Source organism: Siphateles boraxobius, unplaced genomic scaffold (assembly GCF_051911475.1).
Source record: "Siphateles boraxobius isolate OS27281-9 unplaced genomic scaffold, OSU_SipBor_1 15, whole genome shotgun sequence".
Lineage (NCBI taxonomy): Eukaryota > Metazoa > Chordata > Actinopteri > Cypriniformes > Leuciscidae > Siphateles > Siphateles boraxobius.
In genome coordinates this window covers 3,167,491-3,311,669 of record NW_027508755.1, presented here as the reverse complement: position 1 = coordinate 3,311,669, position 144,179 = coordinate 3,167,491, and the positions used below count along the sequence as shown (strand labels likewise).

The 144,179-nt window shown below is 41.4% G+C and overlaps 2 protein-coding genes, 2 long non-coding RNA genes and 1 pseudogene across 6 annotated transcripts; 4 read left to right on the top strand and 1 right to left on the bottom strand.

Annotated features, from left to right (window-relative positions):
* Positions 1-10,751: 10,751 nt before the first annotated feature.
* On the top strand, positions 10,752-49,130 carry LOC143738632 (uncharacterized; annotated as a pseudogene). Its single transcript, XR_013203927.1, has 8 exons — positions 10,752-11,448; positions 18,157-18,282; positions 21,586-23,523; positions 26,234-26,407; positions 27,689-27,862; positions 30,290-30,451; positions 47,926-47,981; positions 48,055-49,130. The product of XR_013203927.1 is annotated as an uncharacterized LOC143738632 (transcript).
* Positions 49,131-57,335: 8,205 nt separating this feature from the next.
* LOC143738636 (uncharacterized) lies at positions 57,336-60,799 on the bottom strand. The gene is made up of 3 exons (XM_077230667.1): positions 60,766-60,799; positions 60,136-60,326; positions 57,336-58,883 (listed from the first exon to the last, which is right to left on the bottom strand). Exons 2-3 carry the CDS (start codon positions 60,322-60,324, stop codon positions 57,594-57,596), a joined length of 1,479 nt encoding a protein of 492 aa, XP_077086782.1. The 5' UTR covers positions 60,325-60,326; positions 60,766-60,799; the 3' UTR covers positions 57,336-57,593.
* A 1,047-nt stretch (positions 60,800-61,846) lies between these two features.
* LOC143738633 (protein NLRC3-like) lies at positions 61,847-120,021 on the top strand. 2 transcript variants are annotated; one of them, XM_077230660.1, is made up of 9 exons: positions 61,847-61,971; positions 63,955-64,134; positions 70,572-70,694; positions 90,422-92,350; positions 92,856-93,026; positions 99,759-99,932; positions 108,490-108,651; positions 118,251-118,297; positions 118,381-120,021. In XM_077230660.1, the coding sequence occupies exons 2-9, from the start codon at positions 64,007-64,009 to the stop codon at positions 118,923-118,925; spliced, it is 3,279 nt and encodes a 1,092-aa protein (XP_077086775.1). In that variant the 5' UTR covers positions 61,847-61,971; positions 63,955-64,006; the 3' UTR covers positions 118,926-120,021. The 2 variants fall into 2 exon arrangements, with proteins under 2 accessions (XP_077086775.1, XP_077086776.1); XM_077230661.1 differs by lacking the exon at positions 70,572-70,694 and having other exon boundaries at positions 61,894-61,971.
* Positions 120,022-125,524: 5,503 nt separating this feature from the next.
* On the top strand, positions 125,525-126,610 carry LOC143738570 (uncharacterized). Its single transcript, XR_013203911.1, has 2 exons — positions 125,525-126,212; positions 126,363-126,610. It is a non-coding gene; the product is annotated as an uncharacterized LOC143738570 (long non-coding RNA).
* A 5,632-nt stretch (positions 126,611-132,242) lies between these two features.
* Positions 132,243-133,418, top strand: LOC143738569 (uncharacterized). Its single transcript, XR_013203910.1, has 2 exons — positions 132,243-133,020; positions 133,171-133,418. It is a non-coding gene; the product is annotated as an uncharacterized LOC143738569 (long non-coding RNA).
* The last annotated feature ends 10,761 nt before the right edge of the window (positions 133,419-144,179 follow it).

Genomic DNA, 144,179 nt, shown 5'->3' with positions numbered 1-144,179 from the left:
ATGACAAACTAAAACAATACCCTTTTCAAACCAACATTTTAGAAAAATACTTTTGTGTTTATACAAAATACAACAGTTATTCCAGATAAAACAACGCTGCGGAGAGAAGTTGTGCTTGTAGATCAGCTTCCAGGCCAATAAAGCTTGAGCATGAAAGGCAGAGAGTTTCACCGGCAATTTGTCAATTTTATAATCACACATCAGTAAAAAAGAAAGGCCCCCAAGTTGGTCAAAAATAAAATTAGGAATACAATTCCACAGAGAAGGTTTATTCAAACAAAATTTTAACCAATTAATTTTGAAGGTATTATTTAAAGTATCGAAATCTAAAAAATCCAGGCCGCCACTTTTAAGTGAATTTAAAATAACAGAGTTACGGATGTAGTGCACACGATTCTTCCAAAGAAAATTAAATAAAATCTGATCAATAGTTTTGATAGTCTTATTGTCTAAATGTATAGATGAAGCAATATAGGTTAATCTGGAAATCCCTTCCGCTTTTGACAGAAGGACTCTACCTCTGAGGGACAAGTCCCTTAATAACCAGAGATTAAATTTGCTTTTAATCTTTTCAAGAGCAGTATTAAAATTAAGAGAAACTCTATCTTGCTCACTCTTCGAGACAACAACACCCAAATAATTAACAGCTTCTTTAACAGGGATACCATCCATAGGTACAAGAGGGGAGCTTTTCAAGGCTAAAATTTCACATTTTTTAATATTAAGGTGCAGACCTGAGGCATTAGAAAATAACTGAATACTTTTAATCGCCTGATGAACCTGACTGGAGTTTTTTAAAAATAAGGCTGTGTCATCAGCTGGTTTGCTAATTAAGATAGTTCTACCAGCAATACGAATTCCTTCAAGCTTACTATCCTTAATAAGATGACAGAAAGCCTGCGCTACTATAAGAAAAAGATATACAGACACTGGACAGCCCTGCCGAATTCCTCTTTCCAGAAGAAATCTCTGGGTTGTGCCATGGCCCAATTTCACAGAGCTGTTTCCTCCCGCATACAACGTTTTCATGGCATTTCACAAATAGGGCCCGAAACCAAAACGCTCTAAACAAAAAAAAAATGAAAGGATGCTCAATAGTGTCAAAGGCCTTGAAAAAATCCAAAAAAAGAATTAAACTGTCATCCTCAATCAGATCAGAGTAATCAATAAGGTCAAAAGCCTAATATTATTGAAAATATGACGGCCTTCCATAAAACCTGACTGATTTTATCAATGATGGAGTTTAAAATCGACTTGAAACGACTTGAGAAAATAAGGGCAAACAATTTGTAATCATTATTAAGGAGACTGATGGGTCTCCAGTTATCTAGTAAAAGTGTGTCCTTAGGTTTAGGTATTAAGCAAATGACACCTTGCTTCATACTTGTTGTAAGCTCAGAACAATTTAAGCTCTCTATATACACTTCAAGGAGAAAAGGGGATATAACCTCAGAGAAAGACTTATAAAATTCAGCCGCTATCCCATCGTTACCAGGCGACTTGTTACATTTTAGATGCGAAATTGCGACCTTAACCTCATCAACAGTAATTGGTAAATCACAGAGAAACCTATTATCCTGATTAATAGAATTAACATGATCAATGTGCTTACAGAAAGTATCTAATTCAGCTACATTAAATTTAGAACTATACAAAGTAGAATAAAATTTATAACAAAATGGGGAAATTCCTTTTGGATTTTCTGAGACGGACCCCTCAATATTTAACTGATAGATAGAATTGTTTTTAGCCCTATTTTTCTCAAGTTTGAAAAAATAAGATGACATCTTTTCCCCAAATTCCAGCCACCTTTGCCTTGACCTAATGAAAGCACCTTCTGCTCTTAATTTATACAAGTCATCTAACTTAAATTGCAATTCATTTAAATATGCTCTTTGACTATCTGACAAATTTTCAGGTACAATCCTGGTAATAGATGAGATTTCACTGACCACTTTCAATTCTTCAAGCCGTTTTGAATTAGCCAAATTAGAACTATATTTTCTTAAAAATTTCCCAATTTCAAATTTTAACATTTCCCAATTGGTGCCAAATGAATTTTCATGTTTAGCCTTATTCCAGTAAAAATCAATCAGTCGTCCCAGCTCTAATTTAACCTCATTATGGTTAAGTAAAGAGCTGTTCATCTTCCAATATAAAGAGCCCCTATTACCACTAGCTTCAGGAGAAAGCAAAACTTTAATGTAAACAGCTTTATGATCAGTTAATGGAGTTGCCGAGATATCAACACTAATAGAATCTTCATCAAGATTTCTGGAGACTAACCAAAAATCAATTCGTGAAACTCTAGATTAATTTTTCTTGCTCCTTGTATACACTCTATCATTTATGTTTTTGGCCCTCCATATATCTATACGGTATATCTTAAACAAGAAACCCCTGCTGAATGCTCCGAACCATGCGAGAACCAAATCTCGCTACCCCACTGAGATTTCCAAAAATTTCTATCATTATCTTGAGAGTGAGACTCTTGAAAAAAAACAAAGTCAGAGCCAAACTGTCTGGTAAACAAAAATAAGGCCTTGCGCTTCACAGCATCTCTTAACCCCCTTGCATTTAAAGACAAAACAGAAAAAGACATTGATAACACAAACACTATTAACCTGCTTGAAGATAGAACTAGAAAATTAAACAGTTATAGAAAATAGGTCACAAAATCGAAAAGTGCTGAAAAGGGTCAGTTAACATTCATTCATCATTTTTCATTTTGGCTCCTGAAATGGGTTTGGGGGCGTCCAAACCCTGTGCGTTGAGCCGACCAGATGAACCAATTGTTTCCAGCGCTGACGGTCTTGTGCCAGCTGCTCAGCATCCTCCACAGCAACTCCATGTTGTTGGAGGTCACCCGCAAGGACATCAAGCCATCGGGTGCGGGGTCTGCCTCGTGGTCGTCTCCAGCCTGCGGCTCTTGGATCAAACTGGAGAATGGCTCTCGTCGGGTGGTCAGGAGGGAGACGAAGGACATGGCCAAGCCAGCGGGTGCGACGTTGCGCAGCCAGGCAAGATGCTCTGGGCTGGCACGTGCGGGCTCTAAGCACTTGATTGGAGACCCGCTGGGGCCACCTGATCTTCTCAATGGTCCTGAGGGCCCTGCTATCAAAGCCATCTAATCTTGTAGTCAGTGTCTTATTTAGGGGCCAAGTCTCCGAGCCATAAAGCAGGATGGAAAGTACTGCTGAGTTGTAAATCCGGAGCTTTGTCTTGCGTGAGATGGTCTGGTGCCGCCAGAGTGGTTTCCAGAGAGACTGCAGAACTGACGCAGCCAGGGCTCTTCTGCGGGTAATCTCTGGTTTTAGGTCCCCGTTGTCTGTCACTAGGGATCCCAGATACACAAAGTTGTTGACAGGCTCTACAATATCATTGCCAAACCGCAGAGAAGTTGGGTGCAGTCCATCGCCGACATACATGAACTTGGTTTTTGTCCAGCTCACCTGAAGGCCAAGCTTCTCAGCCTCTTCACTGTATATGCCCAGAGCGTCTCTCAGCTGGCTGTAGGACGTGCTGAGCAGGATGGTGTCGTCAGCATACTCCAGGTCAGTCAGGTGGTAACTGCCGAAGGACACTCCGGGGACCCGCTCACAAACCCTAGACATCAGATGGTCAATGATGTAGTTGAAGAGGTCAGGAGCAGCCAAGCAGCCCTGTCGAACGCCACTGGAGATGGGGAACCAGTCTGAGTCTCTGCCGTTGATACGGACACAGCTCTGAGCGTTGCTATAAAGCAGCTTAAACAGTGCAACAATCTTGGGTGGTGCTCCAAGGGTGTGTAGGATACTCCACAGTGAAGTGTGGCAAACGGTGTCAAAGGCAGCCTTCAGATCTATGAACCCGATGTAAAGATGGCGATCTTTACGGAATTCATAGGTCTTCTCTATCAGCAAGCGAACGGCGGAGATTTGGTCTATTGTGGAGCGGTTAGGCATGAAGCCAGCCTGCTGGGGACGGCGGCTGCTTCTGATGGCTGGGAGAGCACGAGTGAGCAAGATCCTGGTAAAGAGTTTGCCGGGGATGGAGAGCAAGGTAATGCCTCTGTGGTTGCCGCAGACTAGCCTGTCACCTTTACGTTTCCAGAAGGGCAAGATGACTCCTCTGGTCCAGTCGCTGGGAAGCCTCTCTGTCTCCCACACCACATTGAATATGTGGGTAAGCCACTCGACGATGGTTTCACCCCCAGATTTTAACATCTCAGCAGTTATCGCACAGATGCAGGGGGCTTTCCTTTTGTTAAGTTTTTCCAGAGCGGCTCTGACTTCCTCAGGTGTGACAGGATCTGTATTGCAGACAGCACCAAGAGCTGCATTAGCGGTCGATAAGATGGCGGTATCAGCAGGGGAGGTACCGTGCTGCCGAAGGAGGCTGAAGTGCTCTTTCCAGCGTTCGAGGCTGTTTGCTTCAGTTGCTATAAGATTGCCATCAGAATCTTTCACCAGGGCTGTCTTGATGCGTGGGCCATTACGGGCTTGGCGCAGCAGACTGAAGACACAGCTCATATTGTTGTTATTGGCCGCGGACTCTAGGTGTTTAGCTTCTGCTTGCCAGAACTTCTCCCTATCCTCGGCTATAGCCACATTGCGCTGGCGGTTCAGTCGCTGATACTCCGTCATGTCACCTCGGAGCCGGGCCTCACGCCGCCGGTCAATGATGTTGAATGTTCTCTCCGATATCCAGGGCTTTTTCGGGGAAGGTCGGAAGCATCCGAAGACATTGTGAGCTGACTGGATGATACTTTCCTTGAAGGTCTGCCAGTCGTTCACCTTATCGGTAGCCAGGTTATCAAAGGTGTGGCGGATGGCGCAACTGAAATCTGTGGCGATGTTTGGATCACTGAGTAGGGAGGAGTCCAGGCGAGGCTGAGTCTTGGTGTGCTGGTTGGCTCGCAGCTTTAGCTTAAGCTGGTCTGTGTTGCCAAGCTCTGCTCCTCGGTACACACGGCAGTTGGTGACAAACGGCTTCCAGCGTCGAGAAATGAGGATATGGTCCAGCGCTTTCCTGGTTCTGCCATCTGGGCTCTACCATGTCCAGTGATGGATAAGCTTCCGGGGAAACCAGGTATCAGCAACGCAGAGGTTGTTGTGATGGCAGAGAAGGAGAAGGCGGCCACCATTGTCGTTTGTGAACTTGTCAGCGAAGGTTGTGCCGACAGGTGTGCCTGTGAGCCGATCACTGCTAGACAGAGTGGCGTTGGCATCGGTGAGGATGATGGTGATGTCGTGTGGTGAGGCTTGGCCAACAGCCTGATGGAGTTGGTCAAAAAAGGCATCCTTTGCTTCCTCATCAGCAACATCAGTGGGGGCATAAGCAAAGATTACTGTCATCTTGCCGTGTTGATGGAGAAAGCGTGCCGACAGTAATCTGTCGCTCAAGGGTGTCCAGTTGATGAGGGACTTGCGGAGGGCTTTTGGGATGGCAAGTGCCACGCCATAAAGGCCTGTCCGTCTCTCAGGGCCACTCCAGAAATAGCAATGGTCGCCTGCTGTTGTTTCGCTATTGCCGTGCCATCGAACTTCACAGAGCCCTGCCAAGGAGATGTTATAGCGGCAGAGCTCTCGGGACAGCAGGGTAGCAGCTCCGGGGCGAAGGAGTGTCTGGACATTCCATGTGGCGACTCGGGTCCTACGACGAAGGTTGATCAGTACTCGTTGGTCGGGGGCAGGCAGGGGTTCGTTATCGTGTTGGGCTGTCCGGCTACTTTCTCTGATCGGTTTCGTAACAAAAGAGTTTCTCCTGGGTGGGTTGTTAGCCCTCCGCAGGATAGTCGGTTGGTGGGGCTGCCACCTCACAGCATACCGACGTGCTGGGGTCTTTGTTTGTCTGGTACCTACCCTGGAGACCGGCCCATCTAGGGTGACCCTACCAGGAGCAAGCTCCCGACGGTATCGCTCTCCGGGGTCACTGGAACACGCAAGCCCTCTCGCCACGTCAAGGCCAGACCCGAGAGAGAGTGCTGAAAAGGGTCAGTTAACAACAGCACCATTTTATACCTCACAAATTTTAAAAAGAATTATAACAAACGAACCAGAGACAGCCTCTAAAAAACGAGTCAAAAACCGTTAGACTGTCTTAAAAGTACACCATGTCAAAATTGGGTATTAAGATGAAAAACATCTCATGTAGAAAGAACGATTTCACCCTGTCCTTGAATAAAAGCTCTGTCTCCGACGAAGTATGCGGTCTTCCCTTCTGCACGTGCCTTCTGGACCTCTGGCCACAGCTTTCTCCTCCTCTCACGGTCTCCAGCTGAAAAGTCCTCCATGAAACTCAGACCATTCTCTTTCAGATATGAAGAATTTTTCGCGGCCTTCCAGACAGCGTCTCTGTAAGAACGGACAGAAAACTGCATAATGGTCGCCCTGGAACTACCCACGCCACCTTGTTGAATCTTCCCGAGACGATGAACTACGTCAATAGCTTCTGGAAGCTTGTCCTTTGCACTGGGAAGCACTTTTTGGCAAATCTTGACCACTTCAAGGCGGATGTCCTCGTGCGCTGATTCAGGAATCCCGCCAATTCTCAGATTACGCCTTCTCAAATACGTTTCCATGTCATCCATCCTTTGTTGCATCTGCACTACGGGCCGTTCAACATCATCCACACGTCGCTCAAGACTTGCAACCTTGTCAACAACAGCCTTCAATTCGGCGGACATGTCTAAAATCTTTTTTTCTATCCCATCAGAGCGGCTGTTGATCAGCTGCGTTATGCCCAACAGTTGCGACGAGACATCAGCTCGAGCGTCACTTGCCCTTTTCTTTATGATTGGCGATTCACTCGGGGTGATGGGCAATGCTGGAAACTCCTCTTCAACTAAACTAAACATATCATCCTGAGACGCGACCACGTAATCATGGCCACCGCTGGCTAAGGAGCACGCATTATCATCAGGCGATTTAGCAGCGACCGACGGGGGACCACGTTTACGCCCCATATTAATACAGAATTGAGGAAAACTTAAAGTCAGAGTCGTACTAAATTATGAACAAAGTGTACAGATAACTAAAAGTTATTTTTGCATTGTCTAACCACAGTTGGTGCAAGAGCTCGGACGAACACGTCTGATCAGGTCGCCATCTTGGACACACCAACTCCTGTAACTCCCCTGCTATGGTTTCCTTTAAGGTACGTCACGCAGTGTTGCATTATGGGACGTGGGCGCCATCTTTACAGGCACGATCTCTGTCTGTTTACCTTTTTTAAAACAGTGTGTGTGTTTGGCTAAAATGAGGTAAAATTGAAAAAGAACGGAAAAAAAGAGAAGGGACCCTACCGAGAGGAGCTAAATGCCACTAACAAAAAACGTTATTTGGACAAACAACGCTGATACATATGATTTAGTTTTGGTGTTCGTTTTAGTAGCCTATGCTAAATTGATTACCATTGTACAAAGTTCAAGCTATTTGACCTCTGAGAAGCAGCTCTCATAATGTTAGCTTGCTATTTTCAGCATATGTGAAGTTTTCATAGGTTGTGCAAGAATTTTTTTTTGTAAATTTACTTTATAATGCCACAAGATGGGGTAACTTTTTAAATACAACTGTGCCTTATTGTCATCAGTTAATGTTGACACATGTAAAAACTAGGGTATTTGGTAGTTTATTTTGAAATAGTTTGATGTATCTTTGCCCATCCCAGTTTATGTGTACTTTAAGGGCCTTTGTGGTTGCAATCAGTACAGAAACAGATAAGTCACTTAATGTATTTACTAAGCAGTTATATAACTTGATTCACAAACATTTTAAAAAGATGTACAGAATATCAAAGCAAATTGTTAATTGAAAACAAAATAAATATAATTTGATTCATGCAATGTGGCCTGCCTTTATCATCTGCTAACATGAACCACAAATTCAACATCATTCATCAACTATCCTCCAAGTCATTAAGGAATATACAATACACAACCTCTTGCTTTGTACAACTTTTAACAAACATAGTGTGTAGTGAAGGACAGTAACTAAGTTAAAGTTTTTCTTCCTGATTGCGGCAACCCACACCATCCGACATCTTCTCGTCAGTTCCTCGACCTGCTTCCCTTGTTGTTTTGCGGACCCATAATGCAACAAGGCGTGACGTCACCTTCACATTCCCTATAGCCTATATCACGCACAAACAAGTCTCACATTTTCATTCATAATCATCTAGAAGGAGCACAATTGAACAAAACAAAATGCGTGGCTTTTGCTTTATTAAGCTAAACCCTGAACTGTTTTATAAATTGAGAAAACTGGGAAAAGCGACCCAATCGCAGTGTGAAATGAAGGCTACTATTTGTTTGCCTTAGGGCAGCGGCGGATCTAGGATTTTTTTAAAAGCAGGGGCCACAAAGGGGCCAGTGTTGCCAGATTGAGTCGACAGTTTCCAGCTCAACAAAACCTCATATCGCAAAGGTTTTTAACAACAAAAAAAAACATCGCAAAAGTTTTGGCAAATCTATAATGGAAACTCGGCATGTGCTGACCCTGCTCTGTGATTTTACATGGCCTACCACTTCGTGGCCGGAGTTACTGTTGTTCCCAATTTCTTCCACTTTGTCTAATACCACTAACAGTTGACTGTGGAATGTTTAGTAGTGAGGAAATTTCACGAATGGATTACTTATTACACAGGAGACAACCTATCACAGTACCACGCTTGAATTCACTGAGATCCTGAGAGCGACCCATTCTTTCACAAATGTTTGTAGAAGCGTCTGCATGCCTAGGTGCTTAATCTAATACAACTGTGGCCATGGAAGTGATTGGAACACCTGAATGCAATGATTTGGTGGGGTGTCCCAATAATAATGATAGTTCATTACATTACATCATTACATTTATATAGTGCTTTTCTCGGGACTCAAAGTGCTTTACATAGAAGGTTGAATCTCCTCAACCACCACCAGTGTGCAGCTCCACCTGGATGATGTGACGGCAGCCATATTGCGCCAGAACGCCCACCACACACCAGCTTACTGGTGGAGACAGAGCGATGAAGCCAATTAGTGTGTGTGTGTTTGTATATATATATATATACATATATATATATATATATATATATATATATGTGTGTGTGGGGTGATTAGGAGGCCATGCTAGACCGAGTCCACTGGGCAAATTTGGCCAGGATGCCGGGGTTACACCCCTAAGCTTTCGAAAGACATCCTGGGATTTTTTGTGCCACAGAGAGTCAGGACCTCGGTTTAACGTCTCATCCGAAGGACGGTGCTCTTTGACCGTATAGTGTCAACTATACCGAGGCGTTAGACCCACACAGACCACAGGGTGAGCGCCCCCTGCTGGCCTCACTAACACCTCTTCCAGCAGACACCCGGGGCCTCATGTACAAAGACTTGCGTTGAATTCATACTAAAATATTGTGTACGGACAAAGCTGTAAATGTGCGTACGCACAAAAAAAAAACAGATGTATGAATCTCTGCGTACGAAGGAATCCCACGCATATTCTCTTTGTACATCCCAATTAACGTAAAAATGAGCGCACATGCACGAGCACAACGCCCCACCTAGTCTCCTCCCTTAATTAAATACATTTAAATATCGTAATGAGTCCACTTTGGCAAAAGAAAAGAGTAAGAAAATGGCTAAAGCAAGCGGCAAGAAGCGAAACTTTACAGAAAGTGAATCGGAGGTACTATCAGAGGTAGAAACGAGAAAAAAAAATATTTGGAACTTTGTACTCCGGAATTAATAACTAAAGGAAAAAATATGAGTGGGAGAGGTTGGCTGATGCCGTCAATGCGGTGGGATCTGAAAGTGGCACTGTAAATGACCTTAAAAAGAAATGGTCTGATATAAAGGTGGACGTTAAATGGAGAACTGCTGCGCACCGACAAAGTCTGGGCAAAACAGGCAGTAGTAAAGGGGTCGATGAACAATTGCCTGTAAGAGTCGCCAACGGACAAAAACTATGAGAAATGTACGTACGCCAGACATGAAATTGGCGTGGAGGAACGCACATTCTCACGTTAATTTCACTGTTAGTTCATCCGACCGTGAGCGTGAAAGCTGGCGTACGCAAAGTTTTTGTGCGTGCGCAAGATTGATACATGAGGCCACTGGTTTTCAGGAGTCTCCCATCCAGGTACTGACCAGCCCAGACTCAGCCCTGCTTAGCTTCAGTGGGCAATCAGTCTTGAGTTACAGGGTGATATGTCTGCTGGCTTTTGGCAATATAGTGTATGTGCAAATAAGGGCACTGATACAGCTGTTTAGATCATGAACGTGATGACACAAGGAATTATTCTGATACACAGAAGACAATGATTCAAAGAACAATGGACAAAAAAAAGTAACTGTCTTAATTCTTTCTGTGTTAAACTGATATGTGTCATTTGTTCAGAGACTGTAGTGCTCGCAAATGTAATGAAAATATTTTTATCAGACTTTTTAAATGTTCTTCCGCGTTTCTCCCTCATTCTTGTGAGTTTGTTATATATATAGGGTTATATTTTTTAAAGGCAACAAGGTGACCTCAACTCTGTGTTTTGTGTGTTTTTCCTCCGTGATCATATTTTAATATTCATGTGTCTATATTATAAGTGTGTTGCAGGTCTGTGTTTTATTGGTTGTTTTCTCCCGTCTTCCCCCGTCTTCATTCCCACTTTTCCAGAGCTTTACACGCCTTTTTCAACTCTGAGGGTTTCATATAAAACCCAATTTCATTTTTAAATCACTTCAGTGTTTCAAAATTCAGTTGTGTATTGTGTATGTCCTCTGTGTCCATATACAGGTCTAAAATCAAGTTTCTGCCTGTGAAATGAGTGTGTGTGAGGAGAGAGAGGAGGAGGCGTCTGTTCACACTCAGAGAGCAGCATCTCCAGTATCCAGCTGTGTGTCTATGAAGAGTAACAACTCCATGGGTAATCCCCCTAATCTCAGTGATGGACCATCTCCAGGATTCAGCTGTGTGTCTATGAAGAGTAACAACTCCATGGGTATTTCCCCTAATCTCAGTGATGGACCATCTTCAGGATTCAGCTGTGTGTCTATGAAGAGTAACAACTCCATGGGTATTCCCCCTAATCTCAGTGATGGACCATCTTCAGGATTCAGCTGTGTGTCTATGAAGAGTAACAACTCCATGGGTATTTCCCCTAATCTCAGTGATGGACCATCTTCAGGATTCAGCTGTGTGTCTATGAAGAGTAACAACTCCATGGGTATTCCCCCTAATCTCAGTGATGGACCATCTTCGGATTCAGCTGTGTGTCCATGAAGAGTAACAACTCCATGGGTATTCCCCCTAATCTCAGTGATGGACCATCTTCAGGATTCAGCTGTGTGTCTATGAAGAGTAACAACTCCATGGGTATTCCCCCTAATCTCAGTGATGGACCATCTTCCGGATTCAGCTGTGTGTCCATGAAGAGTAACATCTCCATGATGAAGCCCTCTGATCTCAGTGATGGACCATCTGTGAACTCTGACCCTGCGTGAGTATCATGAAGCTGCTGAACAATCTGCTGTAGTGAAAATATTAAATGTGAAATTACAGTGTTGAATGATTCTGATTGGATTTCGCATGGTTTATGTGACTTTCTCTCGCCACGTAAGATCTAAACGTCAGACGTTGTTATTGAAATTGTAAATACTGTGGTACATCCGGAATGAAATGAAACTCACCATCAAGGCCCATTTGCTCTGCAAAACCACTCCATAACAGTTCTCTTTTATATATTCAATATTTTTGTAGTCGCTGTCGGAACATCAGTTCCTTATGTTCCGACACTAACGAGACCAGCAGCTCTACATTTACCTTGGCTTGCATCTTCCTCGTCTTCTTCCCGGCACTGTGTAGACGCTACTTGGCGTATATCTTCCTCGCCATTACGTATGTGTGCTTGTCAAGACCGTTTTGTGTTTGAGCGCCCCCAAGTTGTGTTTTACTGTAACTTCAGAAGCTCCAGACACGTGAGCAAAAGCGCCAATCTCATTGGTCGGATAGTTTTTGACGCGGCGCGTCAAACTAAAAAAACGAACCCGAGGCGTTTTTTTAAAAATGACGCTTTTACGCGTGGCGTTTTTCGCGTCGGTGTGCACACTCACATTGGCGCCCTTTGTTTAATCATGAGGCGTTAAACGTCGGCGAATATCGCGCGCGAAATTCGTCCCGGTGTGAACAGGCCTTTACAGGGATAAATAGGAAAATAATGATTCAGTGATGTAAACAGTTAAATTTTACTGATAATTAGGGATGGGCAATATGGCCTAAAATCCATATTGCGATATACATTGCACCCTCCTGCGATAACGATATATATCACGATATATAAATTATAATAGAACCATTTCAGAACAGGTTAGATGGACCATAAGGAAAGCCAAACAATTTTTTTTTAAGAAACGTAGTTTTGAGAACATTTATTATGTAAAACTGTAATTATACAACATTATGTTGCAGATAAATAAAATTCACCATAGCTGCAGAGACTTTAACAAAGAAAAAGCTTAAAGTATTGGGTTTCTTTTCTTTAGTGCACGCCTGTTTCACACATACTCCGTGTTTAGTGCATATGCAGTGTGTGTTGCGGTGGTGTGCGTCGCAGGAGCAGCACGCGCTATTGTGCTTTCACATATCCTGCGTTTGCAGTGTGCAACTGATCTATGGCTGTACAACAAACGCAACATTTATCCTCTATTTTTTATTTCAAATCACTATTTTTATTATTTGTGTTTTTTATAAAATAATTTAAAAGTTTCAGCATTGCGATTCTATTTGTACACAGACAGTAGGCTAGTAATACGTCTACACTCTTTCACAAGACTATTCACGTTTAAACTTAATACACTTAAACTCATTATTACTTTTATATAGATTTATATATTGCTCAAGCAAGTGGCAAAATATTTATACGTTTATTTTAAGATTTAACACTATTGACAAAAACAGCTCTCTCATACCTTTTCTTTTGCATTTAAATCTTTTTTTACAAGAAATATTGCGGTCTCAAAAAACTTGTTTTTCCACCTCCACGAAGAGAAGTGCATCCATTATGTCGCGTTGTTGAGGTAACGTTACTGTTCAGTTTTCCTTGCTTTAATTATCCCAAGCTTAAACTTAAAAAGAAAATGACTTTGAAAAATAGTAGTATAATATAGTATAGTATGCATTTTAATTAAATGCATTTAAGGAGATATTACTATATTTTCATATCAATCCACGTTCATTTTGACCATGAACCATGCACTGTCACTTTAATTCAGCACGTGCAGCACAGCAGAGATAGACTGCTCGTCGGACGGCTTAAATCCGAACCAAGTCCAAATAATGGATGTTGCACCGGTCTTTTTCACCAGCTCCCCCGTTTCGCATTCAGCCATGTTTACTCAAGATGACGAATACGCAGAGGTGGACAAAGTACACAACTTCCTTACTTGAGTGAAAGTACAGATACTACTGGTGGAATATTACTCCGTTACAAGTAAAAGTTGCAAAGACCGATTATTACTTAAGTAAAAGTACAGAAGTACTCATTTTTAAAAGTACTCAAGTATCAAAAGTAAACAATAAATGTCAATGCATTGTTTTATTATTATTGCATTGTTGTATGTAATACAGCTTACAGTACCGTATGCGTCTGAATCTATGCCTGCCCTCATATCAATATCACATTTATTTCTAGTACACAGTTCCAGTAGTGGGATTAAATGTGAGATTGGATAAGTGCACTCAATAACGTCCACAATGGTTTCGGATGCACAAATGGCTGTTCCCTCAAATGATACCCTATTTAAAGTTTTTTGGTTTTTAGTATGAATATGTTTGCATTACTGTTATCTATAAGCTAATGTGCTCCAAAACAATGACAAAATTCTCATTTAGAAGACCAAACCCAATGTTGAAAATGAAAATCGGGTTAATGTCAGAAGTCAACATCAGATTGACGATAATCTCCAACGTTGGACAGACGTTGTATTGTGGTTGAAAATGAAAATCGAGTTGATGTCAGAAACCAACATCAGTCGGGATCTGACGTCAAACTGACTTTCTGAAAACAAGCCGACTTTCATTTCTAACCAAACACACACACACCCCCTGCAACCAAATTCCTCCTCTGACTGACGGTACTACTTTCTACTCAAGGACCTTGACAGAAATGTACTGGAGTAAAAAATACGATATTTGTCTTTCAAATGTACTGAAGTTAAAGTAAAAAGTTTCCAGTAAAAATAATACTCAAGTAAAGTACAGATACTCAAAAAGTGTACTTAAGTACAGTACTCAAGTAAATGTACTTTGTTACTGTCCACCTCTGCGAATACGATGATGCGTTGCAGCCGGTTGCAGCTTGTGGCTCTAAATTTTGCTGGTAGATTGCGTCAACATGCATTATCGTGATAGTGCAATAGAATTAAATCTCTATCGTAGGCCAATTTTGTATCATTTATATCGTATATCGTTTCTATCTCCCATTACTACTGATAATAGTTAAATTTAAGATAATAGTGTCATTATTCAGCTGAATGCAGTGCTGATTCACTGCTCACGGCACTAAGTGCGACCATGATAAGACTGCATTTATATTTATATTCAACAAAAATGAAAAACAAGTCAAGTCAAGTCAAGTCATCCTCATTTATATAGCGCTTTTAACAATGTAGATTGTTTCAAAGCAGCTTTACAGAGATAAAGATATAATTTAAGGTAACAGAGATTGGTTTGGTTTTATAGTGGCTCTTGAAAAATGTTTTTTCCAGCTAAAGTTAGTTTTGATTGATTCACTTCCATCTAAATGATAGTTTGTTATTAAATTAGGGGCCGCTAAGACGACACCGTTCTCTCTAAACAGACTTTAAACGTGAACCTGTGATAGACGCTGATGGCGTTCACATGCGCATTAAGAATTGATTCTATAGTTATGTGCATTTGAATATATGTGCGCAGGTTTATAATTCCTTACAAACCATGCCTAAACAAACTACTTGTCTATAAATTTTGATGCAGAATTTTTATTTTATCTTATCACTTTGGGTAGGTACGCGAACCGAAAAATTCCACAACTCTTTATCTGTAGAGTGGTATAGGGATCCTCCATAGGGAGAGGCTAGTTGGCACTTCAGCACTGCATTGTCATCGGGTCCAGGCGAAAGTCCTTCGTCAGATCTGGAAACGGCCTGGATCCGGCAGGCTGCGGGAAAACCTCGGGATAAACAAAGACACTAAAATTAGCGTAGATGCCATTCTTCTTATGATGTAACGAGTACATCAGGATTTGAGGGAAGTGTTCCCAGTTCCGGCTGACCTAATCTAAGCAGCCTAATATTAAATTATAGAAGTCTATAGAGTGTTATGTGAATGCTAGGTCAAAGAGATGTGTTTTTAGTCTAGCTTTGAACTGACAGACTGTGTCTGCTTCCCGGACAATGTTAGGAAGATTGTTCCAAAGTTTTGGTGCTAAATAGGAAAAGGATCTACCGCCAGCAGTCGATTTAGATATTCTAGGTATTATCAACTGGCCGGAGTTTTGAGATCGCAATAGACGTGAAGGACTATAATGCGTTAAGAGCTCGCTCAAGTACTTGCGGAGCTAAACCATTTAGTGCTTTGTAAGTAATCAGCAATATTTTAAAATTTATACGATGTTTAATAGGGAGCCAATGCAGTGTTGACAGAACCGGGCTAATATGGTCGTACTTCCTGGTTCTGGTAAGAACTCTAGCGGCTGCGTTTTGGACTAGCTGTAGTTTGTTTATTAAGCGTGCAGGGCAACCACCCAGTAGAGCATTACAATAATCTAGCCTTGATGTCATGAACGCATGAACTAGTTGTTCCGCATTTGTCAATGAGAGCATATGACGTAATTTAGATATATTTTTAAGATGGAAAAATGCGGTTTTACAGACACTAGACACATGACTTTCAAATGAAAGATTGGTATCAAAGAGCACACCCAGGTTCCTAACTGACGGCGAAGACTTAACAGAGCAGCCATCAAGTGTTAGACGGTATTCTAGGTTATTACGTGTGGAAGTTTTTTTTCCAATAATTAGAATCTCTGTTTTTTCAGAATTTAGTAGTAGGAAATTACTAGTCATCCAATTTTTAATATCAACTATGCATTCCGATAATTTTATGAATTGCTGAGTTTCGTTAGGTTTGGAAGAAATATAGAGCTGAGTATCATCAGCAAAACAGTGAAAGCTAATTCCATGTTTCCTAATGATATCTCCTAAAGGTAGCATGTAGAGAGTGAACAGCAACGGGCCTAGTACTGAGCCTTGTGGTACGCCATACTGAACTTGTGATCGATAAGACATCTCTTCATTTACTGCTACAAACTGGTAGCGGTCAGATAAATATGATTTAAACCATGCTAATGCAATTCCACTAATGCCAACATAGTTTTCTAGTCTATTTAAGAGAATGTTGTGCTCAATGGTGTCAAATGCAGCACTAAGATCAAGTAACACTAATAGAGAGATACAACCACGATCGGATGATAAGAGCAAATCATTTGTGACTTTAATGAGAGCTGTCTCAGTGCTATGGTGCGGTCTAAATCCTGACTGGAAATCCTCGCAGATACCATTTCTTTTAAGAAACGAACACAGTTGTGAAGATACTGCCTTTTCTAGTATCTTTGACAGAAAAGGTAGATTTGAGATCGGCCTGTAATTGACTAATTCTGTAGGATCGAGTTGCGTTTTTTTAACAAGCGGTTTAATCATAGCCAGCTTAAAGGTTTTTGGTACGTATCCTAGAGACAAAGATGAATTAATGATGTTAAGAAGAGGATCTATGACTTCTGGAAGCATCTCTTTCAGTAGTTTAGTCGGTATAGGGTCTAACATACATGTTGTCGATTTAGATGAATTAACGAGTTTGCAAAATTCTTACTCTCCTATGGCAACAAATGAATCAAATTTTACCTCGGGGAGACTATAATGCACTCCCTGATGTGATGCTGTAGTAGACGGTTGCATAGTTATAATTTTGTCCCTAATATTATCAATCTTATTAGTGAAGAAGTTCATAAAGTCATTACTGCTGTGTTTCTTGGAAACTTCTGGGCTTGAAGCTTTCTTTTTCGTTAGTGTTGCCACTCTTTCAAATAAATACCTTGGATTATGTTTATTTTCTTCTAATAGGGTTCAAAAATAAGCAGACTTAGCAGCTTTTAAAGCCTCTCTGTAAGCAATCGAGCTCTCCTTCCATGAAATCCGAAATACCTCTAGTTTTGTTTTCTTCCAGTTGCGCTCCATTTTTTCCACAAAAACATGGAACACTCATATTTGAGTGGGCTCTATCCTTAACTAGTTAAACTCAGATGCCTGAGATTCTCTTTACAGTAAAAGTATCCACAACAAGGACAACATGCACATTATGGCATGTGTGTTCTTTATAGGAAAATAAGGGACACTCAAAATATTTGTACTGTACCACACATTGTACGTCATTTCATTGTCTGCAGTTAATACGTGTATAAAAGTTTCTATTTTAAATTTTTTTTTAATTATATTAAGTTAACCTATTTTGTACAATTTAATTCTAAAAAGAATAAAAATAAATGTCATGTTACACACAAACCATCATTAGAAATAACAGCTTTTGGAGCATTATACACCACTGTTCAAAAGTTTGGAGTCAGTAAGAGTTTCTTTTTAAAGAAATTAAAGAAATTAATACTTTTATTCAGCAAGGATGCATTAAATTTGTCATAAGTGACAGTGAAGACATTTACTCTATATTGTTTCAAAAACTATCTATTTAAGATAAATACTTTGCTTTTGAACTTTCTATTAATCAAAGTATCTGATAAAAATATATAGGCTACAACTGTTTTCAACATTGATAATAATCAAAAACATAAAAAAATCTTACCGATCTAAAACTTTTAGTGTATAGCTGCACCAACGCATATTAAATATCATCAACTATTCAAAACGAGGTCATAAAATTTGAAACTAAATGAATGAAAATGCATATATGGTAGATAGATTGATAGATTTGGTAGATAGAGTGATAGATTCTCAGTTTGTTATTCGTATGGTCTAGACTCTGGCGTATGCCTGCGTACACAGGACAAACTGCGTTCCCTATGGCTTTCATACGTAACGCTTCTTTGATGCCTTAAATATGGGATGATTCCATATTATACAGAATGTTTGGCAATCCCTAATTTCCAACCGTCTTTTTCCAGAATCATCAGCAGGAAGAGGAAGAGAGCAGCATCTCCAGCGTCCGACTGTGTGTCCATGAAGAGTAACAGATCCATGATTGATCCCCCTAATCTCAGTGATGGACCTGCTGTGACCTTTGACCCTGTGTGAGTATGATCATGTAGATAATGCCGACTTATGTGTTTAAGTCTAAGGAAGTCTAAGGAAGCGAATGACAAGGATAAGATGGCATCTATGTCATATTTTATGTCTTAGATGAGTGTGCGGCGAGAAGGTGCTGTTTCACTGTTATCTGGGACATGTTCAGGATGGATTTTAATTTCCAGTAGTATTGTGATGTGGTCACATGTGTTTTAAATGATCTGATGGCAAAATGTTTTATATTACTGCAGTGCTGGACGTTCACTCTTTTGCACATAGAAGTTGAAAGCTTTATAGCACAGGTCACACAATTGTAGCACAAGAATAAAACTTCTGTTACCATCTCTGTACATAACCACAATAAAATACCTAAAATACAAACCAGAGTATTTAAGAATAAATATATTAATAACAATTATTATAATATTATCATCATTATATTTTACAGAAAGTCTTTATTTTACAGAAAACTACAAGGTGACCTGTTGACATGCAAAGGGCCTAAAACTTCTTAAAGGTCTACAGTTTTATTATAAAATATCAAATTATTATGAAATATGTCACATTAATTTTTGTCAGGAAATCTTGCACTCGAGAAAAACTTATGGATTCGCATATGATTACTTCAAATGTCTTTCTTTCCTATTTTTTTTTTACCCAAAATAGGGTGTTGTGAGCATTAGTAAGTACCTTCGTGTAACGTAATGTCTGTTTCATTTATACTCGTAGCCGGGGACTTAGAGCCCTGTGCGGGACTGTTTTCTTAGTCCCGCTCCCGCTGATTTTCTGACTATTACAGCCCTCTCCAGAAAACACTCTGTTACAGATTACAGACTGTTACGTCATAAAAGCATTTTGAGATGCAAGTACATTTAACCACTTACACGGCAGCTGGATGTGTGAGCACTCTTCACAAAGCACGCATGATCATTTAAATTTGAAAGTGGTCTTCTGTCAGTGAGTTTCATATTTTTAATTTATGATCCCACGGCAGTCCAAATGACATAAAAGATGCCTTCGGAGAGCATTTGAAAGGAAAATACTGCCGGGCAAGACCACACACTGTAAGCAAAGCACACGTTTCTCACAGCGCATATCCTGTGCAAAGAAGCCCACGAATGTCCTTGGAATTTGCTTTAACCTTTTTGAACTTTAGGAAAGATTATTTTATGGATGGTTCGATTTGGTGTGTGTTTGTGTAATTGGAAGCAAGCAGAATATACAGTGAGGAAAATAAGTATTTGAACACCCTGCTATTTTGCAAGTTCTCCCACTTAGAAATCATGGAGGGGTCTGAAATTGTCATCGTAGGTGCATGTCCACTGTGAGAGACATAATCTAAAAAAATATATCCAGAAATCCTAATATATGATTTTTTAACTATTTATTTGTATGATACAGCTGCAAATAAGTATTTGAACACCTGTCTATCAGCTAGAATTCTGACCCTCAAAGACCTGTTAGTCTGCCTTTAAAATGTCCACCTCCACTTTTATTATCTTAAATTAGATGCCACTGTTTGAGGTCGTTAGCTGCATAAAGACACCTGTCCACCCCATACAATCAGTAAGAATCCAACTACTAACATGGCCAAGACCAAAGAGCTGTCCAAAGACACTAGAGACAAAATTGTACACCTCCACAAGGCTGGAAAGGGCTACGGGGAAATTGCCAAGCAGCTTGGTGAAAAAAGGTCCACTGTTGGAGCAATCATTAGAAAATGGAAGAAGCTAAACATGACTGTCAATCTCCCTCGGACTGGGGCTCCATGCAAGATCTCACCTCGTGGGGTCTCAATGATCCTAAGAAAGGTGAGAAATCAGCCCAGAACTACACGGGAGGAGCTGGTCAATGACCTGAAAAGAGCTGGGACCACCGTTTCCAAAGTTACTGTTGGTAATACACTAAGACGTCCTGGTTTGAAATCATGCATGGCACGGAAGGTTCCCCTGCTTAAACCAGCACATGTCAAGTCCCGTCTTAAGTTTGCCAATGACCATTTGGATGATCCAGAGGAGTCATGGGAGAAAGTCATGTGGTCAGATGAGACCAAAATAGAACTTTTTGGTCATAATTCCACTTGCCGTGTTTGGAGGAAGAAGAATGATGAGTACCATCCCAAGAACACCATCCCTACTGTGAAGCATGGGGGTGGTAGCATCATGCTTTGGGGGTGTTTTTCTGCACATGGGACAGGGCGACTGCACTGTATTAAGGAGAGGATGACCGGGGCCATGTATTGCGAGATTTTGGGGAACAACCTCCTTCCCTCAGTTAGAGCATTGAAGATGGGTCGAGGCTGAGTCTTCCAACATGACAATGACCCGAAGCACACAGCCAGGATAACCAAGGAGTGGCTCTTTAAGAAGCATATCAAGGTTCTAGCGTGGCCTAGCCAGTCTCCAGACCTAAACCCAATAGAGAATCTTTGGAGGGAGCTCAAACTCCGTGTTTCTCAGAGACAGCCCAGAAACCTGACTGATCTAGAGAAGATCTGTGTGGAGGAGTGGGCCAAAATCCCTCCTGCAGTGTGTGCAAACATGGTGAAAAACTACAGGAAACGTTTGACCTCTGTAATTGCAAACAAAGGCTACTGTACCAAATATTAACATTGATTTTCTCAGGTGTTCAAATACTTATTTGCAGCTGTATCATACAAATAAATAGTAAAAAAATCACACATTGTGATTAATGGATTTTTTTTTTTAGATTATGTCTCTCACAGTGGACATGCACTTACGATGACAATTTCAGACCTCTCCATGAAATCTAAGTGGGAGAACTGCCAAAATAGCAGGGTGCTCAAATACTTATTTTCCTCACTGTAGGTGTTTATAAAGCACAAGCAGCGCCATCGCACATCTGCGGTTAAAAATAAGCTCAGAATCTATTCGGAAATTCTCATAATCTATCGTTTAGTTTAGTTTTTTTCTCCCACCCCTAAAAAAGCTCTCACTCCACCCAAACAAGTGGTTCTGTCTCACACACATGCAAATGGCGGCAGTATTAATCTTCACTATGTAGGAAACAATATCAGTCCTGAAAATAATCTTCGGGAAACTATATGGGATGTCAAGAAAAAATTGGGCTATAATAAATAGAAATCATGTTATATATAAAAGGAGTGTCTTTAATAACCACTTCTTTCTAGATGTGGTATGATTTCAAATCAGAAATATTATATATATATATATATATATATATATATATATATATATATATATATATATATCCTATTAAATATATAATACATTTCTCTATACTTTTCTCTTTGTTTTTGTGTCTCTGTCTTCTTAATGTGTTTTCAGTGGTGGGAGAGCTGACCAGATCAGATATGTGTCCTGTCAGATCAGCACATCCTCCTCCTGTCAGAAACACATCAGTCATCATGACACAGAAGCAGCCCTGCAGCTCGATTCTCACCAGCCAGTGCATGATGATCTGCAGAGAGTCAAAGACCAGCACAAAACCAGCATGAAGAACAAGTATGAGAGCTTATTTGAGGGAATCAAACTACAAAAGTATCAAACTCTCCTGAACAGGATTTACACACAGCTGTACATCATAGAGGGAGAGAGTGAAGGAGTGAATGAAGAACATGAGGTGCTACAGATGGAGAAAAGTTACAATACCCTCCAAGACACCCCAATCAACTGCAATGACATCTTTGATCCTTCACCTGAACTAGGATATGAGGAGAAGAGAAGAGAGAAGAAAGACAAAATCAAGACTGTTCTTACTAAAGGCATCGCTGGAATTGGAAAAACTGTCTCTGTGCAGAAGTTCATTCTGGACTGGGCCGAGGGAAAAGCCAATCAGGATGTAGATTTCATGTTTGTGCTTCCATTTAGAGAGCTGAACTTGATTAAAGATCATCAGTACAGTCTTCACAGACTTCTGCTAGACTTTCATCCTGAACTTCAAGATCTGGACTCAAAGATTTATGATGAATGTACAGTTGTGTTCATCTTTGATGGTCTGGATGAGAGCAGAATTACACTGATGTTTTCAGACAGTGAGAAAGTTTCTGATGTAAATGAGTCTTCATCAGTGGGTGTGTTGATGTCAAATCTCATGAAAGGAGATCTGCTTCCCTCTGCTCTCATCTGGATCACCACTAGACCAGCAGCAGCCAATCAGATCCCCTCAAAATACATCAACCGTGTGACAGAAATTCAGGGATTCAATGGCCCTCAGAAGGAGGAATATTTCAGGAAGAGAATCAGTGATGAGCATCAAGCCAGCAGAATCATCTCACACATTAGAAGAGCAAGAAGCCTCCACATCATGTGTCACATACCCGTCTTCTGCTGGATCTCATCCATTGTGCTTCAAAACATCCTGAAACAAGATCTCAGTGCAGAGATCCCTCAAACTCTGACTGAAATGTACATACACTTCCTCCTCATTCAAACTAGCATGAGGAAACAGAAGAATGAAGAGAGAGATCCAGAGAAACTCCTGCAGTCCAACAGAGAATTGATTGTGAAACTTGCTGAACTGGCTTTCTATCAGCTGATGAAGGGCAATGTGATGTTCTATGAGGAGGACCTGATTAAGAGCGGTATAGATGTCACTGACGCCTCAGTGTATTCTGGGATTTGCACTGAGATCTTTAGGGAGGAATCTGTGATTTATCACAGGAAGGTTTACAGCTTTGTACATCTGAGCTTTCAGGAGTTTTTTGCAGCACTGTATATGTTTTTCTGTTATTTACACAAGAACAGTGAAGTTCTGAAAATATTCTTGACAGGAAAGTCCAGAACGCAGTCTGGGAATGTTTCTCTGGATGTGTTTTTGAAGAGAGCAATGAACAAAGCCTTGAACAGTAAAAATGGACACCTGGATATTTTCCTTCGATTCCTTCATGGCATCTCGCTGGAGTCCAATCAGAGACTCTTACAGGATGTGCTGATTCACACAGAGAACAACCCAGAGAGCATCAAGAAAATAATCCACAACCTCAAACGTGGTCAAAAAACCAATGTCAGTCCTGAAAGATGGATGAATCTGTCACACTGCTTGATTGAGATGAAGAATAATTCTGTTGTTGAAGAAATGCAGGCGTTTTTAAAATCTGAAACAAAACGCAAAATTCTTTCTCTTGCACAATGCTCAACTTTGGCAAACATGATCCTGATGTCGGAGGAGGTAATGGATGAGTTAGACCTTAAAAAGTACAACTTTAAATCAAAGGAGGGTCGAAGGAGACTGGTACCTGCTGTGAGGAACTGCAGAAAAGCTTGGTGAGTGTGAAGATCTAATAATAACACAATTACATTTAAAGGTGTGGTTGATTATGATTTAATGTTTCTAACTTTAGTTAGTGTGTAATGTTGCTGTTTGAGCATAACAAACATCTGCAAAGTTACAATGCTCAAAGTTCAAAGCAATGGGAGATATTTGCTTTTAAAGAAATCGCTTTTTAAGGACTACTACAAACGGCTGATAGGGATTACAAGACTTTCCTCTTGTTAGTGACATCACCAACCCTAACATTTACATAAACCTGCCCCTGGAACACGATTTTTAGATTATCAAGGCAGAATATGCTAATCAATGACTAGAAGATAACTACACATCAGCTACATAAATTCATAATTAATCATTCAGAAACGTACTGTTGCAGTCTACATGTTGTCACTTCTTTTTGAGCCTCTCCATCATTGTCTGAATCCGGTTTGAACAAAAAAGGCTAAAAGTTTTTGAAATTTTCAGTGCAGGTCTGTGTGAGTGCAAGCTGTTGAAGCTCCTCCCTCTGTGCTGGGAGCAGCAACTCATTTGTATTAACCCCCTGGGGTCGGCAATCACGCCGGCGTGATTTGCTCGCTTTTTTTCTTATCAGTTCAAAAGAGACTCAAAATACTCTGTCTATTTTGATCTTACATACAAGTGTAATACATCATTCAATCCTGTTAAGTGTGTTTTATTTTTGTTGTATACTCACAATAATAACAAATTGTTTTGCTTTTTGCCAAATAAAGAAAAATAAACATGATGCGAGTTCTGCCTTCTCTCTGTTAGTGAAGTCCAATCTGAAACACGTCCGAAAATGAACCGTAGCTCAGCGAATACTCAGTCAAACAGGCATACAGACACACAGGCATGAAGCTTGAATTCTCTTCTTGTAAATGAAGTAATTTATATAAAAAACAAATATTCTCAGTTAGTGTAATCTGTATGAAAAGAGAGAGATGTCAGCCGTTCTCATCTCAGCTGATTAATTTTAATGTGATCCCGCCCACGGAGAGCGCGCACTGTTCAAACGCAAATGATCTGAGGCAATACATGCAAACCTGTGAACGCCCACATCAGCTGGGTAAAACACACCATGAGTCATGCACTTTATGTCGTCTTGCTTCGCTGTGAGGAATAATCCTTAGGAATAATTTAGTTTCACACCGAGGAACAACGGATCCAGCTATTCAGAGGACTGTAGTAAGTTTTTTATTCTTAAGTGCTTTGTTCTAATCGCGATATGCAATAGTGTCTTTTTACATAAACGTTATTTGATAAAAATCGACTGAAATTTGTTGAAATAAAATGTATTTGTATAAGCAACGTATTAAACTGCAAATTAACATTTATATGCAAATATTTCTGCTCATATGTTAAATATATAGTATGTGATGTTTTGTTAAAAATAAAGTAGGTATATTGAATTATCAACTAAGATGTTATTATAGTGTTTGTTCCAATATTCAAACTAATGAATCCTTAACTTTGAAATACGTATCATAAAATCGATGTATACTTTTTAAAAAGAAAGATTACACTTGAAATATTGCTAAAATTGTAATTTTTGTTGATTTATATGTGAAAACTGTTTATTAAAATAGCAAAACATATATTTACAAGGTAGATGTAAGCAACATCCTAATAGGTCAATATAAACCTTCTCATAAAATTATTTATTATAGTTTTATTATAGTTTTTTATTAGTGTCACTTTTGGGGAGAGGATATATTCCAAAACATTCTGAAAATAAAGTATGAGAATTAACTGCATAGTTACTAGAAATGTTTACCTTGGATATTATGCAATTTGCATGCATACAAAATAAGTCCTCACATTCTTTACTTGTGGTACGCTCAGTGACACACCTGAATGAAAGGCTCATTATGCGCTAATTATGCAGGTCTTTTGTCTTCTCAGGTGTGAATCATGCCCACTCGCATATTGCCTTTCCAAACAAAACGTGTCTTACAAAGTTTAAATCAATGTATTGTTTTATGTGAATGATTATTCAGGATGATTTTCAGATAATTTTGAAGAAAAAATCTCTGTGACAACACCCATTATTCAAAGGTCTTGTGGACACATATTTAGTATGTGTTTTGTGGCCCTATTTCAGAAACTTTCATTTTTTTTTTCAATAACCATGCATAAACAGTATTCTCTCAAAAATACAAACATGTACATACATGTTGCTAACATATTACACATACACTAAATAGAGTGTAATTACACATTTGCAATTAATATGTTTTTTAAGCAACTGAAAAAAGCACAAATGTCAGGGCATGTCAGAACATCTCAAGGACCCCAAAAACACCTCAGACCCGAGAGGGTTAAAGGAACAGATACAAAACTGTGCGTTTTTGCTCACCTTCAAAAATTGACAGTTTTAACATGCTATATACAAATATATGTGGGGTATTTTGAGCTAAAAACTCAACATACACACTATGGGGACATCATAGACTTATTTTACATCTTGTGAAAAGTGCATTATACCACCCGTTTAACATTTTGAGGGAGGTTCGATGTTCACAACCATAAAACACAAACTACGGCATTTGTATGTTGTTTTCATTCTCAACCAACTTGACAGTATTCTGCTTAAGTCTGTTTACCACAAAGTTTTGTATAAACAAGAAGAAATAAGATTAGTGATGCACCATACACATTATGTTCATAAGATGTGATTTTAAGTCACATATTTATTTTTTCCAGTTTGGCAGACTGTAATCTCACAGATCTGAACTGTGAAATTGTGGCTTCGGCTCTGCAAACATCAAACTCCCCCCTGAGAGAGCTGGACCTGAGTAGCAATCAGCTAGGGGAGTCAGAAGTGAAGCTTCTCTCTGATGCATTAAAGAGTCCTAACTGTCAACTCAGTGTATTAAGGTTTGTGTCACATTTATTCAATACATTGTGTTTCATATTTATTCATTTCATTACTCCGAGTCCTATGTACCAAATCAAGGCTGCAAGATTGCAACTACTGTTCCTACTTTACACTCAGTTTTCAAGTTAGTAAGCTCAGGGCTGCAGACTGCGACCAAAATTTGAGTGTGCGACTGAATTTTACATCCAGTAACACATGTGCGACCAGTAAATTTGCCCCCCTTTTTTTGTTTTACACGTTAAATGTGGAAGGGGCGTGTCAATGAATCTGGAATGTGTGGCAGGCCAATGTTGAGTGTGAGAAAAAAAAAATATATATATATACAATATATATATATATATATATATATTGTATATATATATTTTTTTTTCTGTGTCACATTTATTCAATACATTGTGTTTCATATTTATTCATTTCATTACTGTGAGAAAAAAATATATATATACAATATATATATATATATATTGTATATATATTTTTTTTTTTCTCACACTCAACATTGGCCTGCCACACATTCCAGATTCATTGACACGCCCCTTCCTCATTTAAAGTGTAAAACAAAAAAAGGGGGGCAAATTTACTGGTCGCACATGTAACCTGAATCCATAGCGGATTCCCCCTTGAATTTCCCCGGTGATTCCCCTACGCTCGGTACGGCGGGCTTCGCACCAATTGGTTTGTGCAGTTACTAGGGGTGGAACGCTACACTGAAGTCACGGTTTGGTTCATACCTCGGTTCAGACATCGCGGTTTGGTACGAGTTCAGTACAATGGAGGGAAAAGCAAAACATTTCTAGAAAACGTTTGTAGAACAACATTCTTAGAACATCTTACAAACATTTAGGGCCCTATCATAAACAATGCAATGCAGCATTGGGCGCAAGTGTTTTTTGCAAGTTTTCAGCCTGACGGAGTTATTTTAACATCCTGCGGCACGTTGTTTAATTTGATCTTTTATTTATTTTGATTTATTTGATTGGTTGTTGTTTTGTTTTTTATTGGTATTCATCAAGTTAACTTTTGACTGTGTTATTTGAGGGGTGTTGGTTAAACCCTTTTATGTTGAAAGACAGAAAAAGTCAGACTCTTTTTATTATTGATTTAAATTGTTTTTTGGGGGACCAATTACACTTGAAGTATATCAGTACATTTACATTCATGTTCTTTCCAGACCCTTTGTCTCAAAACTTGAGACAATGCATACAGTGCCCTAAATAATCCAGTCTGTATTAATAATATTGTTTTTGTAATGATTTGTTTCTCATTTCTCCCCTGTTTAGGTTGGCACACTGTGAGCTCACCGATCAGTGCTGTGAAATTGTGGCTTCAGTTCTACAGTCATCAAACTCCTCCCTGAGAGAGCTGGACCTGAGTAACAATGACCTGCAGGATTCAGGAGTGAATCTACTCTGTGCTGGACTGAAGAGTCTAAACTGTCAACTCAACATACTGAGGTACTTGAGGGTCTGTGAAAAATAAACACGATGACATATCGTGGCAAACTTATTCTGAAATTTTTCTTATTCAAGGATTATTTCTCACTGCATCCAAAAATTAAAGTAAATGAATCTGATCATTCTAGCAAAATTTGAGCTATTTTAAACTTTGACCACAGCATGCACGCAAGCTCGCCAATGCTGTGCTCCGCTTTGGTCGACGCAGCAACAAAATTTCCTTGCGCAGCGCAAGACATTGAAATAAATGGGTGTCATAGCACAGGGCATTCCACGTCCTTTCTGAAAGGGCCATTAGTGACTGAGAGTACTTGGTGCGATAATGTAATGTTAGTATTGCATGTCTGTAATGGCACGTTCATTTGTGGAAAATGCTGTGAACATAGCCAAAGTAACCGAACAGTAACTGTAACGTTAACTACCCACAAATTAAAACCTGCAAACATCAGCCTAGTGCTTAACAACAATCGTTGATTGCTGAACAGAAATCATGTCAGATGGAGTGTCATACAAGTAGCCTACTGTAAGGTTGAGGATAGCCTTATGCAATATTTACACTGCATAATGTATAAATGTATGTCTTTGCAATTCATTTTTTTTAATAGGCTATTTATCAGGCAGGTGCCTGTCAAGTCAAGTCAAGTCACCTTTATTTATATAGCGCTTTTTACAATACAGATTGTATCAAAGCAGCTTCACAGTGATAACATGAAAATAATATAACAGAGTTTGTTTCTAAAAGAAAATTGAGTCAACGTCCACCTTAAGTAAGGCAGATCAATAATATTATTGAATATTAAATGTCCCCAACTAAGCAAGCCAAAAGCCAAGGCAACAGTGGCAAGGAACCAAAACTCCATCAGGTGACAGAATGGAGAAAAAAACCTTGGGAGAAACCAGACTCAGTCGGAGGGCCAGTTCTCCTCTGGCCAACGAAGGAACAGTGCATGATTTATGATTCGGGCAGCATTACAAGTCAGATTGAATATAAGGTATAAAAGGTAAGCATTATGTAAATGCTTGGCTAAAGAGATGCGTCTTTAATCTAGTTTTAAACTGGGACAGCGAGTCAGAGCTTCGAACAATATCAGGAAGGCTATTCCAGAGTTTTGGAGCTAAATGTGAGAACGCCCTTCCTCCTTTAGTGGACTTAGATATCCTAGGAATGACCAGAAGCCTCGAATTTAGTGATCTTAAAGAACGTGATGGATTGTAGGGCGATAGAAGGTCCATTAAATACACAGGAGCTAAACCATTTAGGGCTTTATAGGTCAGTAATAGTACTTTGTAATTGATACGGAACTTGATAGGTAACCAGTGTAGAGATGATAAAATTGGTGTTATATGATCATATTTTCTTGACCTAGTAAGAACTCTAGCGGCTGCATTTTGCACTAACTGTAGCTTGTTTATTGAGGATGCAGGACAGCCAGCTAATATAGCATTACAATAATCTAGTCTCGAGGTCATGAATGCATGAACTAACTTTTCTGCATCAGAAACAGATAGCATGTTACGTAGCTTTGTAATCTTTCTAAGGTGGAAAAAGGCTGTTCTTGTAACATATGAAATATGATTTTCGAAAGACAAGTTGCGGTCTAGCCTGTGCACTGTCAGAGTACTCTGGGTTAAAATGGAATTACAGTTTGTTGTTGCACTCTCTCAGATTTTGTTCAAACCTTGTCTATATCAAGAATGTGTCCCAAAACCAAGGCCTGTAAAATATTTCTGTTCAAATCTTGTCTTCATATTTTCATCCCTTGAAATTACTTCAGTTTTACAGCCTGAAAATCACATTATCTGGAAAAGCCACATTTGGACATTAATATAATGAAGTATTATCCATAGGCATTATCTACTTAGACAGTGATACATTTTGAAAAATAAAACTTGTGATTTGCTTAAATATCTGATCTTTCTGCTATTAAAAAACAAAAGTTTGGCTGTTTATAGCATCATCTCTTTTAATGTGATAAAAACACTAAATAATAATTTTGACTATGTATTGGTATTTAATTTATGGTGGTGTAAGGTGCAGGACAAAGCTTTAAATTGGACCTTGGAAAAGGTGTACAAACCCTGTTGATTTGTTTTGATTGCAAGTGGACACAAATGAAAGTAAACTTTTTAAAGTTTCAAATTATGTGTTGCTGTATAACCATTTGGTCATAAATGACATAAATTAGTGTTGCTATATAAAAAAAATCCACCTAAATGCATTGGCGCGTCTGTCCTAGAGGGTTAATTCTTTTAGATTTTATGGGTAAAAATAGATTTTTTTATTTTGAAATTATAACTTACTATTAGATCCTTAAGATAATTCGTAGCTGAGTTTCGCAAATTTTACAACACTGTGATTTCATTAAAATCAATCAGAGGCCACCAGTAGATGAAGCACACTAACGTTGACACTTATTTTTGTTGTAGATTATCTCAGTGTTTGGTGACAGAGGAAGGTTGTGCTGCTCTGGCATCAGCTCTGAGTTCAAACCCTTCACACCTGAGAGAGCTGGATCTGAGCTACAATCACCCAAGGGAATCAGGACTGAAGCTGCTCTCTGATACTCTCAACCATCTGGACAAACTCAAGTATGTTAAGTAATACAACAACAATGTTGTCTAGTTTGATTGGTTTTGTTTTTTAAAGGGTTATTTTACCAAAAAAAATTAAATTCTGTCATTATCTACTCACCCTCATATCGTTCCAAACCTGTAAGACTTTCATTCATCTTCAGAACAGAAATGAAGATATTTCTGTCCCTCCATTGACAGTGCTACCACTTCAACGCTTCAAAAAGTTCATAAAGAGATTGTGAAACTGATCTATTTGAATTTAGTTTAATCCAAATTTTCTGGAGAGAAATTATCAATCTTATATGATTAACAGATTTAATTGACTCTTTTATTCACATATAAAATTTAATCAACGCACACATCAGTTATGCTAAGCAGAAGCTCAGACATGGTTGCTTAATGTGTGAGAACCAATGAGGGTTATTCTGTTACGGGGCATGTTTGAGCCTCCGTAAGAACCTTTGAGGTTCATTCTCGCGTTAACCCTTTCTGGAAAAAAAGGCCAAATTCTTACAATTTCATACCATTTTCCATTAAAACAGTAATATACTGTAGAAAACAAAAATAGCCTACAGGAATATACTGTGAATTAACAGTGCTCAAAATCGACACTCAGAGGCTGTTTTCCCATTCACACCCTATACCCTCAATCACTATTCCCTACATAAGTTCACTAATATAGTCCACTTGACAGAGTGGATAAAAAGAAATGAGTGAATTCAGACACTGATGAACACCTGATAAGCAGAATCACTGAAGGATAGATAAACAAGAACAGAAAAAAGAGAAACACAAGAACTACAACTGATTTCCAGCCACAGAGTGTGAAAACAGTTTGGAAACCAGTTACGATTATTTATTTCATACATGTACAAAAGTTCTTGTTGAAAATTAACAGATATTTAGTTGTTGATATTTTATTAAATATAAAAAAGTTTGTAGTCACCATGATGTAGATGAGTATTTGCTGGACCTTTGATTCAGTGTTCTCTTCCTGTGTATAAGCTCTGAATTTATGGGTGTTTAAAATTTATTAATCAAAATGTTTCTGTAAACATTTATTATGAAGGATATTGAAATAATAGAGTGCATTAAAACAGTTCAATCTCCTCTTTGACTTAGACACAGACATCAACAATCAGCATATGAATCTCAACGATGGTGACAATCAACAGTTTCATGTTGCAATGCATGCTGGGTTCCAGGATAGTATAAAACTCCCATTATGCACTGCTGCATGAAAAAATAAATAAATAAATTATTGTCACCATTGTTGAGAGAATTGTGCTGATTTTTGATATCTCTCTGTTTCTACATGACAGTGTAGCTCTGTTTCTTTGGTTGTGCATGATGTGTTAAAATTAGGGCTGTCAATCGATTAAAAATTTTAATCTAATTAATTACATACTCTGTAATTAATTAATCTAAATTAATCGCATACACAATCTTACAATGTTTACATGGTACAATTTCTGGTAAGCTACATTTTTATTATTATTGCTTGACACAAATTTCACGATTTCAATTTAATTTAATTATTGTGATTTGATGCAATATTGACTCATTTGGATAAACAGAGAGCCATATCAGCTGGTAGTAGCCTATTTAATGTTAAAAATAGCTCAAATTAAATAAAATGCGTGTTTATTACAAATAACAACTTTGATATAAGTAAAAATATAATAGTTTATTTACTATTAGCAAGAGATGATCGGTTCACGTGCTGCTATAGGGATCTGTCATGTCACATTTACAAGCGCCAAAACGGTATTGTTTGATTTTCGTAATAAAATTAACAGAATCTGAGAGCTGAGATTTTTTTAATATCATAAGTAACGTGCTCTGTCTTGTCTGTTTCCGTGTCCTCTCTTTGGTGCGCGATTTTTCTGTGCGTGAGAAAATGGTTGTGTGACGTGAGAGCGCGAGAAAAGTTACAACACACACACACACACACACACAAGCGCGCTTTCTCTCAGACACACTCACCAACTCACGCACACACTCCTGGATGCTTTGCATTGATGTGGTACTTTAGAGTTTGACGAACTCCGTTTGTTATAAGTAAATGTTCCAAACAATGATCCAAGCAGCGCGTTCTTGTCTCCCTCCTTCTTTTTACACGAATGCTAGAACGGCTCCGCAAAGGTGAAAACGGAATGGATTAATCTGCGCTATTTTTTTAACGCGTTATTTCTTCTCAGATTAATTAATCGAAATTAACGCGTTATTTTGACAGCCCTAGTTAAAATATAATTATCATTGTAACTCATTGCTGTAGTTTCACAGTGGTGGTAATGTTTGATACACTTTTGATACAGGATTAAACTCTGAATGGGATTAGTGAATGAACAGGCTATATAATTATTTTGTCATCATAATCAACATAACAAACTGCATTCACAAACCATATGTGACTTGCAAAAACAAAGTTCAAGTAGCAAGTGAAAAACTGATGTTAAAAAGTCAAGGGTCAGCATCCCAACTAAAGCAAACACTGATATCTATATTGGTAACTTCAAGCCAAACATTTTCAATTAAACATCTCAATAACCTCTGTAGATGTATGACAAAAATAAAGTCATACTGGGTAATATTAAGTGTAATAATGTGTAATAGCTTGAAGTCAGTTGTAGGTTTTGTGTTTCTCTATTTTCTGATCATGTGTTCCTCTTTCCCTGAGTGATTCTGCTTGTTAACAGCAGGTGTTCATCACTAATGCTCAACAATCACTTACATATTCACTTAATTATCTCGCTGCAACACTGCGTCAATGTTACTTTTTACTCTTTGTAGTGTGGATTTTCCTGTTGGGTTGAAAGGGTTAACAGTGTAAGATAAAAAGACACACACAAAATGTAATTTAACAGTAATAAACTAAGTTATAAAACATGTATATACTGGCAACACTGTTGCCAGTAGTTTACTGTAAGATTTAGTTTTTTTTGGGTCACCATTGTGGCGAAGAGTAGAGTCTGTGCTTCAGTCCAGGGGAAGATCTCGAAACATTGATGATACGCTGCGTGTTACTTAATTTGTAACCGCATGTTGTGGTGACCGTGTAGTTGTTGGTCCAGTGGAAATCTTTTTATGTACAATATTTTTTAGTGTTCTCAAATGAAATAAATTCACAGTAATACTTTGCTCATATTATTTGTGCATTATACATTTTTGTTAATACCTTTAAATGACATTTGGTCAATTTAAGGCAGTCAGTTTCTGTTTTAATTTAGTTTTTTACAGTAGGTTACAGTAAAGAACTGTACAGTTAATACTAAATTATGTTGCCAGTATTTTACTGTAAAATAAGCCTGGTAAGAAGAGGTATATAGTCCAGGGGTCAGAAAGTAGAATTCCTGCCATATGTTTATTCCACCCATGAAACTCAGCGAGCAGATTTCACTAATTAGTTCTGTCTCCTGGCTGAATTAGCAAATCCAGGTGATTGGAACAAAATATTGAGGAGGACTTTTACTTTCTGAACCTGGATTTTACACCTCTGGCCAAGTCAGCCAAGAGCAAAAGAAATAAACCAGAACTGGACCTTATCTGAGTCACAAAACCTGTGTATATTAAATATGGAGTCATCTCATCATTAATTAGCTGGTTAACAAGCAGAATCACTGAAGGAAAGAAGAGAAAAGAAATAGAGCCGAGCAAACACATTTGACACATTTGACAAATTACACATTTGAGTTGTAATCTTTTGGGCAAGACTAAATACAATGACTGACAATACAATTGCAAAACAGGCTTTAAAAGTTGTATTTAGAAAGGAACAAATGGAACAACACATAGTTTTGTGAGCAAAATAAACATAGTTTTGTGAGCAAAAAAAACAAAGTACGAGACATCGTGATTCACACAAGGAAAACCACAAATATAACACCAGAGGTTGTTTGATCACACAACAGAGACTTAAAACAGACCTTCCTCTTCTTAAAGACCTCTGAGCAACCCCAGGGCTGAAATCTCTTAAAATCCACAGAGATTCAGACTTGACTGAAGGCCTGGTACTAGAGCACTACAGTTTTTTCTGATGGCTTAAGCACATTTTTTGTAACTATTGGCTATTTTTGCTAAACTCTACACACAAATAAGAAAACCTTTCACCAAATCAGCAACACATTGTAGTTTTCTTGCAAAAGCTAATAAACCTTGCTTAACTCTTCAAACCTTCGTAAAAATTGTATTTTCGTATCAAACGGTTAACACAAGCCATCACATTAATAAGCATTAATTTGCTTTCTCTGTGCACAAGGTAGGCTATGTCAGTTTGAGGTCATAATTTTGGCATAGTTCTGTAAACATTTAGGGATCAAAACTTCAAGTTTTGGTATTTATTTACACAGATCAAAACAAACACAAGTGTTTTTTTTTCCAAGTCAAAACACAAAATAGTAATTTCACTGAGAAAAAAAAAATCAGACTACATCGTGACTACATGATGGTGAACAACACCATTGTGAAGCAGTGGCACGATCACCATTTTGACTTATAGCTGCACACATAGTTATGTTACCACCACGTTGTCCTGGGACATTGATTATGGCACGGTGTCCAATAATGTTCCTGCCACATCTCCTTGTTTTAGTGAGGTTAAAACCCGACTCATCCACAAAATGCAGCTCATGACCCATGGCATATAGCTCTAGCTCAATCACTCTTTGGACAAGACAAAACAAATGCAGCACAGCAGGCCCATGCACAGCACTACAGTATGCACTTCCAGATTCAGTACCATTGATACTATAGCTTACCTGCACAGTCATATCGCAGTTGTTTTACACGTTCACTGTTTCTTTCAAAAGGGACTCTGTAGATTTGTTTCATTCGGATTCTGTTGCGGGCAAGTACACGACATAATACAGAAATGCTCACATTGTGTATGTTTTTGAAGGTGATCATCCTCAATTATGCGCTGCTGTATTTCTCATAGCCTTATGGAATTATTTGCAATCACCATATTGACTAGGCTATAGTCAAGTCAAGTCAAGTCATCTTCATTTATATAGCGCTTTTAACAATGTAGATTGTTTTGTTCAAAGCAGCTTTACAGAGATGAACGTATAATTTAAGGTAACAGAGATCATTTTGGGTTCATAGCAGTTCTTTAATAGGGTTATTTTCCAGCTTAATTTAGTTTTTGATTGATTAGCTTCCGTCGCAACAATCATTTGTTATTAAAATTAGGGGCCGCTAAGACGACGCAATTCTCTCTACACAGACTTTAAATGCGAACCGGTGAGAAACTATGATGGCGTTCACATGCGCATTAAGAATTGGTTCTATAGTTATGTGCGTTTGAATATATGTGCGCAGGTTTGTTATTCCCTACAAACCAAGCCTAAACAACTGGTGTTTCCTTATAATTTTGATTTAATTTATCAATTCGGGGTAGGTACACGAATTTAGTTTCCCGACGACACTATATCTGTAGAGTGGTAAAGGGATCCTCCATAGGGAGAGACTTGTTGGCACTTCAGCACTGCGTTGTCATCGGGTCCAGGCGAAGGTCCTAAATCAGATCTGAATACAGCCTGGATACGGCAGGCTGCGGGAAAACCTCGGGATAAACAAAGACACTAAAATTAGCGTAGATGTCATTCTTCTTATGGTGTAACAAGTACATCAGGATTTATCTGAAGTGTACCCGGTTCCAGCTGACCTAATCTATGCAGCCTAACTTTGAATTATAGAAGTCTATAATGTATTATGTGAATGCTTCACATCTTGCTTTGAACTGACAGAGTGTGTCTGCTTTCCGGACAATGTTAGGAAGATTGTTCCAGAGTTTTGGTGCTAAATAGGAGAAGGATCTACCGCCAGCAGTCGATTTTGATATTCTAGGTATTATCAACTGGCCGGAATTTTGGGATCGCAATAGACGTGAAGGATTATAATGCGTTAAGAGCTCGCTCAAGTACTGCGGAGCTAAACCATTTAGTGCTTAGTAAGTAATAAGCAATATTTTAGAATTTATGCGATGTTTAATAGGGAGCCAATGCACTATTGACAGAACCGGGCTAATATGGTCATACTTCCTGGTTCTGGTAAGAACTCAAGCTGCTGCGTTTTGGACCAGCTGTAGTTTGTTTATTAAGCGTGCAGGGCAACCACCCAGTAGAGCATTATAATAATCTAGCCTTGAGATTAAGTATGAACGCATGGACTAATTGTTCCGCATTTGTCATTGAGAGCATATTATGTAATTTAGATATATTTTTAAGATGGAAAAATGCGGTTTTACAGATACTAGACACGTGACTTTCAAATGAAAGATTGGTATCAAAGAGCACACCCAGGTTCCTAACCGACTACGAAGACTTAACAGAGCAGCCATCAAGTGTTAGACAGTATTCTAGGTTATTACGTGAGGAAGTGTTTTGTCCAATAATTAGAATCTCTGTTTTTTTAGAGTTAAGTAGTAGGAAATTACGAGTCATCCAATTTTTTATATCAGCTATGCATTCTGTTAATTTTGTGAATGGGTAAGTTTTTTTAGGTTTTGAAGAAATATACAGCTGAGTCTCGTCAGCATAACAGTGAAAACTAATTCCATCTCCTAATGGTAGCATGTACAGAGTGAACAGCAACGGTCCTAGTACTGAGCCTTGTGGTACGCCATACTGAACTTGTGATCGATGAGAAATCTCTTCATTTACTGCTACAAACTGATAACGGTCAGATAAGTATGATTTAAACCATGCTAGTGCAATTCCCCTAATGCCAACATAATTTTCGAGTCTATTTAAAAGAATGTTGTGGTCGATAGTGTCACATGCAGCACTAAGATCGAGTAACACTAATAGAGAGATACAACCACGATGATAAGAGCAAATCATTTGTGACTCTAATGAGAGCTGTCTCGGTACTATGGTATGGTCTAACTCCTGACTGAAAATCCTCGAAGATATCATTTCTTTCAAGAAAGTTGTGAAGATACTGCTTTTTCTAATATCTTTGACAGAAATGGTAGATTCGAGATCGGCCTGTAATTGACTAATTCTCTAGGATCAAGATGCGTTTTTTTAACAAATGGTTTAATCATAGCCAGCTTAAAGGTTTTTTGTACGTATCCTAGAGACAAAGATGAATTAATGATAGTAAGAAGAGAATCTGTGACCTCTGGAAGCATCTCTTTCAGTAGCTTAGTCGGTATAGGGTCTAACATACATGTTGTTGATTTAGATGATTTAACGAGTTTAGTAACTTCTTCCTCTCCTATAGCAACGAATGAATCAAATTTTTCCTCAGGGAGACTACAATGCACGGCCTGATGCGATACTGTAGTAGACGGTTGCATAGTTATAATTTTCTCCCTGATATTATCAATCTTATAAGTGAAGAAGTTCATAAAGTCATTACTGCTGTGCTGCTTGGAAACTTCTGGGCTCGAAGCTTTCTTTTTCGTTAGTTTAGCCACTGTTTCAAATAGATAGGATTATGTTTATTTTCTTCTAATAGGGTTGAAAAATAAGCAGATCTAGCAGCTTTTAAAGCCTCTCTGTGAGTAATCGAGCTCTCCTTCCATGAAATGCGAAATACCTCTAGTTTTGTTTTCCTCCATTTTTCTGGCTGCTCTCTTAAGGGCCCGAGTGTGCTCACTGTACCACGGCGTTGGACTATTTTCTTTAATCTTCTTTAAGCGCAATGGAGCAACTGTGTCTAAAGTGCTGGAAAAGAGAGAGTTGAAAGTTTCTGTTGCAATATCTAGTTGTTCTAAGCTATCCGGGACGCTGAGATGATGAAACTGATTAGGAAGATTATTAATAAAGCAATCTTTAGTGGCAGAAGTGATAGGTCTTACGTATTTGTAACACGGAGTCGGCTTTGCAGCCCTGACTAAATGTAATGTAGATAATGATCTGAGATGTCATCGCTCTGCTGCAGAATTTCAAATGCATCAACATCTATTCCGTGTGATAATATTAGATCTAGAGTATGATTACGACAATGAGTAGGTCCTGACACCTGTTGTCTAACTCCAATTGAGTTTACAATCTCTTTAAATGCCAATCCCAATGCATCTTTTTCATTATCGATGTGTATATTAAAATCACCAACAATTAGTACTAGGGATGAGCGAGTACAGCATTATCTGTATCTGTAACTGTGTTAACCATATGAATTATCTGTATCTGTATCTGTACTCGGACTGGGCGGGGCCTAACCCGGAAGTGGGCGGGGTTTAGCCGGTATGTTATTTTAAGCATGCAATTGATATGGGTTGTTCAGAAATTTTTATTTATTGCTGATTACAAAACTATTTACATGACAGCATCTTCAGATCAGTGGTTTTGATCACGATAACAAACGAATTTTGCAACAATGAATACCACACATCTGGTTGCAATTATGAAGTAAAATGTAATGAACTTGAGTTTTCATACTCAACATAACTCTTTTTTTAACTTAATTTTTTTATGATCAGTGTGATTTATTTATTTTTTTGGTTCTTTTTTATTTTTTTTATTTCCACACCAGGTGTGTGTGTGTGTGTGTGTGTGTGTGTGTGTGTGTGTGTGTGTGTGTGTGTGTGTGTGGCCTGGTAAACCCTACATTATGGGGACAAAATGTCCCCATAAGGATGGCAATATCTGAAATCCTTGTTCGTGTGGGGACATTTTTTGGTCCCCATGAGGAAAACAGCTTATAAATCATACTAAGTGATGTTTTTTAAAATGTAAAAATGCAGAAAGTTTTCTGTGATGGGTAGGTTTAGGGGTAGGGTTAGTATAAGGGAATAGAATATACAGTTTGTACTGTATAAAAATCATTATGTCTATGGAAAGTCCCCATAAAACATGGAAACACTACGTGTGTGTGTGTGTGTGTGTGTGTGTGTGTGTGTGTGTGTGTGTGTGTGTGTGTGTGTGTGGATGAGTAAGAGAGAGACAGAGAGAGAGAGAGAAAGAAAAAGAGAGAGGGGGTCAGGGGGGACTGTGTTCTACGGTTCAAATAGTCTGACGCTGTTTTTCAGATCTGCATTGACTTTAATGAAGACCAGTTGTTCCACATGGCTAGGGTCTAAGTTTGCACGCTGTGGACTGACCACATTTCCAGCTGTGCTGAAAACACGCTCAGACTGGACACTTGTAGGTGGACAACTGAGATGCTGCATTGCAAAGCGTGTAAGATTGGGCTAGCACTGAAGCTTGCCTGACCAGTATTTCACTGGGTCATCGGTAAGGCTGATGTCCCCATCTGCCAGGTAGGCCTCCACATCACCTGATGGTAAATGTGTCCTCATTGGAATAGCCGATTTCTTTTTCTGCAGGAAAGACAAGACTGAAGTGCTGCTGGTGGCAGGTGTCTCTTCTGTGTTTCTTGCCGGTGTAGCCACAGGGTCACAGAGCTCCATCCTGAGGAGTAATGTCCTCTTCAGTGCCTCCACATCAACATTGTTTGGAAAACAGCTGGCCTTATATCTGGGGTCAAGGAGAGTGGCAAGCAGAAATGTGGAGTTTGCAAAAATTGGTTCGAAACCCCATTCTAGTTCTTTGCTCAGATTGGTTGCCAGTTTCCTTGCTGCTGTGCCTAACCTTTCCCTGGACTCAGCCGCAACATCTTGGCCCAGCCCCACTGTGGCATCCTGATCATCATCACCAGCCATGAACTGATCAGATTCATCCTCAGATTCCTCACCAGCATGCAGTGACCTGATGATGGAGCACAGGCCATGCAGGAGGGGGATGACCTCAGAGATGGAGGCGCTGTGTTTTGAGAGCGCCCGTGTGACCTCCTCAAAAGGACTAAGAACATTGAGCATGTCTGATGCTAACCCCCACTCATTTGGATAGATGATTGTTGGAGCTTTACCCGTGTTAGACTCCTGTGTCATAATCTGCACAGCCCTGCGCTGCTCCACCAGCCGCTGGAGCATGTAGAACGTATAGTTCCACCTTGTTTTTACATCTGTTATGAGCGTGTGCTGGGGGAGGTACAACTGTGTTTGCAGCTCATGTAGTCTGTTGCTGGCTTTGCTTGAGCGATGAACATGACCAGATATGCTCCTGGCTTTGGAGAGAAGGGATGTCACAACCCTGTACTTCTCCAGTGCTTTGATCACCACCAAGTGAAGGGTATGGGACATGCAACGGATGTGCCCATATTCAGTCAAAGCTTTCACCATATTCGCTGCATTATCTGAAACAACAAACCGTATTGTGACAGACTGACCAACAGACTCTTCCCACTCTCTCATCTTTTCCTTAAAGGAGAACTCCGGTTAATTTTTAAGTTAATTTTGATCGTTAGACCTTTGTGAGAAATGACTATAGAAAAAAAAAAACGAACCGGATTGGTGCTTGCTACGCGGAGCTGCGACCGCGAATGCCCAGAGCTCCCACCCAGCTAAAACGGCAGCTATGGGGGCATGGACATAAAGAGCGTTTTTGAACCTCTTAACAGACACAAAATGCAATTAAAGTGTCTGTCCAACATGAACAGGGACCCTACATGTGAACAAGATGCGTTTAGCAACTTAGCCATTGTTTCAACTCACCTAAATAGTCATTTAGACGGCAAGCTGTAGTCTTGCGCTGCAGTCCCGTGCTGTAGCCGGAAAAGGTAAACAATGTCCAGGTGGGAGGAGCGTTGATCATGTGCGACGAGTTATGATCAGAGTTGCTTACAAGTGAAGAAGAAATGGTTCGTGTTTGTGCCTTTCCGAATTGTGGCAACAGAATGCGAAAATATAAGAGCTTAAATATTCATTGTCTTCCTTTTCATGACCTCGAGATTCTGCAGTTGTGGCTAGTTGTACTTCAACTTGATGTGCAAACTCCCGTAGAAGTACTACGCGCTAAAGATTACCGCATTTACAGTGAACACTTTGACAACACTCAACACAGCGGGGCCGTTTGAAGAAAAATACAATTCCATGTACGAAGACTCGTCGCACATGATCAACGCTCCTCCCACCTGGACATTGTTTACCTTTTCCGGCTACAGCATGGGACTGCAGCGCGAGACTACAGCTTGCCGTCTAAAAGACTATTTAGGTGAGTTGAAACAATGGCTAAGTTGCTAAACGCATCTTGTTCACATGTAGGGTCCCTGTTCATGTTGGACAGGCATTTTGTGTCTGTTAAGAGGCTCAAAAACGCTCTTTATTTCCATGCCCCCATAGCTGCCGTTTTAGCTGAGGGGGAGCTCTGGGCATTCGCGGTCGCAGGTCCGCGTAGCAAGCACCAATCCGGTTCGTTTTTTTTTCTATACTCAGTACTCACAAAGGTCTAACGATCAAGATTAACTTAAAAATTGCCCGGAGTTCTCCTTTAAGGCAGCACAGAATGTTGTTTGATGTGTGCTCAATGTCCAGCACATCAACATTTAGCAGCCCTGCTTTCCTCTGTACTGAAGCTTCCCCTACACGTTCACACCAGTGCCCAGTAAGACAGAGATATGCATGTGCGTTGTGATTGCTGGTCCAGAGATCTGTAGTCAGGTTGATAACACATCCTTCAGCTGCCTTAAGTGACTGGACCAACTCCCCTCTCATTGCCTCATACAGCTCAGGCACTACAGTTCGACTGAAATAGTGCCTCGATGGGATCTTATACTTGGGTTCTAAAAAGCCAACAAGTGTCTTGAAGTCTCTCCTCTCCACCACAGACAAAGGTTCAAGATCAGTGCAAATCATTTTACCAATCATCTCTGTGATTTGTTTTGACCGGGGATGGTTTGCTGAGAATGGCTGCCTTGCTGCAAATGCAGTGAGTATTGGTGAAGAGGAAGATGAATGTGAGCCCTTAGCAGCACCCAGCTGAACACCAGTGACCCGAGAAGGAAGAGGAGAGGAGGAGGAGGTGGCTGATACAGTGGGCTTTCTCATGTGATGAACATATAGCAGATGGTTATGTAGAGATGTTGTGTTGTAATGTTTTACATCTCTACCTCTGCTTAGTTTGGACTTGCAAAGCTTGCAAATGGCTTTGGGGGGATCATTTTCAGAAACAGTTAAAGAGTTCCATACTGCAGAAGTCCTCTTGGTCTTTGGTGGAGGAGGACCTCCATCCAGATGCAATATTGGCTAATTAATTTGTAATATAGTTTTATACCACTACTTCCTTTATTTTTTAATGAAATACAGCAAAAAGTGTCAGACACTCAGTGCGTGAAGTAAAAAAAAACTGCTGATGGTTTAAAAAAGAAAAAAAAATCTCCGACAGGCAGAGACGCAACGCGAGTCGCATTCATTCTACCAAGCACCACGTCTGAACAAACCCCACGTTTACTAGAACTCTACTGGTTAATAAGTGTACTACAACAAACCGAAGTAAAAAACAAACCTGAAGCTGAAGAAACCCTAAACTTTAACGGAAAAAGGACCCGCGAACGTGAGTGACTGAGGGAGAGACAGAGAGAGAGAGAGAGCTGTTCTCTTCTCAGTGTTCTGTGTGTGAGTGAGCAGAGTGGGACACAGCAACCCAATAAATCTGTATGCGTGTAGGGGAGGGGCGCTGTGACTAGCCTATCACAGAACGCAGACACAGTCAGCTACCCAATAAGGATTTTTATTAAATCCGAGCACAGATATTGACTCGTATTACTCGTATTATACTCGTACTCGGCAAAAGTGCTCTATCCGTACCAGATACTTTATCTGCAGTCAATATTAATTCTGATAGAAAGTCAGCAAATTCTTTGATAAAATCTTCATGGTGCCCTGGTGGCCTGTATACAGTAGCCAGCACAAAACTCAAATGTGATTTATCGTTTACAATATATATTTTTACATTAAGCACTAACACTTCAAAATAATTATATTTAAAACTTGATTTCTTAGTGGTTTTGAAAATATTACTATAAATTACAGCAACTTAAGTTTACTGTAAAAAAAAAAAAACCTAGACATTGTCTCTTCGCCTAGCTGGATCTGGCTAGAGATTTTCATCAACATCACAGGCAATGTTGTCATTAGCAAGACACCTTGGAAAGAAACGTTTTGAATGACGAATCCATCCTTGCATTGCTGCTACCTCCATCTGGTCACAGGCCTCCTCCATGGCGGGCGGGGACGGAGATCATATACCTTCCACCGTAATGCCGAGAAAAACTCTTCTATAGGGTTGAAGAATGGAGAGTATGGTGGAAGATATAGGACGGTGAAATGTGGGGTGAAATGTGGATGTTGCTGAAACCAGTTCTGAACCAGAGCAGAGCGGTGGAAAGACACATTGTCCCAGACAACAATGTATTGCATATGATCGATTTAATTTGCTGCTGTTATGTTGTGCAATTGGTCCAAGAATGTAAGTATGAGTGCTGTGTGGTAAGGGCCCATATGGGCATGCCGGTGGAGGACCCCATTCTGTGTAATGGCTGCACAGATTGTTATATTACCCCCATGTTGCCCTGGGACATTGACTATAGCCCTGTGGCCAATGATGTTTCTTCCCGTCCTTCGTGTTCTCGTCAGGTTAAACCCATCCTCATCTACGTAAATTAACTCATACTGGATCTCCTCTCCATACATTCGAAAAACTCTCTGAAGAACAGTGTCAGGCAAAATTGTGTAGTTCAGTGTAGATCTAGTATACATATTACAGTACAGTAAAAGATTATAAGACAGTATGCAAGATCTCACTGCTAAAGTGAATACATACCTCTGCATAATCATGCCGCAGTCGTTTCACCAGTGCCAGTGTTGATGTTGAGACCTGATGGATATCGTTGAAACTGGCGTGGTTATTGACAATGTTAGCTTGGAGCTGATTGAGTGTTATAGCATTGTTGGCCAAAACCATGTTTACTATCTCCCTCTCTTGCTGTTCTGTGAACATAGGAGGCCTTCTCCCTTGTCGTTCCTGGCCCTCAATCCTATTTAGAAAAAAAACAGTATACAATAGTACAGTAATTTCACAGGAAAAGGTAACAGAAATGCTGATAGTGCATAGAATACAGTACTGTAAGCAGTTACTGAAACCGTGCAGATGTTTTTGATATGATGATATTTTTACAATACCTATTTTCTAGTCGAAATGTTCTTATCACACTTGCCACTGTGTATCGGCTTAGATTTGGATGTACTCGCAGTCCAGCCTCCCTCAGCGTTAGGCCGTGGTTGACAACGTAGTCAACCAGTGTTACGATGATCTCATTTGTCAGATTCGGTCCTCTTTGAGCACCTTCTTGTCTTCCTCTTCCTCTTACTCTACCTCTTCCTCTACCTCCAGCATAGCCTCCATCTCTTCCTCTGTTGATTCCTCTGTTGATTACTCTTCCTCCCCTTCCTCCTCCTCCTTGTCCTCCTCCTCGTTCTCCTCCTCGTCTTACACTGACTTTTTCCATTGTGCTTGAAGACCGATGAACTCACCTGCTGCTTTTTATAGTGCTTATACATCTGATTGGTGTGTCTACAATTAAGCAAACAAGTGTTTGCACACCTGATGACTGTGTTGAATCAATTGGTTGGACGGTGCGGTAATTTGAGAGTCAGTGCTTTGGTATTGCAAGGAAGTGACTTCATGATAGATATTTGTATGTAATGTATGTTAAGTGTGTTTAGTGTTTTGCAAATCACTGTGTGTAGAGTTTTGCAACAAGTGTGAGGTTGACAATGTGCTTATAGTTGTGCAAATATGGGCTGATGTTTTGCTTCTTGAGTGTAAGGTTTTGCTAATAGTGTACTACTTTTAATTTTAGTGTGTAAGCAATCCAAAAAAACTGTAAGAAATATTATTGTTTTAGTCTCGATTAAAATAAGTTCATAGTACTCATAACTATTGTTTTTATAAACTTAATTGAATTGAGGCAATCGGTTTCCTCAAATGATATGAGTTAGTTTAACTTGTTGGGTTTTACAGGGAAATGATGGCTCTTGGTCTTCCTCCTCCTCTGTCTCCTCCTCCTCCTCTGTCTCTTCTTCCTCCTCTGTCTCCTCCTCCTCCTCTGTCTCTTCTTCCTCCTCCTTCTCCTCCTCCTCCTCTGTCTCTTCTTCCTCCTCTCCTTTTATGCCAGAAAGTTTGAGAAACACTGCTCTAAACTGTCCGGATGCGTGCGTGTGTGTGTGTGTGTGTGTGTGTGTGTGTGTCTGTGTGTGTGATAGAGAGAGAGAGGTTGAATTTTTGTATGATTGTGAGATTGTATTCTTGAGATAGAAGTTCATTTACTGAAATTGTCATTCATCTGAAAAACAGTACGCCATGGGGTGTCAACTCTTTCATGTAGTCCATTTTTGTTAAAAGATTTTACACAAGCTTTATACAACTTTTTCCCATTACTTTCATGCAAATCCATATCTGTCAACTTTTCAGATTCTTAGATTTGGTGAAAGAAGCAGATTTGGGAATGTGTCCCTCTCATTAGGGATAACTTTCCCTTCACAGTAACCTTGAAGCATTTTTGTTTTTTTCCGTTGTAAAAGCATATTGCAGTTTCTGTAATACTTGTGCCATAATTCGAAGGGATTAATCTCCTAAACAGCTACATCTTCAACTTTTTCAAAACTTGGGCCAGCCACATTGATTAAACACCCAAGTGTTATGATCTTAGAATTAACGGAATTTAAAGGATGCAGACATTGTCCCACATGCAGCGAAATTGTCCAGACATGACCCATAAATCAGAGGTTCTTTCAACAGCCAAAGCAATGAGGACTTTTTTAACTTCCGTTTTCAACTTTTTTAACTTGAAAGAGGTCCCATACTTTGAAATAGGGGTATAAAAATATATGGTTTCAACGATGCATCGCGATGCAGACAAGGACGATTCGGTATCGGTTCAGTAATAGACCATAACCGATTATAATGTATTGACGCTTTTCTGACGTCATTTGTCGCATACGTGCTTTGTTGCGGTAGCATTCAATGGCAGAGGGAGGTGAGACCATACTGTCTATGGGTGAGACACAAGTGCGAGAAAATAAAAAATGCTCCAACTACTTTAAAAGCCGACATCTTGGCACATTTCGGCTTTTATGAACAACCTGGTAAGCACGACCTGCAGAAGACACGCGCTGTGTGCGCTCATGTCCCGCATAAATAGAATTTGCAGAGGTAATACCACTAACTTGATAAACCACGTTAGCCGTTTTCACCCTGAGCTGTTAACGCCTGGCAGAGTCTGACTGCTTTAGAGATGCGCGGATGAGCTCCAACGCCGAATCCTCAGCCTTTACTCCCTTGAAACTTAAACTGGAATGTCACTGTTTCTGTCACTGCGACTTCCCGAACAGGCGAGCACACGCACAGACACGCGCGCACACATCACTTTTGAAGTAAAATATAAAATTGAGGATGCGGTGCATCGCGATGCATCGTGATATCGAATTGAACTGAATCGATGACATGATAATCGTAGCCGAACCGTGAAACTAAAGAGAAAGTGAGAGTGTGAGTGTGAGTGTGTGTGTGGCCACCAGGGGGCCCCGCAATCGAGTTAAAAAAAAATTTTTTTTAGATGACTTAAACAAGTGACATAAATGAATGGATGAATATGAATGAATGAATGAATAATTCAAGACAAGAAAATTCTGATTTCATGATCAATATACCTGCCAACAACTGCTGCTGTGTCTGCCAGCGTTTAAGTCATGCGCATAATCTAGACACCTCGCGAGTGCATAGACAATTCGTGCGCAACTGCGCATAGTCACGGTGTCGGTTTAAGTTGGAGAAAATAGCCGTAGGGGAACTTAACCTTCTAGGTGTAAGGGTAGCAGTTTGAATAAATAATAAACTTAGCAGTTTGAACTCGTCTCCACTTTATTATACCACACATCAGATCACTAACTCCAAAAACCCGCGACACTACAGTACCAAGTGCGCACGACCCATTCCTACCTACGGCAAGCCCCGAGGGGAAAAATAGATTGCATACACACATACAACGAGCGCCAGTACATCATTACCGGTATTATAGTAACAGAATTTGTTGGATTCTGTCATGTACAATCCAACAAAGTCTGTTACAATAATAATAATAAAAAAGATTTTGAGGACAGTTACACTGTATTGAGACAGTTGAGAAATAATAATATTTTCCAGTTTTCAACAATAATTGTCATTGTTGAACCCTTGCTCTTATTATTTTTCTGATTTCTCAGTTTTGTAATTATTTTACCAAATAATTTATTTTATATGTTTTGAGACAGTTTGTTTTAAGAAGTTTCAAAGAGTTAGTAAAAGAGTAAAGTAAAAGTTAAAACTTTTTTTATTTAAGTAGGCATCTATTTTTTATTAAGTATTTATTTTGTATTAATACATAACCTCACTGTATTCATTTTTAATGTATCATTATTGCGTGACATTTGTGTCAATAATTGTCAAGCACAGGTAACTTTGCGTAGTGGGAGGGGGCCCCCAAATCAAATTCTGCTTAGGGCCCCCAAAAGGCTCGGACCGGCTCTGGTTGTTGTCAAGTAAGATTTGTGTGTGTGTGTGTGTGTGTGTGTGTGTGTGTGTGTGTGTGTGTGTGTGTGTGTGTGTGTGTGTGTGTGTGTGTGTGTGTGTGTGTGTGTGTGTGTGTGTGTGTGTGTTTTCTAGTGTGGATCACGGTTCAGAAGTTAAAGAGTTCAGGATGACATCAAGACTACACAGATGTAAGTCCTCAAACACAGTTTTAGTGTGTGTTGTTGTAAATGTTGCTGTTGTAATGTGTGTTCTTGTGTTCAGATGCCGTTGATCTCACACTGGATCCAAACACAGCACACACTCGTCTCGTTCTGTCTGAGGAGAACAGAAAGGTGACGTGTGTGTATGAGAGTCAGTCGTATCCTGATCATCCAGAGAGATTTGAGGATTATGATCAGGTTCTGTGTGGAGAGAGTCTGAATGGACGCTGTTACTGGGAGGCTGAATGGAGAGGATATTATAAAATACATGATTATGATGATGATGAACCTGGTGCTGAAATATCAGTGTCATATAAAGGAATCCAGAGGAAAGGATATAGTGATGACTGTGCGTTTGGATGTAACGAGAAGTCCTGGAGTCTGAGCTGCTCTTATCACTCACTCACTGTCCGTCACAATAATAACCGCACTGCTGTTTCTGCTGATCCAGGATCCTGTAAGAGAGTAGGAGTGTTTGTGGACGTGTCGGCCGGCACTCTGTCCTTCTACAGCGTCTCTGACACACACACACACACACTCACACACTTATACACATTCACACACACATTCACTGAACCCCTCTTTGCTGGATTTAGATTTATTAGTCCTAACTCTGTATTGTCTCTGTGTCACATTAAACAACAAACACACACTGACTGACACACACATACACACACACACACACACACACACACACTGACACACACATACACACACACACACACACACACACACACACACACACACACACACACACACACACACACACACACACACACACACACACACATACACACACACACACTCACTAAATTGACATTTCTCCAGTTGTGTAACTGATTGTGTGTGTTACTGCATTATCACCGTTATTGATATTCACACACTTTATTTGTGCACAATGTGTTATTAAAATCCTTCAGATGATCTGATTAAAACTGCTGGATCTCAAAGGATTATTATAATCTATAATGTGAGATGAATAACATATCATCTATATAATCATAAAGATAACTGTAAATTGAATATGAATCTACTGTCAGCTCCAGTATTTCTCTGTTAATTAACATGTTTTATTACAGTTTAATCATGTTATTGTAGTTTATGGTCAATAAACGCTTGTTCCTGTTTCAGTGTGAACATGTTTCTTCAGTTGTTGATGTTTGACTGTTATTTTCATTCATGATAAACGTTTGTCACCCTGAGTTTCATTGTTTTTACACGTTTGCTTTTTAATGTCCAGTTTTGACTGAATCACTTTATGAATCTTCATCAAAAGAGAGTTTGATTGAATTTAATACAGAAGAACTGTTGAACAGGAAAGTAAACGAGTCTGGGACAAATAATAAATAAATAAATAACACTTTATTTTAATGTTACATATTTAAGTACTGAGTAACATTAAGTACATGTATCTATTGTAGGGTTATGGTTAATCATGAGTTTCCCATTGACTTACTATGGTGAAGGACGGCCCATGAAACGCGCGTTTCTCCTACTATGGTAAATTGCATTGGGATTTTGTATTGAATATAACTCTGGATCACAGTGTCATAGAGACAAGGGGGCAGGCTCATTTTACTCATACGACCAATCAGTCTCTCAGGATCATTGTGAAGCTATCAAGCCACACCCTAGCAACCCTTTATAGCACCTTAGCAACAAGTTCTATTGAAATAAATCAAAGGGATATCCGGATAGAAGTGTCATAGAAACATGAGGGTGGTCTCGTTTGACTCGGGGCAGCAAACAGCCAATCATGAATCACCTCAACACTTCCTAGCCCCGCCCTAGCAACCATTGTCGAGCACCCTAGCAACCAAAATCCAAAGAGGGATATCTTCCATTCTGAATGTCACAGAGGCGTGGGAGTTGGTTTATATCATTCACTCTGACAAGCAGCCTTTGGAGTTTCTTAATTGGCAGTTGTCAAGCCACTCCCTAGCAACCAAATAGAGCACCCTAGCAACCGTTTTGCAAGACCTATATTTTCTGCATCAGAACATTGTATAGAGATGGTGGCAAACAGGACAACATGCTACACATGCTAGCTGTGAATAGCTACATGCTAACTGCAATTAGCTTAGGGTAAACATGATAAAAACAACTCAAAATGTTCTAGCATAATGCTAGCAACATGCTAATTATGCAAGCATCTTGCTAAAAACATATTTTGCTAAAAACATGCTAGCATCTTGTTAAAAAGATATTACAAAAATGTTAAGCATGCTAGCATAATGCTAATTGTATTCGCAGTATGTTAATCATGCTAGCATGATTCTAGCAACATGCTAATCATAGTAAATCATGCTAGAATGTGGTAAATCGTGGTAAATCATGCTAGAAACATGGTAAATCACAGTAATCATGCTATAATGTGATAATTTGTGGTAAATCATGTTAGAAAGATGGTAAATCACAACATTGTTAATTGTGTTAGCATGTGCCCCGTTTTGTCACTGCAAGCATCACTCACATTTTCTTCAGGAAATATACATTCAAGTTTATAGTTATTATTACAGTAAATACATGTTACGTGTAACAATGACACTGTACAACAAAGTGTTACCAAAAAACCTGTAAAAATATACATTTATCAAGTTTTTAGAAATGTACACAGTATTTGTGTTTGTTTCATATGGTTTAAAAAAATAATATATATTGCAATTACTATTATCAATTTAAATTAGAATAAACAATAAATAAATGCTCATTATATTTATTTTTTCCAGGTCAGTTTATTTTAAATTCAATCTAGACGGTGGACTGTGGGTCCGTATCTGCTTTACTTTTCGAAATGGGGGATCCCCATGGAGGGAGAACCTGAATTTGTAAAGTTGAGACAGTTGTTTTATTCTCAACGATATGAAAAGTGTTGCCACTACCATTTATTGCACATTTTCTCCCGAAGTCATTTTGCATGACCCGTAAATACGCAGGCAAACGCGGTTGCCTACTATATCAGTCGAGCCAATAGTGCGGCAAGATACTGACATAGGATTATTATTAACCAATCAGATGTAGCTTATTTAGAACAGCTGTTACACGTTGGATTCAGCTATCGGACATGAGCAGCATCTGCAGCTGCAGCACATTGACTATCGCCAGAGAATGTCTAATATGAAGAGAACTGGCACTCTCTGGTTACTTCCGGTTTCTGTACTGGCTGCAGTAACATGTCTCTGTCCATGCGGGGGCGCTCATAGGATGAGTGCAGAATGAATGGAGGTCTATGGCGCTATACCCCTCAAAATACACTTTTCTCAGGATATAATTTTTTGTCTAGTAATTTGAATGTTGTATTCGAAACGAGATGCAAAGAAATTACACATTTCTGGGTGTTAGATTTTTTAGAGTCACTTATTTGCTTTAAAAAGTCTTTTAACGTGTCGTCTGGTCGCATCGTATGACCAGAGATACTGCTTCACGGCAATCCTTCAGTCGCTTTGGTGCTTTCGCGCTCTGCACTTTCTTTTTTTCTCGAGGCATCGACAACACAGCTGACACAGGTAAATACAGTACAGATGCTAGAAAGTATTTTTGTTTTGTTTGTTTCTGGTCCCGCTTCGGATGCCACGATGCCATCAAGTAGTATCTCTGGTCGTAATCAGTCCTTCACTGACCAATCAGCGTTCATTAGCAGAATGCTAGTGTGTTATGGGCAACAGCAACTCAACCTGTAAGAAATCGAAAGGACATAAGTACTCGTTCATTCAATTTTCGACCTATAACCCATATTGAACTTGCAAAAACCTAAAATAAAATCTGAGATTTCTCAACGGCAATCGGGTGAAAGAGACAAATTTAGCCGTCTAGCCCCATAGACTCCCATTGAGTCTGCACTCACCCGCGATCACCTCCAGTGGAATTCTAATGGAACTGCAACTAAAATCGATACAATGGGGCTAATAGGAAGTGCCAAAGGTCTCCGTAGACGGGCTCTGCCATCGCCAAGGACATTCTTTCTGTGATTGTTAGTATTAATTTAATTAGAATAAGATATCTATATAAAATGTTTACACTGTGTTGTTCAAAACGTATGTAAGAGTCTCGTTAGTGTCGTTTTATCCCTTGTATGGCAGGTCTGTAGGACCAGTTTTCATTTTTTATGAAGAGAAAAATTATACGATTGGCCTTTCTGTGAAGATTATATATCCGAACTCATTTTTGCCGTGTGTGTGTGTGTTATTGCATAATGGTTTATGACACAAATGTGTATAATGAGATGGGTATTACAACGTAAACATGGTTTATGAGGACATCTGTGTCCTTATAAGCCAAACTGCTTATAAAAAAACATTCTAAATGGTGTTTTTTGACATTCAAAAAATGGCAAAAGTTTTCTGTGATTGGTAGGTTTAGGGCAGGGGTGTCAAACTCATTTTTCCCCCGGGCCACATCAGCATTATGGTTGGCCTCAAAGGGCCAGTTGTAACTATAAAACGGTGTAAATGTAGCTACTTCTTAAAATATTGTTAAATAACTCTCTCTGCATTTGTCATCCAAGTGAATGCAGCACATTACTAGTGGTTGAGGTGATTCCCCCTTCAATGTATAGCGCTTTGAGTACATAGAAAAGCGCTATATAAATGTAACAAATTATTATTATAAAATTATTTGATTTGATAATTATTTATTCAAGTGTACAAATACAGCAAATGCATTATCAGGTTAAGAAAAGATCAAACTTTTCAAGTGAATAACAAAGACAAATATCATTAAACACAAGTTATTAAATCAACTTTGTTTAAAACTTTGTCACAGTTGAGAGGGGCAAAACTATGGTCCAACACATACAGTAAGTGTGAGAGGCTAAGAACATGTGTGACAGATGTGGCATTTTACAAAAACAAAAGGCTACAGACAGCCGTGCAGAGAGCATATCCAATCCAACTAATGAGATATGGTTTGATTACAGTAAACATTTTGCTGCATGGACGCATACACCTGTAAACACACTGAATACATTGCTTCATAGTACATAAAGTAGTATGTGTAATTAACTCAAAATGGCAATAAGGGTTGTCTCAGTTCACAACTGCATTGGTCAAGTTCTGAGTGAAGTTGATGAGGTGATGCTGCTTGACCTCAACACACCAAAGATCCTTTCTCAGCTTACCTACACCATATTCCACACCATCCTCATCCATTTCATGTTGTGAAAATAACAAACACAAAACAAAATGCAAGTTCAACCATTACATTTCACACATATTACACTGTACTTATTCGGTTGAAATATTTTTTTTATATTTGCAATTCAGGTTTATAAAAATGGTAACCTATTTGTTTTCTGGCTGGATGTCTGACACCGTTTTCCTCTGGTCAGTCCGTCAATGTCTGGCTTTAGATCTTGTGCTGTAGCAATCTGTAAAACAGCGTAAATCTGTGCTTGGTCTTGTTTAGATTCATTATTGAAAACATCTGTTCGCACAGGTAGGTGCTCCCAAACATGGACAGAACGCGGGCAGCATGAAGCCGGAGCTGCGGCATCAAAGCAGGGGGCAGTAGGTTGTAAAAGTCCTCGATTGCAGCATCCTGAACTTTGCTCTCAGGCCACTATTGCTTTGAAGTTCTATTAACTCCATCTGAAGGAGATGGGGCGCACTGTCGACGTCAGCTGCGAAAGGATTGGCAAAGATGGCAAAGCCTGGGTGCTGTGTTTTAAAGTCAGAGAAGCGCCGATCAAATTCAATTATTAACCGGTTCACTTTGGTAGCCAACCGAGCGCATGAAAAAGCACCAGAGACTGAGGCGGAGATGCTCTGACAGACAGGAAAGTGGGCAAGATTATCATGTTCCAGTTGGGACTTCCACATGTGCAGTTTACGCTGGAAAGCTGTGATCATGTCGGACATCTGCGTGATGACTTGTTTGCGTCCCTGCAGCCTCTGATTCAGTTGAGCGAGATGCTCCGCTAGGTCACACAACATAGCAAAGTCACACAGCCAGTTTGGATCAGACAGTTCATGCAAGGGTTTTCCTTTACTTTGCATGAAAAGCGCAATTTCTTCCCTCAGCTCAAAAAATCGTTTGAGGACCGCGCTCCTACTCAGCCACCTTAGTTCTGTATGGTACGGCACATCTCCATGCTCCGAGCCCAACTCCTTTAAAAACAGCTGGAACTGGCGGTGATTCAGCCCACGCGCTCGAATGAAGTTCACTGTTTTCACGACTGTGCTCATTATATCATCCAGTTTCAGAACCTTTCCACACAGAGCTTCTTGGTGGATAATGCAATGATAATTTATCAGAGGTGTGTGGCAGTTACTTTTCTGCATTTTCTCCTTCACTAGTCCAACCAAGCCTGCTTTTTCGCCACACATCGCAGGTGCGCCGTCGGTAGTTAGCCCCACCAATTTTTCCCAAGGTAATTTAGTTTTACTTACGGACCTCTCCACCGCATCAAAAATGTCCTTCCCCTTTGTCGTCCCATGCATTGTAACTATATCCAAGAGCTCCTCACTGATAGTGAAGTCTGCTTTCACGGCTCTTATAAAAATGGATAGTTGCGCTGTATCCGTATTGTCTGTACTTTCATCAACAGCTAATGAAAAAGTCTGGTAACTGCGTGTATCTTTGGCCAGCTGTGTTGTCAGATTGCCTGCCAGTTCCTTAACTCGGTCTGCGATGGTGTTTCTTGACAAACTGACATTTTTAAAATTCTGTATTCTGTATCTGGTCGGGGCACACCTGCTCACATACCTTTAGCATACTCCTCTACAAAAATGCTCCCTCTGAAAAACACTTGAAAGCGCGGGCGATTTCTTCAGCCACAATAAAGCTAGATTTCACGGCTGCATCATTTTTTGTGGTGGCTTTTGTGAACATATTTTGCTTCCATTGCAGTCTGCTTTTCAATTCTTGAACAATTTGATTTTTTTTCTTGGAGACTAGAGTTAGCATACTTCGCTCCATGTTTGGTGTCAAAATGCCGACGTAAATTGTATTCCTTCATCACCGACACTGCCTCGCCACACAGAAGACATACCGTTTTTTCTCCTTGAAGTACAAACAATTATTCACTTTCCCATCGTTCTTTAAATTGCCTCCCCTCTGCATCAATTTTTCTCTTTTTGGACATTTTAGTATATAAATTTTAAATTTGGGTTATCTATAGCTCTTTCTCAACTCCACAGTTAAGCGCCGATATGGAAACACTGCTATCTAGCGGCACAATGCCGCCCTTTCGCGGGTTACAAAATCAACATGCATTGTGGGAGATGTAGTTTTTGGTCAATGTACGCTGTAAACATACTTTATTTTAAGACAATCATATGCCTTTTGAGCTTGCGCGGGCCACATAAAATGACAGGGCGGGCCGGATACGGCCCGCGGGCCTTGAGTTTGACACATGTGGTTTAGGGGTAGGGTTAGTGTAGGGGGATAGATTATACAGTTTGTACATTAGAAAAACCATTACGCCTATGGAGAGTCTCCGTAAACCACATATTTGTTTGTTGACAAACGCATCACCAACACCGAACTTTCCACGCACGCTATTGGATGAAGGCAACAAATACGTCATGCAAGTTGATTATCTGGCCCAAATCAGGCTTGTGACCATGCCATGGGCCATATAAATACACTTACCCACATACACAGGAAACACACACTGTACTGATCATGTACGAGCCACAAACATGCAAACAAAACCCAGCAAGTGTTTTTATTATCAAACTTAATATTAAAATTCCTGGAGTGTCAGATGACAAAAGACATGTAAAAAATGATAGGCCGAAAATTACACCGACTATTTTTGTCTGTCTATCGATCTGTCTGATTTCCTGCAAGATTGCTCTTCTTTTTTCTCCTTCTTCTTCTTGTGGTGTGAAAATGAATTTTCGCCCTCTGCTGGCTGAAGTGTGCATCACCAAGATTGCTTAGATATTCATATTATTATTATTAATAATAATAAATGTATGATAAAAAAAAACGAAGCCTAAATCCTATTCATCAGCCCTGTTGCTTTTAAATACTTTTAGCGTATTTCCCCACTGGCATAGCAACATGAATTATGAATTATGAAGTAAACTGGTTGAATCTTCATCAGTGTCCTGATACACCGAGCTCACGATAATTTACACATCAGAGATTCAGACCTTCTGTGATACAGATGATATAGCCTACAGATCATTTATTCTCTGAACATGTTTCTAGAAAACATTCGGCTGGAACGTTTGAATAATCTATAAACTAATTGTCACGGTATACAAATGCATTGCTTCCTTCACGTCTCATGTTTATGTTGTTGTATGGAAGCACGTGTTCAGTGGGCGTGTCTGAGTGTCTTTCCTTGATCCGCTCCAGCTGATCATCATCTCATCACCAGCTGCAGCCGATCTTCTCACGCTATATATACTCACCGTGTTCTCATCCCCTTTGTCAGATCGTTGTTTGGTGTCTCTTGTGTTGGCGTTCCTGTCCTCGTGTTCCTGCATTCCAGTCTTCGTTGTTCCTGCATTCCAGTCTTCGTTGTTCCTGTGTAGTCGTCGTCTTGGTCTTGGATCGTTGGTGTTCTCTCCCCTTCACTTCATGGATACCCACCCTGACCATCGAAGTCCCATCTGTCCACACCCGTGTCAACTCTCAGTGTTCTGACTTTCTAAATAAAGACCTGAGTTTTACCTGCTTCCTGCTATTGCTTCCTGTCCTCCATTGGCAATCATGACACTAATATCATCAAGGAACAAATATAGCCTAAATCAATCACTGCTCTTAGTTGAATAATCGGGTCATTCTATGAAAATGGTGGCTTTTTGAACAGACAACTTTTAAAAAATGTAATTCTTTTTTTTATACCAAAACTTATGGTAAGATAATAGTTAACCTCTTAACATTATAAATCAACTTAAATGACAGCTTAATGTATTTTTATATTTTTACTATATTACATTAAAAAATGGTTGTGCTGCCCTTTTGTCACTGGTGTTACCTATATTTTAGATGACAATTCAGGCTTTCCAGAATGTAATTTGACTATTTAATTTGCATACATAATCAAAGACAGAAAAAGTTAATGTAATATTAAGAAATTGTCTTGATTAGTAATAATTTACTTTAAACGGGTATGTGTAAAGTTCTATTGTGTGACAATTTTTTATTTCTACCATTGTGTTTTTTGTTGTAACATTAGAAATAATTGAGGTTAAGTGATCAAAATTGAATGATCATATCCTTAAAATGCTTACTAATGAATGCAGCAACAGTTAGGTAGATACAAAAACCATAATCTAGAAACTGGACAACTCTGATGCCAGAACACCAATATGCCATGCAGTAACACCAGTGACGCAATGTAACACCAGTGACGCAATGTGAAACCAATGACATAACTTAAGATTGTTTCAAACTAATTTTTATCAATTTATTAGTGATATTTTACATTACAAATAATTATTGGTCGGATTAAGACCGAACGATGAAGCCCATTGACTAAAATGTACATAACACAACATTGTCATACAAACATAAATCATATCCACTAGAACATTACCAACACTAACATTAAACTCAAACTAAATCTGTTTTTCCAACAGTGCTGATACGAACATTTTGTATGGAATATATGTTTGTCTTTGCCATGTTATTGTAGCGTCCATTTTACACATTCAGGTGCTCCTCCAAGTACTTCCAGATACTGTGGTCAATCTGAACTGATCTTTTGTTCACTGGCAGCGGCTCTGGCATCAGACAAACAATCTGGTCATCTCCATAATAGTTGATATCATCTCTTGGGCTTGGCCAGTAAAACTTGTTGACTCCATTCCTGTGCATGCACTTAACTTTAACATTGTGTTCTTCGACCTCCAGTATAACGCCAGGGTATGGTTGTTCGTCGTAGTTCACGATGCACCACTGTCCACTGTGGTGAGACTCGATGACATCTGGACGAAGTGGAGCTGAGGTATCCGGGTTGATGACACCTGGTTGATGTGGAGGTGAGAGATCACGGCCATTGGCCAACATTGTCGGGAGGGTGACTTCTTGGAGTCCATAACATGGACAATCCAACACGCCTTCCGATGCTTGGCAGAGACAACTTATGTCTCTATATTTTAGGATGCCAGGTGTGATACTTATAACCTGGTGCATTCGCATGGTTCCTTTTATGGTTACCAGAGGTAACCCAGACATCATCTGTGCCTTTCTTTCCACCTCTTCCTCGCTGACATAATACAACTGTATTTGACTGCCAGAGTTTCTCAACTCCTGATAGAAAGACATTGCATCCATTATATCTTTCCCGTGGCGGACCAAGAGGTCAGCTGACCTCTTTAATGAACCCCCCACTCCATCCGGAGCACCCTTCCCGTGACTGGCCTCGAAAAAGTTCCACGTAGTCCCCTGGAAGCCCTTCTTGTAAGGTTCTGTACAAACCATGTAAAAGTTGCCCTTTTGTTTATATTGTGTGGCTGGACCATCACTGAAGAAGTGAAGATGTTGCACGGCAGGGTACTGGTGTTTTATCATGTCCAGGATGGGGTCCAGGTGAGCCCATATGGCTGCTGGATCATGCCTTCTGCTGGGTGAGATGGTGCAGAAGGAGATGGGGGGCTCCTCCCCCACATATATGACACCAGTGTGGAGCGTCACTTGCTTGTGTGACCCCCCGAAGTGAACTGACTGGATCTCTGAAGCATACTTGCAAGTGAAGTTCTCACTAAAGTCTATATGGATCAGGCAATCATTGGTCAGGTTTTCCCTCAGAGTCCGGTAGATGCTGTACTGCCATCTGATGTTGAACAGATGTCTCCTGAATGTAAAGAGCCTATTTTGGAATTGGGTCACCAGCTCTTCCTCTGTTATGGCTATATCCTTCTTCACAGTGATTAAGCTACTTTTCTGTTGTTCTTCATTTGCTCTGCTGTGCTCTATCTTCTCCAGACACCACTGGGTGAGCGACACCTCTTTGTTGGATTGCTGTCTGGCCGGTGATACAGTGGAGTGTTCACATTCTTGGCATTCACCATAGGCGCATGTCTTTGAATTGTTACAGACTGTGCTATCTGCCATCTCCTCCAGATTGCTGGACTGTGAAAGGCCAAGTTTGTGCATTTTATCCACCATAAACTGTAAGTTCTCATGTGTCTTGCACTGGCAAGTTTCTCGGTCTCTCTCCTTCGGTGTCACCACCCAAAAGGGTCTCAACCTGCAGAAGAAGGCATATGAAATGTTTTGCCCATGCTCAGCAACAAATTTCCTGTGGAGGTTTTTCTGGGTATCACAAAGGAGCCTCCTCTGTTTCTTAATTTTTCTTAGTGTGATAGTGTTTTTCTTGCCAGGCGTTTGCCTGCTGACATCATCTCTTAGGTAGAACTGTCCTACAGCTCTCTTGTTTATTTCGGCCAAGCTTGTTTGCCGAGCTCTGTTTTGTGGCTTCCAGGCTTTGTATGAGAAACCAATCATCTTCTGGCACAACTTTTTGAATTTGTATTTCTTTATCAGCTTTCCTGTCAGTATATTTACAACCACCTGTTTGGCTTTGGCTGCTTTGGCTGCTTTGTACTTTGCTCTTAGATCCCCCAAGAGAGCATAATGGAAGTTTAGAGTTCTTTTTATAGATGAAGAGGCAGGACAGTCTTGTAGAGTGCTTCTCGTCTTTGTTCTTGGACTTTCAAGGTCTTGATTTTTACCCTGCAAACGGTGACAACGTTTCTTGTATTTGTGGTATAGTCTTTTGTGCTTTTCTAACTTCTCTTGCAACTCCTGACATTTTCTTCGGTTTATCTGTACTTCTCTCCTGCGCACTCTCCGCCCTTGGATTTGTTGTCTGTAAAGCATAAAGATGTAATTTGTATTCGATTTACAATGTGAGATGCATGCAACATAATGCAACCATGAAATCTTACTCTATTTCTGCCTATACACAAAACTATGCAGCTTGTTAAAACAGTATCAATTACTGTGCAATGTGACAAATATTGTGTAGGCCTACTTCAAGGGATAGTTCACCCAAATTACAAAATTACATATTGGTTTCCTTACTGTGTAAGCAGTCTAGTGGATAAGTACTTTTGTCTTCCTACAGACACATTGTCTTAAATTCTGACCTTGCAGTACTGGGTTGACTGTCTGGAGTGGATGGGGGGGTCAACACTGTCTTTCCTGCTTTCATTCTCTCTCTGTGTTTTGCCTGTCTGACCCGCCATTTCCTTTGCTCCTGTCTTTTTCCCCTTTCTGTGAGATCCTTCACTCTCTTTCTTTTTTTACTCTCTAGATCCTTTAAATATGTCTGGTGTTTCTGATTAAGGTAGGCTGCTCTGCGGTCTGGGTCAGCGTCCCTGCGCTGCCTGTAGAGTTTTTGCTTTTCAGCAGCACTTAATTTCGCCATATCTGTCAAAAGGAAAGCCATATTATGTATGTACAATATTGAAACAGTAATAAAATGTAACAAGTCTTTATTAATATAATTGTTTAGGCTTTTATGAAATCTTATGTTGAGAAAAATGTTAGTGGTGTTATTGATTGTCACTGGTGTTATCATCATGTCACTGGTGTTACCAGCAGCAACAGTAACACCAGTGACGGTAACACCAGTGACAAATCTGCAGACAAGATGGGATATCTAAGATGGCGGCCACAATAACTCAAACCACACTTCTTAAATTGTAAATAAATCACTTAATCATGCAATTTGAACAATTATTTTAATCAAATTTCTTTTCCCCTTACTATAAACTGTAGAACACCAGTGACGCATCTTAAGTCCTTGCATGAAATTATCAAATTATTTATCAAATTGCTTAAAGATGAAGAGAGAGTGAACACTCACCATGTGCTTTTCAAAACAGCCCCTCCTCCAACGAGCCTTTGACCCAGGAAGAAGTTGGCAAGGATGTTGAATTTTTTCAAAGTGGTGTTTTTTATAAATTGTAACACCAGTGACATGAATTTGAGGGACAGCTATTCCCTGTAAATTATTTATAATATTTAGTTGATATTTTAGTTTTTTAAGTAGTCCACTAAATAACTATACTACTTACATTTGTATTATGACATTTAAAGGGGGAGAAAAATATATTTATTAACTCAAAATATGTCACTAAACAACGACTCCTGACCTGAGGGACAAGCCAATTCCATGGTACTGACCGTATTCTACAATATATAAAAAAATTGCTTTTCAATATAACTGTCTTACATATGTTTTATTAACAATAAAACACTTAAATTAAAACAAAAAACTGACATTTTGTGTTGTAACCTGACACTTTTAAGTGTTTTTCCTGGTGGTTAAGGCCGGGACAGGAAAGCCACCATTTTCGTAGAATGACCCAATCATTAACCTGATAAGAAATCAGAATCTGAACATTTTAACAATGTGGCAGAAAAAGTAACAACATGAAAACTCCAGCTGATGATGATGATGATGAAGGTGATGATGATGGTGATGATGAAAGATATCTAAAGTTGATTATGACTCGTCAAACACAGAGATATCTCTAATTTAATTATCTAGTAAAAATTGTAATTTGATACTAAATTTTGATCTAATTAGAATTATGCTTAGTACAAAATTAAACTTTGAATACAATTTCTACAATTGAAAACTCATTTGAAGACATCAGAAAATAATTTCCAATGGAAGTCAATTGAAAAATATGAGTAGTCAAAATAACATTACAGTATCTCGAATGTAATGACTAGTCATAATCACATTGTAGAAATATTAATTACTACAAAAGTAATTAATTACGTAATTACTACTTAATTAGGAGTCAAAATTGTAAAATAGATAGCTGGAATTGGAATTTTGAGTAGTAAAAACAAAATGTTGACTAGTACAGCCGGGTGTTTAATGCAAACACGTCTTGCCATAGTAGCCTTCAGTTCTGCGTCATCACGTTCAGCTCAGTTTGGGGCGGAGCTTTTTAGACGAACGCATATAATGAAACCGAAAGCACAGCAGTCGTGACAGATGATGACTGTAGATGTCATTTCAGAAGATTAAGAAACAGACATGTGTTTAGAGGTTACGGTAAGTTCTTTAAAACGTTTCAAAGCTGTCAATAAGGAACACATTTGACTTTAAGCACGTCTTCAAACTCAAACACGTGATTAATTTTCAGTTGTCACGGGATGTTTTATTATAAGTTGAACTGTTTTATTAATTGACTAAACTGGGAAAAGTAGAATCACACTTTGAAATGTACAATTTGTGTTTTTTGTATTATTAAACAAAAATATTTTGTATTTTATATTGCCTTGATTTATTCTAGTGAAGTTTATTCTAGTCTTGAGATAAAGGACCAAACATGTCACACTTTAAAAATGCTAAACAAAAATGCTAAATGCATTAAAAATGCTTTAAAAATGCTTTAAAAATGCTTTAAAAATGCTTTAAAAATGTTAAAAAATACAACAAGCAACAAATTAAAAAATATACATTTAAAGCAGAGATCTGTCATATCAAACAATACAAAAAGTACATATTGAATTATATTTTCTAAGTTGTGTCTTCAATGTGAATCAATTCATCGATTTTTTTTTTCTTCTCCATATATTAATTTCTCTCTCCATATAATTCTGCATAAATCAGGCAATGTCATCATGGTCATCTTACTCTGAAGACCCCTTTCCTATTACATTGTGGATCTCACAGTAGGACACAGTCCTGAAAGTTTTATATATTTTTATATCTTATACAAACAATGTTGAAGTCTCTGCAGTCACAGCTTTAAAATGACAACTCTGTCATCCTGGTGTAATAGTTTCTGTAAATAGTTGTGGGATAAATCTTGCCATTTTTGTTGCATATGGGGAATTGTTGGAAATGTGTGTGTGTGTGTGTGTATATATATATATATATTCATTACATCATTACATCCACTGTCACTTCAAAATCTAAATTGATAATTCTAATTTTAAGGAATATTGCAGTTCTTTTGTGCACATAATTTTTTACAACCTGTGACTCACATGATATCACAGCAATAGCAAACCCTGATGTAATGGACTTCACAGAGAGCGAACATGTCCGACGGCAGTTTCCCACTGCTTAAGTCATGCAGGTCAGGCACAAATAACTGATCCGGTTTAAAGTCAGGCCACAGATCCTTTGGATTCACTTTGGGAACATTTCTGTTGCTGCTACAGGGCGCACATAATAATGCTCACCATTACATTCAACCTAACATAAGCTTGTATTCTGTGAGCTACTGGAGACCCAGAATGAAACGTACTATACCGCTAAAAGGAGAAAAACAAACCACTTGTTTTAGTGTAAAAAGTAATTATTTGTCTTAATTTTGTTATCTTTTCAATCAGTTGTAGCCTCAGTTGGACCTTTGTCAACTCGGTCAGTATTTAACACTATCAGATAAATATTGTATTATTTTTTCAATTTATTGTGTTAAAACATCAACTGAACTACATTATATTGTGTATGATTCACCTAAGGGTTAGATTATATATGTTTAATATTAAAAAAGGAGGAGTATTAAGGAATTAGGAACTGGGTTGTTCATTAAAACCCTTATCCAGCAATTATTTTATAAATTTTATAAAACTTTTTTAGAGAATAGTTTATCACTTAGCTCCTTTACTGAAAACCATTATTAGATAATTTAAGACTTTAGACTGTTGTTGGGTGAATCAAATGGAAGTAACATGCTTTTTATTGCATCTGATGGAGCAAATTAAGTTATGAAGTGAATAAATGTACATTTTAAAAAAAACGTGTTCCCTTACATGGTTCATTAGCTGAGACCTTTGTCTAAAAATATATAAATTATTAATAATATATTATTAAATAATAAAAACTAACTTGTCACACATTACTCACATCAGCGCACACAAATGTTTTTTCTCGCATTCATTTTTGAATTCTCAAATCTCATTGGAAGGAAATTGCACATACAGACAATCTGCTTTACTCTAAACGTTGTATTTACAGATCGAGTAAACCCCATTTTAATTTACTTCAGTTGTGAATTATGTATGCCCTCTGTGCCACACACAGGTCTGAAATTCGCACATCATGGAGGAAGAGAAAGAAGCAAACTTCCTGTAAAATGAGTGTGTGTGAGGAGAGAGAGGAGGAGAACTGTACCGGTAAAATGAGTGTGTGTGAGGAGAGAGAGGAGGAGGTGGATCTCCTCCCTGATCTCAGTGATGGACCTTCTGTGACCTCTGACCCTGTGTGAGTATCGTGAAACTGCTGAACTATCTACTATAGTGAAACTTGGATGTGAAATTAAATTACTTAATGTGGTGAATCACTTATAGAAGTAACTTTCTCTGAAATGTGGACAACAGTAAATGAAAAAAGAAAATAAAAATTAAGAAAATATTAAGCTCTGTAAATATTTAAAACACCCCCCAAACATGCATTTTTTATAGTATAGTTAGTAGATGAAATGTAGCCAGTTTTAAGCAATATTCTGTATTTGAAAAGATACTGTATGCAACAACAAAAAATATTAAATCAAAGTATTTAAGAATCCTCTAGAGTAACAATGACATTGAATGATCTCTCTGTAATTATAACACGTGTTTCGTTTTATTCTGCAACTTCCAGCTGCAACTGAATTCAGCTCTTGCATTAAATGTTAGAATATTTACTTCCATATGGTACATACTGTGGTATAGCTGGTATTTTGAGGCTTGGGTATCTGCGACAGCACCCTAGCGCTGGTCAAGTCAAGTCACCCTTACTTATGTAGAGCTTTATACAATAAAGATTGTTTAAAAGCAGATTTACAGGGATAAACAGGAAAATAAGGATTCAGTGATGTAAACAGAGTTCAATTCTGCTGCACAGCAAAGACTCCAGTGTTAAATTAACACTCCTGGGAGTGTATATGAGTCCACACTCAAGAGTGTAAAGTGTTAAAATAGTGTTAAATTAACACTCAAGAGTGTTAAAGTTAATGAGATAATTAAGGGATTAGTTTAGTGATGATTGATCATTATTGAAGACATCTGATGGAGAATCACTGATGGAGAAAATCTCAAATTGTAAGTCACCATTATGGTGATCCGTGTTTGATTTAGTTGGGCTCTTGACCCTTATGTGTTTACTTTAAATTTTGCTTGTCTGCTGTTATTGATGTCAGGTGAACAAAGAAAAATGTGATCTGATGGTGTTGGTTATGTTAAGACATAATCATCTTGTGATCCGAAAAACGAAACTTATTGAGATAGTTTGGTTTAACTTGTTAATTACAGCAGCTCTGTGATTCTACAGCATATGATTTTCAGTATTTTTCATATAATCCAAAATATTTAATAAACATTGTTCTGATCTGTTACGTGTGGGTTTTTGTTGTGTCTTGTATATCACGTGATCCCTTGTTTGTCATGTGATCCTGCCATGTGTCTTGTCTTTTGTTTGTTGTTGCTCAGTGTCCACAGGTGTTCCTCGTCCATGTTTATTAGTCTCCCCAGGTGTTTCTCATTAACCACGCCCCCTTGTTATCTTGTTTAGCTTGTTTGTCTGTGTATTTAAACCCCTGTGTTTCAGTTGTTGGCTGTCGGTTGTTGTTTGATGTGTGTTGTTCCCAGTTTCCTTGTTCCGTGTCCCGTGTGCCTTATTCTGAGTTTACCCTGGATATTCTGTTTGTTGAATTATTAAAGTGCTTGCGATTGGATTCACTCTCCGCTTCATCCTTGCTGCAACGCAACAGAACAACCGACCAAAAATGAATCCAGCAGCACGGACCTCGTCTGATCTCCCCAGCATGAGCCGGGAATTCGCGGGTCAGATCGCAGCCTTGGCTCTGGATAGCCCTGATTTATTTCAGTTCACGTGGGGATTTATTCCTCTTGCTACTTCCTGCTCCCTCGAAGACGAGGCAATTAAATTGTGTTACCGGCTGGGGGCTAAGGAGGTCAACCCGAGGGAGCTTCCCAATATCTCTGGTCTGGACTGGAGAGAGGCACTTTCCCGATGTCTGGAGAGCTTCCTCCCATGGTACGCCAGGTCATCATCTGACCTCCACGCCCAGCTGGATTTTCACGTCCAGCCAGAGCTTCCCGTCAGCCACGTCCAGCCAGAGCTTCCCATCAGCCACGTCCAGCCAGAGCTTCCCGTCAGCCACGTCCAGCCAGAGCTTCACGTCAGCCACGTCCAGCCAGAGCTTCACGTCAGCCACGTCCAGCCAGAGCTTCACGTCAGCCACGTCCAGCCAGAGCTTCACGTCAGCCACGTCCAGCCAGAGCTTCCCGTCAGCCACGTCCAGCCAGAGCTTCACGTCAGCCACGTCCAGCCAGAGCTTCACGTCAGCCACGTCCAGCCAGAGCTTCACGTCAGCCACGTCCAGCCAGAGCTTCACGTCAGCCACGTCCAGCCAGAGCTTCACGTCAGCCACGTCCAGCCAGAGCTTCACGTCAGCCACGTCCAGCCAGAGCCTTCACCGCTGGTCCCGTCCAGCACAGGGCCTTCACCGCTGGTCCCGTCCAGCACAGGGCCTTCACAGCTGGTCCCGTCCAGCACAGGGCCTTCACCGCTGGTCCCGTCCAGCACAGGGCCTTCACCGCTGGTCCCGTCCAGCACAGGGCCTTCCCCGGTGGTCCCGTCCAGCACAGGGCCTTCACCGCTGGTCCCGTCCAGCACAGGGGCTAAGGAGGCTAAGGAGGTCAACCCGAGGGAGCTTCCCAATATCTCTGGTCTGGACTGGAGAGAGGCACTCTCCCGATGTCTGGAGAGCTTCCTCCCATGGTACGCCAGGTCATCATCTGACCTCCACGCCCAGCTGGATTTTCACGTCCAGCCAGAGCTTCACGTCAGCCACGTCCAGCCAGAGCTTCCCGTCAGCCACGTCCAGCCAGAGCTTCACGTCAGCCACGTCCAGCCAGAGCTTCACGTCAGCCACGTCCAGCCAGAGCTTCCCGTCAGCCACGTCCAGCCAGAGCTTCACGTCAGCCACGTCCAGCCAGAGCTTCACGTCAGCCACGTCCAGCCAGAGCTTCACGTCAGCCACGTCCAGCCAGAGCTTCACGTCAGCCACGTCCAGCCAGAGCTTCCCGTCAGCCACGTCCAGCCAGAGCTTCACGTCAGCCACGTCCAGCCAGAGCTTCACGTCAGCCACGTCCAGCCAGAGCTTCACGTCAGCCACGTCCAGCCAGAGCTTCACGTCAGCCACGTCCAGCCAGAGCTTCACGTCAGCCACGTCCAGCCAGAGCTTCACGTCAGCCACGTCCAGCCAGAGCCTTCACCGCTGGTCCCGTCCAGCACAGGGCCTTCACCGCTGGTCCCGTCCAGCACAGGGCCTTCACAGCTGGTCCCGTCCAGCACAGGGCCTTCACCGCTGGTCCCGTCCAGCACAGGGCCTTCACCGCTGGTCCCGTCCAGCACAGGGCCTTCCCCGGTGGTCCCGTCCAGCACAGGGCCTTCACCGCTGGTCCCGTCCAGCACAGGGGCTAAGGAGGCTAAGGAGGTCAACCCGAGGGAGCTTCCCAATATCTCTGGTCTGGACTGGAGAGAGGCACTCTCCCGATGTCTGGAGAGCTTCCTCCCATGGTACGCCAGGTCATCATCTGACCTCCACGCCCAGCTGGATTTTCACGTCCAGCCAGAGCTTCACGTCAGCCACGTCCAGCCAGAGCTTCCCGTCAGCCACGTCCAGCCAGAGCTTCACGTCAGCCACGTCCAGCCAGAGCTTCACGTCAGCCACGTCCAGCCAGAGCTTCACGTCAGCCACGTCCAGCCAGAGCTTCACGTCAGCCACGTCCAGCCAGAGCTTCACGTCAGCCACGTCCAGCCAGAGCCTTCACCGCTGGTCCCGTCCAGCACAGGGCCTTCACCGCTGGTCCTGTCTAGCACAGGGCCTTCACCGCTGGTCCCGTCCAGCACAGGGCCTTCCCCGCTGGTCCCGTCCAGCCTTCACCGCTGGTCCCGTCCAGCACAGGGCCTTCACCGCTGGTCCCGTCCAGCACAGAGCCTTCACCGCTGGTCCCGTCCAGCACAGATAGCCGGTGTCTGTTCCTGAGCCGAAGCCAGTGTCTGTTCCTGAGCCGGAGCCAGTGTCTGTTCCTGAGCCGGAGCCAGTGTCTGTTCCTGAGCCGGAGCCAGTGTCTGTTCCTGAGCCGGAGCCAGTGTCTGTTCCTGAGCCGGAGCCAGTGTCTGTTCCTGAGCCGGAGCCAGTGTCTGTTCCTGAGCCGGAGCCAGTGTTGTCTGTTCCTGAGCCGGAGCCAGTGTTGTCTGTTCCCGAGCCGGAGCCAGTGTTGTCTGTTCCCGAGCCAGAGTCTGTGTTGTCTGTTCCCGAGCCAGAGTCTGTGTTGTCTGTTCCCGAGCCAGAGTCTGTGTTGTCTGTTCCCGAGCCAGAGTCTGTGTTGTCTGTTCCCGAGCCAGAGTGTGTGGTGTCTGTTCCCGAGCCAGTGTGTGTGTGTTGTCTGTTCCCCAACCAGAGTCTGTGTTGTCTGTTCCCGAGCCAGAGTCTGTGTTGTCTGTTCCCGAGCCAGAGTCTGTGTTGTCTGTTCCCGAGCCAGAGTCTGTGTTGTCTGTTCCCGAGCCAGAGTCTGTGTTGTCTGTTCCCGAGCCAGTGTGTGTGTTGTCTGTTCCCGAGCCAGTGTGTGTGTTGTCTGTTCCCCAGCCAGTGTGTGTGTTGTCTGTTCCCGAGCCAGTGTGTGTGTTGTCTGTTCCCCAACCAGTGTGTGTGTCGTCCGTTCCCGAGCCGGTGTCTGCTGTTCCCGAGCCGGTGTCTGCTGTTCCCGAGCCGGTCTCTGCTGTTCCTGAGCCGGTCTCTGCGCCGCCCTGGCCGCCCGAGGTGTCTTCGCCGCCCTGGCCGCCCGAGGGGTCTTCGCCGCCCTGGCCGCCCGAGGGGTCTTCGCCGCCCTGGCCGCCCGAGGGGTCTTCGCCGCCCTGGCCGCCCCAGGGGTCGTCTCCGCCCTGGCCGCCCGAGGGGTCGTCTCCGCCCTGGCCGCCCGAGGGGTCGTCTCCGCCCTGGCCGCCCGACGGACTGTCTTCTCCGCCCTGGCCGCCCGACGGACTGTCTTCTCCGCCCTGGCCGCCCGACGGACTGTCTTCTCCGCCGTGGCCGCCCGAGGGGTCGTCTCTGCCCTGGTCCCCTGCACGAACCTGGCCCTCCGTCCCTCCCCCAAGACCGCCTCCACTTCACCACCCTCCTAAACTTTAGTGTTTTTGTTTCAAGGGGCGTCGGGAGCCGCCCATGGGGGGGGGCTATGTTACGTGTGGGTTTTTGTTGTGTCTTGTATATCACGTGATCCCTTGTTTGTCATCTGATCCTGCCATGTGTCTTGTCTTTTGTTTGTTGTTGCTCAGTGTCCACAGGTGTTCCTCGTCCATGTTTATTAGTCTCCCCAGGTGTTTCTCATTAACCACGCCCCCTTGTTATCTTGTTTAGCTTGTTTGTCTGTGTATTTAAACCCCTGTGTTTCAGTTGTTGGCTGTCGGTTGTTGTTTGATGTGTGTTGTTCCCAGTTTCCTTGTTCCGTGTCCCGTGTGCCTTATTCTGAGTTTACCCTGGATATTCTGTTTGTTGGATTATTAAAGTGCTTGCGATTGGATTCACTGTCCGCTTCATCCTTGCTGCAACGCAACATGATCAAAAGACTTTCAAATGAATTTATTTAGAAACACATACATCAATAATCAGCCTGTGAATCTCAACAATGGTGACAATAATAAAGCATGTTGCAGTGGCTGCCACCAATCACAACTCATTAATGGCTCCCATCATGCATTGCGGTATGAATAAATTATGATCTGGATTGTCTATGTAATTTAGTTTTCCTAATTGAATATTCTGCTCGTCACCATTGTTGAGATGCATAAACTGAATCTTGACGTCTGTGTGTGCCTAAAAGAAAGATTTTTTTTAAACAACTTTTCAGAAATCCTTTGTATTATATCTAAAATTCTGGATATTTATGCAGAATCATAGTTATGCTGTAATCAACAACATAAATCTAAGTCAGAAATAAGGATCTTAATTAGTTCAGTGATCAAGTTCAAATGATGATTGTCATACTATAACCAACACCATCAGATCACTTTTTTTCTTTGTTCATCTGGCAGTTATAACTCAGTTACAACAGCCAAACAAAATCTAAAGTAAACATATAAGGGTCAAGAGCCCAACTAAAGCAAACAGTGATCACCATAAAGGTGGCTTACAATTTGAGATTTTCTCTTTCAGTGATTCTGCTAGTTAACATCAGATGTCTTCAATAATGATCAATCATCACTCAATTAATCCCTTAATTATCTCATTAACTTTAACACTCTTGAGTGTTAATTTAACACTCATATTTTAACACTTTACTCTCTTGAGTGTGGACTCATATACACTCCCAGGAGTGTTAATTTAACACTGGAGTTTTTGCTGTGTGTAAAGCAGCTGTAGTCAGTGATGATTCACTGCTCATGCAACACTAAATGGGACCATGATAAGACTAAATTTATATTTATATTATCTTCAAAAAAAGAAGGAAATACATTTGAGCTCTTCCCTTAACTTTTTGATGCCTGAGATTTCCAAACTTTACAATAAGTACCCAAGTATCAACAACAAAGACAGCATGCTTATAATGGCGTATTTTGTCAGTATTAATAAACTGTTCAGTTTTACATTGCAGACAGATAATTTGCATCCATCAAATCCGTCTTTTTCCCAGGATCATCAACAGGAAGAGAAAGAGAGCAGCTTCTCAAGTATCCGACTGTGTGTCCATGAAGACTAACAGATCCATGATTGATCCCTGTAATCTCAGTGATAGTGCAGTGAACATTGACCCTGTGTGAGTATGATCATGTGGATAATAATGTCGGCTTATGTGTGAAAGTGTAAGGAAGCGAGTGATAAGGATAAAGAGGAATAATCTGTGATTGATCATAACTCATGTGTGAGGTGAGCGTGCGATGAGTAGGTGGTGTTTCACTGCGAAACATTCAGGATGGATATCGTTTCCAATAGAAATGTGATGTGGTCACATGTGTTTCAGTGATCTAATAATAAAATGTTTAAAATCCATGTAAGGCTGTATATTAACTTTTTTGCACCTAGCACTGATGCTACAGAGGTTAAAAGTTTTGTAGCACAGGCCACACAATTGTAGCACAAGAATAAAATGTTTGTTTCAATCTCTGAAAACAGCCACACTAATAAATATAGCTGCAAACAGCAATACCGGGGCCAAGCACAAAAAAGACAATAAGACATGCCAACATGGCTGGGAGTGTCAGACCAACTGCAGCAAGGAGCAATTAAAGACATTTAAAGATGAATTTTGGCAAATGGCTGAAAAATCACAAATATGAACTTAATATATGATTTAATGGAATATCACTTTCGACCAATAGGTGGCGCAGTTACGAAATTGATGTGGTGTGGTCAGAGTGAGGAGACAATGACACATACAAAGTTTGGTGCCAATATGTCGTGGCATTGCAGAGATATAGCCTGAATAGTCCCTCTGGCATCATGCCTCTACTTTGCTGCTGCAGTATACGAAAACGGTTTCGTCTATCGACACGAAATCCATAACTTTTAGTCTGCACGGCCTGGAGATGATACAATTCGATTTTGGTGAAAATTGGACAACGGTCTAGGAGGAGTTTGAAAAAGTAGGTATTGAATGAAAATCAAGCTGGCGGACAGGAAGTTCAGCCAAATACGGCATACTTGGCATCTGTGTTCTCGAGTGACCCAATGAATCTAATAAGACCAGTGTCATTACAATAGGCAAATTTGTTCAAAAGTTATTAGCATTTTTGGAAATTTTATTCTAACTTTTGACCAAAAGGTGGCGCTGTCTGGAAATATTTTGGATACGTCCAGGGGATGGTGCTGATGGCACATTCTGAGTTTCGTAATATTACACCAATGCATTTGTTTAGTATAGCATTTTATTTCACAAAACTGTATTGAAGTCAATGGGAATTTCATGTTTTGTTCTATTATAGCGCCACCAAAAGACTCAGTCCCACCATTTTTTTAATGTGTCCTCAGAGTGAGCCCATACGTGTCAATTTTGGTGAAAATATCTCAATCTGCTTCGGAGTTACATTTATGTTAAGACATTTATGTGAATAAACACGTCAGAAATGACTGACACGTGAATTTGATTGAATTTTACTACCTCTTACTATCAATATTTTCTTCAAAACCTAACGAAACTTACCAATTCACAAAATTAACGCAAAAATTGGATGACTCATAATTTCCTAATACTAAATTCTGAAAAAAACAGAGATTCTAATTATTGGACAAAAAACTTCCTCACGTAATAACCTAGAATACTGTCTAACACTTGATGGCTGCTCTGTTAAGTCTTCATCGTCGGTCAGGAACCTGGGTGTGGGTACCTGGGTGTTTTCCATCTTAAAAATATATCTAAATTACGCCATATGCTCTCAATGACAAATGCGGAACAATTAGTTCATGCGTACATGACCTCAAGGCTAGATTATTGTAATGCTCTACTCGGTGGTTGCCCTCCACGCTTAATAAACAAACTACAACTAGTTAAAAACGCTGCAGCTCGAGTTCTTACCAGAACCAGGAAGTATGACCATATTAGCCCGGTTCTGTCAACACTGCATTGGCTCCCTATTAAACATTGCATCAATTTTAAAATATTGCTGATCACTTACAAAGCACTAAATGGTTTAGCTCCGCAGTACTTGAGCGTGCTCTTAACGCATTATAGTCCTTCATGTCTATTGCTATCCCAAAATTCTGGCCAGTTGATAATACCAAGAATATCAAAATTGACTGCTGGTGGCCGATCCTTCTCCTATTTAGCACCAAAACTCTTGAACAGTCTTCCTAACCCAGCAGACACACTCTGTCAGTTCAAAGCTAGACTAAAGACACATCTCTTTGACCTAGTATTCACATAATACATTATAGACTTCTATAATTCAATGTTAGGCTGCATAGATTAGATCAGCTGGAACGGGAAACACTTCCCATAAATCCTGATGTACTCATTACATCATAAGAAGAATGGCATCTACGCTAATATTAGTCTGTCTGTTTATCCCGAGGTTTTCCGGCAGCCTGCCGGATCCAGGCCGTATCCAGATCTGAAGAAGGACCTTCGCCTGGACCCGATGACAACGCAGTGCTGAAGTGCCAACTAGTCTCTCCCTATGGAGGATCACTTTTCCACTCTACAGATATAGCGTCGTCGGGAAACTCAATTCGCGTATCTGCCCCGAATTGATAAAATAAAATAAAATTCTGTATCAAAAATTATAAGGAAACACCAGTACTTTGTTAGGCTTGGTCTGTAGGGAATTCCAAACCTGCGCAAATATATTCAAACGCACATAACTATAGAACCAATCCTTAATGCGCATGTAAACTCCATCAGCGTTTATCACAGGTTCGCGTTTAAAGTCTGTGTAGAGAGAATGGTGTCGTCCTAGTGGCCCCTAATTTAGTAACAAATGATTGTTGCGACGGAGCTGAATCAATCGAAACTAACTTTAGCTGGAGAATAGCTTTGTTAAAGAACTGCTGTAAGGCCAAAAAAATCTCCGTTACCTTAAATTATACGTTTATCTCTGTAAAGCTGCTTTGAAACAATCTACATTGTTAAAAGCGCTATATAAATGAAGATGACTTGACTTGGCATTTGGGCATTGGTGTGTAGCTATCGACATATGTTTTCAAACTTCTGACGGTGGTTTCGTCTCGATTGGAATAGCGGTTTCGAAGATATCTCCAAATATTTTTTAAGCGCTAAATTACAACGCTGCACAATCCATATGCTGAAACCTGGCAAGTTTGGTATTGTTGGACTCGGCGAGGATTCAGGAGTCTAATGAGATGACTCCCGTGAAAATAAGTCAACCTCAGCCAGAGTTATAAGCATTTGAAAATTTAATTTTACCACTAGGTGGCGCTGTTTCGAAACTTCTCAGGCTCCTTCAGGGCATCATACTGATGACCCATACGGAGTTTCGTAACAATTCGTTCAAAGCGTCTAGGACGAGTTCGAAAAAGTAGGTTTTTTGATAATTCAAAATGGCGGACATATTTTTATGTCGGAAAATTACGCGATCGAATCGTCATGAGCTCAGGAATCAGAGTAAAAAAGAATTTTGTTGATAGACCTTACGGTTCAAAAGTTATTTGCATAATAAAAGTGGAACTTTTGACAGCTGGTGGCGCTAGAGGGAAGTTGAAGACTCCAAATTTGCTATGAAGACTTTTCAGACTGTCCTCTATTACTGTGCCAAATTTCATACGTTTCCCGTAAACGGTTCTATAGGCTGCCTTAGACGCCCAGTCGAAAGAAAAAGAAAAAGAAAAAGAAGAATAAGAACCGGAACAGAAACAATAGGTGCCTCACACCTTCGGTGCTTGGCCCCTAATAATTATTATTTTTTCTTAACCCAAAATAGGGTCTTTTGAGCATTAGTGAGTTCATGCATGTAATATAATGTCTGCTTCATTCTTACTCGTAGCCGGAGGGCACCCTAATGCAGAAAGTCCACAAGTGAGATTCATAGAAGTCTTAACGTTCCAGGAAATTCCTTATATGGACAAAATCACCCAGCTATTGCTGTAGCAGAATAAATCGCAGATAGAGACGTTTTGATTAATGAAACATGAAGACAATACACATACGATTGCAAAAAATATATGGTTTATCTATGTTCTTGTAGACATCTCTTCATAAGAATAAAGTATATTTATATAATGTAATGCTAATTGGCATAGCCTTTTCACTGAATAGTAGGGGTGTAACGGTACATGTATTCATCCTGAACCGTTATGGAAAAGGAAAAATTAAAATAGGAAAAATTAAAATAGGCCAACACATACAAGCTAATGAAATCAAATAATAATGAGTGGCAACACAATACATTTTGCTGGGGCCGCCTAGTGGCTAGGAGAGTCATTACAGGTCAGCGCCAACTACAGGCAGGGAGAGTCATTACAAGCCGGAGCCTTACGATATGACCATAAACGTTTAAGTATTTGAAGTTGTTTAAGCTGACAAAATCACTTTGGCATTGTGCCGATTTGTGTCGTGACCCGGGAAATGGGAAACCTCAGGTGCCGCTTCACTCGCTGTCTCTTTGTGGCAAGGGGAAGTAGGCTCCTTTTCACTGTGCCACTCATCCGCATGTTAGTTAACTCTCACACGTAAAGAAAATGACAGCGTAAGCTACGCACAACACATTAATCAAACCAATAAGTTTGAAAACAGCCATTGCATTTTACCCCACAGCATTAGTCAATCTATCAGTTAAAGTAACAAATCAACAATTGATTTTTTATTTTAAGCAAGCTGGAATCTGGGGGGCTGGAAATGTAAAAGTACTGAACTCGCATCGAACTGTGACACCAAAACCGAGGTATGTACCGAACTGTTACTTCTGTGTACTGTTACACCCCTACTGTATAGAATACTATAAAATAATAGTATTCTGAATCTGCCTCATTCTGTGATATGAAGCATTGTCAGACCCCAAAAGGAAGTTATGTCAAACACTCGATTAAATGTTCTCTTTTGTTGGACAAAAGGTTTGTAAAGCTACTCATCACAAGTTTGGGAAGATGTTTGGCGCATGTTGCTTTTTCAAATGTATTTTAAAAGTGACTTAAATTTACAGCGCTTTTAGAGATGGAGCAGCATTTACTGATCGATCCGCTTTGATCACAGTGCTGCGATTCACCATGAAATTTATTTAATTTAATTTAATAAGTCATTAATTAATTAATGCCATAATCGCACTAAGCCAAATCACGATTTTTGTTTAATTTTGGTTAATCGTACAGACCTAGATTAACCTCACATACAGACAAACACACAAAAAACTCTCACTTCACACAAACAAGGGGTTCTGTCTCACACACATGCAAAACGTTATCGCACAGCCCTGCCCTGTTTTACATTTTTATTGCCGAGTACTTGGTGAATCTTTGAAAACAAGACATATGTGGACTGTGCACTGTGCCAAAGTCTCCAGCTTCAACACATTTCAGCCTCAATAAATATTCACCCAATTTCTATCCTCAGGAGAGATCTGTTGAGATAAACACCAGTCATTTGATAATCAGTACTGAGAGCTGATGAGGAAGTTATTCTTAGATGTGAAAAATTATTTATAGGGTTGTAAAAGTTAAACTGTTTTACTCGTCTGATTAAATAAATTTTAGTAAATTTCGTTTACACATTAAATTTTTTTATATTTTTAAAATATAAAATCTTCAAAAAATCTTCACAGTTGATTAGAGAGGTCCTTGTTCACAGGTTAAACTGGTTAAACACTACTGTAAAGGATAGAGGAAGACCTTTATGAGCCAGAAAGCGCCATCCTGTTTGTCTTTTTTTATTTTACAAAAGCACAATGTTTTGTTTTTATTGTGAGTGTACAATAAAATGACTTACTCTTATCAGTATGACCTTAAATGACAGAGTATTTTAAGTAGTTTCCGCTGTTATAATGACACAAAATCATTTGACATTGTGCCGATTTGTGTCGTGACTCGTGGAAGTCTCACTACAGCCCTGTGATGAAACATGCGTGTTCTTGAAACGAGAAGCCTCAGTTGTCACTTCATTTGCCGCCTCCTTGTGGTAAGGTGAAGTAGGCTCAGATGTATATTTTTCTCCTTCTCGCTCATCTTTCCATGACTTGTTGAAAAAGCGTAATTTTGAACTTTGTGCATCCATCATTGTCACTGCATTTTAATTAACTCTGCATTTTTATTTTGTACGTAACACAAGAGGTGCTTTTCAGTTTTTTAGCTGATTGGGATCAATTACCTTTTGTTTGTTTTTATCAGCCCTACAAAAAATATGACCTAAGCAAGAGTGCATTCTGTTTACTGTTTAGTGCTTCATACACTAAAGGAGGCTGTACTTTACCAGCTACCTCAGGGGAGACTAAATGTCGCTAGGTATAGTTAGAAACTGATTCAGTATTAGATTAGTCACAATTAAATATTGTCATTTATTGTCAAACCAATTATATTGTTGTTGTTATGTGCAAATGTGTGCGTTCTTACACTGTAAAAAAAATCCTAATTTTACAGAAAATAACTGTGATTTTTTGACGATCATTTTCTTTAATTTTTAATTATACTCAAAACACTGTAAAATTACAAATAATATCTGTAAAATAAAAATTCAGCTGTTATTTTAGGTATTGTGACATTAATGACAAATTACAGTAATTCACATTTTTTATACAGAAAATTGATTGTATTTTTCATACAGTATTTTTTCTGTTTTCTTAAATTACATAAAAATGTATCTAAAATTACAAATATAATCTGTAATTTAACAGAAACAAAACAGTTAAATGATAAAATGGTCAAATGACTGTCAGCTCCCCAAAAAACGATACTCGGTTACTTACGTAACCTCGGTTCTCTCTAGAGAGGGAACGAGTATTGCGTAAGTTTAGCTTACGCTACGGGAAAGATTCATCTTCTCGAGATACTGAAGCCAAAAAATTATCCTTAATTTTGTATTCCTTGTCAACGCAGTGCAGCAGCTAGCAGACCTAGAGCAGGCCATCTCGCGTGCTCATTGGCTGCCCTGCGGGCAACTGCTGCAGCCTACCAGTGAGCCCGGCGTGACGTCACGCCCAATGAAGGGCGCCCGCGCCTTCATAGCGTCACAGCCCGCCAGAATGGGCGTGGCTTAGCGTATAACACTAGGGGCTGTAGGCTGAATTCCCTGGTTTTCGTCGACTGAAGCGAAGTCGCTCGTGGCGCGAGCACGGCCGGTTACGCAATACTCGTTCCCTCTCTAGAGAGAACCGAGGTTACGTTAGTAACCGAGTATCGTTCTCTTACGAGAGGTTCTCTCGTATTGCGTAAGTTTAGCTTACGCTACGGGAACACTTTGTCAACGCCGTGCGCGCCAAGCATCCACATGAGACCCCGAGCTTTCAGGGGAACCCCATAAGTGGAAAAAATAAGTGGCCAGCCACGCGGGCCATCACTTGTACATAAGCACACATAGGGAATACAGAGCAGCGCGCCGGTCTGTATAGGCACATGGCACATACCCTACTTAGTGCAGCTCAACCAGGAGAGCTGAGTCATGTGAGAGTGATCTGAGCAGGAGATCTGGGCAGAATACACCTCTCCTTCAGACTGACAACAGTTTAGCCTGCAAGGCAGGAACTTCTAGGTTATAAAACCTGACAAAGGTAGACGGGGAGCTCCAGCCCGCCGCTACACATATGTCATGGATAGAAATTCCACTGGACCATGCCCACGAAGAGGCCACGCCTCTCGTGGAATGAGCCCTGATGCCCAGAGGGCATTGCAGACCTTTTGACGCGTAAGCGGCCGCTATAGCGTGTACTATCCATCTGGACAGGCTCTGTTTCGAGGAGGCGAGACCCTTGGTGCGCCCACCAAACGAAACAAAAAGCTGTTCCGAACGCCTAAAGGAGGTGGAGCGCGTAATGTAAAACCTCAGCGCTCTGACAGGGCAGAGGAGATTCACATCACCTTCGCTGTCAGATGCTGGGAGAGCTGACAACGAAATAACTTGTGCTCTGAATGGAGTGCCCATCACTTTAGGGACATAGCCATGTCTAGGTCTGAGGATGACTTTAGAGTCATTCGGTCCGAACTCAAGACACGACGCGCTGACAGACAGCACATGCAGGTCCCCTACACGTTTTACTGACGACAGTGCAGTCAGAAAGACGGTTTTCAGTGATAGATATTTCAACCCCACGGTGTCTAGTGGTTCAAATGGAAAAGCTTTCAGGGCCTCGAGGACCAATGAAAGATCCCACATGGGAACCGACGGGGGGCGCGGCGGATTCATCCTTCTAGCTCCTCTTAGGAAGCGGATGGCCAACTCGTGTCTTACCAATGACTGGCCGTGCGTCGATTCTGCGAACGCTGCCACGGCCGCCACGTATACATTGAGCGTGGATGGGGAACTTCCCTTATCCAACAGCTCTGGTAGACAGGTGAGCAGATGCGCCACCCCGCATGTCCGCGGTTCCAGATCTCTGTCGGTGCACCATCCAGAGAACACCGACCATTTAGACGCGTAGAGCCTTCTCGTGGAAGGGGCTCTAGACTGCGTGATCGTGTTCATCACTCCTTCTGGCAGGGCAACGAGTACCCGTTGATCAACCATAAATGCAGAGACCAGCGCTCTGGATTGGGATGCCAGATCGTGCCGCGAGCCTGAGAGAGGAGATCTGCCCTCACCGGATTCGGCCACGGAGCTGTATGTGACAGCCCTGCTAGTTCCGGGAACCAAATCTGATTCTCCCAACGCGGGGCTATGAGGAGCACCGAGTGGCGCGTTTCCCTGATTCTCTTGATCACCTGTGGCAACAGATAGACCGGAGGGAAAGCATATAGCGGTAGGCTGGGCCAAACCTGGGCCAGCGCATCCTCATCCTTCGAACAGACCGTCGGGCATTGAGCGTTGTCTTTTGACACAAATAGGTCGACTTCCGCTCTGCCGAATAGGCGCCACAGTTTCTGGACCGTTTGGGGTGCAGGGATCATTCCCCTGGGGGAACGTTGTCCCTGGACAGTTTGTCTGGGCCGTCGTTCAAATGGCCAGGCACATGCGCCGCCCTCAGCGAGCGCAGGTGCATCGGAGACCAAATAAGGAGGCGTTCCGTCAGATTGCAGAGATTTCTGGATCTGACACCGCCCTGACGGTTTACATAGGATACCACAGACATGTTGTCCGAGCGGACAAGAACATTCTGGTCCTGTATGAACGGGAGGAAGCACTTCAGCGCGCTCTCGACCGCTATCATTTCCAGACAGTTTATGTGAAAACCCTTCTCCTGCTCTGACCACTGGCCAAAAGCCGGTCTGCCCTCGAACAGTGCGCCCCAACCCGAGTTGGACGCGTTTGATGAGATGACTTTATGATAAGAGATGGTTCCCATCATTACTCCCTGCTGGTACCAGTCGGCCACTAACCAGGGCTGCAGAGCTGCTATGCAGGCCTGAGTCACTCTGATTTTCTGCCCGCCAGACACCCGGCGGGACACGCGAGCATTCACCACACTGTAAAAAAAGATTAGTTGACTCAACTTAACTAAGTCAAGTAATCTTGTTGCTTTGACTGAGTTAAGTTGAGTCAACTTATAGTGTCAAGTTTATTGCACTTCAAAACACGAGTTGACTCAACTTCCTGTATCAAGTAATGTGGACGGGAAAACATTAGTTAAGAGAACAAAAAAAAAGATGTTGGTTGATCTTATGTTGGTAAATGGACTGCATTTATATAGTGCCATCCAGCTCGTCGGGAGCAGCTGGGGTTAGGTGTCTTGCTCATGGACACCTCGACACTTGGTTAGGTGGAACCGGGGATTGAACTACGAACCTTCTGGTTTGTAGACTACCTACATGAACCACTGAGCCACTGCCGCTCAGATTTTATCAAGTTAGTTTACAGAAATTACTAGCTTTCAAAAATTTAAGCAAACTAATATCTACAAAGTATCTACATGAGAATTGAGAATTGGCCAGTCAAACTTAACACTGACACTTAACAGCGCTCAAAGTCGACACTCAGAGGCTGTGTTCAAAATCATATCCTATACCCTCATTCACTATTCCCTACATTAGAACACTAATATAGTCCACTTGACTGAGTGAATAATTCAGTTAATTAAGTTAATTGAGACCCTGATAAACACCTGCTGTTAACAATCAGAATCACTGAAGGAGATAGGAACAAGAAGAACAGAAAAAAAGACGAAATCAAGATAAAATACATTAAATCTTAGCAAAAGATCTCAGCAGATGAGGATTAAACATCTCCACAAACAGCATTACCACCTTCACTTATTACTAACCAGACTGACTTTATTTCTGTCAGACGTCTACAGAAGTTCTTATTAAAAGGTGACAGAGGTTTAGATGTCATTTTATTTTTATTTGATGTTACCATAATGGTGATCAGTGATTGCTTTAGTTGGGCTCTTGACACTTGACTTTTGAACATTAGTTGTTCTTTGGCTGCTGTAGCTGTGTCTTTAAAATACATCAGCTATGGCACAAAGCTGAAGACAACAGGATGACAATGACTGTTTGTTAATAGTCACAATCATCATATTATGGCCTGATTTACTGATCTCATTTGCTGTCTAAAGTTGTTAAATGGTGATGTCTTGTAGTTTTGATTTTGTTGTCATTGTGATTTTCCACGCTAGATTGAGATCTAGCGTGGATTTGATGTAAAGAAAATAATGTTTTTAAAAAGGTTATACTCAGAACATTTTGAACTTCTTGATCAGCCAGACACACACAGGCATCTAATTGGTGTATGAATCTCAACAATGGTGACAATCATAAGTTTTATGCTGCAATGCATGTTGGGTACCAAAAAAAAAAAACATGACTCCCAGCATGCATTGCAGCATGAATAAATTATTCAGCTGATTTGTCTGGTTATTTGCTTTAATTTTTACTTTTTGTTTTATTTTTGCTTTTGGTTTTGTGTTGACTTTTAGTTGCGTATTTTGGGATGTTCAAATTTAATGATATCTTTTTTGTTGATTGTCACCATTGTTGAGATTCATACACCAATTATTGATGCCTGTGTGTGTCTGGCTGATCAAGAAGTTCAAAATGTTCTGAGTATAACCTTTTTAAAATCATTATTTTCTTTACGTCAAATCCACGATAGATCTCAATCTGTAAAATCACAATGACAACAAAATCAAAACTACAAAACATCACCATTTAACAACTTTAGGCAGCAAATGAGATCAGTAAACCAGGCCATTACATGATGATTGTGACTATTAACAAACAGTCATTGTCATCCTGTTGTCTTCAGCTTTGTGCCATAGCTGATGTATTTTAAAGACACAGCTACAGCAGCCAAAGAACAACTAATGTTCAAAAGTCAAGGGTCAAGAGCCCAACTAAAGCAATCACTGATCACTATTATGGTAACATCAAATGAAAATAAAATGACATCTAAACCTCTGTCACCTTTTAATAAGAACTTCTGTAGACGTCTGACCGAAATAAAGTCAGTCTGGTTAGTAATAAGTGAAGCTGGTAATGCTGTTTGTGGAGATGTTTAATCCTCCTCTGCTGAGATCTTTTGCTAAGATTTAATGTCTTTTATCTTGATTTCGTCTTTTTTTCTGTTCTTCTTGTTCCTATCTCCTTCAGTGATTCTGATTGTTAACGCAGGTGTTTATCAGGGTCTCAATTAACTTAATTAACTGAAAATTAACTGAATTATTCACTCAGTCAAGTGGACTATATTAGTGAACTAATGTAGGGAATAGTGAATGAGGGTATAGAATATGATTTTGAACACAGCCTCTGAGTGTCGACTTTGAGCGCTGTTAATTCAGCTGGCTAGCGCCGCCAGAGTGTCAGTGTTAAGTTTGACTGGCCAATTCTCAATTCTCATGTAGATTCTTTGTAGATATTAGGTTGCTTAAATTTTTGAAATCTAGTAATTTCTGTAAACTAACTTGATAAAATCTGAGCGGCAGTGGCTCAGTGGTTCATGTAGGTTGTCTACAAACCAGAAGGTTGGTTGTTCAATCCCCGGATTCACCTGACCAAGTGTCGAGGTGTCCATGAGCAAGACACCTAACCCCAGCTGCTCCCGACGAGCTGGATGGCACTATATAAATGCAGTCCATTTAACAACATAAGATCAACCAACATCTTTTTTTTTGTTCTCTTAACTAATGTTTTCCAGTCCACATTACTTGATACAGGAAGTTGAGTCAACTCGTGTTTTGAAGTGCAATAAACTTGACACTATAAGTTGACTCAACTTAACTCAGTCAAAGCAACAAGATTACTTGACTTAGTTAAGTTGAGTCAACTAATCTTTTTTTACAGTGCAGCGTTGGAGCGGGCGCATGCGCAGTAGGCCCAGCTGGAGCACCGCTGCAGCTGATGCCATACAGCCCAACATCCTTTGAAATGTTTTCAAAGGGAGAAAGCTGCCCTTCTGGAAATATGCGGCTAGGTGGCGAACACGGCGCGCGTGCTGTGTCGATAAACGAGCCGTCATGGTCACCGAGTCCAGTGCTATTCCTAAAAGGAAATTGACTGGCTGGGCAGTAATGAGCTCTTGGTCCAGTTGATCGTGAGACCCAAGCTTTCCAGATGACTGAGAAGCACTGTTCTGTGAGATAGCAGTTCTGTCTCTGACTGTGCCAATATAAGCCTCGGCCACACCTGCACCATAGCATCCAGACCGAGAGGAGCTGGGTGCGTTAGAGAGAACCACATGGGACAATGGGTTGAATCTGATGATGCGAAAAGGTCTACCTGAGCACGACCGAACTTTTCCCACAGGAACTCCACCACTTCTGGGTGAAGTCTCCACTCCCCGGGCCTCAGCCCCTGTCTCGACAGAATATCTGCTCCCACATTCTGATGCCCCGGAATATATACCGCCTTGAGCGACAATAACTTCCCCTGGGCCCATAGGAGGATCTGATGGGCCAATTTGCAAAGGTGACGTGACCTCAGACCCCCCTGATGGTTGATATAGGAGACCACCGAAGTGTTGTCTGTGCGGACCAACACGTGATGGCCTCTCAGGTCTGGCAGGAAATATTTGAGTGCTCGAAATACCGCCATCAACTCCAAACGATTTATGTGCCAGGAACATTGATGGTCCTGCCACAGACCTTGCGCCGAGCGGCCACTCATGACCGCCCCCCATCCCGTGAGGGAAGCATCCGTCGAAAGCGTGACGCGTCGACAAGGAGCCCCCAACACTGGGCCCTGGGCGAGGAACCAAGGTTTCTTCCACAAGGCCAAGGCACGAAGGCATAGCCGCGTGACCTTGATCTTGCGGAACGGATTTCCCCTCGGAGAAAACCCCTTGGTCCTGAGCCACCACTGCAGGGGTCTCATATACAGAAGGCCAAAAGTAATAACGTTGGACGCAGCTGCCATGAGACCCAACAGTCTCTGAAACTGTTTCACAGTGAGTGACTGGAAGTACGCGTCCTTCAAGTCTATTGTGACAAACCAGTTCTCGGACTGAATCTGTGATACAATCTGTTTGAGTGTAAGCATTCTGAACTTGAGTTTCTGAACCCTGCTGTTTAATTGGCGCAGATCTAGAATAGGACGCAGCCCTCCATCCTTCTTTGGAAAAATGAAGTAACGGCTGTAAAACCCTGACTCTCTGCTGGGAGGAGAAACCCTTTCTATAGCTCCCTTTCGAAGAAGTGTCAGTACTTCTTGCTCCATTACCAGAGCCTGCTGTGAGTCCACCACCGTGGGGAGGACTCCTTGAAATCTGGGTGGACGAGAACCGAACTGAATTCTGTAACCCTTTTCTATTATGTGCAGGACCCATAGAGAAATATTTGGCAGATGTTTCCACGCTGCCAGAAATTCCGATAAGGGAACAAGTCTCTCGAGTCTGGCCTCTGGATTTGATTGAACAATCATTTCGGCGCCCTGAAGCGGCGAACCGGCAGGGAACAACCGAACCAACCGTTCTACAACCCTCCTCGGAGGATTGCACGGGGACGCTGACACCTCGGCGCCCTGAAGCGGCGAACCGGCAGGGAACACCCGAACTGACAGCGCTGCGACCCTCCTCAGAGAGTCGCACCCCAGTGGGAGCCGAGGAGAAACGATTTCTCAAAACCGTCCCTCCTTTTATTTTTTCGACAGGACTTCTTGTCTAAGCTTTATTAGAGATGACGACAGTCCTCTTTTTATTTAGATCTTGCCTACCTCTAACAGCTTAGTTCCTACGACCCTCCTCGGAGGATCGTAGGAAAAAGCAGGCACCTCGGCACCCTGAAACGGCGAACCGGCAGGGAGACCGAACTGACTGCTCTACGACCCTCCTCGGAGGATCGTATGGGGACGCTGACACCTCGGTGCCCTGAACGGCGAACCGGCAGGAAACAACCGAACTGGCAGCGCTGCGACCCTCCTCAGAGAGTCGCACCCCAGAGGGCGCCGAGGAGAAACGATTTCTCAAAACCGTCCCTACCCCGGAGGGGACCACCCTTAGAAGCCTGATAGCCTCAGCATCAGGTCTTCTTCTTTGCACTCTATGCCAGTTTAAGGAACATAGATTGGTGAGGAAGAAACCTCTGGAACGCCACTGAAAGGTCTAGTTTTCTTGAAAGCGGAGCGTCCAGAAGAACAGACATTTTTATCTTTCTTTTTCTTTATTTTTATATCAGAAAAACGTATACATATAAACATATATATATATATATATATATATATATATATATATATATATATATTCTCGAATATATTCTCGAATAGAGTCAATGCTGACATCCTCACATTCATCTATGTCCTTACATACTTTACCCACCAGTACTGCCTCATAAAATTTATTTATTATTAAAGATGGCTGGTGGGTAACGTCGGGGTTAAAAATGATGACGCCGACTCGGGAGAGAGAAAGCTCGCAAGCGTCTCTATAATCCAAGGCACTGTCATACCATGATACTTAATACCCATAACATTACTCTAGTTAAGACGTTTGGGTATTAAACACATAAAATAGAAACCGGTTTATTCCAAAAACCAGTAGTCCCCGACGAGGAGGCTGAGATACAGAGTTTTCCTGTTTTTTTAGATACATTTCATCTAATAAACTCTTTTTATTTTCACTCTCATAATGTTCAGCTGTCCAGTAAATATTTAACTAGCAACAGCATTAGAAAAACCTCCTTTAAAAAGCTCATCTTTACTCAACAGAGTTATGAGCTGCCCATTTATTGAAAAATCAAACATCTGCCTTTTTCTTAATACTTTTATTTGTTTTGTTCACTTTTTCTTAACAAAACACTAACGATACCAATTCCTCGGGACTGGAAATCGCAGCACACTGGATCTGCAGGTGAAAGCTAAGATAGGGCGGAGCCCGTCCCAACCCACGCTGTCAGATCCGTTTGCGAACCCCAAAATGCGAGTCACCGCCGTGTCTAGGCAACAGCGGGACCCGCGCGGGTAGCGCGAACCGAACCATTCTCCTCAAAGAACGATCGGCGAGAGCGGAGCGTCTTCATAGATAGACTCATACAATGCACACAATCAGCCCCCTCGAGGACTGACTGGGCATGCTCCACTCCCAAACAAGCAACACAAAGCTGATGTGTGTGTGTCCCCACCCGTAATATAACGAGGGCAGGGAACTACACACCGTCTATAATCTTGCTTGCTCGCCATAATAATGATAGATTGGGCTTGACAGACAACAATAAATAGACAAGGACAGATATACAGAGAGCGCTTGCTGAAGGTACAGAAGCTTTCGCGGTCTGATTTCAGGGTTGCTTTATAGTTTCCTGGTCTATGATGTCACCTATGTCGTAGCGGGCTTCCATTGGACTGATTTTACACGTGCTTCACGACGTAATCACACAGAGCGTTCCCACCGCGTCTCAAACGCAGCTCGAGTTCCCTTGAAAGGGAAACACTGTTATTTTACAGGTATTTCCTGAATAATCACGATCAAATGCCTTCATTGTAAAACAATCGTAAAAAAAGGGTCAAATGACTGGCAGCTGCGGCTGCCAAACAAAAACCATAAAATTAAAGTAAAATATGCTAATTTAAATAAATCGAAAAAACACTGTTATTTTACAGGTATTTCCTGCATTATTATGATCAAATACCTTCATTGTAAAAAAATCGTAAAAAAAGGGTCAAATGACTGGCAGCTGCGGCTGCCAAACAAAAACCATAAAATTAAAGTAAAATATGCTAATTTAAATAAAGTGTAAAAAACTTTTAAATAAATTTGATGTCACCATGATTGGGATCAGTGTCTGCTTTAGTTGGGCTCATGACCCTTGAGTTTTTAACTTTTGTTTTTCTCTGGTTGCTTTGACTGTGTATTTGATACACATTTGTCATAACAATAACTGCTGGAGAAAATATCAGATGATCTTGATCATTAATTGAAGATGTTATTGTCATCATATGATGATCTGATTCACTGATGTGTCATTCAAATCTTTGAATGTAATAGCTTAGATTAAAGAGTATGTAGGTGGGATTAAGCTTAATTCAAAGTCTTTAATTAATTATAAACCAAATTGTGGTATCAGTATTATAAAAATCTGCATTTAAAAAAAAAAAAAATATATATATATATATATATATATAACACAAAAAGAGTTTTGAACCGGTCAATTTTTTTAGTTGTATAGAGACATCACAAATCAACATATGAATCTCAACAATGGTGACAACCAAAACAGTTTTTTTTCATTGTCACCATTGTTGTGATTCATACGCTGATTCTTGATGTCTGAGTGAGTCTATATTACAGCTGGGCGATATATCGTACGATATTGTTGTGCGCATCTCATCAGTAAAGCCGGTTTCTTGATTAGTAGTAAATCGCCTTCACCTGCTTTCAGATGGAGCAGCATTTACTACAAAGAGCCGGACATATCGCCAGCGATAATTAATGCGATATGGCTCAGCTTGTCAGTTAACTATGGCTCTTTGTACGCAGCAAAAACTCCAGTGTTAAATTAACACTCCTGGGAGTGTATATGAGTCCACACTCAAGAGTGTTAAAGTTAATAAGATAATTAAGTGATTAATTGAGTGATGATTGAGCATTATTGAAGACACCTGATGTTAACAAGCAGAATCACTGAAGGAGAAAATCTAAAATTGTAAGCCACCTTTATGGCGATCATTGGTTGCTTTGGTTGGGCTCTTGACCCTTATATTATTAACTTTAGATTTTATTTGGCTGATGTATCTGAGTTATAACTGCCAGATGAACAAAGAAAAAGTGATCTGATGGTGTTGGTTATATTATGACAGTCATCACTTGAACTTTATGATTTTGATTTATGTTGTTGGTTACAGCATAACTGTGATTCTGAATAAATATCCAGAATTTTAGCTATAATAAAAAGGATTTCTTAAACGTTGTTTCTAAAAAAAAAAAAAAAAAAGGTTTCTTATAGGCATTCACAGACTTCAAGATTCAGTCTAGGCATCTCAACAATGGTGACGAGCAGAATATTCATTTAGGAAAAGTAAATTACATAGAAAATTCAGATCATAATTTATTCATATCGCAATGCATGATGGGAGCCATTAATGAGTTGTGATTGGTGGCAGCCACTGCAACATGCTTTATTATTGTCACCATTGTTGAGATTCACAGGCTGATTATTGATGTCTGTGTTTCTAAATAAATTTATTTGAAAGGGTTTTGATCAGAACAATGTTTATTAAATATTTTGGATTATAAGAAACATACCTATATTCATATATGCTGTAGAATCAAAAAGTTGTTGCAAACAAGTTAAACCAAACTATCTCAATAAGATTAATTTTCAGATCACAGCATGATTATGCCAGAACACAGCCAACACTATCAGATCACACTTTTTTTTTGTTCATCTGACTGTTATAAATAAATAACAGCAGACAAACAAATTTAAAGTGAATGTATAAAGGTTAAGAGCCCAACTAAAGCAAACACTTATCGCCATAACGGTTGCTTACAATTTGAGATTTTCTCCTTCAGTGATTCTGCTTGTTAACATCAGGTGTCTTCAATAATGCTCAAACATCACTAAATTAATCACTTAATTATCTAATTAACTTTAACACTCTTGAGTGTTAATTTAACACTGGAGTTTGTGCTGTGAAGTAAATGCCGATCCATCTGAAAGCAGGTGATGGTGATTTACTACTAATCAAGGAACCGACTTAACTGACGAGATGCGCATAACAATGTGATGCGATATATCGCCCAGCCCTAGTCTATATGATCCTGTCAAAACATTTTCTGTATAATGACTTCATAAAATCTGAGTATGACAGCACTGCAGGATTGTATATAGCAGTTTTGTCATGCATAATTATTAACTAGTATTTAATGACTTATTCAGATAATATATTTCAGATGGTATCAATGAAGCAGGACACAATAATGACTATTATCTCTACAAAGTGACTAACACCATCTGATCAGAATTTCTCTTGGACCCTTATACCATAATGAATCTGCATCAGAGACAAACAGTTAAAAGAGCCAGAGAAACATTGATGTTAAACACTGAAAGTTCAAGAGCCCAACTAAAGCAAACACTGATCTCCATCATGGTGACATCAAACTTTATTCTTTTCAATAAAACTTCAACTTCTAAAACTCTGTTAATTCTCAATAATAATGTTAGTATGAATGAAATAAAGTCTGGATTGTAATAAGTGAAGATGCTGCAATCCTGAGAGATCTGGTAGTGTTTAATGTTCTGTTGGGGTTTAAAGTGTTTCTGCATGGTGTTTCGTGTTTCATCATTGTGTTGAAGAGTAGAGCCTGTGCTTCAGTTCAGGATGAGCAGAGAAACACAGATGAAATGCAGCATGTTTCTTTATTTAACTGACAGTAACTGTGTAGTTGCTGATGCAGTGACGTAGTCAAAGCAAATCATGCATGTAATTAACTGCATGTTTTTCAGTAAATAAATCAGAAAATAAATGTGAAATAACTGTTTTAACTGTGTATTTCAACTGTGTTTTTCTGTTAAAAAAGATGAATGAAGATTTCTGTAAAAGTATTTCGCACTTATTTAAATTAGGATATTTTACATTAATTTTATGGTTTTTGTATGGCAGCCGTTGCTGACAGTCATTTGACTGTTTTTTTATGGGATTTTTTTTTACAATGAAGGTGTTTGATCGTAATAATTCAGGAAATAGCTGTAAAATAACAGTGTTTTTCTGTAAAAAATTTAAGGAAAATTTCTGTAAAAGTTTTTTGCATTTCATTTAAATTACGATATTTTACTTTATTTTTACGTTTTTTGTTTGGCAGCCGTAGCTGCCAGTCATTGACCGTGTTTTTACAGTGTAGGTCTGTTTGACACCAGAACGTTAAACAGTGCATATTATTTTCAGCGGTCCATGTTAACAGATTAGAACTTTCACACGGCATGATGAGGCGCAAAACAATGCGTAGCAGAAGCAGTGGTGCTGTCTACGATTCTGTGTCGAGTCTATCAAAATGAAAATTGATTACTGACACTATCAGCTGCAGTTGGCTCTAGAAATGCTGTGATTAGTCCTGAAATCACAGTGTGAATGCACAAATTAATCTCTTCATGCACACAGCTTTTGTGCTACTTCTGCTCTGCTACGCTTCTAGTGTAAAATGGGCTCTATGCTACTTTCTATAATTTCTCTGTTACATGTTTATTTACACAGAAATTATTTTTGTCACATTAGATGCATCAATATCATATTCAAACAATCCTTTAAATATGCTGGTCATTATCTACCCCAAATGGGGGCAAAATGTATCTTGCTAACTTACAATCGGTCCTAAAAATAACCTTGAGGAAACTCTATATGGAATGTCAAGAAATTATTTGGCTATAATAAATAGAAATCATGTTATATTTAAAAGGAGTCTCATTAATAAACACTTCTTTCTAGATGTGGTATGATTTCATATCAGAAATTTCTTATTAAATATATAATACATGACTCTATTCTTTTCTGTTTGTTTTTGTCTCTCTGTTTTTCTTAATCTGTTTTCAGTGGTGTGAGAGCTGACCAGATCAGAGATGTGTCCTGTCAGACCAGCACATCCTCCTCCTGTCAGAAACACATCAGTCATCATGACACAGAAGCAGCCCTGCAGCTCGATTCTCACCAGCCAGTGCATGATGATCTGCAGAGAGTCAAAGACCAGCACAAAATCAGCATGAAGAACAAATATGAGAGGTTATTTGAGGGAATCAAACTACAAGAGAATCAGACCCTCCTAAACAGGATTTACACACAGCTGTACATCATAGAGGGAGAGAGTGAAGGAGTGAATAAAGAACATGAGGTGCTACAGATGGAGAAAAGTTACAAGACCCGCCAAGACACTCCAATCAACTGCAATGACATCTTTGATCCTTCACCAGAACTAGGATATGAGGAAACGAGAAGAGAGAAGAAGGACAAAATCAAGACTGTTCTTACTAAAGGCATCGCTGGAATTGGAAAAACCGTCTCTGTGCAGAAGTTCATTCTGGACTGGGCCGAAGGAAAAGCCAATCAGGATGTAGATTTCATGTTTGTGCTTCCATTTAGAGAGCTGAACTTGATTCGAGATCATCAGTACAGTCTTCAAAGACTTCTGCTGGACTTTCATCCTGAACTTCAAGATCTGGACCCAAAGATTTATGATGAATGTAAAGTTGTGTTGATCTTTGATGGTCTGGATGAAAGCAGAATTACACTGATATTTTCAGACAGTCAGAAAGTTTCTGATGTGACTGAGTCTTCATCAGTGGGTGTGTTGATGTCAAATCTCATGAAAGGAGATCTGCTTCTCTCTGCTCTCATCTGGATCACCACCAGACCAGCAGTAGCCAATCAGATACCCTCCAAATACATCAACCGTGTGACAGAAATTCAGGGATTCAATGACCCTCAGAAGGAGGAATATTTCAGGAAGAGAATCAGTGATGAGGATCAAGCCAATAGAATCATCTCACACATCAGAAGAGGAAGAAGCCTCCACATTATGTGTTGCATACCCGTCTTCTGCTGGATCTCATCCAATGTGCTTCAAAACATCCTGAAACAAGATCTCAGTGCAGAAATCCCTCAAACTCTGACTGAAACGTACATACACTTCCTCCTCATTCAAACTAGTATGAGGAACCAGAAGTATGAAGAGAGAGATCCAGAGAAACTCCTGCAGTCCAACAGAGAAGTGATTGTGAAACTTGCTGAACTGGCTTTCAATCAGCTGATGAAGGGCAATGTGATGTTCTATGAGGAGGACCTGAGAGAGAGCGGCATAGACGTCTCAGTGTATTCTGGGATATGCACTGAGATCTTTAGGGAGGAATCTGTGATTTATCACAGGAAGGTTTACAGCTTTGTACATCTGAGCTTTCAGGAGTTTTTGGCTGCACTGTATGTGTTTTTCTGCTATTTACACAAAAAAAATGAAGTTCTGAAAATATTCCTTACAGGAAAGTCCAGAACTCAGTCTGGAAATGTTCCACTGGATGTGTTTCTTAAAGGAGCAATGAATAAAGCCTTGACAAGTAAAAACGGACACCTGGATATTTTCCTTCGATTCCTTCATGGCATCTTGCTGGAGTCCAATCAGAGACTCTTACATGATCTCCTGATTCACACAGAGAACAACCCAGAGAGCATCAAGAAAATAATCCAAAACCTCAAACGAGCTAAAAAAAACAATATCAGTCCTGAAAGATGGATGAATCTGTCATACTGCTTGATTGAGATGAAGAAAAATTCTGTTGTTGAAAAAATGCAGTCATTTTTCAAATCTGAAACAAAAAACAAAAATCTTTCTCTTGCACAATGTTCAACTTTGGTAAACATGATCCTGATGTCAGAGGAGGTGATGGATGAATTTGACCTTAAAAATTATGCATTCAAATCAAAAGAAGGTCGAAAGAGACTGTTACCTGCTGTGAGGAACTGCCGAAAAGCTCTGTGAGTGTGATGATCTAATGCTATTACAATATGAACACAGTTGCGTTTAACAAAAGTTGTATTGAAGGTTTGATAAATGTCTTCTGGAATTTTGTTCACAGTCATAAGACACAAATGACTGTTGTTAAGTGTTGTTTTCATTTTCAAACCAATTAATGATTAATACATTTGGAAAAAATCCCAGCCAATTACCAGTTTCTGATATTAAGAAAACATCTATTAAAAACATGTAATGACATAATTCATCTAAAAAGACTTTTTACAATAAAGTTTTAAATTAACCAAAGTTTTTTTAAGCTTACACATAATATGTGACATAATATTCATAAAATGTCACATACTGTAATTATTTTAATTGTTGGATCCTTCCGCTGTAAAGACCAGAGAGTGAAAAATCATCTTTATCTTTATGCTAAAAATTGGTTAATCAATGAAATCTTGCAATTTGGTGGGGATATCAGCACACCAGTATACCTCTTTAACCAGAGTCCTCAATTTTTTTCAGATTGGCACAATGTAATCTCACTGATCAGTACTGTGACATTGTGGCTTCAGTCCTACAGTCTTCAAACTCCCTGAGAGAGCTGGACCTGAGTAACAATGACCTTCGGGATTCTGGAGTGAACCAGCTCTCTACTGGACTGAAGAGTCCAAACTGTCAACTCAACATACTGAGGTTTGAGTTTCACATTGTGTAGCAATTAGCTCAAAGGGAAATATATGTATTATTAATTAGTGGTGGGGGAAAAAATCGATTCTGTTCAGTATCGCGATATTTTGCGCACGCAATTATATCGATACAGTAGCGCAAAGTATTGCGATATTTAATTATAAAATTATCTGTTTTACTTTCCGGTTTTCTCAGAGTTTACTCTGATCATTTACATTTACGTATTACATCCACAAGGTGGCGCTTGTTGCGGTGCTTTGTTGTCGTACATTCGACAGCAAATTCAAATGAAAATGGCTTCAGTATTACGGTTGTACACGACGCTCCGCATCTTTCAAATCGAAAGTGTGGGTAAATTTCGGTTTTATGATTATTCTCAGGTTTATGTTACTCTATTATGTCTGCTTTATGTTACTCTATTGTATTTAAATAATTTTAAGTTATGTGCTGGGAGCTCAGTGAGTTTTGTTTGTTTCATATTAAATATTACCTGCTCGGTCTTGTCTGTCAGCGCGTTGTCATTGTCCTCTATTTTTGACTGCTTGAGAACATGGCTTGAAATCGCCCTCTAAACCCTCATTCACTAAATTAGGCCTATTCCCTAAGTTAACGTTAGTCCACTAATACTGTTCACTTGAAGGAGTGAATGAAAACGAGTGAGCGACAGGCGTTGAGCGTACATAAGCTGTACATTCGTTAATGCAGTGCAATGTGGGACAGAGACGTGATCTGACACGCGTCCCATTTTCTCACAAATCTCTACGTTTATTTAAATAATTCAAGATTGCTCTTATGAGAACACTCGACAAAACTGACGTTTTGGCATAATTTGTGTGTGTTATGGTTTGTTCAAGCCCGAAAGAGAACTTGATACTGACGCGCGTCTTTTCTGTGGGTCGTGTGTGTGTGTGTGTGTAATACAGGCAGGATTTAACGGATACTGCGTAATTGCGTTAAACATTTTTAACGCTTTAAACTTTTTTTTTGTTTTTGTTGCGGTGCCGCGGTGGGCAAGTGATGAAACCAGTGTTGCAATGTGTCCCGAATGTTCAAGAACAAGTTTTTCAGTTTTTGGACTTCAGTTAATGTGTAGAAGATAATGTTTACAGAATTAAATGTGACATTTAAAGTGAGGTGAGCGGTCTTATTTTCCTAATTTTTTGTAATGCCTTTGAATAATATGGGGGACGTGAATCGCAATATCGCAGAATCGAATCGCAATACTTGCTGTATCGCAATATATTGAGAATCGCAATAATATTGAATCGTGGCCCAAATATCGCAATACTATCGAATCGTCACATTTTTGCCAATTCCCACCCCTATTATTAATTAACCATTGCGTTTGGTAGTTCTAGTGCTGGTATAATCTTCAGTTTTACCTTCGTTTGAATTTGAACGATTCCGATTTCGATTGTGCTTATGCATTCCGATTCTTAACGATTCCTAATATCAATTTCAATAAGGTAAAAAAAAATGCCTTAGATAAAACTTTAAAACTTTAGTCTTATTTCTAAACATTTAATTGTAGCTGAATATCATGAACAAAAATCAACAGGCTAAAGAACACTTGCTCAAGGAACGTTTGCATGTGGTTTTTGAAATACCATAGAAAAACAACTATCCTAACTAATATAAATTTCAAGCATTATTAAAGACAAGTAAACACTCATTAATTAAAAAATAACAAATAGAAAAATTTGCCATCGCAGCAAATAAATACAATTGAACAAATATACAGTTGAAATAAACAGTGTTTTAAGATTTTCAAGTATTCAAGTACAGAAACTGTAATCAAATGTAAAATAACACTGCACTATATAAATAAAATATACATTACAAGTATAGTTACAAAAGTTATTCAGTCAAGAACGAGTGAATTTTCTCTTTGTTTTTTTGTTGTTTGATTTGTGTTATTATAGAGACGGTAGTTGCTGTCAATTTAAGAGTTGCCTAATATAGTTACACATGCCTGCAGCACTGAGAGCAGCTCTTGAATGTTTTAAAAATCACATTAAAATATTTTTTTCTGTGTGCACGTTTTGCATGTGTGTATAGTACATAAAACAGTGCGTGAGTTGTCTTGCGCTTGAATCGTTTAAAATCACTTTAAAATCACATTTTCTGTGAGTGCGCTTTATATATGTGCCCAGCAAAGAAAACAGTGTGCGGGTCTTCTTGCGGTTGAATGGTATAAAATCACTTTTTCTGTGAGTGCGCTTGGGATGTGTGTGCAGCACAGAAAACAATTGTTTAAAGTCATATTGAAATGCTCACAAAGGAATCGATAAGAGGAATCTAAATTTTAATTTTTATAACAAGTATCCGATTCCTGACCTCAAGTATTCGATTTTCGATTCCCAACCCTAATCATTTAGGAAAAATATTTGCATTGAGAAATGGGTTTACAGGTATATGCCCTGGAGATGTTTTGAGACATTTGTGCAATTTTTAAGTTGCTTATGAACATGTGAATAGATAAAGTCTGATTACACCATATTCAGCACTGCTACAATAATATGTGAGCAACATGTTTTTATTATTATTATTGCCATGAGCCATCTTCTTCCGCTTATCTGGGGCCGGGTCGCGGGGGTAGCAGTCTAAGCAGAGATGACTTCCCTCTCTCTAGACACTTCCTCTAGATCTTCTGGGGGGACACCGAGGCGTTCCCAGGCCAGCTGGGAGACATAGACTCTCCAGCGTGTCCTAGATCTTCCCCGGGGTCTCCTCCCAGTGGAACGAGCCCGGAACACCTTCCCAGGAAGGCGTCCAGGAGGTATCCGGAAAAGATGCCCGAGCCACCTCAGCTGACCCCTCTCGATGTGGAGGAGCAGCGGCTCTACTCTGAGCTCCTCCTGAGTGACCGAGCTTCTCACCCTATCTCTAAGGCTAAGGGATCACCCAGCCACCCTGCGGAGAAAGCTCATTTCGGCCGCCTGTATCCCGGATCTTGTCCTTTCGGTCATGACCCAAAGCTCATGACCATAGGTGAGAGTAGGAACGTAGATTGACCGGTAAATCGAGAGCTTCGCCTTGATAATTATTGATAATTAATAATAATAATAATAATAATAATAATAATTATTCTTTATTTCAGACCCATGGGTCAATATAAAACAAAGAGAAAAAGAAAAATACATACAAACATACATTTTGACAAACAACAGACACAATTTTAAAGACATACAAGCTTTCATTCCAATGCTTCCAGAAACAGGAAAAATACCTTGTATCACTTAATATAATATCATTTAAGACCATTATGATACTCTTTTTTGAATCACTAAACCGACATATGAAATTATACATGCACTTCCTTAACCCTCTGAGGTCGGCAATCACGCCGGCGTGATTTGCTCGGTTTTTTTTATCAGTTCAAAAGAGATTAATTTTGCTCTGTTGACTTTGATATTACAAACAAGTTTCATACATCAATTGATTCTGTTAAATGTGTATTATGTTTGTGTATACTCACAATAAAAACAAAGTGTTGTGCTTTTTGCCAAATAAAGAAAAATAAACATGCTGTGAGTTCTGCTTTCTGTCTGTCAGTGAAGTCAGTTCTGAAACGCATCCGAAAATGAACCATAACTCAGCGAATACTCAGTCAAACAGACATACAGACACACAGGCATGAAGCTTGAATTCTCTTCTTTTAAATGAATATTTTTTATAAAAAACAAATATTCTCAGTTTATGTAATCTGTATGAGAAGAGAGAGATGTCAGTCGTTCTCATCTCAGCTAATTATTTTTAATGTGACTCTGCCCACGGAGGCAATACGTGCAAACTGTGAATGCCCCCATATCAGCTCGAGAAAACACATCAAGTTTATTCAGATCATTGTACTTGTTTACACCATCTCGCAGCGCTGTGAGGAATAATAATAATGGAAAATGTACCTCAGAAGTGCTGGTATACTGTAGTGCTGAAGTTCTGAGGAATACTAGTAAGCTATTTTCATTCTCAAGTGAATTGCGTTTCTGTGTGTGAATGAATGAACGGCAGAGATGCGCTGTTTACCACAGCTCGCAAAAAGGCAGTTTAAATTTGAATCGCGTTTCTGTGTGTGAATGAATGATCCGCTTTTAGAAAACTATTGCTATACTGAGATGAGTAAAAATCGACTAAAATATGTTGAAATAAAATGTATTTGTATAAGCAATGTATTAAACTGCAAATTAACATTTATATTTCTTATATAAACGAAAGACCTATGTTGTTTTGGATAGATTATACATTTTATGGTAAAATATAAGCCACCTCAAATAAGCTTTTGTTTGCCAATTTTTGCTCATATGTTAAATAGCCTATAGTATGTTTTGTCAAAAATAAAGTATGTTTTGTCAACAATAAAATAATCAAATAATGTTATTATGCATTTGTTCCAATGTTGCCTAGGCTATATTCAAAGTAATGAATCCTTAACTTTGAAATATGTATGATAAAATGTATACTTTAGTTTTTACAAAGAAAGATTGCACTTGAATTGTTGTTGTAATTGTAACCTTTTTAATAAAAAAATATATTTACAAGGTAGATGTAAACAAACTATTAAAAGGTAAATATAAGCCAACTGTGAACCAATTTATATATATATATATATATATATATATATATATATATATATATATATATATACACACACACACACACACACACACATACATACATATTGCTCTTGCAGTCTTTCTTGTTAAGTACTCATTAAGTATGCGGGCACCATTGTCTCCTCAGGTGTGAACCACTAAATATGCACGATGGTGTTGAAATCGTTGACGAAAGCCCTGTTTGTGCTAAATAGAGTGAATTTACACCTTTGCCATTAATATGTTTATAAGCAACTGAAAAAATGTCAGGGCATATCAGAACATCTCAAGGACCCCAAAAAACCCTTAGACCCCAGAGGGTTAAGACAGCATTCAAAGTGGGTACATTTTAAGATACAAACATTTGGGTTGCACTTGTCCACCTTGGGAGCTTAAGCAAAATTCTTAGCGCATCATTAAATGCCACCTGGAGATTTTTCATTTTAGCTTTAGCATATTTACACCACAAGTGGGCTGTATATGTATGTATATGCTTGTAATTTTGAGAAATTAACTAGGGAGAGGTACTGAGACCTGGTATACGGGTCCAAGGGCTAAATTGTGAAAGACATTGTACAGTAACAATAATCTCAGATGTTACCGGTTATGCTGTTGGTATTAGAGAAATTAAGAAATTACACATGCTATTTATTATTGCTATATAGTATTCATTTAAACACAGATTCTGTCTTAAATGTACGTAAATAGTTGGGAGAAAATATGATGTGTAGTAGTAGATCTGCATTCGGTCGTAAAGTGGCAGCAGTCTAATAAACCTGCTGACAATTGCGCTATTAATGTGAATCAAACATCAAAAGGCAAACAGAAAATTACTTACAGCTTTTGAATAAATAACTTTAGCTTTAATAAGCATTATTCTATCAATTTATACAATGTAAACCATGCAGTTTTATATTGTGAGAGATATAAAATCTAATCAATATGTATCACCTTACATTTATATTTATATTTATTCGTTTAGCAGATGCTTTTACAAATGAGAACAATAGAAGCAGTTAAACTAACAATAGGACAACAATATGCAAGTGCTATGACCCTTCCCAGTTTAATCTAATGCAGTACCTGAATTATTATATATTTTTTTAAAGACAATAGATATAGAATAGAAGATAAAGTGTTAGTATTAATGGATCAAGTGTTGCCAAAAAAGATACGTTTTCAGCCGTTTCTTGAAAATCGACTCGGACTCAGCCACTCTGGTTGAGTTCGGCAGATCATTCCACCAGCATGGAACAGACCAGGAAAAGGTCAGAGAAAGAGATTTAGTGCCTCTTTGAGATGGCACCACAAGACGGTGTTCACTTGCAGAGCGAAAGTTTCTGGATGGCACGTTGTCATGATACAACCAGACACAGGTAGATCCAAACGCAGCGTGAGTTTATTAGAGGGTAGTCAGACAGGCAAGGGTAACAGACAGCAAACACAGCATAGGAGACAAGGCAATACTCAGAGTCCGATAACCAGGCGGGAAGACAGAAGCAGGCAGCAGACAAGACGGAATCCAGGAAACAGGCGATGGGTCAGATACACAGACAGGACTAGACTAGGAAAAGCTTGGTGATGTCCACAACAGTAAAACAAGACTTAGCAATGAGTGATAGTTAGAGTGGAGTATAAATGAGTGCGGAGCTGCGTGAGGAACTCGATGCAGGTGTGAGAGTGATCAGTGGAAACAGGTGTGTGTGAAATCCGTTCAGGGTGTGTGCATGATCAGTCCCAGGGAAGGCAGTGCAGGGGTGGAGCACCCTCTAGTGACACTCGAGGGCAATCCAGCCGAACATCGTCACACACGTAAGTAATGAGTTTAGGTAAAAGGGAGCAGAGCCAGTGGTTGTCGGGTAATCAAAAGTCAGTGACTTGAATTTGATGCAAGCAGCAACTGGCAACCAGTGCAAATTTGTGAGGAGGGGAGTGACGTGGATACATTTTCCTTAATCTGCAATTTACTTATTTATTATTTGATCCATATGTGATGTTGCCATTATTACATGACAACATGAGTATCACAGTGAGATGTAAGCCTTTCCATACTATGCTGACTATGAGTGCATACAGTTCCCTCAAACATTAGTTTTGTATCTATATGGTGCATCTCTAATAGATTGTATCTCATTACCCCGTTTAGATTGGTCTTCTGTAATCTCACCGATCAGTGTTGTGAAAATGTGGCTTCAGCTCTACAATCATCAAACTCCTCCCTGAGAGAGCTGGACCTGAGTAGCAATGACCTACAGGATTCAGGAGTGAAGCTGCTCTGTGCTGGACTGAAGAGTCCAAACTGTGCTCTCAATATACTGAGGTATGTATTTTGATAATAGACTAATGACTTTTAGAATGAAAGCAAAGGAGATGCAAAAACAAGATATACAGTATGTAGTCATATGCATATGTAAAATAACATGATCATCAACATTAAACAGCATATACATTAAAACTGCCAAAACGTTATTAAATGAAATGTCGCCCCAGGACGAGCTATTGGACTGTACAAGTATTAGAGGTGTTAATGGACTCAATATACTCCATCTGTGTTCTGATCATCGTTCTTAATCTGATCCAGATGTAGTCTTTGACAAAAACGTGATTTTCTCAGACTGTTGCTCAAAATGTTGCTTTTTTGATGAAACTTACCCATATTCAAATGTTGATAAAAAGTATCCAGTATCCTTGTGGTGCAGCAGCCACAGAAGGGTACGGGACCTAAGCAGCCTGCTTTTTGAGAAATATTACTTTTTAAAGTAGTTTAAGTAGTACTTTTACTTGAGTACATTTTAAGTGATGTATCTGTACTTTTACTCTGCTATTTTCCCTCCATTTGTGGTCGTTACATGCTTGTTTAAATTTTGTTTATGTAATTTTCCATCAAATAAAATCTTGCATGGAAAACATTATCCATAGCAGTAGATGGTGCCAAATGCTGTTAATCATGGCTGCTGTAGAAGTGCATTCTTCAAGCATCAATTTAATCAAAATATCAGCATCTTCCTCTAATTTTAAGAAACATGTTAAGGTGAATTTCAGATTTCTGCTTAATAAATGATCCTGTCATTTTGTGCAAGGTTGTTGGTATTGCTTACAATGTTAATGACTCCGGCAAGTGCCATGTTCATAATGCGGGAAATTCCCACTCCCATTTACTTCAGTATATAGAGAGATGTGCGATCTCCACTGACGTGTCTGTCCCTCAAGACTTGTTTAAGCTTTCGCCTTGTTCAGTACCGCAAGCCTCTGCTGACTGTGCGCGCCCCTCCCCAAACAGACTAGGCATTTATACTTGACAGGGGTGACTGAGTTATTGTCCGCTAAACCATCAGGAAGCAGCGGTGTGAAGTAAGGTACACACATGACGATGTTTGTTTTTAGTATACTTCACCAAACCTAAACTACAAAAGAATCAGAGAATTGTGTAAAACCCAGTAAACCTTAAGATGAATAATTGTGATATTAGAGCCAAACATATGGATATGAAAACTTAAGTATTAAACTATATTAAACAACAAATAAAATCTACAAATATTTATGATTTCTAATCAAAAATATTTTCTAATTTCATTAAACATTTTCAGTTAATTACATTAACATTTTGAATGAACATGGACCTATATTTTCATTAAAAGACAAATTTCTGCTATTGTAGGCCCATTTTTGTAAATGTAAGCAATTTTGACAATTGCAAAATGGGTGCCGCTGATGTACCTGCTGAGCCAGAGTCGGTTCGAAGTTCTGCATCTTCGGAGTTACAAAAAATGCCGTGCATACTGCTACACGAAATGGGGGCCAGTGCACTCAACATGCATGACCGCCCACACTGCAATGACGTATTTTTGCTACGCACACCATCACGCTTATATTGGGTATAAATGTTCTATTTTTGTCACGCCAGAAAACGGAGAAGAGGCAAAAGCAGGGAAAACAATCGTTTTTTTAACAATAAACAGTAACGGTCAGGTCCACACAAAGGGCGATACACAGGAACAGGCAAGTGACGCAGGGACCTTGATGGAACTGGAACAGAAGTGATGAGTGATGGTGAAGTGAAATCCAATCCAGAAGGTGCAGATGAACAACACAGGAAACACAACGTATAATCCAGGACGGGAACGAAGACCACGAGGGAAGACCAGACAGGAACGACACCGGAACAAATCACAACGATCTGACAAAAACAAGATGCAAACAGTGAGTATATATAGGCACCGCTGATCAGATGCAGCTGGCGCCGAAAGTGAAAGCAGCTGGCGCCACTGATCAGCGGCAGTGATCGGTGACCACGCCCATACACACACACAACACCAAGACATAAGACAAGAAGGGCACGATGGATTGACGAACCGTGACAGTACCCTCCCTCCTAGGAACGCCTCCTGGCGTTACCAGACGTCCTTATCTGTCGATTGTAATCATCGATAAGGGAGTGGTCCAGAATGTCCCTAGCAGGTACCCAACTTCGGACCGTAGAACATCCTCCGGACCGTAACCTTCCCAGTCCACCAGGTACTGGAATCCGCGTCCCCTCCGCCTAGAGTCCAGAATGCGATTAACCAAATATGTAGGTTCCCCATCTACGAGTCGCGGCGGAGGAGGAACCGGGGCAGGCGGATTAAAGTGAGAATGAAACACAGGCTTTAATTTAGACACATGAAAGGCGGGATGAATTCTCCTGTACGCAGGAGGGAGTTTGGCCTTGGCCTTGGTGCGCGCCCCCACTTGGAGCAGAGTCTCTCAAGCTCTGGTCCATGTGCGGTGGCACCTCTGGACGAAGGTGTGAGCGGAGGGGACCGCGACTTCGGATTCCAGACTAGGAAAAATAGGTGGCTGGTAACCTAAACTACCCTCAAACGGAGATAGGCCCGTGGATGACACTGGTAACGAGTTATGAGCGTACTCAACCATTGAAAGCTGCTGACTCCAGGAGGAAGGATTCTTGGATACCAAACATCGCAACGTTCTTTCCATATCCTGGTTGGCTCTCTCAGTTTGACCATTGCTCTGGGGATGAAACCCAGAGGACAGACTGACAGTCGCTCCCAGTAATTTACAAAATTCTCGCCAAAATTTGGATACGAATTGGGGACCCCTGTCGGAAACCACATCAATCGGGAGGCCATGTAAGCGAAAAACGTGGTCAACGACAGTCTCCGCTGTCTCCTTGGCTGAGGGTAATTTGGGCAAGGGAATGAAATGAGCCGCCTTCGAGAACCGGTCCACAACGGTCAAAACGACCGTCTTGCCCTGGGAGGGTGGGAGGGCGGTGATAAAATCTAGCGCAATGTGGGACCAGGGTCTCGAAGGGACAGACAGCGGTTGGAGTAACCCATCTGGGGGTCGATTGGAAGTCTTACCAGTGGCACAAACCGAGCAAGCCAAGATGAAACTGCGAATGTCACGAGCCATTAATGGCCACCAGAATCGTTGCTTAACCAAAAAACTGGTGCGATTTACCCCTGGATGACAAGCCACGTTGGAACAATGCCCCCATCGAATGACGTGGGACCGTACTCCCTGTGGCACAAATAACCGCTTCGTTGGGCTACCGGGCGGAGGCGTTACCCCTTCTAAGGCCGTCTTGACCTTCGACTCGATCTCCCATGAGAGTGTAGAGATAAATAGATTCTCTGGTAAAATGCACTCGGGAGTGGATGGGCGTTCGGAAAGGTCAAAAATACGAGATAAGGAGTTGTGTTTGATGTTCTTGGAACCCGGGCGGTACAAAAGAAAAAAATCAAAACGACCGAAAAAAAGAGCCCACCGAGCCTGCCTGGAGTTGAGTCTTTTGGCAGTGCTGACATATTCTAAGTTCTTGTCACAGTGTCTGGTTGTGTTCCCTTGTCTATCACTAGAGGTCCTCGTTCTCACGGTGTCCTTCACATTTGACTTCAATTCCCAGCATTCTGTCTGTCACTGTCACTCATCAGTTCATTGCACTCAGCTGTTCCCTGTAATCATTGTTCCCAGCTGTTCTGTGTTAGTCTTGTTAGATGTGTGTATATATTCCCTGTCTGTGTTAGTATGTGTACGGAGTCGTTGTATATTGTCACCACACTTCTGTCGTCTTTGAGCCTGTTTCTTGTGTTTGTCTTTTATGTTTTGGATTACCTTTTTGGATTTTGACCTTTGCCTGGACTGGATTGTGAGTACGGATTACCCTCTAATAAATTACCTGTTATTGGATCTCTCTCTCTTGTGTGTGTGATTCGTGACAGTTCTTGTGGTCGTCCAGACGATAAAAGGTACCCCCGACCCTTCTAACCAATGACGCCACTCCTCCAACGCTAACTTGACCGCCAACAACTCTCTGTTACCAATGTCATAGTTACGTTCAGCGGGAGACAAACGATGGGAAAAAAACGCGCATGGATGCATCTTGTCGTCTGTGGAAGAGCGTTGGGAAAGAACTGCGCCTACCCCTACCTTTGACGCGTCGACCTCCACCACGAACTGACGTGAGGAATCAGGGGCTATCAAGATGGGAGCCGAAACGAAGCGACTCTTCAGTTTGGCGAACACAGGCTCAGCTGTATCGGAGCACCTGAACCTAGTTCTGGGGGAGGTCAAGCCAGTCAGAGGCGCGGCTAGTTGGCTGAAGTTGCGAATGAAACGCCTGTAGAAGTTAGCGAACCCCAGAAACCTCTGTAGGGCCTTACAGGAATCTGGACTTGGCCATTCTACCACAGCCTTAACCTTATCAGGATCCATACGCACTCCCTCAGACGAGACGATATATCCTAGAAAAGAAACAGACTGTGCATGAAAATCGCATTTCTCCGCCTTGACAAAAAGCCCATTCTCTAGCAACCTCTGAAGCACTCGTCGGACGTACTGCACGTGTTCCTGGAGAGAGGATGAAAAAATCAATATGTCATCCAGGTAGACATATATGAACTGATCTACCATATCTCGCAGCACGTCATTGTCGAGTGCCTGGAAAACCGCTGGGGAGTTGGACAGCCCAAACGGCATAACCAAATATTCAAAGTGCCCCCTGGGGGTGTTAAACGCGGTTTTCCATTCGTCCCCTTCCCTAATGCGAACCAAATGATAGGCATTACGTAAATCCAGTTTTGTGAAGATTGATGCTCCCTGTAACCTCTCGAAGGCTGAAGACATCAACGGCAAAGGATAAGTATGCTTTACCGTGATGTTATTCAACCCCCGGTAGTCAATACAAGGTCGCAGAGAACCATCCTTCTTGCCCACAAAAAAAAACCCCGACCCCGCCGGTGAAAAGGAAGGGCGGATGAATTTGGATGCTAGAGAATCAGAAATATATTTCTCCATAGCCTCCCTTTCTGGAACAGAAAGCGAATAAAGTTTGCCCTTAGGCGGAGACTTACCTGGCAGTAAATCTATGGCACAGTCATAGGGACGATGCGGAGGGAGAGAAGCAGCACGGAACTTACTGAACACTTCCTTCAGGTCCAGGTACTCAACGGGCACTATAAGTAAATCCACCGTCTCCTCCTGAAACACAGAAACAGGTACAGATGGACTACGGGTGCTAAGGGTGAGTCCAATAGAAGAAATGACAGAGTTTCAGAATGATTGCCTGATGTGATGAGTGTTATGGGTCCAGAGGTGAGAGCAATGTTAGGGAGTCTTTGGCCAGTAAGAGCATTGACGGATATGCTGTGAGTGAGTGAGGTGACAGGAATAAGTAACTTCTGGGCCAGCTTACGATCCATGAAATTTCCCTCCGCTCCAGAGTCCAGTAAGGCGTGACAGTCGTGTGTGCCGGTGGTCCATCTCAGTCTTACCGGGAGGAGCGTGGATGATGGTGATGAGGTCTTCTCAGCGGAGATCCCACCCGATAGTAGCCTCAGGTTTACTACCGGGCTTGGCCTTTTACTGGGCAGGCGTGTAGGAAGTGGCCCGCCTCCCCACAGTAAAGACAGAGTCTGAGGGATCTCCGCCTCTCCTTCTCCTCCCAGGAAAGCCGAGCCTGAGCCGAGTCGAATGCAGGGCTGACCGTATCTCCGCTGCTGGTTCTGAGATCCCCTGTACCTCCAGGAAAACGAACCTGAGGAGCACGACGTTCTCTCCTGGCCAACCGTGCATCCACCCTGAGTGCCAGGTCAATGAGGCCGTTCAGAGTAGTGGGTAGATCCATCGCGTAGATCTCCTTCCAGACACGGTCACCCAGCCCACGCAGGAACATGTCCCACTGTGCCTCCTCGTTGCATTGGCACTCGGCCTCCAGGGTGTGAAAATCAATAGAGTAGTCTGAAACGGATCGGTCCCCCTGGTGTAGATCGGCAAGAACTCTGGCTGCTTCTCGTCCCGCCATCGACCGATCAAAGACACGTTTCATCTCTTCGGCGAGTGCCTGGAACGAGGCGCAGCATGGGTCTTGGTTCTCCCACACCGCCGTTCCCCATAATGCCGCCCTCCCAGTCAGCAGCGTCAACACAAAAGCCACCTTAGACTGCTCGCTGTTGAAGGTACGGGGCTGAAGAGAAAAGTGCATTGAACACCTGGTTATGAAGGCTCTGCAGAAGTTTGGTTCCCCTGAATACGCCTCCGGGATCGGCAGACGAGGCTCTGACTGGAAGGACGACCCAGGTGATGCGGGTTGAATCAGCGGTGTGGGTGGCGCAGTGGGACTCCTCAGCTGTTGGAATTGCTGGGTGAGCTCGGACGTCTGCGTGACTAAAGCTTGTACCGCCCGTCCTGTGTGCGCTATGCATTCCTCTTGCGAATCCATTCGTTTGATGCTTCTGGTGATGAAATCAGAGAGACTGGAATCAGATCCACCTGCTGCCTCCATTCTTGGTCAGATCATTCCATCACGGCCAGAAAACGGAGAAGAGGCAAAAGCAGGGAAAACACTCGTTTATTTAACAATAAACAGTAACGGTCCGGTCCACACAAAGGGCGACACACAGGAACTGGCAAGTGGCGCAGGGATCTCGATGGAACTGGAACAGAAGTGATGAGTGATGGTGAAGTGAAATCCAATCCAGAAGGTGCAGACGGACAACACAGGAAACACGACGTATAATCCAGGACGGGAACGAAGACCACGAGGGAAGACCAGACAGGAACGACACCGGAACACATCACAACGATCTGACAAAGACAAGACGCAAACAGTGAGTATATATAGGCACCGCTGATCAGATGCAGCTGGCGCCAAAAGTGAAAGCAGCTGGGGCCACTGATCAGCGGCAGTGATCGGTGACCACGCCCATACACACACACAACACCAAGACATAAGACAAGAAGGGCACGATGGATTGACGAACCGTGACAATTTGTTAACAGAGCATTTGTGGACAAATTTGTTGGATAAACATAGAGTTTGTATTTTGAAGTGGAAGTTTAAAGTTAGATCTTTGGATAACTCGCAGTATTTGTGTTGCATTAGTGTTGGGTAATATTATAAATTATTCGCCAAAAGTGAACTCAAAAAATTTGAATATCTGCCATAATTTTGGCTGAACTGAAATCTGACGCTGCACGGCGCATCAATTCTTTCAGATGATTGCTGAATCTACCTCAACGTATACTTATAATGGTATGTCAATTATCTTAATTTATTTGCTTAATGTTTCTCTTGTGGACCATACATTAATGATAATGAAAAAGTTAGAAGAATCAATATTTCTTGCTAAAAGTTTTTTTTAAAGTCTTCGTATAAAGCTGGTTTTGATTTTCATCTATGACTGATTATGCTGTGTTCTGACCTAAAGAATGTTATTACACCTATATAATTGTTGTAATAATAATAACAATAATATCAATAATGTTTTGTTAATATCCTATGGAAACAAAAGATGTAGTTTTCGCCATTGATCAAACAACAACTATACTTATCAGAATGATGAAAAAAGATTTGTAACAAGCAGTCTTGACAATTTGTGAATAGATCACCTAGTTTTGTAGTCTGTTTTAAACAACATTTTCATCGAGGAGTCCGTGCATGTCCGTGTCGCAAGTGTGGTTATGTGATAATGCCATTATGAAATTAGGCAAGGCAAATTAATTGTAGGTCTTAATACAGCGTGAAAGTCTTTTTGCACGTTAATGGTTTAAAATCCCATTAAATCACTTTTTCTCTGAGCTTGCTTTGGGTGTGTGTTCAGCACAGATGGTTTAATGGTTTAAAGTCATTAAAATGCACACAAAAGGAATCAATAAGAGGAATCAAAATGTTATCCTACTCCTGATCTCAAGTATTTGATTTTCAATTCCCATCTCAATTTCAATTTCAATTTCAATTTATTTATAAAGCACACATAAACACAACTTCCGTTGACCAAAGTGCTGTACACAGAAAATAGTAAATTAAAATAAAAAACAACCACAGGGCAATTGCTTCAACATTTAGTTTGCATACGACAGGTCAAATAAAAATGTCTTTAATCTCACTTTAAAGATAAGCAGGGTTGGTGCAGCTCTGATTTCTGGAGAGAGGCTGTTCCAGAGTCTAGGGGCAGCACTAGAGAAAGCCCTGTCTCCTCTAGTCTTAAGTTTTGTTCTCGGAGCCACCAGAAGGCCTAGGTTCGCAGACCTAAGAGCTCTAGGTGGTTGATGGACAGTCAATAGGTCTGTGAGGTACAATGGAGCCATCACGTTTAACGACTTATATACTAATAATAAAACTTTAGAAGTAATTCTATAGCGCACTGGTAGCCAGTGCAAAGACTTGAGCACAGGAGTTATGTGTTCTCGTTTCCGAGTTCCTGTCAGGACTCTTGCAGCGGCATTCTGGACTATTTGGAGGCGATTAATGGATGACTCCCTGATCCCCATATAGATTGAATTACAATAGTCCAGCCTGGTAGAGATGAAAGCATGTATAACTTTGTATCTCTACAAATGAAGTACACTAACATGAACACTTACTGTTGTCGCAGATTATCTGGCTGTATGTTGACAGAAGAAGGTTGTGCTGCTCTGGCTTCTGCTCTGAGTTCAAACCCTTCACACATGAGAGAGCTGGATCTGAGCTACAATCATCCAGGAGAATCAGGACTGAAGCTGCTCTCTGATACACTCAACCATCTGGACAAACTCAAGTATGTTGACCCATAAGAATGAACCTCTCTGTTGTAGTTGTTTTTGTGGATTTTAAGAAAAACTGGACAAACAGCCCATAGGAGTCTTTGTCAGATTAACTTTCCATTGATTCAATGACTACATCTTTCAAATTACATCAATTGTTTTCTCACTTCGACACAACAACCACCAAAACTCTGTGTACTTACAGGCCAATTTGCACATGCTTACATACTGTTTTCAAAACTGTTAAACTTATGTTCAAAACAATAACATAATACAAAACTGAATATGACAGCAATTTGCTACATTTCTACAGTAATATTGTAATGAAATATATTTCGAATCTAAAAATGAAATGCTATAGAAACAATTGGACAATTGGACCAACCACAGCTGATTCCTATTGTATCTGTATCGGTGAATGGTGTGTACAAATTCTTGTATTTTGTAATTAGTCTGTGCAAAAAAAAAAAAAAAAAAGACATAAAATATATTGAAGCATACTGCATTATGTCTGATTCATTCCAGTAAAATATATTGCAGTGAATTCTAAACAGTAGAGAGGTGTGCTTGTTTTACAGAAGAAAACATTGTATAATGCTACCTGTTGTTAGTGTTTTTTAGGTCATTGTTTTGTGGGTGACACAACCTTTGCTAGTGTGATGGAAGAATATGTTGATTTGAGACATGTATGAAGTGATATGGTAGTTTTAGTGCATTTTGAAAGTGAAATGAACTGCTGTGCCGAGCTGAAAGTTGGTTTGGAGAACTGTGTGAAGAGTTTTTAAAAAGTGACCTAAGTATTGAGAAATGTGTCCTAGCGACTGTAAAAAACTGTAAACAGTCAGAACCTGAGGTTATACAACCTAATAAAAGAGTGTGGAAAGGCCCAGCCTGCCACTACACAAATGTCTTTCAAAGACACACCCTTAGATAGAGCCTGTGATGATGCTACATTTCTAGAATGAGTTCAAACACCTAGAAACATCAACAGCTTCAAAAGGGTCTGAGTCTCTCAGGGACTGATTTTGTGGCTCAAATGGAGGCCCAGTGAGCCCACGACGGTCCCAAGAAGGAACACAAACAGGACGTAAAGAACTGAACTGTCTCATCCGATGCATTAAAATGGGAGACAAGCAAATTTCTCCCCAAAGAAACAGCCTCAACCAGTAATTGCTGTAACATACACTTAACAAGTTGCCAGGGCCCACAGAAATTATTCAGACAAGTGTGAAATAATGGGGATACTCCAGGACAAGTGTTAGGAACCACTGCTCTAGCTCAACACACAGTAACTATAGGCCAGATCACACTGCTCTTGGCCACTTCAATGCCTTGAATCAACATTTGTCTTGAACATGCCTGGGTATAAAGATTATTATATTATAGCACAGAATTATCATATATAGCGACAATGAGTCTTACATTAAATTAGCTCAAATTATATATACTGAAATTGAATAATTAATCAGGAATATGATTAACATATATCACATATTACAGTTACATTAAATCATCGAAGCTGCAAATAGACCGATTGTATACATAAATGATCACCACAATGAGTAATGGTTCGTCATTAATAAATCAATAGTCCCATTACAGATCGATTATATGAGATAACTTTAAAGGAATTAATTTAGTTATCAAACGATCTGTCTGTCCAGCAAACGGCCGTAAGATTAACTTATCAATTTTCAACAAAAATTATCTCTTTCTTATAATTCCAAAAAAAGCTATTTTCTGGCCATGAAAAATCACCTTCTTGTTATTATAAAATTTAGGTTACTGAAATAGTAACGAATTGTAAAGCTTTGTAGCTAGATCAAACATTTCATTGACTTTGTAAAAATGAGCATTTTAGACAGAAAGCAATCAAGAATATGGGTTTAATAAAATGAAACTACGGATACAGAATTCTACATTTAAACCCGGGATACATGTATGTACAGTAGACAGTAAAACTAACAAGACAGACGAATAACAACGGGAGTGAGAGGGAGAGAGATTGAGTGAGAGAGAGTGAGAGGGAGAGAAAGAGAGAGTAAGAGGATGAGAAAGTGAAACTAAAGGTCAGGATTAGAGATTGCAGTATGGCACAAACCACAGGCAAAATGAACCTTGAGAGACACAAAGATCAAATCCCCTGAATGGGGTAAACAGATCTTAAAGCATTTAGATCGATAGGAATTACAATACTTGCATGATTCTTCGTGTGGCTGAGAACCAAAGCGTGTGTGTGTGTGTCTCTGTCCTCGTGTCACGCGTTCACGTGGTCTTTCAGAGCGAGTGAGCGCGTTAGTTTGAATGTCCTTTGAGGTGCAGTTGCTGGTTGGTTCAAAGAGTCTCTTTAAAATTGAAGTTGCCGATTACGTTCATTTCACTGAAAGTGAACGTAGGAAAGTCCGAGGACAAAAATAAAGAAAGATTAAAGAAAAAGGAGAAACACGGCGTAAAGCTCCCTAAGGAGCCATGGAACCGGAAACCTCTCACAGGGAAAAAGCTCTCTGTAGGGACTTCCTGGGGTCAGTCTTTTATGGAAAAACTGGGTTCACGCCTCTGTTTGCGCGAACCACCCATGACCATCCGAGAATCTGAAGCGTACAAAGTTTTCTTTGTCCTGTGGGGGATGCCCACTGGACTGAGGAGATTGTGTTGAGCCTTTCGGCTCCAGCACTATGAAATGTGTAAAAGAATGCACATTACTGCTATCGGATTTCGGCTCCGTTAGATTGAGAGAATTACAGAGATATCAAACACGTCACATGATGATTATAGGAATACAGAGTTCTTAAGATATGCATTTTATAAGCATTTAGTTCCTTCAAAGCAAGTTTGTTCCTTCGAACAAACGTCATAAATACAATTTGCAAGCAAAAATACAAGTGGAAAAATACTATTCCCTTTCGTTGTCATTCCGAGTTACGTCGGATGACGACGAATGGGGTTTCGCTTAGAACACCTATCGACTTTGAGTATTACAAAACGAGCTAATGGCAAAGAAATGCCATGGGTCTGCGGAATTTGCATAGCGTATCTCCGCCTTACCTCGTGGGTATAAAAGGAGGATGCCAGCAACATGCAGATATGTGACCAGTCACGGAAACTAGGGACACAAGTCGGTTCTGGGGCATTTTGAGTTATTCATAGATTCTGAGAGTGTAATATCCAAGCTTTCCAACGATGTGTAACATGTGGAAATCTGATAATATTTGGAGAAGTTGTGGCCATTTTAAAGTAGGCACTTAAAAAAGCTCAAAGAGGAGAAAACGAGCTAAAGATTGTGCAGTTCTCACCTGTCTCTGCTGCTGGGGGTGACAATAGGGCTCATTTACATCTCATTTAGATAAGCCATACCCCCTGTAAAGCTCCTCCATGTGCTTTACAGCTTTTTTTACACTTCGAATGAGTGCACTTCTGCCGCACTAGGCGAAAAACAATTGTGCTGCCCCTCTATTTGCAACGTACCAGCAACAACACACAAAGACCAATAATGCCATATAGCCTGCATATAACGCGAAACCAGCAACAACACATAAAGACCAATATGCCATATACATATAACGCAAAACCAGCAACAACACACAAAGACCAATATGCCATATAGCCTGCATATAACGCAAAACCAGCAACAACACACAAAGGCCAATATGCCATATACATACAGTATAACGCAAAACCAGCAACAACACACAAAGACCAATATGCCATATACATATAACGCAAAACCAACAACAACAAACAAAGACCAATAAGCCATAGGCCTACATATAGCGCAAATAGTACGCAACGCTCGTGTGCCCAAAATGTCAACAATATTAAAGTTTATGTAGGAGGCAAATGCCTGCTGGCATTTTTCTTTAAGCAGTCATTTCTGCAATTTTCCAAATAATCACATTTCACCTCCTCAAATTACTGTTGCAAATCTCTTTACACCACTTTCTTATGTGCGTATACACACACAAATGAAATGTCCGCAAGCACATTATATCATCAGCAGGTTCAGCATCTTAAATAACGACTAAAGAGCAAATGAAGCTTAACTTACATTTCAGAAACACGCACGGCAGGCCTTCATCGCAGCAGCAAAGGTCTTAACTGCATCCTCTATTTCGATTCTCCGTCACATATGAAACAGCCAGCCACCGCTGTCAGCGAGCCGAGCCGCCGTATTGAAGCACTGAGGGCGAGCGCGCTGCGCCCATACCTCCGGTTCAGTTTCCCGAGCCCACGAAGTGCGGCGAAAACATTTTCGGTGTAACTGCCAGACGGTTCATCTCGTCTGCGACAATCTTTGCGGCATCCATCTTCATTGAATTTTGATATCAGAGAGAGCTGGCCAGAGCACAGCATAATAAGTAGCCATGTGGTTGACTTGGAGGGGGGGGGGCAAAAGCGCCGGGTTATTCAGTATGGAAATACACACAGACAATGACACGCCACGCCCCTACTGCATGCTAGAATCTCCGAAAACAAGCCGATTTCAACCTCAAAATGTAAGCTTTTAAATATACCAATACTGCTATCTCAAACATGGAGAGGCTTCTTCGTGATTTCAATTAACAGATTCTCCAAAAAATTGAAAATCACCAATTTTGAAAAAAAACTCTTCTTTCTCATTTTGCTCGAAAGTTGTGCTGCCGACTTGTGTCCCTGGTTTCTGTGACGGGTCACATATGTTTTTGCTTCGGAGCCAAGAGTATTTCTTCACTCCACAGCCATCTCTGACTTCGCTCTACGAGACGAGCTTCTCTCTCCGGTGTTGGTGTGACGGCGATCTGCAGCGAGCTCACAGTGCCTGCTGATCTGTGCAGTGATCTGCCAGTGTGTGTGTGTCTCCCTGTGCGCTTCAACATCGCAGAGTTTTTTCTCCTCTCATAAAAGAGCTCGCACGCGGCACGTCTTTTTAAAGACGGCTCGCCCGTGCATTTCTGGTTGCAACGGACTGGTATCGGACTCTGATGGGCACGAGCGCTGTCTAGTGTGTTTGGGCTTTGATCATGCTTGAACAGCGCTCGTGGATGACTCATGTTCTCTCTGGGAACGTGATCATTGCGTCATATATAGGTCGAGACTCGGTGAACTCGCAAGAGTGAGAGTCCCCTCATCCACCACCCGATCTTCGGCTGGTGGCCAGGGTGTCCTAAGGGTGTTGGTCTGGAACAAGGTGCCGACTCTGTGTCCACGCCCCAGCCCCCCCCTCTTTAATGACGGTGCCCGCTAGCGAACTGATGATTCCACGAGTCTACCCTCGGATGGCCTGTGTGTTTTCATTTGAAGCTACAGAGGATGATGCTGTGTCTGTAGCAGCATCACTAGGTGGGCTTGATTCTTTTGGAATGATGACTCGTCACAGCTGCCACCTTCTGGTGTGCATACGGCTGTGCCTGAGTCTGATCCGGAGATGACAGCCATGCTTTCCCGGGACGATTGGTTTTTGGGTGAGGCCGCCGACCCGCGTCCACGGCAAACCCCAATATCTTTGCTCCCGGACATGATGAGATCACGGGTCCTCTCGTTGGTCTCATCCGCCTTTCCTCCCCTCAGGGGCCGCTGCCCATTGGTACACTGGGGTCCCCCCGGTTGAACGCTCTGGTGCCATGCTACTGTGTCCTCAGAGTGCTTCCCGGCGCAATCCTAAGCACCCGTCCAAAGCCTGTATTTCTTTTTCGTGTAGTTCCTCCGCTCTCATGATAGCATAGCCATCGACCAAGTGGAGCGGACTCCCCTGATGCGGGGAGGAGACCATGCGAACTGAATCGCATAGCCGAGCCGATGGTTTGCGCGACCCAGCGGAGCAGATAGGCATATCAGTACGCTGTTCTCCCATTCGGGCTAGCCCTGTCTCCTCGCGCCTTCACAAGGTTGTTGAGGCAGCCCTTGTTCCTCCATGGGAACACGGGGTTCGCATCCTGAACTATCTCGGTGACTGGCTGTCTGAAGCTCACTCCTGAGACCAGGTTTGCGAATACAGGGACCCAGTGCTCCGGCACCTAGCTCGTCTGGGCCTTCGGGTCAACTGGGAAAGGAGTAAACTTTGCCCCGTGCAGAGGAGCTCTTTTCTCGGTATGGACTTGGTCGCCTTCTCCACTCAGCCATTGCTGACTTGCCTGAGACTTCAAGCGCAAGAGTGCGGTTCCACTGAAGTTTTTTCAGAGGCTCCTGGGGCATATGGCATCTGAAGCCGCGGTACGCCGCTCAGATTGCTTCATATGAGACCTCTTCAGCTTTGGCTCCGCGACCGAGTCCCGAGGTGGGCATGGCAACACGGCACCCTCCGAGTACCAGTTACTCCGACCTGCCGTCAGTACTCACCACGTGGTCGAACCTCAGCTTTCTGCGGGTCCGAGTGCCCCTGGAACGAGCTTCCCGGCATGTTGTTGTCTCAACAGATACCTCCACGGGCTGGGGCGCTATGCGCAATGGACATGCTGTCACACTCTCATGTAGAGCAGAAATGCTCCCGAAAAATTCAGTGAGATTTATCACACCCAGGTGTTGAGCAGAAATGCTCCTGAAGTTCAGTGAATTTCTTCACACTTAGGTGTTGAGCAAGGTTGCTCCTGAAAGTCACTGATTCTCGCATGTAGTGTTGAGCAGTTTGGCATGTCTATTGCCTCGAGTTGCTGGCAGCACGCCTTGCCCTGCACCGCTTCCGGGCATTGCTCAGGGGTCAACACGTACTAGTCCGATCAGACAATACCGCCACAGTAGCGTACATCAACCGTGAAGGTGGTCTACGCTCGCGCCGTATGTCGCAACTCGCCCGCCACCTCCTCTTATGGAGTCAGAAGCATCTGAGGTCGCTTCGAGCCATTTTCATTCCCGGAGTCCTGAACTCTGGAGCCGACGAGCTCTCACGGCTTCAGCCCCTCCCTGGAGAGTGGCGACTCCATCCGTCGGTTCAGCTGATTTGGGACCAGTTCGGGGACTCACAGATAAATCTGTTTGCCTCTCACGACTCGACCCATTGCGACCTATATTATTCTCTGACCGCGGGCCGCAAATATGCTTTCCCCCAGTGAGCCTTCTTGCGCAGGTTTTGCGCAAAGTCAAGGAGGTCGAGGAGTAGGTCCTTCTGGTTGCGCCCTACTGGCCCACCCGGACCTGGTTCTCCGAACTCTTACTCCTCGTGACAGCACCTCCTTGGCCCATTCCTCTGAGGAAGGACCTTCTTTCTCAGGGACGGGGCACCCTGTGGCACCCTCGTCCCGATCTTTGGAGCCTCCACGTGTGGCTCCTGGGCGGTACCAGGCAGGTTGGAGTACCCTACCACCTGCGGTGGTGGCTACCATCACTTCCGCTAGAGCGTCGTCCTCGAGATACGTCTACGCGTTGAAGTGGAACCTCTTCGTCAGCTGGTGCTCTTCTCGCCGAGAAGACCCCCGGAGATGCTCGGTCGCTGTCGTGCTTTCCTTCCTTCAAGAAGGGTTGGAGTGAAGGCTGTCTCCGTCCACCCTCAAAGTCTATGTTGCCGCTGTTGCCGCACTCCATGACTTGGTAGAAGGTAAGTCCTTGGGAAGCACAACCTGATCATCAGGTTCCTGAGAGGAGCGAGGAGACTGAATCCTCCTCGCCCTCCTCTCGTTCCCTCTTGGGACCTTGCGGTGGTTCTAACTGCCATGCAGAGTGCTCCCTTTGAGCCTTTGCAATCAGTGGAGCTTAAGCTCCTGTCGATGAAGACAGCGCTCCTGGTTGCACTGGCCTCTATCAAGAGGGTAGCGAACCTGCACGCATTCTCCGTTGGCGAAGCGTGCCTGGAGTTCGGGCCGGCTTACTCTCACTTGATCCTGAGACCTCGGTCTGGATATGTGCCCAAGGTTCCTACCACTCCCTTCCGGGACCAGGTGGTGAACCTGTAAGCGCTGCCCTCGGAGGAGGCAGACCCAGCCTTGGCACTGCTCTGTCCAGTATGTTCTCTCCGCACCTACATAGACAGAACGCAGTGTTTCAGGACCTCAGACCAGCTCTTGTCTGTTATGGTGGGAAGCTGAAGGGAAAGGCTCTCTCCAAGCAGAGGTTGTCTCACTGGATAGTGGACACCATTGCTTTGGCATACCAGCAGCAAGGTCGACCGTGCCCCCTTGGTGTGACTGCCCACTCCACCCGGAGTGTGGCGTCCTCTTGGGCTCTAGCGCATGGCGCCTCGCTAACAGACATCTGCAGAGCCTATAATTTGCTAGGTTATTATGATCTAATTGTGGTTTCTTAATGAGTGGTTTTATAACTGCCAATTTAAATGTTCTTGGAACATGACCTAAAGATAAAGATGAGTGTTAATTTAACACTCATATTTTAACACTTTACACTCTTGAGTGTGGACTCATATACACTCCCAGGAGTGTTAATTTAACACTGGAGTTTTTGCTGTGTAAGCAGTACATAAAGTATTGAATGAAAAGTTCTCTGAAATGTCTTTGTATTGGGCAAATTTTACATTTATTTCACTTCAGCTGTGATAAAGAATGCAAACGCAGTGCGAGCGTCATTATGAGAAGCAGAAAGTGTCTGATTTCACGTCTCTGTTTTCAGCTCGTCCCATCTACAACACCTACTTACACATGAACCAAGGGAAGCACTTGACAAAATCACATGAGGCCAAGGGAATCACATGACCAGGAACTAAGACTTTGAGAATTACAAAATAAAATATATGAAAACATGAATGTGAATACAAAACCCAAAACCAAACGTGATATGCACGTTTAAAGTCCCCGTGAACCGGAAGTTGCAAACGACTTTTCTCCAAGTGAAACGGAATATTGAACAGAAGGCAGGAGGCTACCTGCTCCGAATAGGCTATGCCCTCGTCAGCCCCAGGGCGGTGCTGGTTCAGGCGGCCAGGGTCGGAGGCGGCAGTAAGGGTAAATGGAATGGCGGCCATGATGGCACGGGACTCTAGAATATTCTCAAGTTCACCGCTGTTGGAAAGGCCGATGGTGAACTGAGAACCACAGTGGGATAATACCCACTCTACAAAAGCCTCAAAATTCTCCCGAGGTCCCACACCGGGCCGCGTGCCTTCTTCTCCGCATTGAGGCTTGTATGGTAAAAAAACACTAAATGATTGGTTGGGGAAGGAGGTAAGTCACACCAGGTTGTGGGCCTCGAGAGAATGTTGGTTTTTGGTCCAGGCAAAGTAAGAGCACAGCTGGATACATTTTCTGTGTTGGTCCGGTCTTCTGTTACATAATGCAGACGCTGAGAGGAAGATGGAAGGTGAACAGTGAGTTTATTGAACAATAAAGGAGCAGTGAAGAGGTGAGAGTGTCAGTGTGAGTTCAAAGGGAGATTTGGAGTGAGACACAGATGAATGAAAGAGCTAGAGATGGTGAACAGTCCACTTGGCATCAACGAGACCAGACAGTGAGCTGTGTTGAAGTGTGTGCTTAAATAGTGGCAGTGATAAGGAGGTGCAGGTGTGAGGGATTGGGAAATGACGTGCAGGTAGGAACCGAGGAGAGTGATGGGAAATGTAGTGCAGAGGATGGTGATTAGGCTGATCTGTGACAGGTACAGTATAAAAATCATGATGTCTATGGAAAGTCCCCATAAAACATGAAAAAAAAAACAATGTGTGTGTGTGTGTGTGTTTGTGTGTGTGTGTGTTTTCTAGTGTGGATCATGGAGGAGAGTTCAGGATGGCATCAAGACTACACAAATGTAATAACCCAAATACACAGTTTTAGTGTTTGTTGTTTTGTTGTTGTAAATGTTGCTGTTGTAATTTGTGTTCTTGTGTTCAGATGCCGTTGATCTCACACTGGATCCAAACACAGCAAACACTCATCTCGTTCTGTCTGAGGAGAACAGAAAGATGACGCGTGTGGAAGAGAGTCAGTCGTATCCTGATCATCCAGAGAGATTTGAGAATCCTCCTCAGGTTCTGTCTAGAGAGAGTCTGACTGGACGCTGTTACTGGGAGGCTGAATGGAATGGATTTCATTGTGATGTATCAGTGACATATAAAGGAATCCAAAGGAAAGGAGGGCATGACTGTTTGTTTGGACACAATAAGATATCCTGGTGTATGATCTGCACTGATCAGAGATTCACTGTCTATCACAATATGCAAGACACTGCTGTTTCTGCTGGTTTAGGTAGTAAGAGAGTAGGAGTGTTTGTGGACGTGTCGGCCGGCACTGTGTCCTTCTACAGCGTCTCTGACACACACACACTCACACACTTACACACATTCAACACCACATTCACTGAACCACTTTATGCTGGATTTAGTGTTTATTATTCAGTGTCTTTGTGTCACATTAAACAACACAAACAAACTGACTGAAGGACAGACAAACGCACATTAATGTTAACCTGAGATGTCCATAAAATTAATTTTAAAAAAAGTTAATTTTTCTCAGAGTTGGGAAATAAATGTATTTTTACAGAGAAAATGCAGTAAAATCTAACAATGATTTGCTGAAAAATGATAACAATAAAACTGCTAAATTCCCCTAAAAATACATATATTCAGATCACTGAAAAAACTTGTTAAATGTCACAAAGTTTAACCAGAGATATCCATAAATATGCATCAATAATGTTCAATCATCATTTATTTATATTTAAGACATTACAAGCAGAATCAATGAACAAGCAGAAAAGAATGGTAAATGGACTGCATTTATATAGTGCTTTCACAGACCTATGGCCACCAAAGCGCTTTACATAGCCCCACATTCACCCATTCACTCACTCATTCATACACCGACGGCGGTGTCAGCCATGCAAGGCGCCATCCAGCTCGTCGGGAGCAGCAGGGGTTAGGTGTCTTGCTCATGGACACCTCGACACTTGGTCAGGTGGAACTGAGTATTGAACCACCAACCTTCTGGTTTGTAGACAACCCACATGAACCACTGAGCCACTGCCGCCCCTCAAAGAAGATATGAAACCTCTCAAGGTCTCTTCAAGGAATTATTATAATCAAAGTGAAATTAATAACATGACATATGTATAATCATAGAGATAACTGTAAATTGATTATTAAACTACTGTCACCTCTTCTGCCAGAATTTCGCTGTTAATTCACGACATGTTTTCTTTAAGTTTAATCATGTTAATGTGGTCAATAAACGCTTGTTCCTGTTTCAGTCTGAACATGTTTCTTCAGTTGTTGATCTTTGACTGTTATTTTCATTAATGATAAACGTTTGTCACCCTGAGTTTCACTCTTTTTACACTTTTGGTTTTTAATGACCAGTTTTGACTGAATCACTTTATGAATCTTCATCAAAAGAGAGTTTAGATTGAATCTAATACAGAAGAACTGTTGAACAGGAATGTAAAGGAGTCTGTCTGTGACAAACAATCAAAGTCAAAGTGAAAAAAAATAAACCCTGTAATTTTTTTTTTTTTAAATAAAACATTTTAGAAATATACACAGTATTCGTGTTTGTTTCATATGGTTTAAAAAAAAAACTTTGATCCTATTTTCAACAAGTTTAAAAGCTGTAATGAGGTTTAAGAAAAAATAAATATAACACCTATATATGTGAGAGTTCAGATCTTTAAACGAAAAAATATATTACAATTGAAATTTGCATTTTAAATCAGAATAATAAAAAAGCTAATTGTTTATGTTTTCCATGTTAGTTTATTTTTAATTAGATCTGGAGGAGCTTAATAAACTAGTAAGCTTAATAAAATATGCATTGCATTATCCATGCTTGAATTTAATCAATTTTTCTTTTAGGGCTTGCATTTTTAGCTTTGGGTAAAAACATTTCAAACATATTGTAGTCATGAAAAATTGAACATTCCAAGTTCACTTTTTAGATTTCAATTCCAAAATATTCTGTCTGTTTAAAAACACAACCTATAATATTCTGAATATTCTGCCTGGACTCAAAGAAATTTTGCCAATATACTCCCAGACACTTTCTCCCTCTTTTTAAAATCTCTTTTAAATAAAAGACATAGAACAACAACAGAAAAGGATAAACAATGGCATAGAAATGACAGGTAGTCTGGAAGTACAATATCGAGGCTCTATTTACAGTAGCGATATATACATACATAAAGCTGTAAAAAAATTGCGCTGTAAAATAATGGTAATCTACTGGGAGCTGTTGTTGCCAGCAATGTACTGTTAATTTACAACCCTTTACTGTTATTTTACAGCGCTCCTTTTTTACAGTATGTAACCATAAATATACCATGGAAGGTAACTCATATCATTTGGAAAACTGATTGCTTCAAACAGTTCGAGTTAAAAACTAGTATTTATATTGATAGTGTGAACTTACTTCATTTGTGTCCACTGGAAATTAATATCTCTTGATATAAAACTGCAAACACCTAATGTGTAATAGTGAATTAATTAAAAACATGACTTTAACTAAAATCTTCGCAGTTCGTATTTAGCGAACATTAGAATACATGTATGTGCTAAAATACTTAGCAAGGAGATTGTCACTGCATCAGTGTTACGCTGCAGTTGAGACAAGGAGGAAGCAGGATCCAAATGCAGCACACTTTATTCAATAGACTCCAGACTTTACCAACACAAATTAGGAAACAGGACTCGGGAACAGAACAACCAACATCAGCACTAAACAAAACCAAGAACTCACAATGACTGAACTAAAACACAGGGCTTAAATACAAGGGCAGACAAGCTAAACAAGATAAAAAAAACATTTCTTGGCGGTAGCTACGGGGTCATAGGCTGGAGAAGGCACCGGCTCAGGAACATACACCGGCTCAGGAACAGACACCAGCTCAGGCACAGGAACAGACACCGGCTCAGGCACAGGAACAGACACCGGCTCAGGCACAGGAACAGACACCGGCTCAGGCACAGGAACAGACACAGGAACGGCCATCTTGTCCGGAGACACTGGCTCGGTGGCGGCCATCTTGTCCGGAGACAGTGGCTCGGCGGCGGCCATCTTGTCCGGAGACACTGGAACAGACACAGGCTCGGCGGCCATCTTGTCTGAAGACACTGGCTCGGTGGTGGCCATCTTGTCCGAAGACACTGGCTCGGTGGCGGCCATCTTGTCTGGAGACACTGGAACAGACTAGACGTGACTAGTCTCTGGATCGGCAGACGTGACGTGACCAGTCGCTGGATCGGCGTGAACAGTCTCTGGATCGGCAGACGTGACGTGAACAGTCTCTGGATGAACAGTCTCTGGATCGGCAGACGTGACGTGAACAGTCTCTGGATGAACAGTCTCTGGATGAACAGTCTCTGGATCGGCAGACGTGACGTGAACAGTCTCTGGATCGGCAGACATGACATGAACAGTCTCTGGATAGCTGTGCATGACAAGCTGTGCATGACAAGATGCGCTGGCTCGGCTGGACTGACGTGAAGTGCAGGCTCGGCGGGACTGACGTGAAGTGCAGGCTCAGCTGGACTGACGTGAAGTGCAGGCTCGGCTGGAAGATACTCAGGCAGGACAGTCTCGGCGGGATGAAATTCATGCAGGACAGTCTCGGCAGGACGAGACTCAGACACGATGGCCCTCTTGGCAACAAGTGCACGCTGGAAACCCATCCTGGACGGCAATAGACCGATCCGGTGGCTTGCTTGATGGTTGGCGTGACGAGAAGATTCTCAGGCTGGACGGGCGGGACGTGAACTGACTCAGGCTCAGGGGGTACTGTGAGCTTGCGGGGTTCTTCATCAGCCAAGCCCACAGTAAATGCCGAACCGCTCAAGAAAGGGGCCAGGTCGATATACCCTTCTAGGGTCCAGCCGGTATAGTCATCCGGCATCATTTGAGCGATGTCCTCATCCAGCCCGCTCCAAAACAGGTCCATGCGCTGGGTGTCATCTAATGACGCTAAATGACAGCAAGCCGAAAAGTCCCTCACATACCTTTCAATAGGCTGGCCATCCTGAAACATTGAAGAAAGCAATCTTTTTAGAGCTCCATTACTTGCCCGGAGACTTGCGCGGGAGCATGGCTATCAGACTGTCATACATGTTGAATATCTCCAGTGGTGCTGGAATAAATATTAAGACACCAAAATTAGGTGCAAACCAAAGCTTCGGCTCTGGGACTGGGAACATTCTTGCTGAGTGGAAACACTGAGCTGATGTGAACATAATGAGCTCTAAAATATTAGGCTACTTTTAAAACTACTTTAAAATATTAAATTTATTATTATTAATTATTAAATTATTATTATTAAATAATTATTATTAATAATTATTATTATTAAAATATTAAATAAAACAGAAAATGTGTATATGTATATATATATATATACATATACACATTTTCTGTTTGTCCTCTTACGCTATAAACTACAGTATAACAAAAACCTTTGAACAGCCAACCAGCCTGACAACTTGCTTAACACAACTCGCATTCATTCATGAAGGGGCATAATGTAAATATTTTATTAATATTTTAAAGTAGTTTTAAAAGTAGCCTAATATTTTAGAGCTCATTATGTTCACATCAGCTCAGTGTTTCCACTCAGCAAGAATGTTCCCAGTCCCAGAGCCGAAGCTTTGGTTTGCACCTAATTTTGGTGTCTTAATATTTATTCCAGCACCACTGGAGATATTCAACATGTATGACAGTCTGATAGCCATGCTCCCGCGCACATGCTGTGAGTGACGTCATCTCATCTGTTGAGGAGGAGTCGGTCTGTGGCTGAACAGCAGCAGAGCTGCAGCAGAAAGAGAGAGAGAGAGAGAGAGAGAGAGAGAGAGAGAGAGAGAGAGAGAGAGAGAGAGAGAGAGAGATAGAGACTGCATGGGCTAGACAGAGGAGAGTAGCTGGATCCCTCCACATTATTGTTGACGCTCCTTCACTGTTCCTGCGTCAGTGTCTGTCAGCTGAAGATGGATGAGGAGAGCTACGGTAGGACACACGCTTGAATATCTGCTTCATCATGCCTAAAGTGATAAAAAAATGGCATTGCACGTGCAAGGCTGTGATTTACATCATGGAGGAAATACTGTAGCCTACATGTTGAGTGTTTCTTGAAACATTTCTTGAATCGCAGTCTTGTGATGTTGAGTCCACATGCATTGGTTGCGTGGTAAACACTGACATCTTGGGAGGATTCGGATGTTATGAGTTTTGGGCATGTCTCAAACAGGTCCTTTAGACTTACAGAGCGCAGCCGTCAGATCATTCTGCATCAGCTTGCGTTCCTTACCATAATAATGTGAAGCGTAACATTCAATGTAAACAGCAGGGTATAGAGCGACGTGCCTCAGTTTTATATTTAAAAGAGGTTCAAATGAAGTCCCAAAAATGAAGAATATCCCATAATGTACTCAACCCTCGTGCCATAATATGACTTTCTTCTTTCAGCCATACACATTTGGACTTATATTAAAAAAACAGCCTGGCTCTACCCAGCTTTATAATGGGAGAGAAAAGTAAAGCCCAAAAAAGCGCATCCATCCATCATAAAATTAATCCATACAGCTTCAGATGGATTAATAAAGATTAATTAATAAAACATATCCATATTTATAACGTTATAAACTAAAATCACTGGCTTCCAAAGTTCCAGCCAAAGAGTGAACACTGACTCGACGCATGATGTATTGAGGAACGAGGAGGCGCAGAAGATAGAGAAAAATAAAATGCAGTTCACGAATTAGAAATGCTAATTTTTAAAGAGAAATGTGGGAGGAGCTTGAGTTTGTTGCCCAGCCCTATATGTTTGGTGAGGTGTCTACTCTCACCTAAGCTTACGCTACTCCTAGATCCTATGTCATACGTACGTCTGTCAGAACTCAACTTTCTCGTAATGCGCGGACGAATGTTACTGGAAGCTAGTGATTGCAGTTTAAAAAGTTGTAAATATGGATATTTTTCTTACATAAACACATGGCTTCGCTTCAGAGGGCCTTTATTAAATTACGTGTGAGAGTTTAGCGTTTCATAATTCTCATATTGCCCTATTTTGGATAAAAATACAACAAAAAAATTCCTCTCTAAATATAAGAAATACGTTTTTATCCGGATGAGCACACTTTTTGACTAAAAGCCTCAAGGGATGAGAGGCGTCAGCTGTTGTCAGGATAATGTGACATTTCCCGTTTCAGGACTTGAAAAAAAAATGAGACTAACTCTCTGTATAGTAGCGAAATCTGCAGGAAGATGGATGCGGAGGTGGGTGAACCGGTTGGTGGTTTTATCCCCTTTTCCGCGTACTTTTGATTGGCGAGTCTAACGAGTCATATTCTCTCGCTGTATCGTCTTCTGTTTTAAGACAAATGGCAGCGTTAAGATGCAATACCGCCACCTATTGTACTTTAGGATGTCAACCAGGTGCTGGCGCTGGATTATTTACGTGTCATATTACTGTCCTTTGTTTGGCATCTTGGCTTTATTATCTTTATAACATTAATTTAGAGCTTGTGTGCAAACTTGTATCTGGAAATGTAACTAACAACTTTGTTGAGTAGGTTACTTGCCCTCTTGAACCATTTAAAAAAAATCTGCCGATGGGCAGCATACAAAATAAAAGCCAGAAGCAAGAAGCAATAGCACAATAAAAACATGAACTTACCTGTACAAAACAGTAACGAATCACACAAGTTTCCATGTTTACATGCTATTTTCACAAGGTACGCTACGCCAATATCAACGCTAACACTTTATGGCAACGTTACATGAGATTATTCTATTTTCGTTTCCAGTTATTAATATTCATTGCTGTTTTCTACACATTCACTTATTCATTATAATTCAAATACAATTTTTGACCACAATATTGTTGTTGATAAATATTGAAAGGGGGGCACTTTTAATTACTTCTGAAACTTTTTGGGGGCCACCCATTAGTAGAGTAATGTAGGTGTGGTGATGCGCTCCATGACAATGATTAGGGGCGGACCGGGTATGCGCGGCAGATATAAAAAAGGGGACAGGAGTGACGCCTAAGCGAGCGCGTCATTCTCGTTCTGGAAGTGACGTCATCCTGGCACACAGTGTTTACGTTTGGGAGTGCGACGGAGGAGGATTGTAAACTCATTGATAACATATCCGTTATGGCAAGCCCGTAATTTGCACCCTATTGAGTACATTGAGCGATGTGATTCATCATTTACCGTGACTGATCCTATAATTCCCACCCTATTGAGTGCACTGAGCGGTGTGATTCACTATTTACCGTAATACAGGGGTGGTGTTACAGCAGGCTTGGCGGGAGTAGCTGGGCTTAGTGACGACCGATTGGATTGTGTTTCCCCTTGCCAGAAAATCCTCGACCATTTCTCAGTGACTCTTACTGGAACAGCGCATTTGTTGTGATCGTCTGACTAATACTTTCTCTTATCTCCCATCCGTCTTGAGACGGCCGGAAAAATAGCGCATTGTCGGCCGTAGTGGCGCTTTCCAAACCTAGCAAATTCAGTGCTGATCTTTGGGCTGGCGTACAGCGGCGAATAACTGGGTTGTCATCTCTATTTTGCTCTTTTAGCAGAAACATTGTCATTTAAAGTATTGACGTTTGTAAAATTGTTATTGTCTGTTTTTGAATGTCTGACATGTATTTCTAAATCCGACCTGAGAAGGGTGTACTTTTAAAATACTGTAATCATCAGGCGACGCAGCGTTGGAAAGCTAGTAATGAGCGTTGGCCAGTGAGTGGTTGCTTTTATTTTTTTGTGTAAACACTTGATTCCAATTGTCCACATGTGATAAGTGTTCAACCAAAAGACTATTACGTGGAGTGCGTGTGTGTGTGTATATGGTTGCTTATGTCCCAATTTGTCCTCTTTTCTTTTACCCAGAGTTGGGGTGCCAGCTCAACGCCCACGTCCTCTGGTGTGGTGGTGTGCTTTTCGCTTGCTGTGTTCACAGAGGGTGATTGGGTGCTATGTGGTGAGAGCACTAGTTGCAGTGTTTACCGGGCAGGTGAACTGAATCCCCAATTCTGAAATGGACAAGTGTTATGGTTGACATATCTATTCTAGTGTGTGTTTGTATTCTGCCTTTTGGTATTTGTCTTATTTGTATTTAATAAATGATTGGAAACGTTTCCTGGTTGTCTGTTATCTGACCCTGTCACCACGTATCTGTGTGCTTTGCACTTGAAGTACAAGCGGGTCCCCGGCCCATGTTCCGGGGTGGCGTAGTCTATTTGGTGCCATAATTGGTATGGTATTGCGCTTAAGAGAGCAAACTGCCACATTTGGCGTATAGTCGGCAGGGTGTTGTGACTGTGGTCTAGATTCAGACACTGTGATAGTTTTTCTATTTATGTATTTCTTTTGTTTAAGTTGTGACAACTCAGTGGAGATTCGTCTGGTAAGTACCCTTTAGTGTTTAATCATGGAAGCTGAATTACAGGAAATGAGAGACCTTGTGGCCCAATTGAAGGCTGATAATGAGCGACTGCGACAGGAGCGGGCGCCGGTTGAGTCGCCTTCTCCTGGCGCGGCCTCTAGTAGTGCGCCACGGCCGGCAACGCCTAGTGTTTCTGATTCTAATATCGGTACCGTAGAACGGTTGGTGTTCATTCCGCGAGAACGCCGTTGTCCAAAGTTTAATGGCAGGTCTGGTATAGGCATTGAGGGATGGGTCGAGGAGGCTCAGGCGTGTATGCGTATGCGGAACATGACGACAGCTGAAAAGGCTTTCTTTCTGTTTGATCATCTCGAAGGAGAGGCGCGAGACGAAATAAAATATCGACCTAGCATGGATAAAGACGATCCAGAAAGAATTGTTTCAGCACTGCGTGAGCTATATGGTTGCTCCGAATCTTATGTTGCACTTCAAGAGGCTTTTTATTTGCGGCGTCAACTGGAGGGGGAAACATTACAAGAGTTCTCCCTGGCACTGTTGGGTCTGTTTGATAAACTTAAGCAACAGTCACCATATGTCACTTCAAATGCAGATGTAATGATAAGGGATCAATTTATCGAATACGTATTAGATAATTCTTTACGTAGGGAGCTAAAGCAATTGGTACGACGTCAGCCTGCTGTAACACTATTGGAGGTGCGTGGGGAGGCTATCCGTTGGGAACGAGAGGGAATGCCGGGCAGTGCAAGGGGGCGGAGTCAATCTGCACCCCTGGTGCACGGGATTCAATGGGGGGTCCAAGGTAATACTGGACTGAGTCCCAAGCGTAGGGAGCATTCATCGGAATTCGGTGAATTACGGGAAATGCTGAATCAGCAGCAAAAGCAACTTGATCAGCTTACTCAAACTTTAGCCCGTAGTCAAAGCCCCCAGTTCATCGGTCGTTCGCCCCGTTCCGCGTCTGTGATTTGCCGACGGTGTCAGCGGCCCGGTCATTTTGTAAGGGAATGTAGTTGGCAACCTCGTTCTCCTGGTCCTCCAGTCCACCCTCCGATCGCTTCGGCCTCTGGCAATGTAGGGCCGGTTAGGGCTGGTTTCCCTGATCAGTTGGGAAACTAGTTCCCACCGGGCTACCGAGCCACAGTCCGGTTGGGGGTATGCATGGCTCCCGTGTTTTTCATAAGGGCACATCAGTGCCTCGTTTAGTCTCCTCATGTCCGCACCTCGTCGTCATTATAGGGGGTGTCTCCGTGCCCTGTCTGATCGATACGGGCTCCATGGTATCGACCATTACAGAGAGTTGTTTTAGGTCATGGTTTGAACCATGGGGCCAGGATCGGTTGCAGTCATGTCGTTGGTTACAGCTTAGAGCAGCCAACGGATTGGAAATTCCCTATATTGGGTATATAGAACTAGACATTGAACTGTGTGGTCGCATGGTGTCAGAGTGTGGAATACTGGTGGTCCGTGATCCTCCCGGGGGTAGCCTTGGTACTCCTGGCATCCTTGGAATGAACATTCTTAGTCGCTGTTACCGTGAGCTTTTCGGTCAGTATGGGTCCACCTTATTTGAGCTACCACTCGTGACGCAGGAGGCGGAATTGTCTCAGGCCTTTCAAACCTGTCAAAGGGTGGATGGTGTCCTTACATGCGGAGGTAATGTAAAAGTCCGTGGGCGTCGAGTGTGCCGTGTTCCAGGTGGCTCTTTGAAATTCGTGACCGCAACGTGTTCATCCATTTTTAGTGGTAAGACCGTATTATTTGAGCCCCTCGATACGGGGTTGCCTGTTGGCTTATTAGCCTCCCCGTCTCTAGTGCATGTGGGTAGTGGTACCGTCCGGGTGCCTATCGTCAATGTTGGTGTGCTCGACGCTGTCTTATACCCTACCACGATCCTCGGGAAACTGCGGGAGGTGTTTCTGGTTGATGCACCGTCCGGACTGACCGAGGGTCCGGTCGCAAATACTCGAATGGTAGTCTGCGAGGGAATTGTTGCATCGGGGGTAGGGCACGTCGAAAGTGTAGAACTCCAAGGGTTGTCTGATGAGGAACAGGAGCAGGTAAGGGCTCTCCTTAGGGAATTCCAGAGCGTGTTTTCTTCTGGGGAGGGAGACTTGGGTTGCACTGACCTCCTGTCTCATGAAATTCCCTTAATGGATGAGACTCCAGTTCGTCAGCGCTATAGACGTATTCCCCCGTCCGACTATGAGGTAGTTAAGACTCACATTGGGCAGCTTCTAGACGCCCAGGTGATTCGGGAAAGTTGCAGCCCCTATGCTTCCCCACTGGTATTAGTCAAGAAGAAGGACGGTAGCCTCCGCTTGTGCGTTGACTACCGTCAGCTTAATGCCAAGACCCGAAGAGACTCGTTCCCATTGCCTCGCATTGAGGAAACCTTGGATTCACTAACGGGGGCTCGCTGGTTTACCACATTGGATCTGGCCAGCGGCTATAATCAAGTCCCAGTTGCGGAGTCCGATCGCCATAGAACTGCTTTTTGTACCCCCTTTGGGCTGTACGAGTGGAATCGTATGCCCTTTGGGCTGTGCAATGCACCCGGCACATTCCAACGGTTGATGGAGCGGCTCTTTGGCGACCAGCGACACCAGTCCGTCTTGTTGTATCTGGATGACATTATTGTATATTCCTCATCGGTGCAACATCATTTGCAGCGATTGAGGATAGTGCTGGGTCGCCTACGAGCCGCTGGTCTCAAGGTAAAGTTGGAAAAATGTGCATTCTTTAGGGAGAAAGTGCAGTACCTGGGACACGTAATATCTTCCCAGGGGGTGGCCACAGACCCGGGTAAGGTCGAGACCGTAGCCCAGTGGCCATGTCCTAAGACCGTGTCGGAGTTGCGAACTTTTCTGGGCTTTGTTAGTTACTACCGGCGTTTCGTAGAGGGGTTTGCCCAGATAGCAGCTCCGTTACATCAGTTGGTGGCCAAGGCAGGTGGGGGAAAAGCGAGCAGCAAGAGACAAGAATTGGTGGCGCTGTGGTCCGAACAGTGCGAACGAGCCTTTCAGGTCCTGAAGCAGAAACTCACTACGACGCCGGTCCTCGCATATGCTGACTTTAAGCTTCCATTTATTTTAGAAATCGGTGCCAGCCATGTAGGGCTAGGGGCAGTGCTCTCTCAAGAGGTTGATGGTAAGGTGAGGCCAGTGGCTTACGCTAGCCGAGGTCTTCGGCCGGCAGAGCGTAATACTGCCACATACAGTTCCATGCGGCTTGAGTTTCTGGCCTTAAAGTGGGCCATGGCCGAAAAATTTCGCGAGTACCTGCTGGGGCATCGATGTATCGTGCGCACAGATAATAATCCACTGAGTCACTTGGCTACAGCAAAATTGGGCGCCACAGAACAGCGGTGGGCGGCGGAATTAGCAGCCTTTGATTTTGAGGTTCAGTATCGGTCCGGCAGGTCTAACCAGAATGCGGACGCATTGTCGCGCTTGCCGTCTGCGGGACCATCCAGGGAGGAGAATGGTCAGTCTGGAATGGTTGTGCCTGAACTACTGAGGCGGGTGCCTGTGGGGGAGCTGACGGAACCCACTACTGTGAGAGCAATGCAGGCCATGCCAAGTCGATCTGGGCCAGAATTGGTGGTGCTGCAGGAGGAAGATCCCATTATCGGTGCAGTCCTGAAATATTGGCGCCAAGGGCGAGGTCCAGGGCCTCAGGAGCGACAATTACTGCCTAAGCTCGGGTTGGTTTTGCTTCGGCAGTGGGACCGGCTGGAAGAACAGGAGGGGTTGCTATATCGAAGGGTCTTTCGTCCCGACGGGGGTGAGGGGGTGTTACAGCTGGTGCTGCCTGCAGTCTTACAGCCTGAGGTGCTGACCCAATTGCATCAGTACCATGGGCATCAAGGCACTGAACGCACCCTGGAGTTGGTGCGACAACGGTGCTACTGGCCAGGGATGTCAGCCAATGTAGCCCATTGGGTACAGCAATGTGAGCGGTGCCAGCAGGCTAAGGGGGCTGCACCAGTTGCTCACAGTTATATGGCTCATCTACTGGCCTCTCGCCCGAATGAGATAGTGGCCATTGACTTTACAATCTTGGAGCCTTCTCATTCTGGGCAAGAAAATGTGCTGGTAATGACAGATGTCTTCAGTAAATTCACTGTGGCAATCCCTACTCGGGACCAACAGGCAGAAACGGTAGCCCGTGTCTTGGTAGAAGAGTGGTTCTTTAAGTTTGGGGTCCCTGGACGGATTCACTCCGACCAGGGCCGTAATTTTGAATCTCGTCTCATTCAGCAGTTGTGTAGCCTTTACCAGGTGGGCAAATCCCGCACCACTCCGTACCATCCAGCCGGTAATGGCCAGTGCGAGCGATTTAACCGGACCTTGCACAATTTGCTGCGGACATTGCCCACCGGGAGGAAGAGGGACTGGGCCTCTTGTTTGTCTCAAGTATTATTTTGCTATAACACTACCCCTCATCAAGCCACCGGGGAAGCCCCTTATTACTTGATGTTTGGGCAAGAACCTAGGCTGCCGGTGGATTTCCTGCTTGGTCGGGTGCAGGAGCCAGTGGCTGGTAGAATCCATCACTGGGTGGAAGAGCATCAAGCTCGGCTCCAAGTGGCTTTTGAAGGTGCCCGGGAGCGGCTGCAGGCAGCAGCCCAATATCGGAAGGCCAAACATGATCAACGGGTAAGGGAGAAGCCCCTGACTGAGGGCCAATTGGTCTACCTGCGAGAACATGGGTTTGTGGGACGACATAAGATCCAAGACCTATGGAGCTCCACGGTATACCAGGTAGTTCGGGCTCCGCAAAATGGTGGGTCGGTGTACACTGTGGCACCAGTACATGACCTGGGGAAGGTCCGTCAAGTGCATCGAGCATCCATAAAACCCCGTATTCAAGATCATACGGTACTAACGGAGTCTTATGGGGGTCAGGCCGACCGGCCACCACCACTGGTGATGGAGGATGAGATTGAGGAAGGGGACTTAGCCTATGTGGTGGTAGAGGGTCCCCAGGCCCAGCAAGGAGGTGCAGAGGGGAGTAGATCACCTTCAGAGGCAAGGGCTAGTCCGGCTTCGGGATTTGTAGGGTCAGCCAGTAGGTTCTTAGCGAGAGGGAGTAGGGATGTTACGAGCTCACAGGCAGGGCCAGGATTAGTTGGTTTTGAATCACCCACTCGATCTGAAGGGGCGCCCAGGCGAACTGGACGGGTCGGGGCAGGTCAGCATTCCAACAGACATCACTTACCACGAACCATAGGTGGTGCGGCTAACCAAAATTCCGTGTCTATCGCAGGGCCCCACTCGGTGATGCCCTGGTTTAGGCCTTGGGATCAGTAGAATGTCCATCGTCGGGACTACGATGAGCAATGGGGGGGTGTGTTGTGGTGATGCGCTCCATGACAATGATTAGGGGCGGACCGGGTATGCGCGGCAGATATAAAAAAGGGGACAGGAGTGACGCCTAAGCGAGCGCGTCATTCTCGTTCTGGAAGTGACGTCATCCTGGCACACAGTGTTTACGTTTGGGAGTGCGACGGAGGAGGATTGTAAACTCATTGATAACATATCCGTTATGGCAAGCCCGTAATTTGCACCCTATTGAGTACATTGAGCGATGTGATTCATCATTTACCGTGACTGATCCTATAATTCCCACCCTATTGAGTGCACTGAGCGGTGTGATTCACTATTTACCGTAATACAGGGGTGGTGTTACAGCAGGCTTGGCGGGAGTAGCTGGGCTTAGTGACGACCGATTGGATTGTGTTTCCCCTTGCCAGAAAATCCTCGACCATTTCTCAGTGACTCTTACTGGAACAGCGCATTTGTTGTGATCGTCTGACTAATACTTTCTCTTATCTCCCATCCGTCTTGAGACGGCCGGAAAAATAGCGCATTGTCAGCCGTAGTGGCGCTTTCCAAACCTAGCAAATTCAGTGCTGATCTTTGGGCTGGCGTACAGCGGCGAATAACTGGGTTGTCATCTCTATTTTGCTCTTTTAGCAGAAACATTGTCATTTAAAGTATTGACGTTTGTAAAATTGTTATTGTCTGTTTTTGAATGTCTGACATGTATTTCTAAATCCGACCTGAGAAGGGTGTACTTTTAAAATACTGTAATCATCAGGCGACGCAGCGTTGGAAAGCTAGTAATGAGCGTTGGCCAGTGAGTGGTTGCTTTTATTTTTTTGTGTAAACACTTGATTCCAATTGTCCACATGTGATAAGTGTTCAACCAAAAGACTATTACGTGGAGTGCGTGTGTGTGTGTATATGGTTGCTTATGTCCCAATTTGTCCTCTTTTCTTTTACCCAGAGTTGGGGTGCCAGCTCAACGCCCACGTCCTCTGGTGTGGTGGTGTGCTTTTCGCTTGCTGTGTTCACAGAGGGTGATTGGGTGCTATGTGGTGAGAGCACTAGTTGCAGTGTTTACCGGGCAGGTGAACTGAATCCCCAATTCTGAAATGGACAAGTGTTATGGTTGACATATCTATTCTAGTGTGTGTTTGTATTCTGCCTTTTGGTATTTGTCTTATTTGTATTTAATAAATGATTGGAAACGTTTCCTGGTTGTCTGTTATCTGACCCTGTCACCACGTATCTGTGTGCTTTGCACTTGAAGTACAAGCGGGTCCCCGGCCCATGTTCCGGGGTGGCGTAGTCTATTTGGTGCCATAATTGGTATGGTATTGCGCTTAAGAGAGCAAACTGCCACATAGGGAATAGTGAATGAGGGTATAGGGGCAATTACTAACACAGCTTTGGTTTCAACTATAAAAGTATAAAAATGTAAATCTTTAGTCTTGTACGTCTTAGATTGCAACATCTCAGCATGTGTGTTTGGATCAGTTTAGATCTTCACTTCCATTCTTTCATCTTCCATCTGAAAACTCACAGTGAAACTTTGAGTAAACATAAAATACAATTTACTTTATTGTAGTTTTATAACTTCTGAAAAAAAAAAAACATTCACACAAATCAACGAAAAAGACATTGACATTGATGAAATTGACCAGCTTTAAAATGCTCTTCTCCAGGATAGTGTGTGCTGTTTTATGATGTTTGGTGAGATGGAAAGACATTCTCATCTCAATTATTCATTGTCCAGTTTGCTGAGAGCAGAACTAATCCCAGAATAGAAAAGTGTGGCAAGTGCCTGTTACAGGATATGATTTGCGTCTTAAAGGAAATCACATGGTTTATTGCAGTTAGCTTGATTGATAGTGAACTGAGAGAATCTTGCTTGTGTGATGAAACAATCGAAAAACTCCCATAGACTTATGTTGAAGGAGACAAATAAGAAAACCTCAAGCAACCGCCCTGAATAATTTGCAACCACATATCAACATCCTGACACCCACACACATACTGCTATGTTCAGTCCTCTTCAGAAAATGTATAAATGTCTGTAAATTAAATCTGACTGTGAGATTTATTCCATTAATAAACACTTTGTCCAGTACCTTCAATAGGATCATGCTTTCTATGAGCTGAACTCACTAGAGCCAAATAGTGCACTTCATGCCAAATGTTGCGTGTTGAATTTTGAATTTGATGCTTTTTATTTATTTATTTACATTTATTCATTTGCTTCTTTTGACATACAAATCTTATTCAGAGTGTGTGTGTGTGTCATTTCATAAATACTCAGAACATCAAAACCTGATGTGAACCACACAATGAATATGAGTCTATTAGTTGAAATTAATCAGTGTAAGGTTACTGATGAAAAGTAATTAAAAATCTGAAGCATGTCACTGAGCCAGTGTGTTTTTGTCTGATCTGGTTTCTCATTGCACAACTGTTTACTCACTGACATTAACTAGTATATATATATATATATATATATATATATATAAAGCTGTATATATGCTGTCGGATCAGTGTTGTAACTCAATACTAGAGCTCACAATCTCAGATCACACAGACTCAGGATCAGCTCTTTTCTTGAACGCACAGGCTCTAAGACCAGCAAACCCAGTCTGCTGGAAGATGTTTGAGCTTCAAATCCAGATGTTACATCTAAACCAGCATCAGTGAGAGTTTATGAGCTGCTTTTGTAGGTATTTGAACTGTTGTGGGCCGAAAGCGTGAAGCTCTGGCCACCCGAGAGCTCTCTTCCACCCACACGAACAGTTCAACATGACACCTGATAAACTCACAAACACATGCAGAACGAGTCAACATTTCATAGCCTTTATTTATAGTTTAATCCTTTCAGACTCTTCAGATGTGCGAAATACCAACTGAAACCAACATTTCCATAAAACAAATGAACATTATTCTCACACTTGCCATATATGAACAATTACTCACCATCGAGTTGCTCTAAATCTGTATTAATTTTGTGCCTCTGCAGTGACGTTTCTGAAGTCACATGATGCACCAGGTCAGAGATCAGACACACATATACTTACTGCTTATTTATGAAAATATGAAAGTTCAATACAAAACATATAATTCTATAAGGCTATAATAGTCTTAAGGCATGTCAGAATGTGAGCTTGTGTGCAGTTTTCCGCTGCTCTCTCTGAGTTCACAGATCTGCGGAGAGGAGGACAGGAGGCGTAGGGGGTGCTTTAGCGCTGCATATCACATCTCTGCCTTTGACAGAAAGACTCAAACTGATTCTTTTCCTGACAGTTTTATGTGCCATAAATTCAATGCCTTCGAAAATACAATACAGTTCCTGAATTTGAACTGAGGTAGAAAACAGAATCAGAATTATAATTTCAATGTAAAGTAGAAAACTGAGACTGCTCTAAGTATAGATTTAATGGTTTATTTAATTTATTTTGATATGAATTAATCACAAACATGTTATCATACAACATATTGGCTATTTACAGCACCACTGCATTATATTAATAATCAAGATTAGAGATTAACTTTCATTTTATAGACCATAATGTAAGAATACAATTCACCAGAATGCTATATTTTTTCATACTTTATCAATATTTATTTTAATAAAGTCAACCCCAATTACAAATAAGCAACAACAACCACTACAGCGTTTTTGTAGACAGCTGCTTGTATGATTGATCTAACATTTAATCATTTAAAATTGTTTTTTTGATTTATGAACAGTGCTGTGAAAAAATAAGGGCACCCCATGATATTTGTTGCCATTCTTAACACTGGAGCTTTATTTCAATAGTATTGATGGGTGTTGAAATATAAAAAATATAAAAATAAATGACAAATATTTTATTCATCAAAAATATCAAGGAATTGGAAAGAGAAAGAGACATTGTGTCGAATAAAAGACACTAGGGGGCACACTTGGGAACCCCAAACACCTCTGATGTTTTCAGAAAATGCCATTGGAATTGGCGTTTGGAATTTGTATGCCTGATCACGCCCCCGGACACATGAGTATATAAGGCGGCCAGTGTGCATCACACACTTCAGGTTTGTTCTGAGTAGCCGAGACGGCATCACAACCCCTCAGCGACATTTCAAGTTGTGGCAGGAGAGACACAACGTCTCATTCCCTCCATCAGGGAATGGAAGTTAGACCAGTAACCAAGATAACTTTCATAACATAACAGTAACTTACTGTCAGTCACTTCGACGTTGTGTCGAATGAGAGACACTAGGGGTCCATATCCTAAATGTCACTAGTAATGAACTGTGTCACGGTGCAGATGGAGGCAAGCATCCTTGTGCCAAAAGCAAGTACAGCTATGCTAACTCGCAACCTTCTGACACCCAGGGTTAATGACCTCAGGTCTCCCTAAGAAGGTGACCTCCTCATCTCCAAGGAGAGGTCACTCAGGCCATATGGCCTCTTCTGAGTTTTTTTAATGATTATTATTTTTACGTCATGAGTACACCTGGTTGTTAACGTTGAGAAGCGTTCTCCGTCTCATTGAGAAAGAAACACTATGGAGACCACATCCTACCCCAAAGGGGAAGTTATAATGTGGAAAATACATCCTATGGACTCACCAGTATGGAGTACTACATTGGGAAGAGTCTCTGTGGTGGGGTCCACCTGAAAAGCCTGAAGGCAATGCTGAAGCAGTCTCATATGCATCAACCCCAGGCTTCACAGCGGCTTCACAGCAACTGGTGACAGAGATAGAAGACGTGGCTACAATACCCCTAGTGGAGTGAGCTCTACCTCCCAATGGGCACTATACACCTTGGTTGGTGTGATAAGCCCAGGGAATGGCTCCCTCGATCGGATGGACCAGTCTCTGTTTGGAATCAGCCTTCCCCTTCTGCTGATCCCCGAAGCAGTCAGAGAGCTACTCAGAATTCTCGAAGCTCTGCAAATGGTCCAGGTATATGCGTAAAGCGTGCAACAGACACAACAGAGACATCCCTCACCAGGAGGGATTGTTTGCAAGTTCACCACTTGATCCCTGTAGGTAGTAGTGAGAACTCTGGACACATATCCAGGCCGGGGTCTCAGGACAACATGAGAGAATGCCGGCTTAATTACAGGCATGATTCACTAATGGAGAAGGCTTGTGCCCTCTCGCTAAATATTCAACAATATTATTGATCTGACTGTACTGACGCTGTTGCATGAGAACTGAACTGAGATGGATAATGACATCATTTTTTGCAGAACTGCTTAATAGATTAAATAAACTAATTTATTAATTGATCAATAAATAAAAGTTTCCTGTTATCACTTTAAAGCTGCTCTGAAACTAACTGTATTGCATAAAGTGATATATAAATAAAGGTGACTTGACTTGGCTTGTAGGTCGCGCACCCTCTTGACAGAGGCGAGTGCAATCAGGAGAACTGTCTTCAAAGAGAGGCCAAGAAGCTCAATTGATTGTAAGGGCTTAAAGGTATATTTCTGTAAAGCCTGTGAGACCGGAGAAAGATCCCAAGAGGGTATGCATGCAGTGCCTGTCCAACCTGCCCACCCTGTCCTGGAGGCATCTGTTGTGACAACAACATGACTGCACACATGTTCTTGGGGCACTTGGCACTTGGGTTCGACAAAGGGCTGAATAAATGGCCTGAAGCCAATGCCGAAGAGGTCTCATATGCATCAACCCAAGCTTTGTGACCGTGGTGTTTCAGTGGTACGTTCTTAAACAGTCTCAAACAGTTCAGCACTGACTATTCACAGTCTTATGAAAGACATGCTTTCATGGTGATCGAGTCCAACTCCACACCGAGAAAAGCTATGCTTTGCACTGGGAAGAGTCTGCTCTTTTCCCAGTTGACCCGAAGTCCCAATCGAGGACCAGGTCCCTGTGTGCACATAACAAATCTCGTGAGTGGGTTAGGATTAGCCAGTCTCCAAGGTAGTTGAGTATGCGAATGCCCACCTCCCTTAGTGGTGCAAGTCAGCCTCTGCGACCTTTGTGAAGATGTGTGGAGAAAGGGACAAACCAAAAGGAGGGACCTTGTACTGATATGGTCATCCTTCGAAGGCGAACCATAGAAACAGTCTGTGCCAAGAAAGGATCTAAACATAAAATTATGCATACTATTGCCGCGAATCTTGGTGTTGAACACATGAGAGGATGTGTCTCTGTGTGAGCATCTTGAACGGGAGCCTGTACAGGGCCAGATTCAGAATTTGCAGATGTACGATTTGGTCTCAACCCACCTCTGTAAAAAAGGGCTGTAAAACCCTTTCTTCATCTCAGCTGGAGGGACAGGCTCTATCACGTCCTTCACTAGGAGGGACAGCGATCTCCGCCCAGAGGACTGCTGTGTTCTTGGTTCGTAATGAGGTAGAAAGTGGGCCGGCGCCTGAAAAACTGAATTGCATAGCCAAACTTGATCGTTCTGATGAGCCAGCATGAAGGACTGGGAAGCGCTAACCACATGTCCAGACTCTGTACTAGCGGCACCAACGGAATGATCCCTGGTGTACCCGAAGTGGGTAGTTCGTGGAGAGCAGGGGAAGCCATGTTGGGAGGCTTTGCATCCCTTGTTACTCATGGTGAATTATTGGAAACCCCAAAACAACCTCATTGCTCGCCACCAAGGTCTCATACCCGGAGGTAGAAGGACCAGGACGGGAAGCAGCTGAGGAGACTTTTGTAAAAGTACAAGAGTTGCGACCGGAATGTTCCCAATTTTCCCTCTCGCAGCGAAAGCATGATACATCCACAAACGCTGTTTCATCATGAGTGCGGCCCATACACTGACGACAGAGCTATTTCCCTTCTGAGGGAGAAAGAAGGAAATCTAGAAGGACACGGCCTTTAAAAAGACGTATCCACTGTGAAGCTCTTTTAGAGGAATTTGCTCCTCTAAGGAAATTTGCCTCTTTCAGAATGCAACTGATGCACACAGGGGAACTCCCTTCACTTATCTGTGTCAATGCTGAGAGAGACCGCTGATGTGTGCTCTGGTTCCAGCAGTAGTTTCAAGGTGAATGGAAATAGCTTCTCATGAAGAGATACTGTGCATAGGCTCCGAAGAACAAAGCTGAAGTGTGTGATGCACGGTGGCCGCCTTATATATCCGTATGTCCAGGGGCGTGGCCAGGCATGCAAACTCCATAAACCAATTCCAATGGCCTTTTACGAAAATGTCGGAGGTGTTTGGGGCTCCCAATTGAGTGACACAAAGGGAACAATATTGTGTTCAGTATCTGGTATTGCTTCCTTTGAAAGAAATAACTTTTTTTTATAATTATCCCATTTTTTCAGCACTGTAGCTAATGAGAACACCTGAAATTATAAAAAAAAAAGTTGTGAGATAAAAGACTGGAAGGATAGTATTTGGGATAAAAATCATTTAAGGGGCCCATGATTGTCACCAGAAACAGTTTGACAAAGGAGGAAGATGAGAGATCAGCTCTGAATGTTTTGTATGATTGTTTTTATTAAAACAAATGGGACCTGGAAAGGGTCAAAGGAAAGGCTTCAGTATGAAATTGAACTGAGGAGATTACCAAAGAAAATTCCCCAACAATTGAATGACTCTCAGCAGTAGTTTTGACACTTCATGGCCTGTGAGGGGCGTCATTGTAGTATAATTTAAGTGTCTTCTGTTGCATTTCATCAGCATTTACAGAATACTGAAAGGAATATAGGAAAAATAAAGGAAAAATAAAGGAAAAATAAGGGGGGGGAGGGGTAAATAAATAGAAACATTAATGCATAGAATATGTTGTGATTTAGAAACGAATTTGAGATGACCTGGGATAGAAAGATTTTAATGGGGTAGTGTATATCCAAAGTTCCCGCACTCTTGACTAACTTGGAAACATCAATTGTGGGTTGCAGTCTAATCATGGAACAGAATAAAAGCTTTAACATTTATAGAATTTCTAAAGTTAATACAGTTTTTTTCCCCCTAGTTATGCCCAGCTGTGATTGTGAAATGATTTTGCAAATGCAAGTTTTTTTCATAACTGTATTGGTAACATCATAGTTTGAACTGAATCATAAAGAAAACATCTGTTGTATCTTATAACTACTTTTACAACATGGAAAATCCCACGTTTGTGTAAGATTTTGTGTAAGACCAAAATGGGAGAAAGGAAAATAGTAATGGATCATCTGTCACAGTGTCTGGTTGTGTTCCCTTGTCTATCACTAGAGGTCCTCGTTCTCACGGTGTCCTTCACAATTGACTTCAATTCCCAGCATTCTGTCTGTCACTGTCACTCATCAGTTCATTGCACTCAGCTGTTCCCCGTAATCATTGTTCCCAGCTGTTCTGTGTTAGTCTTAATAGTCTTAATAGTAAATATGTGTATACAGGTCCTTCTCAAAAAATTAGCATATCATGAAAAGGGTCTCTAAACGAGCTATTAACCTAATCATCTGAATCAACGAATTAACTCTAAACACCTGCAAAAGATTCCTGAGGCTTTTAAAAACTCCCAGCCTGTTTCATTACTCAAAACCGCAATCATGGGTAAGACTGCCGACCTGACTGCTGTCCAGAAGGCCAACATTGACACCGTCAAGCAAGAGGGTAATACACAGAAAGACATTTCTGAACAAATAGGCTGTTTCCAGAGTGCTGTATCAAGACACCTCAGTGGGAAGTCTGTGGGAAGGAAAAAGTGTGGCAAAAAACGCTGCAGAACGAGAAGAGGTGACCGGACCCTGAGGAAGATTGTGGAGAAGGAACGATTCCAGACCTTGGGGGACCTGCGGAAGCAGTGGACTGAGTCTGGAGTAGAAACATCCAGAGCCACCGTGCACAGGCGTGTGCAGGAAATGGGCTACAGGTGCCGCATTCCCCAGGTCAAGCCACTTTTGAACCAGAAACAGCGGCAGAAGCGACTGACCTGGGCTACAGAGAAGCAGCACTGGACTGTTGCTCAGTGGTCCAAAGTACTTTTTTCGGATGAAAGCAAATTTTGCATGTCATTCGGAAATCAAGGTGCCAGAGTCTGGAGGAAGACTGGGGAGAAGGAAATGCCAAAATGCCTGAAGTCCAGTGTCAAGTACCCACAGTCAGTGATGGTCTGGGGTGCCATGTCAGCCGCTGGTGTTGGTCCACTGTGTTTTATCAAGGGCAGGGTCAATGCAGCTAGCTATCAGGAGATTTTGGAGCACTTCATGCTTCCATCTGCTGAAAAGCTTTATGGAGATGAAGATTTCATTTTTCAGCACCTGCTCACAGTGCCAAAACCACTGGTAAATGGTTTACTGACCATGGTATTACTGTGCTCAATTGGCCTGCCAACTCTCCTGACCTGAACCCCATAGAGAATCTGTGGGATATTGTGAAGAGAAAGTTGAGAGACGCAAGATCCAACACTCTGGATGAGCTTAAGGCCGCTATCGAAGCATCCTGGGCCTCCATAACATCTCAGCAGTGCCACAGGCTGATTGCCTCCATGCCACGCCGCATTGAAGCAGTCATTTCTGCAAAAGGATTCCCGACCAAGTATTGAGTGCATAACTGAACATAATTATTTGAAGGTTGACTTTTTTTGTATTAAAAACACTTATTTTATTGGTCGGATGAAATATGCTAATTTTATGAGATAGGAATTTTGGGTTTTCATGAGCTGTATGCCAAAATCATCAGTATTAAAACAATAAAAGACCTGAAATATTTCAGTTGGTGTGCAATGAATCTAAAATATATGAAAGTTAAATTTTTATCATTACATTATGGAAAATAATGAACTTTATCACAATATGCTATTTTTTTTAGAAGGACCTGTATAACCCTGTCTGTTTCAGTGTGTGTCACGGAGTCCTTGTTTAAAGTCACTGCACTTCTGATGCCTGTTTCTTGTTTTGTTTCTTGTTTTGTTTCTTGTTTTGTTTCTTGTTTTGTTTCTTGTGTTGGATTGCCTTTTGGATTTTGACCTTTGCTTGGACTGGATTATGATTTATGGATTACCCTATTAAATCTACTGCTTTTGGATCTAACCCCTGTTTCCCGTGTGTGGATCGTGACATCATCATATTAACCTGCGATTAACCTGCACTGTCTGCCAATAATAAGGAAAAACAGCGAAATACTATTAGTCACTTTGGAATTATAAGGTTCTATCTGACTTTGTTTGTCTAAATTGAGTTATTCACATATTCTTATTCTGTTACAATTTATTCACATTATATGATGTTTTTTATGTTGTGTACATTTTGGGACTTTTCATTTAAGGTTCTATCTACGAATGAATAGTCGAATCGAATGCAAAACTTTGGAGCTCAATATCTCAAAACTGCTCTGAATGCACACAGAACCTTTTAATACCAATTTTTTTTATAAATATATTAATATTAATAATAATATTAAAGGACAGTTGTCATGTAAATGCATTGCTCAGATGTGTGTACTTCACTGCTTTAGTCTTTCAGAAGGTGGCACTATTGCCCGTATGTCTTCAGAGCAGCAGAATGAATGTCAGCTCATAGCGAGGTGAAGGTCAGATGTGAGCAGAGCTGCTGAGTTGACAGACAGTCTGCTGTGTTTGACGTGCAGCTGCAGCATTTCAGTTCCCTGACTTTGCAGCTCACGCATGAGACTTTTGTCCCTCAGCGTCTTTCTTTTTCTCTCTGTACTCGTGATTTTTCACTGTCTTGACTGTGATTGACAGAAGGACAGTGTGAACAGTAATTGGTCGAGGCATGGAACGTGTTAGTTATGCGACACCTGGGTGATTCGCAGTAATGCAGGCACAGTTGATGGCAATCATTGAAGAGAAAGACATTAAAGGACAACAGTGTCTCTATCAGTGATCCAGCTGTTACAGAGTTGCACACTGCATTTCAGTGCATGTTCATATGCAGGCTATTGCTTTAATGGAAGGGGAAGAATAGTTGTGGTAGACAAGTTGTGAAAATAATACATTTTATTTCACAACTTGTTTGCCAGAACTATTCTTCCCCTTTCATTTCATAAAGCAATCTTTGGATACACTTTATTTTAAGGTGTCATTGATACAGTGTAATTATTTTTTTAAGTACCGAGTAACAATAATTAAAGCTGCAGTCCGTAGCTTTTTTGCGTTAAAAATGACCCAAAATATTTTTTTGAGCTAGTACATAACCAGTCAGTGTTCAAAACTCTCTGCTTGCCATAGCTCGATTCAAAATGGTAAGCTTGTAATAATGTTTCTAATTCCAGTGATACTGGGGGATTTCCGCGGGAAATTCGATCATGTCTTTGCGTCATTACGTCACATCTGTACACATAAAAGAGGAATCTCGGCTAGTAGGCTTTATTGCGTGTGAGGATGTTGGTCATGGAGATGTATACCCTTTTCTCTGATATAATTAAACTTGTCAATTTGATGGTGGATCCAGAAAGGTTCAAACGACAATCACCAGTGACACATGGAGATTCACCCGTTGTAAAACACGAAAGACTTCGGACTTCGGAGAAAAAAAAGAGACTGCAACCGGGCCTGTGCTAAAACAAGGACAAATATCGGAAGGGCATTAAATGTAGTCACGCACGCAATGCTGATGTTGTTAACATTAACAATTTGAGAACAAAGTATAATTTGCACGGTTTGACATGGTGATATGATAAGCGATCATTAGATTTAATCAGCACGATTTACTGCAATGCTTTTTTTCCTCTTAGTTGTTCAGAACAAAATTGGATGTTACTTACTTGTTCAGATGACATTTACTGGTGAAAAGTCTTATGTTGGTCATACTTCCAAAAAGTAGAATCTGTGATTGCGAATGACAGTATCCACACCATTAGCGCTGTGATTGACTGCCGCACACTCTCCTCAAAACATTGGATTCATTTGTGCTGTGCCATGCTGAGGCACAACGCACATGAAGTTGATAATTCCGGGAATAACTGCAATTGCAGATTTCGAACAGATATGGCGACAAAGAGGAAAAACTGCGGACTTTTGCAGCTTTAACTACATGTACTTACTATAGGGTTAGGGTAGGA

Bases quoted from the DNA above. Each gene is read 5' to 3' on its own strand.
- LOC143738633 (XM_077230660.1), top strand. From the start codon at position 64,007: ATGAGTGTGTGTGAGGAGAGAGAGGAGGAGAACTGTACCGGTAAAATG. The intron at 64,135-70,571 runs GTGAGTATCGTG...TCTTTTTCCCAG, and splicing joins TCTGTGACCTCTGACCCTGT to GATCATCAACAGGAAGAGAA. The intron at 70,695-90,421 runs GTGAGTATGATC...ATCTGTTTTCAG, and splicing joins GCAGTGAACATTGACCCTGT to TGGTGTGAGAGCTGACCAGA.
- LOC143738636 (XM_077230667.1), bottom strand. From the start codon at position 60,324: ATGGCGAAATTAAGTGCTGCTGAAAAGCAAAAACTCTACAGGCAGCGC. The intron at 58,884-60,135 runs GTCAGACAGGCA...TCGCTCACCCAG, and splicing joins AGGAGCAAAGGAAATGGCGG to TGGTGTCTGGAGAAGATAGA.